This window comes from Pipistrellus hanaki (genome assembly GCF_964339955.1).
Source record: "Pipistrellus hanaki genome assembly, chromosome: 3".
NCBI lineage: Eukaryota > Metazoa > Chordata > Mammalia > Chiroptera > Vespertilionidae > Pipistrellus > Pipistrellus hanaki.
In genome coordinates, this window is record NC_140505.1 from 133,817,941 (window position 1) to 133,962,119 (window position 144,179).

General features: G+C 40.2%; 1 protein-coding gene across 1 annotated transcript; it reads left to right on the forward strand.

Annotated features, from left to right (window-relative positions):
* Positions 1-17,200: 17,200 nt before the first annotated feature.
* On the forward strand, positions 17,201-90,427 carry WIF1 (WNT inhibitory factor 1). The gene is made up of 10 exons (XM_084877605.1): positions 17,201-17,679; positions 18,162-18,301; positions 61,077-61,185; positions 72,541-72,681; positions 73,605-73,700; positions 74,704-74,799; positions 79,047-79,142; positions 84,828-84,923; positions 85,956-86,051; positions 89,580-90,427. Exons 1-10 carry the CDS (start codon positions 17,532-17,534, stop codon positions 89,699-89,701), a joined length of 1,140 nt encoding a protein of 379 aa, XP_084733731.1. The 5' UTR covers positions 17,201-17,531; the 3' UTR covers positions 89,702-90,427.
* Positions 90,428-144,179: the final 53,752 nt, after the last annotated feature.

Below are 144,179 nucleotides of genomic sequence, written 5' to 3' on the forward strand. Positions count from 1 at the left end.
TTCATGTCATTAGAACAGTCTGAGTTAAGAGTAAATTTTCTTTCTTTCTTTTTTTTTTTTTTTTTTTTAATATATTTTATTGATTTTTTTTTTTTTTTTTTTTTTTTTTTTACAGAGAGGAAGAGAGAGGGATAGAGTTAGAAACATCGATGAGAGAGAATCATCGATCAGCTGCCTCTTGCACACCCCCTACTGGGGATGTGCCCGCAACCAAGGTACATGCCCTTGACAGGAATCGAACCTGGGACCCTTCAGTCCGCAGGCCGGCGCTCTATCCACTGAGCCAAACCGGTTTTGGCTAAGAGTAAATTTTCTAGACTGACTGTAGTAAGTTGGAAGAAGCTAGTAACTTATAAGAGGAAGCCAACATAGCTATTTGGATTCAAATATTGCATTGTCTTTTAATATATATCTAATAGGCACTCATAAAGTTCCTTTTATATTTTAGGCTCTTTAAATCCAGAAGTAGCCGAAACCAGTTTGGCTCAATGGATAGAGGGACTGAAAGGTCCCAGGTTCGATTCCGATGTTTCTAACTCTGTATCTCTCTCCCTTCCTCTCTGTACAAAATCAATAAAGTATATATTTAAATCCAGAAGTAATACTTATACTGAATCTGAGTTGAAGTAGCCAAATCAATCCAAGTGTCCTTAAATACATGTACTCATTTATTGGGGGCAGCAGGGTGCTCTCCTGAGTCCACAATCTGCATTCTTTCCATTACTGTATATTCCTTCCCAAATACTAGTAGTGCTAAAAGCCTAAAGAAAAGGAGACATTTTGTGGAGACAGTAAATACATAGTAAACAAGGCTCCAAACAGCATGCAATTCCTTGGTATTCTTGCAAAAATGAGAAAGGTTTTTGTAAAACCTGATTTTATCAAGCTCATTGATAGTTAACCTTTAATAATGCTATTGCAGATTCCCAGACAGTCATCATTCATGGGGAGCATGACATTTTGATTCAATCTCTTTTCTTGAAGAAAAAAAAACCCCAAACTATTAAATATCTTTCAAACAAAGGGAAATAACTTTACTATTCTTTCTTATTAATACTTGTTTATTATAAAAGATTTAAGTAACACAACCAAATGATATAAAGAAGAAAGTGAAAATCTGGAGAAACGTAACCATCTAATGTAATATTAATAACTATTCACTCAAGTAGTGTTTAGATATACACCAAATATGTAAAAATACAAACATATTTTATGTATTTATTTATTTTTCATTGAATGCTTGATTTTATTTTATTTTTAATTACTACTACTTTAATATATTTTAATTGATTTCAGAGAGAAACAGGGAGAGAGAGAGATAGAAACGTCAATGATGAGAGATAAATCATTGATTGGCTGCCTTCTGCATGCCCCCCACTGGGGATCGAGCCTGCAACCCCGGAGCATGTGCCCTTGACTGGAATCAACCCCAAAACTTTTTAGTCCACAGTTTGACATTCTATCCACTGAGCCAAACTGGTTAGGGCCAGACATATTTTAAACCATAGTGTATTTATATCGTAATTATACCACAATTATTCATGCTGTTTTGCAGCTCTTTTTTAAAATTTTAAAATAATGAGGACTGGAGGAATGGGGAGGACAAAATGGCTGCAGAATAGACTGATGTATCCTGAGCCTTGTCCTGGAGTAGATGGAATGAGCAGTTGGAACGAATAACATCCATCCTAAATTGGTGAAGGAGACTCAGCTGGTGAGATAATTTGCAGCTGGGAAGGGCAGAGGACCCCTGGAGAAAGGTAAAATCAAGGATCTGGGTGGAGAGATCAGCCAGACACCTAAGCCCAGAGGGTCAGAGGGAAACCGAGCCATGTCCCTTGGGACTGGCACAGTGTCTGACTGGAAAGGAGGTCAGCAGGACTGCTGATGGCAGGGGATTCTAGATCTGGGTCAACAGTCAGGAAATAGTAAAGTTTTATTGTTTTTTATGGTGGAGTAATATTCCATCATATATACTAGCATATGTACCACAGCTTTTTTTTTTTTTTTTTAACCACAGCTTTTTTTTATCCCTCAGTTATTGATGAGCACTTGTCTAGGAAGCTCTTTATTTCTCCTTCACTTTTAAATGATAACCTTTGTGGGTAAAGTAGTTTTAGTTGTGGGTCTTTGCTTTTTAAAATTTTAATTCGGAGAAACCAAGATGGCGGTGTAGGTAAACAACTGGTCTGCCGCTCGCACAATTTAAAAAATTAAAACAAATACAAAGGACATCCATCATCCAAAACCACGGGAAGGCTGGCTGAAAGAGAAAGCAGCGCAAGCGCTGAAAAGCTGAGGAGCCTAGGTACAAAGGCACGCGAATCGGGCTGGTGGCAGCTTTTCTTTTCAACCCAAAAGGAAACAAGCTCCCTATCACTTTGAAATCCATTTTCTGGGGTCACGTGGGGGGCCCAGACGCCTACGGGGAGAAGCTGGTCTGTCGGCCATTAGGTCCGAAGTGAGGGCGACTCTTGCAGAGGTGCGAACAGCAATCATTGTTTACTGCGCTGGATCACAGGGAAGCGGGGACTTGGAAACATGGAAGGGCAGGGACGGCTGACGGCAGTCATTGCTGTTAGCCACACCCCAACCTAGTGAGGTCCTGAGATCCTGCCCCACCCTGAGGCCCTGCCCTGAGCCCCTGCCCTGAGGCCTCGCCCACACATTCTACAGACCTGCCCAGGCACTACACAGCTGCTTTTACATATGAATGGCCTGTATTGAGGCAGCTTAACCAGATATAAACTGCAGCTCCAGCAACAAAACCGCCAAATTCCAAGCAAACAGGAAAAAACTGTAGTTCTCCCTGTAGCTCCTGCAGGGTGGCTTCAGACAGTAACTGAACTGAATCCCATTGGAGATCCAGAAGCCAGTGTTCCTAGTGGTCAATTTCAACCACTCACACCTATAAGTGACACATTCGGGAGACTCAGTGAGCACCAATGCCCCACTGAAACAAACCGTGTCTCCAGCGCAGCAGTTCTTCCTTTATAGACAGAGCGGGTCCTCACAGACAATTGGCCTGGGGATCAATTCCTCCCAGAGTACCAACAGCAAACAAGGCTTAATTACACCAAGACTTTGCACTCAGCCCACAAAGGGATATATCAAAAGCAACAACCCCAGGTGATTGGGGAAGCTGTTAGGTCACCTACCACACAAAGCCACTCAATCAACACAGGGAGGAGACACAGAAACATGTCACAAACAGGAGAGATGGAGGAAAGTAAACTACTGGACAACACAGAGTTCAGAATCACATTTATAAGATTACTCAAGAATCTTCTAAAAACCTTTGAGAAACTTGATGAGACCTCCAAAAAGCTTGGTGAGACCTTCAAGGACCTTAGAGAGAATACCAAAAAAATGGAAAAGGACCAGTCAGAAATTAAGCATACAATCTCTGAAATAAAGAATATACAGAAACTCTCAACTATAGAAAGATGTAAATCAAAACAACAATGCAGTACCATCTCACACCTGTCATAATGGCCAACATCAACAAATCAACAAACAACAAGTGTTGGCGAGGTTGCGGAGAAAAAGGAACCCTCATGCACTGCTGGTGGGAATGCAGATGGTACAACCACTGTGGAGAACAGTGTGGAGTTTCCTCAAAAAACTGAAAATGGAACTCCCATTTGACCCAGTAATCCCACTCCTAGGAATATATCCCAAGAAACTAGAAACACCAATCAGAAAGGATATATGCACCCCTATGTTCATAGCAGCACAATTTACAATAGCTAGAATTTGGAAACAGCCTAGGTGCCCATCAGCAGATGATTGGATAAAAAAAAACCATGGTACATCTACACAATGGAATACTATGCTGCCATAAAAAAGAAGGAATTCTCATCATTTGCAGCAACCTGGATGGAATTGGAGAACATTATGCTGAGTGAAATAAGCCAGTCAATGAAAGAGAAACACCACATGACCTCACTCATTTATGGATAATAAAGAACATTATAAACTGATGAAAGATAGATATAGACAGTAAAGCAACAAGCAGACTGTCAAATTACAGTGGGGAGGGTAGGGAGATCTGGGGGAGATAATAGATCAACCAAAGGACTTGTATACATGCATATAAGTACAACCAATGGACACAAAACTCTGGGGAGGGAGGGTATGTATGGGGGGGGGAGCAATGTTAAAATATGTACACAGATAATAATTTAATAAAAAAATGTAAAAACAAAAACAAAGGAAAAAAAAAAGAAACTCAACTATAGATCAACATACCCCAAGAATCAAACCAAAGATCTGGAATATAAAGAAGAAAAAATCACCCAACCAGAGAGGCAGAAAGAAAGAGGAATCCAAAAGTGTGAGGATAGTGTAAGGAGCCTCCGGGACTGCTTAAAATGTACCAACATCCAGATTTTTGGGGTGCCAGAGGAGAGTAAGCAGGATATTGAAGGACTATTGAAAGAAATAATGATAGAAAACTTTCCCAACCTGGTAAAAGAAATAGACTTACAAGTTCAGGAAGCATACAAAACCCCAAACAAGAGGAATCCAAAGACACATCATAATTAAAATGCCAAGGGCAAAAGACAAAGAATCTTACAAGCAGCAAGAGAAAAACAGCTAGTTACCTACAAGGGAGTACCCATATGACTGTCAGCTGATTTCTCAACAGAAACTATGCAGGCCAGAAGGGAGTGGCAAGAAATATTCAAAATGATGAACAACAAGAACTTACAACCAAGATTACTCTATCCAGCAATGCTATCATTCAGAATTCAAGGTTAGATAAAGAGCTTCACAGACAAGAAAAAGTTAAAGGAGTTCATCAACACCAAACCAGGATTACATGATGCTGAAGGGTATTCTTTAAGGAGAGGAAGAAGAAGAAAAGTAAAGGTAAAAATTACAAACAACAAAAAGACATAAAATACATACCTACCAATAAGTGAATCTAAAAATCAAGTGAATAAAAAAATCTGCTGAAACTGGTTTGGCTCAGTGGATAGAGAGTCAGTCTAGGGACTGGAAGGTCCCGGGTTCGATTCCGGTCAAGGCATATACCTTGGTTGCGGGCACATCCTCAGTAGGGGGTGTGCAAGAGGCAACTGATCGATGATTCTCTCTCATCGATGTTTCTAACTATCCCTCTCTCTTCCTCTCTGTAAAAAATCAATAAAATATATAAAAAAATAATAAAATAAAAATCAAGTGAATAAAAAATCTGAAGAAGAAAATTTACTGGTGAACATAATAGAATCAGGGACATAGAAAGGGATTGGACTAACAATTCTCAGGGGGAAGGGGGTCTGAGGGGTGAAGGAAGAGATTGGACAAAAATCTTACACCTATGGATGAAGACAAGGGCGGGGGAAAGGGCATGGGGTGGAGCTGGGAATCAGGTGGAGGGGAACTATGGGGAAAAGGGGGGAAAGAGGAACACCTGTAATAATCTGAATAAAGATTTATTTAAAAAAATTTTTTTAATTGGTTATTATTTAAAATATATATATGTCTTCTCCCCCCACTCCCCCCAATTGACCTCTCCCTGGCCGCTCCCACCCCAACACATGCCTTCACCCCGCTACTGTCTGTGTCCATTAGTTGTACTTATATACATGCATACAAGTCCTTTGGTTGATCTCTTACCCACCCCTCTCCCACCTGCAGATCCTTGTTTTTTGTCACTTTGAATATTTCATGCCAATCCCTTTGAGCCTGAAATATTTTTGTTGCAAAATCAGCTGATAATTTTATGGTAGCTCCCTTGTAGGTCTCTTATAGCCTTTAAGATTTTTTTTTAAAATCTTTAACCTTTGCCATTTTAATTATAATGTGTCTCTTGGTATGGTCCTCCTTGGGTTCATCTTTTTAGACTGTCTGGATTTATGTATCTTTTTCCTTCACCAGGTTAGGGAACTTTTCAGTCATTATTTCTTTAAATAGATCTCAACTTCTTGTGCTCGCTCTTCTTCTGGTACTCCTTTGCTGTAGATGTTACACTTCATGTTGTCCCAAATGTCCCTTAAACTAGTCTCATGTTTTTTTTAAATTTTTTTTTCTTCTTTTTGCTGCTCTGATTGGGTGTTTTCTGCTACCTTGTCTTCAAAACACTTATTCTATCTTCTGCTTCTTCTAACCTACTGTTTATCCCTTCTAGAATATCTTCATTTTAGATATTGTATTCTTCCTTTCTGTATTTTTTTCTTTATGGTTTCTATGTGTTATTTTTTCATGCTTACTCATATCTTTGTTTAAATTCTCACTCATTTCATCCATTTTTTCCCCTAAGTTCCTTGAACAGCCTTATAAACATTGCTTTGAGCTCTATATCTGGTAGATTGCCTGCTTCCATTTCCTTTAGCTCCTTCTCTGGAGATTTTTCCTGTTTTTTTTCATTTGAGGCATGTTTCTCTGTGTTCACATTTTGGCTGCCTCTTTGTGTTTGTTTCTGTGTATTAGGTAGATCTGCTCGGTAGAGTGGTCTTTGTAAGAGGTGTCCTGTGGGACCCAGTAGTGCTGTCTCTTTGATCACCTGAGCTGGGGGCACCAGGAATGTCCTTTGTGCGGGTTATTTGAACCCTCGTGTTGTAATTGAGTCTTATTTGTTGTTGACCATTTGTGCATGAGGTTTACCCTCAGGCAGGCTGACTGACTGTACCCTCATGCATTAGCTGCTGTGCAGGTGGAATTTGGCTCAGCACGTTCTGTAGACTGCTGAGATCTCCCTTTGAATGTGTCATTTGTGAAACTAATTGGATCCTACTTGGATGTTGTCTGAAGTTTGTCTCTAGTCTATTGGTTCTGGGGCCTCTTGGGAGGAACTCTGGTGCCTCTGACTTGCCCTGGACAACCTGTGTGGAGCTAAAAATCTACCCACCATTTGTGGCTGCCTCTGCTGGGACTGGGTATGTGTGAGAAGGATCAAGTTGTACACTAAGGCCTGCTTCCACCAGCAACAAGCCCAGGGGCAGGTCAACCCAAAGCACCTCAAGATCTGTCTCTACCTACCTCCACCTGCCTTCACCTGTCAGCTGCCTGTTAGCCTCAGTCACTGAAAGAGCCTCTGGTGGTACTTGAATTTCATGAGATAGGTTCTCCATGAGTCACCTGGTAGGGGCAAAGGGGTGTTTACCAAATTAATACAGGTTCAAATTCACTGTCAGTGCTGGGTCTGAGGCCACTCAGGAGATGTCCCAAGGTGCACCAACATTAGCTGCCACCTTCAGGATGCCTGCAAACCCCTGTGGTAAGGCAGGGTCTCACGGAGTTGCAGGGGCCTGATGTGGTGGGGGCCAGACATGGTGGGGATCTCCCTTTTCCGTTTCCAGCGCGGAAAGAGAGATGAATGAACCAGTTCTAAGTGGCGGCGGCCAGAGACTGAGAAAGAAAGAAAGAAGAAAGAAAAGAAAGAAGAAAGAAAAGAACGAAAGAAAGAAAGAAAGAAAGAAAGAAAGAAAGAAAGAAAGAAAGAAAGATGCAGAAATAGATTTAAAGCTGGGAGCTGGGTGGGCCACCATCATCTCTGATGGAGAGACAGGAAGATGACAACATGACCCCTCCCAGCGCATTTATTTTATACCCCCAATACCAGGAAGTAACACCAAAACTTAGGATCAAGGGAGCTTATTTGTATTCTTAAGTAGGCCCTAGCATTCCTGTTGCTTGTCTGGATTTACATATCTAGACCCACCTCTGCCGACACTTGGGCTTGATATGAAGGCCAAGCTGATTACACTTTCCGCCATCTTGGGGAAATGTGTATCCGAACCTCAGCTCTGCCAGCTGTCTCGGACTCAGCTCACAATTTAAGGAAAATGCCCATGTGCCTTCCCAGGTGGCCCACTACACGAGTCATCAGGGTGAGGCCAGCAGAGTTTATCAGGCCCAAACTGACCAAGATTTGGCCCTGTAAAGGGAGGGCTCTGTGCTGGTTGGGTGAGCGAAGGAATAATGGTCCTAGAGCCATACAACTCAGCCTGTCGGGGATTCTGCCTGGACCTCCTGGAGAGCCTGAGCTGGCAGGGCGGAGCAACAGGATCCAGAGGGTGGGGCTAGTGAGTCACCCCACCCATAAGACCTAAGGGTGGGTAGAGGAATGGTCACTACCCCAGAGCCACACAACTCACTCTGTCCCAGATTCTACCCAGACCTCCTGGTGAACCCAAGCTCTTCAGGGTGGGCTGCCAGGAGTTGGGAGTGTGGGGCCACTGGGAGTCCAGAGAGTGGGGCTGGTGGGTGTTCTGGGAAGTGGAGGTGCTTGTGAGCCTCATGGGAAGGTGGAAGAAATAGAGCCCACCACAGAGCACAGAATTCAGTTACTGACCTTTCCTAAATCCGCCCAGACCCCCACACCCTGGGCCCAGACAGCTAACTCCTCCCTGGGGACTGAGCTCCACAGGGTGCGGTGAGAGGGAGTCCAGAGGGAGGTGGGGCTCTTGCATTCCCCCACCAGGGGTGGGCAAACTCATTAGTCAACAGAGCCAAATATCAACAGTACAATGATTGAAATTTCTTTTGAGAGCCAAGTTTTTAATTAATTTATTTTTTAAAAATATATATATTTTATTGATCTTCCACAGAGAGGAAGGGAAAGGGATAGAGAACCAGAAACATTGATGAAAGAGAAACATCGACCAGCTGCTTTCCTCACACCCCCCCACCAGGGATGTGCCCGCAACCAAGGTACATGCCCTTGACCAGAATTGAACCTGGGACCCCTCTGTCCACAGACCAATGCTCTATCCACTGAGCCAAACCGGCCTCAGTGAGAGCCAAATTTATTAAACTTAAACTTCTTCTAACGCCATTTCTTCAAAATAGACTTGCCCAGGCAGTGGTATTTTGTGGACGAGCCACACTCAAGGGGCCAAAGAGCCACATGTGGCTCTCGAGCCGCAGTTTGCCGACCACTATCCCAGATGAATGGTGTATGAAGGGGGAATGCTCCATCCAAGAAAGATGCCATCTGCAGTGTGAGAGAGGGACTCAGCTCAGGGACCCTCCCATGGCTGTCCCTTCAGCTCTTTCTCTCTGGAGCTATAAACCCCAGTCTCTCCTCACACAACTCTAGTCTGTTCCACACTCCCTTTTCCAGAGCCTTGTGTGAGATTTTGTATGCTGGCCCTTTAAGCAGCCGCCTGAGTGTCTAGTGGACTCCCATCTCTCCCTCATGGGGAGAATCCTCACTGACTTTCACAGCCAGATGTTATATAGGGTTGGGACCTCACACTCCTCAGGGGAAACCTTTGCATCTGTGATACCCCCCTGATTCTCAGCAACCGCCCATGGGAGTGAGGCCAGCCCTTTTTGTGTCCTCACCCTCCCTACCAGTCTGTGTGGCTTTTTTTTTTTTTTTTTTTTTTTTTTTTTTGTAAATCCTTGGTTGTAAGACTTCTGTTTAGCTCGTCTTCAGTTGGTTATTCGGGTTGATTGTTCTACATTTAGTTGTATTCCAGTTTGGTCCTGGGAGGAGGTAACTTCTACATACTCTATCGCCATCTTGAATCTATCCCCTCAATATATTATTTATCTTTTAATGTTATTTCTTATATCTCTGAACATATAGAATATAGATATATAGAAACACATATATAGATATGTAGCTATATGTATAGAGACCATATAAAGATAGAGGAGAAAAGAAAGAAGGAAGGAAGGAAGGAAGGAAGAAAGAAAGAAAGAAAGAAAGAAAGAAAGAAAGAAAGAAAGAAAGAAATTAAGAAAGAAGTTAGCAAACATATCAACATATCTTTGGTGTTTTTCTTAGAAAAATGGTCAGATGCTCACCTAAATTATTTTCTAGAATGTTTCTTTTCCCAACTGATATACAAAATAAATGTCTTCACCTCACCTCTCAGGTCTTTGCCATTCCTCAGCCTCACCAGAGAAAGAGACAGAAAAGGAAGGAGTGAGAGTTATTTTGTGAAGGTAGGAGTCACATAGACACCAAAACAACCTTCTCAAAATGATGGGTGAGCAGGTGTGCCTGCTCCTGCTTGAGGCAAAAAGGCCTTCTCAAAGCTATGTCAACAGCGTCCTGCTGCTGTTTTGAGGCTCATTCTGAATGAAGCGCCTCCACGCAGTACTCATGGATTTTCCAGTGCTTCCGGCGTCTGTGTCCTGAGATATCTGTGTCTGTGATAACTTTCTGGATGTAGGAATGGGTGAAGGACTAGAACCCAGATTAGCAGGTAAATTGGAGAGAAGAATTGGGGGAAGGTTCACAATGCTCTGTAGACTTCAGAGATCAATGATTAAGAATCCCCTCCCGCTGCTGTTTTGAGGACGGCCTCAGATCCACAGGTCTTCAGACCACTGCTTCTAGAACTCATAAAATAGCAGCTACTGGTGAGGCTTTGCAGTTTCATATGAATTATGTAGTTATTATTGAAATGACACATTTGGGTTCTGAGTTCCTTTTTCTTATAAATTTGTAATTTCTTTATATATTCTGGATAAGAGTCATATATCTCAAGTATCTTCTACCCTATGGCTTCCCTTTTCACTCTGAATGCTATCTTTTGATAAAATGAGGTTTTTTAATTTTAATATAATCAAATTTACCAATTCTTTCTTTTATGGAGAGTGCTTTTTACGTACCAATGAAACATCAATTTTTTTATTTCTTTAAAAATTTTAAAACAATTTAATGAAATACAGTTGACACATAGTAAACTGCACATATTTAGTGAAATACAGTTGACACATAGTAAACTGCACATAGTTGACACATAGTAAACTGCACATATTAAACTACGATTTTTTAACCTTTTGGAAGTGATGGACCATGTACATCAAGCATGTCAAACTCAAAGACTAACATGGGCCAAATAAACAAGGTTTAAGTTTATGTGGGCCAAAAAAAACAGAACAAAACCAAAAGCTTTAATTTTCATAGAAACGTAGGTTCATTTTGATAGAGACACGCTGAATACAAAAAGCTAAAATAAATGAGTCACCGTTAACATAAAATAATAAAACATTTTAATAAAAATTAATATTTTTTCTTGAACATTAACTTACCAAGCACCGAATAACTGTATAAATTAATAAGTGTAATGCAAATAAACCTATTTTTCTTGTTCTCCAAAAGCAAAATATTTCCTGTTGCACACACCAGACAAGTCAGTCCAAGACTACATGGCCATTGGCTGCTAAAATACGCTGCTAGTATTAGTGGAGAGAAGTGGTGCACCTGTGTGTAAGGCACGTTAATGGAAATGAATGCAACACAATTATAATAATCAGTCATGAGTGAACGTTGTAGTTCATTATATTTTTAAAAATAATTTTATTGATTTTTTTACAGAGAGGAAGGGAGAGAGATATAGAAACATTGATGAGAGAGAGTCATCGATCAGCTGCCTCTTGCACACCCCCCACTGGGGATGTTGCCCGAAACCAAAGTACGTGCCCTTGAGCAGAATTGAATCCAGGACCTTTCAGTCCGCAGGCCGACGCTCTATCCACTGAGCCAAAAAGAGCTAAGTTATGAAATTTTTATTAAAATGTCTTGCTGGGCTGCAAAAATATTCATTGTGGGTTGCATGAAGCTTGTAGGCTGAGAGTTTGACATGCCTGATGTACATCATCTTGGTTGTAATGATAATTTCATGGTTAAAAACATATGTTGAAACATCATTTTTAATAGTTCACTAATATTTCATCCTATGCAGGTACTGTACTTTGTTTTCCATTTCTCTATTATTGTGCAATAAAATTATTTTCCTTTTCCTCCACCATAAAAGAAATACTTCCATTAAGTGTCACAGGGATGCAGCAGCATGGATGAACAGAAAATAACGGGTATGGTTCGTGGAAGAAAAGGTATGTGGCAGGTTGCTTGGCAATGCCCTCATGTGAGGAGAGAAAAGCTAGAGCGCTGCCCGGGATGATGAGGAATGCTCAGGTGGTGCTGTGCTTCAGTAATGAGCTGTCATGTGTTGTGATGTACAGTTCTTAAGTGATAAAGTATGCAGGCAGCACGGCAAGAGGTGCTGGCTCAGGCTGGTGACAGCTGCCTACTTTGGGAGAAACTGACTGAAGGAGGGAAAAAAAGGATCTTTCTCTTCTTAAAAATGGCTTTTGATTACATTTTTTTAAACATCAGAAAATATTTGTGCCTAAAGTGAAATTTATTCCATAGTCTCAGGTTCTACTTCCCATAGATAACTTCCTGGAACTATTTTGGCATGTAACCTTTTAGATATTTTCTATGCATAGTTTTATATACATACTAGAGGCCCAGTGCATGAAATCTGTGCACAGGTAGGGTCCCTAGCAGTTGCTAGCTGCTATCCGGGGCCTCCCTTCCCTGGCTGCTGGCCATTAGCCAGGGCCTTCCTTTGTTCCACGCTGCCCACTGATGGTCAGCATACATCATAGCAAGTGATTGAACTCCTGGTCAGTCAAAATCCTGAGGGGACACTTTGCAAATTAGGCTTTTATATAGATAGATTAACTACACACACACACACACACACACACACACACACAGAGTTTATTTGTCTTTTAAAAACAGGACTGCATTAAAAATAATGCTTGGCGCCCTAGCCAGTTTGGCTTAATGGATACAGCATTGGCCTATGGACTGAAGGGTCTTGGGTTCTATTCTAGTCAAGGGCATGTACCTCCATTGCAGACTTGGTCAGTGTGTTCAGGAGGCAACCAATCGATGTGTCTCATTTACATCAGTGTTTCTCTCTCTCTGTCTCCCCACCTTCCTCCCACTCTCTAAAAGTCAATGGAAAAATATCCTCAGTGAGGATTAACATAAATAAATAAATAAATAAATAAATAAATAAATAAATAAATGCTTGATTACTTGCTCTATTCACTTTCTATCTATGTCCTCCTTTCTATGCCATTGTGTTGAAAGGGGGCCTGCTTCCATCTTTCTCAAAACCCAGCTCAAGGTGCTGCAGACATGCCTCAATCTCAATCTCAATGCCTGTAGTGACCCAGACAGTCTTGGCTAAGACCATGATGCAGAGTGGCTGGCAGAAATGGCACTGACAAGATCCCCCCTACAGCAGGCTTTGCCCTTGTTCCCACACAACCACACTTCCAGCCCTCTTAGCCCTGAGGTACTCTCTCCCTGCCTGTCCCATAGCCTCTCCTCCAGGCCACAACTCAGATGCCTAACGAAACCCAGCAAGTCAAGCAGATGAGTGAAAAAGGCTCCACAGAGGAGTACTGTAACCGTAAGAAGTAGAGAGTGCTAGCCCTGTTTGAATGGCAGTCCCTACTCACACACATCCCTTGTAAGGAGTGAACATTGACAGAGGCCTACATTTTCCTGGAAAAAGCCACGAGAAGCCAGAAAAGGCCTTAAGGAGCTAGAAATCATAATTTTTATGAGAAATCTTCTGATTTTCAAATGTCAGCAGCTAAGTGACTTACCTTTTATTTTAAAACTAAACTTTATTTTTTTAGAATAGCTTTACCGAAAAATGGCAAAGATAGTATAGAAAATTCCTATCTACCCCATACTCTGTTTTCCTATTATTAACATTTTACATTAAGTATGGTATATTTGTTATAACTAATCAGCCAGTATTAACACACTGTTATTAACAGTTTATTCAGATTTCTTTAGTTTTTATCTGATGTCCCTTTTCTGTTCCAGGGTTCCATCCAGGATAGCATGTTACATTTAGTTGTCATGTGTCTCAGGCTCCTCTTGGCTGTGACAGTTTCTCAGTCTTCCCTTGTTTTAAATGACCTTGACATTTTGGAGGATAACTCATCAGGTATTTTGTAGAATGTCTCTCAATTTGGCTTTTCTGATACTTTTCTCATGATTAGACTGAGCCTATGGGTTTTCAGGAGAATGCCACAAAAGTGCCATTCTTATCATTCCACATCAAGGGTACATACTGTCAACAGAGCATCCCTGTTGGTGTTGACATTGATCACTTAGATGAGGTAATAGTTGCCAGGTCTCTCCATTGTAGTTACCTCCCTCCCCATACTGAACTCTATGAAAGGAAGTCTCTCATAGTTAAGGAGTGGGCAGTTATACTTCACCTCCTTGAGGACAATGTCTCTCCATAAATTTCGGGGGATTCTTCTCAGCACAATCTTCCATAACCATCTCCTACCTTTTTTTAGCTTCATCCAGACACTCCCTCTTCCCCTCACTCCAGGTTCATCACACTGCAGAGTGCTACTGGCAGATCCTTGATAGCACTATTCCTTCTCTAGTCTCGTCTTTGCTATGGCCATTCTCTGTGCATGGACACCCCTCCTCCCTTGCATGTTCAATTGCCCTTTAACCTTTAAGGTGGCTCAAGTTCCCTGCACTCTAGGAAGTTCTCCCAGAACACAATCTGCATCAAGAGACTCCCCCCCGCCCCAATCCCCCCGTTTACGTCTCCATCATGGTGTTCATTCCTATTGCTCATTCTTAACACCCTTGCCTGTTAGACTGAGTATCTGAGAACAGGGGCTGTCTTTTCAGTTGCCTTTCCCCTGTGCCTATACAGGGCACACATCTGACACTTGAATGAATGAATTAAAAAGCTTCCAGAATCCCAGATATAAGATTTTTCTTTGAATTTCCAGTCCTCTGTCTTGTCAACAATCACTATATTCTGTCTCCCATTATGGTTGCTTAGGCGCTTGTCTTACTCATTGTAACTCAAATGGTCTTCAAGTGCTGAGGTCATTTTTGTTTTTGTTTTTCATGTAGTTTCATGATGTTTCTTACTGCCTTTGTCTTTCCTGTACTTTCTAGGTCAGTGTCTTGCACAAAATAGGTACTTCATAAATCTTTTTGGAATGAGTGAATGAGTTAATGAACAAATAAATGAACCTGCATGCAAATGTAATTGATGAGAATAAATTACACAAGAAAAGAAGGGATAATGGACTGGAAAATCAATGGTAGAATTTACAAACTAAATAAAGTTGATTGGTAATACATTGTGTCCTAGCACATAATTTCCGAATTTTTATCATGTGCAAATAGATGTTGTATTTTTATTTGAGTGGAGAAACTTAAAAACATCACTGCATTCTGAATGAAAACAAAAGCCACTGTCACAGCTCCTTAACAACAGAAAGTCAAGCCTGATTTAGCTCTTAGATGGACCTTCCCCTCAAAAGACATACTCGGTTACTCTTGAAAATATCTGACCGGTGTATAACATATGTTTCTTCCTTCCCTTTAAAGACCAAAAAGGTTCAACTCCAAGATTTTTTTAAATAACCTTTTCCTCTATAATAAAATATGAATTTTCTAATTGTCCACTGTTGGGGAGAAGTGAACAGAGACCATCCATTCTGGAAGGGAAAATAATTCTTTAGAGCAAAATATATTCCCATTATCACCAACACCAAACTCCACCGCTGCTGCAGAAAAATCCCACTTTGAGGAATCTGAACTAGGAAACTGAGTTAGTACCTCTTTTTCTCTACCAAAAAGGACATTTCATGGATTTTTTTAATTACTGGTGTTTGATTAGAACAACCTGTAGAGGGCGTCCTTGCACCAAGAGCCATAGAGGCTTGAGTAACACCAAGCAAAACATTTCAATTAAAACCACACTTTCTGGGAGTCAAAGAAAATGTCCATTGTCTTGTGAAATTATCTTTACCTAGGAGGCAATTGGCATTGCAATGCTAAAGTGCTTTAAAGATTGCCCAATGCATATGAATACATTACATAAATGAATATTCTTTGAAAATTTTTTAAAAGAGGTTAACTGTTTTTAAAGGGAGAACAATGTGAAGTTTTGGATTGAAACAGACTTAAATGCGATCTACTCACCAGTATGAAGTATAGCAGTGAAGAGCATGGGCTTTGAAATCACCGTGCGTGGGTTTTGAACCCTGACTCTGCCACTTACCAACTAGGTAACCACAGTCAACTTACTGGACCTTGCTGAGCCTTGTTTCCCCATCAATAAAATGGAAATAATTATAGTACCTGCTTAAAAGAGTTGTGAGGATTAAGCAAGCACTTCAAATAAAAAAAAATCCTTTTAAAATTAAGACACTGTAAGTTCAAATAGTCACGGGCTTATCTAAATCTCTTCAAAGACCAACAATGGTACAACTGGAAATATTTCGTAACTGGAACTGCATCGTCTGCTCTTTTCAGTAACTTCTCACGACCTGACAGTGAATAACCTCTCGTGACCCAACGTTTGTTGAACTCAACGTGTGCACATGTTCAGCGCCTCCTCTGTTGTTTCTGTTTGGTTTTCCCTCTTGAACTGTCCACGGAGCCACCGAGTGAAACACCGCCCGGCCCAGACACCCAGTCCTTGGGCGTTTGTCGCGGCATCTGGGCACTAAAGAACAAAGAGAAGTAAACAACCCTCTTCTGAGTCTGAAATCGTTCTTTAAAAATAAAAAATAACCCCAGCCTTTTGCTTCTGTTTTCTTTGCGCATCCCAGGGGCTGGGTGGGGGGGAAGTGAAGTCCTTTCTGCTGGGGACGGTGGGTGGGGGAGGCTGTGGGTCACTGCCAGTCACCTACTCTTGTCCTCCGGCGCCTGTGATTTCAGGACCAGAGCACGCCTTTAAGTTTTTGTTTGTTTGTTTGTTTGTTTGTTTGTTTTGAAACACCAGTCAATATGAAGATAGTCACAACTTTTGGGAGTCCTACACATACGGGGTCAGGGACGCCTGGGAACAATTCCTGGCGCTGCCGGGTCAGCGGAGAGAAGGCCCCCCCCCCCCCCCCCATGTGTGCAAGCCGCGTCCAGGTGCCTGGCCAGTGCGGCGTGAAAGCCCGCGCCCCGCGGAGCCCGGGGCCTGTGGCCGGGGCAGCGCGGGGCGCTGGAGACTCGGGTTTTAAGTGCCGGGCAACGCGCAACCTGTCAGCGTAGCGCGGATCAGAGAGGGTGGCTTTGCGGAGAGAGAGGAATGATAGTCGGAAAGGGAGACGTGGGAGAAAACGCGCCTTCACTTAGCACCAGGGTAGAAATGGGACTCGTCTCCATCATCATCATCGGCGCTCAATCCATCCCTGAGAGCTCAGCTCACTCTACTTCCCGCGGCCCGTGCCTCGCCTGGCTGGAGCCACAGGCTAGTGCAGTCCTAGGGGTGCCTCCCAACTCCCCTTCGCAGCCACCTCCACCACGCGCCCCCTGTGCACGCCTTCCCTCTGGGCCCGCCGCCTCCGGGGCTTCGCGCCGCCCCGCCCCGCGCGCTCCGCAGCGCCCCCCAGCGGCGGCTCGCCGGGCCTCGTCACTGCTCACACGCACCCCCTGGCGCCCTCCCTTCCCGCGCTCCCTCTCTCCGCGTATTTAACCCTCTGGCTGTGGGTCTCGCCGGGCGTGCTGGCATCTGCTGCTCTGCCAGCCTCGCGTCTCCGCTGTCCCCCTCGCTCCTGCGCCCTCGCCTGCAGCCCGGCTCGCGCTGCGCTCTCCCCCCCCGCTCCTCCTCTGCTCCTGCAGGGCTCACTCGTCCCCAGCGGGACGCCACGAGCGCGGACGGCTCCGCGGGGACAGCGGGGACAGCCTCGCCGCCGCAGGTCCGGGTGGGTGAGGTCGGAGGAGTTCCAGCGGCGGGAGCCACCGCCGGCGAGGGGTCCGCACGAGCATGGCCCGGAGGAGCGCCCTCCCCGCCGCCGCGCTCGGGCTCTGGAGCATCCTCCCGTGCCTGCTGGGGCTGCGCGCGGAGGTCGGGCAGCCGCGCGAGGAAAGCCTATACCTGTGGATCGACGCTCACCAGGCAAGAGTGCTCATAGGTAAGGAAGGCCCCGGAGCCCAGCGACCTTCCCCTGCCTGTATCTCCGCTCTTTCCAACGCTCTCATTAACGGAGGAGTGATGCATGACTTTTAGGATGCTTTTAAAACTTAATTTCCAAGGGAGGTTGCTCCCCCTTCTCACGAGCTATGCCATCGGAAAGCATAGAAACTTCTTTCTCGTGAAACTTAGGCTCATCTAACATTCGAATCTTGCTGTTGCTAGTCCCTACAACCCTCCGTGGTTAGGTGGACCCAGCATTGGGTACCGCCAGCTAGCGCTCCTTCTCCCTGAAAGCGTGTGCCTGTTGGCATCATTCTGATCACAGAACAGAGGAGGAGAATGAATGGTCCCAAGGCAGGTGCTTTGTGGAAAGCAATGAACCCTACTGATTCCTGGGTGTTCTTTCTGGCATGCAATGCTGATTTTGATTCTTCTAAGTCCACCTAGTTTTAATAGTTTTGTTTCTTTTTCTAACACCAGGATTTGAAGAAGACATCCTGATTGTTTCAGAAGGGAAAATGGCCCCCTTCACACATGATTTCAGAAAAGCACAACAGAGAATGCCAGCTATTCCTGTCAATATCCACTCCATGAATTTTACCTGGCAAGCTGCAGGCAAGGTAAGTGCTGGTAACCAGAAAGGGAGGAGAAAAGGACCCTTTAACATTTCCACTGCTTAACGACAGTGTATATAATGACTGTAAAGTGTGTAGTGTGGTATATTTTACAATGTTTAAGAATGGTTTCTCATCTGATCTCCAAGACAAAAAAAGAATGAACCCCCATTTATTTAAACATGCTTCATAAATTAAGGATTCCCAAAGGAAAAGAGCAAGTAACGTGCCTAAAAATTCACCATTTTGATAAGACTGGGTGTCTTCAGACTGCTGGAATATAAAGACCTCAAATACCAACATCACTTATTTCTGTAATTATTGACATTAAAATTTAACATAATATTTAAAAGGCTATCCCCCCCCAATAGCATATGCTAATTATTTATGGCATTTATACTTTACAGTCTGTTTTTAAAGCCTATACATATTTTTGACATTGTGCACTTGAAAAAAATTGGTATGTTGAATGTTACTGGAGTGATGTGAATGCTATATATTTCTGGTAGAAGCTCACAGATTCAAAAAGTGTCATATAAGAACATTTGGCCCTGGCCAGTTTGGCTCAGTGGATAAAGCGTCAGTCTGAAGGGTCCTGGGTTCTATTCTGGACAAGGGCACATGCCCGGGTTGTGGGCTCAATCCCCTGGGGTTTGGGGGTGCAGGAGGTAGCGATCAATGATTCTCTCTCATCATTGGTGTTTCTATCTCTCTCTCCCTCTCCCTTCCTCTCTGAAATCAATTATATATATATATATATATATATATATATATATATATATATATGAACAATTGTAAAATATTGCAGGCTATTGACTTTTTAAAGTTACCATTTAAATAATTTTATATGGAAAAAGAAAACTGCAATATATTTTTATAAATAAGTATTTCTTTTATTTCCTAGCACATTAGCATCTTTTATATGTTACCGTTTGTACAGTTTCAGTATCACATAAATTACCTCTAATGACAAATGGTAAGTAATAAATTCTTTTGCTCATTGGTTGGTAAAATGTGTCTAATATAAAAGTCATTGTAATTTTAATTAAAATCACATTTTCAGGTCTTTTTTTAATTGGTTGGTAAAATGTGTCTAATATGAAAATCATTGTAATTCTAATTAAAATCACATTTTCAGGCCTTTTTTAAAATTCTAAAATAATTAAATGAATATTTTCATGAAGACCGTGATCCAGAAAAAACAACAACAATCCTCTTTATAAAAAGTAACTATTTTAAATTGAGAAACCACATTGGTTCCCCTTAATTACTTGTTATAGAATGGGCATAACCATTTTAGCTGTCTCTTTTCCCTCAGATCTATTCTCTCATTTTTCTTTTCCAAAGTAGATCAAACCTAAATCCTTTGACACTTCATTGTTGCAACAAAAAGATAAATGAGAGAGATGTTTTGTACCCATGAAGTTCATAGCCAGAAGGCCATCTATTCTGATATCCTCATTTTGCATTTGAGTTCACTGAGGCTCTTACTGCTCTCTAGAAAGATTATTGCTTTTCTTCCTACAATTCCCTCTTTATAGATACTTACTGGACAGTTAATTTTGGGATATTGTAAAATCAGTAATAAATCAATAAATGACCTTTTTATTATCATTTTGTTTCACCTGAATCTGTTTACTTGTGTTTGACTTGTATCAAATGGGGTCAATATTAATTCTGTGTTTTAAAAAAAAACATTTTCCTTACCTATACTTTTAGGGATTCATAAGAACTACCAGAAAGTAGCTTGACTTATATCCCTCCGTAGCTGAAAGGGTTTGGTAACTGTAGAAGCAGCAGAAAATGTCAATAGCTCCAATCTATTTATTATCTATTTAACTTATTTATTTTTCATCTGAGTTTGTCTTCCAAAGTACAGAATTTGAAGCAATGGCTTAAATTTCATGCTATTTCCCCTGTTGCTTTATGGCATAGTGTGTGTTTCCAAACATTGGCACATTGTTGAGTACAAAATGGAATACATATCAAACCACCTCAGGAAAATTTTTTTTTGTAGGGGGTTAGAGAAGATGGTAGAACTGGCATGGAGATGAAGCTTCCAGCATCTTTTTCTCTCCTGTTTGAGTGTTGATTAGCCATGTGGATTATCTCATTATGCAGGACAATGCTAGCACCTCAATTAAATTATCTCCCTCTCTGTGCCCAGTCTGCTCTGGACAGGCTACCATAGGTAACTGTGAAATCTGGTGTCTGTTCTTCTTAGGAGGAGGGTAGGGACAGGGTAGGATCTTTACAATGCCAAACAGCAAGGTGTTTGAATATATTATTTAAATTTGACCCATTTTACTCCATAAAGTTACGTAATCTTAGCACCATAATTTTTGAAATGTGTGGAAATTTTGAAGGTGGGAAAAATAATGACTTCAATACTAATTATTTTGAAAGGCATCTCTAGCTAAAGCCAAACCACATCAAAACATCTACATGGAAAATGTAAAGTTCATTCCATGATCTAGTTATTTCATCCAAATAATAGCAAACAATAAGGGATTTCAACACAAGCAAAACACATAACTGATTAATGAAAATTTAAACTTACTATGTAAGTGTTTGGCAACATCTGAAGAGCTTGTAGAGGCAATAGGTGTTATCTACTTCCAATAAATGATCAGTCCAATAACCCAAGGTGTTCTTGGACAATTTAAAATAACGTTCATGTTCTTCAAGCAAATAAAAATAAAAATTACAGTGATATTCCTTTCTCTACATCAAGTTGGTCAAGTTTATTTACTTATTTTTTAGTGTTTTTAGTATGTGGAGAATTGTACATATTCATATGTGGCTGATGCATGTTAGCCCTTTTGCAGGGCAGTTAGAATCTGATGGCAAAAGGTTTGATCTAGATCCTTTGACTGGGCAATTTTACTTCCAGAGATTCATCCTAAAGATATAATCATGGATTTGAGTAAAAAAATTTAGTGCAAGACTATTCCTCAACATACTTTTTATAAAAATTTAAAAATGGGTGGAACCTAGGAGTCCACTGATAGTGGCGGGAGAATGCAATAAAGCATTAATGAGAACATTCTAGACTTCTACTCAAAGCCATGGAAAGATATTCATGACAAATTGTCAGTAGTCCATAACAGCATATTCTGTTTGATTGCATTACAAAATATGTGGGCAGACATAGAAAAAAACATTTGATAAATGCCTGATCTTCCATGGTGTAAACATTGTTACATGTTGTATTTTGGTTTTATTCCACAATGAATGTGCATTGATGTAGAATTAAAAATTATTTTATATTACATGTGTGTAAAAAGGTGTACTTTAGAGTTTAAAGTTATACGATGTTTGTCTTACAGTTTATGGATGTTTATTATCGAGTGTCATTTTTACACTACACATTACAAAATGGTAAAACAAACGGCTTTCATAGCTGATCATAACTATGGATCCAAAAGAATTCCCTAGCACTTGTTGGATGGTCACTAGTATCTTTTGAGGTCCCTGAAAATCTGCCTTGGAAAGCTGAAATCAAATGGCCTGACCTCTTCCTCTTCCTGAAATTCTCATTTTCCATGGAAAGCCCTGTGTCCACTTTATCATCCATTTAAAATACTCATTTTCTGTCATGCCCCTTTTCAAGGCTTTTAGGTGAGAGAAGAATTTCCACAAAAGAAGCTTTAGGCTTAAAGGATTTTTAGTAATTGAGGAAAATACCCTTTGTTACTGTATATAACTTTTAATAGTTGGTATTTTTTTTCAAGAAAGCATTCCTTTTTCTAACCTTTCCCTGAATTTGAGACAGGTAGAGGTCATGGGCAACCACCTTAGTTTTCTAAACTATGCACTAATTAAACATTTTATTTGGAAAATCACCCCTTTCTAAACCTAATGGCTTTCAAATAAAATTTTAATGAGAAGTTAGTTAGACAAATCTGAATTCTTATATTAGAACACCGCTGCTCATTTCCATAGGAACCAATTTAGTATAAGGCCAAGTTTTTTTCCATTTATGTAAACCATACAATAAACGTATGTTTAATACAGTCTTATAAAATTTGTAAAGATCGTATAGGCTTGATTTTAATAACTCTAATATATTCTATCACCTGCATTACAATGCTAAAGCACTATGAATCGAGAACCTAGTTAATAGGACATCTCTTTTAGGTTGGCTTTTTTAGCAGTGGTAATGGATTTATGCTGAGCCATCTCTATACTACTTTTCCAGCCTCCCTGTGACTAAATACCTGGTTTTCTGAGATGGTTGGTAAGGGCTAGGCTGAAATTGATGTCTATGGAACAGAAATTCTCTGGGTGAACATAACTAGTCAATATTAACTCTAAACCTACCACTGGGATTACTAGCAAGTTCTAATCACTGTACCAACAGATCCAGATCTTAGAATAAGCTTTCTATCGTGTATTAGGGATCACAATTCTTTTAAAAAATATTTTATTGATTTTTTTACAGAGAGGAAGGGAGAGGGAAAGGGATAGAGAGTTAGAAACATCAATCAGCTGCCTGCTGCACACCTCCTTCTGGGGATGTGCCTGCAACAAAGGTACAGTCCACAGGCCAAAGCTCTATCCACTGAGCCAAACCGGTTAGGGCGGGATCACAATTCTTACAACCACTAGAAGTCAGTGATATAGATTTATTTTACTCAATTTCAAGATGTTTAAAAACAAAACTGAAAAGTGCTACTGTGGGTACAGGATAGGAATTGCAGAATTTTGTCTGTTGTCCTGGGGAGCGGGGTGGCCATGTGTATATTGTAGAAGGATTGGTTTTATTGAGTAAACTGCAGAAATGTGTTCCGCTGTTTTATGTATAACCATTGAGAATGGGAAATATTAGATATGCTGAAGATACAAAGTATCAATGAGATATTTTCCAACATGAAAGGTTATTTGTAAACATGTTCATAACACTTGCTAGCTCCCTATCAATGAAAAACAAAACTTCTTGAATTATTGAAAACTGCTCCAAATAAGAATAAAAATAATTCAAAATCAAGTCTAAAGAAAGCTTGATAACTTTGCCTGGATAGTGGTGTCTTTGTGAATGATTCCTATCAGTAACACCCAAATTCAGCTTTAAAATGAGGAAAATTCCATTGGGAAAAAATAAAAAGAAGCAATAAACAGGCTATTTTCCTGACAACTGACCCACATTTTTTGCTAATGCTTTAAAAAATAGAATCACTCTATTGTTTCTGCAATATCAACTGGACATGTTTCTGTAATATCACCTGGATAACCCAATTCTGTTATTAAAATGCCCGTAAAGCTCCGGATAGCTTGTTTTTGCCATGTAGGGTTTGATATGATGTAATATTGGTCCCATTAAACTGGCTACAGTTTGCAGTCTCAAATTTCCTATTAGGCTGGCTGGGTTAAGGAGCACTGTATTAAAATACTTTCCTCCCTTCCTTTCTCCCCATGACAAAAATCAAAGAAAAACAATAGTGAATTTAAATTCAAGTACCTCCTCCCCCTCTTCAAAGAAATTGCCAAATACCCCTACACACCTCCTTTCAACTCTGAAGTTATGGTAACCCTCATTAGTAGCAGTATTATTTAAATCCCTTAATGTATACTGTCCGAATTTTTTCCTAATGGAGTTATGATTGTTTTGCTAGTTACAATCCAAGTGGCCGCATACCTCTGCCCTCCTGGGGTTTGGCGTCATACCTTCGCGGTGGTTTTATATCACCAAGTGGAGGAAATGCCTCATTGTGTGACCCCTGTTCCATGGTTTCAAAGTGGGAATGTGAATATGTTTACATACTGCGGGCATGATTGTTTTTTTTTTTTTTTTAAAAAGAAGGTACTCATATCAGAAGCACAGCTTTAACCCTTTAATGTTTAGATACTGCTCTGCTGTGGTGTTTCGCATTGTGGTGGTGTGGATATGCCACAAGGGATCAAAGAGTAATTCTGCAGAGAGCCCATTTCAGTTAGCAAAGTAGGCATGTGCCAGCCATCTGTTGTATCTGCTGATAGAAAACAGCAGTAAGTTTCTCAAACTTTTGCCAGAAAAAAAAAAAAAAGAGAGAGAGAGAGACTTTATTGCTTAGAGGAGATGAGTTACAAGGTACCTTGTAAGCAACATCTGGTTCTGCAGCGATTTACATGGCATAAATGTAAACTCCACTATGTCTTCCTTACACGGTGGCATAAAGGCGCATAAACAGCCCCTTCCACCCCCGCTATCCTCCGTGTTTATTCCTGACTTCACAAAACTTGCACAAATAAAAAACATCTTAAGTGGTCGTGGTGAAGTGAAAGGTATGATATTCAATAACGCATTTTGTTTTGGATTAAATTCATTGAACTTAAATGTCCCTGATGAATGAATAGGAGGGGTGCTGTGAAGGGGAAACTCTGAGGACTGAGAGTTCAGTGAAAATGCTTCATCCTGTAGCCCAACCTCTGTCAGGTCAGGGCTTCTTTTGATGCGGTGATTAAACCAGCATGCCCCACTTGACAACATGGGAGCAGTTTGGCCACATTTCCTTAGGATGGGGCGGGTTTTCCCCCTAAGCATGTTTTTCTGTATGCCTCAAGCACTCACTCAATCAATAAACACAGGCACTGAGCTAGTCACAGATCACTCCAAGAGAAATAAACATGGTCCTTGCCCTCAGGGAGCTCATAGTCTGGGAAACAAATATTCATCACACTCATTGAAATGAGGTTGGAAAGTATGGGGCTGGCTTCTCACAAAAAAGACCACTCTTTCCCTGCCTGGGGGAGGAAGGAAGCCAGCTCGGAGCCCACCGCTGAGCTCACCGAGCAGGTGTTGTCTAAAGTGATTCCCGAGGGTCAAAAGCATTCATCAGACCAGCAAGGGGGGCAAATGCCTTCCAGAGTGGTGAGCTTGGGCTGTTCAAGGGCCTGGAGGTCTTAAAGGGGAAGGCACGTTCTGTCAGGGGTGGGGAACCTTTTTTCTGCCAAAGGCCATGTGGATATTTATAACATCATTTTCGGGATATAGACAAAATTGTCAACTTAAAAATTAGCCTGCTCTATTTGGTCAACCATTTAATTAACTCACCCCTAATGCCTTGGCAGGGCCCAACCAAATGTGTTCTCAGTCCTTACATGGCCTGTGGGTGCCACCCTGTTCTAGGTAAGCATGAGGGACCTCGTATCTGAGAGGTAATGGGAATTCAGTGAAGGGGACGTCAAGCTCAAATAATGGAGAAAGATTCTGGGGAGGACAAAAAGATAAAAACAGTTCAGGAGGTTTCTCTCTTCTCTGCTATGAAGAGAATAGACTCGACATTTTGTAAGTTTGTTCCAGGGCGGTATTAAGTCAATCTTTGGTCTATGTGTTGGGAGGACAGTGGTTTTTCCACACCATGATTCAGCTCTTCTTTTTCACTTAACTTTGGGAGAGTTTGTGATAATTAGTATCAGCTCCAGATTAATTTTTTTAGGTAAGTAGGAAGGAACTATAAACAATTGCTTTTTTGAAATTATTTTTAGTTCAAAGGACTTTTTAAAAATCAATTTAATTTTCTAATGCAACCTAGGACTTTGAACTTAATGTAAAACAATGTGTAAATAAGAAAAATGTTAATTTGAAAAAGAATCGATTTAGCATCTATTCTCAACTTCTATATTACTCGTTAAAGTATCATGAGAAGTATAATAAATGTATAGAAATTACATTTGCCTGGATATCCTTTAGTTAAAAGAATGAGAGGTTGAACACTAGAAATGGGTTTATTTAAAACAAACCTGCTTCTTCAAGTGTTCTATGTTCACTTAAAACTTATTAATTCAAATTCAAAAGTCACGGGACAATTTCTGTTCTTCCCTGTTTTTCCCAGATAGACCTATGGATATCTAGCCTCCTGAGCTGTAGGCTTTGTCTTCTTTTTAAATGTTATGGATGAATATGATTAAAAGCTCTTGGAAATTGTCTGGCATCTTTTAAAACTCATTCACCTGAACAAAATGTCACAGAGCAGCTGTGTGTTTTGAAGGATCTGAGGGACACCCTGAAGCATATTGAACCTGGGACAAAGGACAGGTTAGGGCGGAGTTCTTCGCTGGCCACACTGGAAAGGAGCTAAACTGGCTTCACCACTTGGGGCCAGAACTCAGATCATGCCCTGGTGGGAAAACATGGTTGAGAACCAAGTCCCTAACCTTGAGAAAATTTGAAGCTATCAGGAGAGGCAGACATACCTAAACACATCACCTTAACAATTCCTGTTCCGTGATACTGTGGAAGTGCTGGGTGTTCCTAGGTTATAATGACCGCAGAGAGAAGTAACTCTGAGCCGTCTGATTTGAGTTAGCCAAGCCAAGCCTGGAATGGGGTGATTTCTAGGGAAGGTAAATGGTTTGAAGTAAGGCATAGGGCTTAGGAATGGCTTTACTTGGGGAATTAGTACTTTGGTGTGGCTGGAGTTTTTGTAAAAGGCAGGAAGTGGAGAGGTAGACAGGGGCTAGGTCCTGAAGGGCTTTGTCCAGCATTAAAGCATGTGGGACTTACTCTACAAGCAATGTGAGGTCAACCCATGGAAAAGACTACAACAGAGAACAATAGGGTCCGAGTTAACTATTTAGATCATCTTGTCAGCAGGATGGAAAATAGCTTCGAGGGGAGTTGACTGTAAGGGGAGAAATCAGAGATAATGAGATACAAAATCAGCGAAGATGGGAAGGGAAACATAGATTGGGGGAGCATTTAGGAGATAACAATCCGAAAGTCTTGGGGCTAGGAAGGAGCACCTCATTTCTTCCACTCCCTGCTTTGCTAACTTGGCAGTAGTCCTGTTAGCCTTTCTGTCCCCCCAACCATCAAGCTCATCCTTCCTTCTTAGGCCTTTGCACATTAACTTTCCTCCACCTAAATGCATTCCTGCATGATTTCTGTGTGGCTTGCTTCTGTGTTTCCCCCAAGTCTGATCAAATGTTACATCCTTTAAAAGACTTTTTCCTGACTTCCCCTCTCTAAAAAACATGCTCCCACTCCTCCCAGTCACTCTGAGTCTCTCTCTACAATCTATTTTTTTTTTTATGGCCTTTAGTATAATGATACTTGATTATATTTTACTAGAGGCCTGGTGCATGAAATTCGTGAACTTGAGGGGAGGGGCCCTCAGCCCAGCCTGTGCCCTCTTGCAGACTAGGAGTCTTTAGGGATGTCTGACTGATGGTTTAAGTCCGCTCCTTGTGGGGAGTGGGACTAAGTTGGCAGTTGGATATCCTTAGTGCTGCATGGAGGCAGGAGAGGCTCCTGCAACTGCTGCTGTGCTCACCAGCTGTGAGCCTGGCTTCTGGCTGAGTGGTGCTCCCCCTGTGAGAGCACATTGACCACCAGGGGGCAGCTCCTGCATTAAGCATCTGCCCCCTGGTGGTCAGTGAGCATCATAGTGACTGGTCCTAGCTGTTGGGCCGAAATTGGCTCTCTGACATCCCCCAAAGGGTCCCAGATGGCAAGAGGGCACAGGACGGGCCAAGGGATCCCACTGGTGCATGATTGGGGCCAGGGAGGGATGTGGGAGGTTGGTCAGGTGGGGAGGTACCAGAGGAGGGCTCCAGGGCATGTCCGGCCCGTCTAGCTCAGTCCCTATCAGCCAGACCCCAGCAGCAAGCTAACCTACTGGTCAGAGTGTCTGCCCCCTGGTGGCCAGTGCATGTCATAGCGAGCATTTGAGCAACTTTAGCATATCATTAGCATATTATACTTTGAATTGGTTGAACAGCCAACTGGACACTTAGCACATTAGGCTTTTATTATATAGGATTTTAATTGTTTGACTCTCCCATTCAATGTAAGCTCATGAGAGCAAGGACTTTGTCCTGTTAAACATATAACTCCAGCCCCTGAAACAGCTCCTGACACACTAATAAACAGTTGATAACTATTTGTTGAATAATGAAGGCATGAGGTAGGTCTCATTATTTCCATTTGATAGGTAGTAAGTGGCAGAGCTGGGATTTAAACCTAGGCAGCTGGGATTCAAACTAACTCTTGCTCTGATAAGAGCTAAATAGAAGTATGAATACAGAGTGAGCTCTGGAACACAGAGGAGAGAGCAGTGAATTTTGGCTAAGGAAGATTTGAAAGACACACTTGAAGCATAGCCAATGCTACCATGTCCTAGGTTCTGAAAATACACACTTTAATCATTGGAGGTGGGAGTGGGGCACAGTAGGTGGGCCATCAAAGGCAGAGGCAAGGGAGTTGTGAGAGTGCATTCTGGGAGATGCTAATGGTGCCCAAGTCTGGAATTGATGTGTGGAAGGAAGAATACTGGGGGCTAGGGTGGGGGAAGATGAGGCCAGATATAGAAATACTAGAAGCCAGGAAAGATCATGTTACTCAATTCTTTTTATCTATTAGAAAAGCAGTTTGGATTGCCTCCAAACTCCTTCTAAATTCTACTATATACATAATGTTCTTATTGATTTTAGAGAGAGGAATGGAGAGGGAGATAGGTATAGAACATCAATGATGAGAGAGAAACATCAATCAGCTGCCTCCAACTTGCCACCTATTGGGGATGGAGCCTGCAACATGGGCATGTATCCTGACCAGGAATCAAACTGTGACCTCCTGGTTCAAAGTTGATGCTCAACCACTGAGCAACGCTGGATGGGCTAAATTCTAAAATATTTTTATTCTATTTCTTAAGTAAAACATCTTCCATTATTTAACATGTATGGTCATATCTTTATACAAATTGGATATCTGTTTATATGTTTTTAAAAACCAAGGGAGAAATATTCTTCCTCCAAAATTGTCTTGATGTCAAACTTAAAAAAGAATTCACCTCAGAATATTCTATTTATTCTATGTTAATAATAATGAACAACATCTACATAATGCAGGCTGGGCACTCTTCTAAGCACTTACTATCCCATCGTCACAATTACCCTGAGGTAGGCACCATTATTGTCCCTATAGATGAGGAAACTAGAACATTAGAAAGTCAGGTTACTTACCCAAAATTCCATAGCTAAGAACACTTAGGTACATGTTTATTATACACTTCGGAGATCTTCCTTTGATAACTTTTTAAATATCTTCTCATTTCAAAAAATAATTCAAAAACATTTATCAGTGCAACTGTGTCCTAGGTTCTGAGTATATACACTTTTTTAAATTTATTATTTTATTTTATTTTATTGATTTTCCACAGAGAGGAAGGGAGAGAGATAGAGAGCTAGAAACATCAATGAGAGAGAAACATCAACCTCTTACACACCCCCAATCAAGGATGTGCCCGCAACCAACGTACATGCCCCTGACCGGAATCGAACCTGGGACCTTTCAGTCCGCAGACCAACGCTCTACCACTGAGCCAAACCGGTTTCGGCATGAGTATATACACTTTAATTGATCCAACTGCCTTCTGGGAATTCACCAGCTGGTGGCAAAGACTGTGGCATCAATAAGGCAATCATAATAATTGTGATAAGTTCTCAGGACCAACATGCGCAGTTGAATAAGGTTTTCCATTGCATAAGGGAACCTGACCAAACCAGCAAGTTCAACTCAACCACGCTGAAATCATTTGTCAAGTCTGATAGCTGGACACAGAGTCTCACAGCCCAGCAGGGACACTTCTATTTAATTTGCAGAGAGCCTTCATGGGGGCTAGCTGTGGCACCATTAAATACCCTATGAAAAGTACTATGGGAGCATAAAGCCAGAGGATTTGGCATTGATCGGGTAAATTTAGAATTTCCTTTGTTCTGGAGAAGATACCACAGAAGAGATAACATCTACCCACAAAAGATGACCAGTAGGCAGACAGTGGCTACGGCAGGTAGGAATGAAATGGGCATTCTAGGTATGCTGAATGACCCACAGGAAGGTACACAGGATTCAGAACCATTGGTGTACTTGGAAAATGACAGTTCAGAACAGTTGGGATATATGGAATATATATGAGTAATATAGATCTAAAACAGAAAGTCTGGGAAGTTATGAGGATTTCTGTAAGCCATAGTAGACTTATAGAAAATGGAAAGCCATTGAAAGTTTAAAAGTAGATGACAGTATCATATCTGTGTGAAAGGTAACGTTGGTGGCAGATGGAGGGTAAGGAGGAGGTGCCTGGCTGAGTTCTAGGCGCCAAATAGGAAGTTAAGACACCACAAGAGATGACAAAGGTGTGAATTAAGGCAAGCAGTGAGGAGAGAAGAAGGAACAGACTCTAGAGCTAGCTGTCAGTGGAGTTGACAGGTCTTAGCGAATGTAGGTGTTATGGAAATGAGAGAGTAGAGGATGACTCTGAGATGGTTATGTCTTGATTGAGAAATGATACAGGAAATAGGTGGACAATTTGAGGTTCAAAGACAGTGGAGTCCATTTGGAAATTGCTAAACATAAATTTCTGCTCAGAATTCAGATGAAAAAGTCTCCTATGCATTTGAAAATGATATAGAACTAAGACATGAGGTGTAAAATAGAAGTGCTGATTTTGGAAACTATGGATCCTTCTTTTCCTTCCTCTCTTCTTTTGACTTCAACTCAACAAATATTTATTGAGCGCCTACCTAATGCCAAAGCTTGTGCTGAATGCTAACTTCCCCCCGCCCCCCCCTCCCCCCCCCCCCACAAGTAGCCTGGCTGGTGTGGCTCAGTGGTTGAAACATTGGCCTATGAACCAAAAGGTCTTGGTTTGATTCCCCATCAGGGCACATGACCGGGTGGTGGCCTTGATCCTCAGTGCGGGGTGTGCAGGAGGCAGCCAATCAATGATTCTCTTTCCTCATTGATGTTTCTATCTCTTTTCCTCTCAGATATATATATATATTTTATTGATTTCTTTTACAGAGAGGAAGAGAGAGGGATAGAGAGTTAGAAACATCGATGAGAGAGAATCATCGATCAGCTGCCTCCTGCACACCCCCCACTAGGGATGTGCCCGCAACCAAGGTACATGCCCTTGACCAGAATTGAATCTGGGACCTTTCAGTCCGCAGGCCGACACTCTAACCACTGAGCCAAACCGGTTTTGGCCAATAAAAATATATTAAAAAAAGAAATGTAAATTGTGTATGGCACTTGCTTACAGGAGATTACAATAACACAATGTTAAATGTGTTATCATTGCAATATGAACAAGGTGCTGTGAAAGTACTAAGGAGGGAGCATTAACTGTTGGAAGAGGAGTGAATTATCTGCACAGGGTTCCTGGTGTTGTTCAGAACATATCCTGAGCAATGTATACCTACGACATGCACATCTGGAACACCCTCTTTGCTTAACTCAGGGCCTTTATGTACTTGAGATATGTATTCTGCCTTTTACTTGCATTTTCTGGAAATGAATACAACTAGGTGACAGAGCAAATCAGCTCTCCCAAATTAAATATCTACTAGTAGAACTACTCTTGAGAAAACAGTCTGTGGGAGCTGAAGATAGGCTTGAATAAACCCACATTGTATGGCTTGTTAGGTTGTCTAATTTCCAAGGGCTGTTTCAGTGTTAGTCATGGATGCACCATTGGGAGGATTCACATTGGAAGTCAAGTCTGAGTAGGACCTCTCCTGCTAAAGGCAATAACCAGATGGATCCCCAGTAGACTTGTAAAATTACTCTGCTATTTGGCTTTTGAGTACTTAGTGAAGTAACTTGATTCTTATCATTTGTAAATTCAGTCAATATTCGTATTTCCAGTTGGATCTTCACTAGGATGTGAGATTACATTTATGTTTCTGTCACTTACAGCAGTAGCCAGAAGGTGGCAATGTAAAAAGTTGCTTCTTTGTAAAATTTTCCAACTCAACATTTTTTAAGGCTCTAAGAGGCCCGTTTGTGGGGTACTGTGATCTTTAGGCATTTAATTTCAATAGACCATTAATACATCCAATAAGTCCGAAAAATGCTTTCTCAAATTCAATGTCACTGAAAGCATTAGAACTCATCATATGTTTGAGAGCCCATCCTAAATAACTAAAAATGTGAATGATTTCACTATACACGGATCACCTCTCCCCTTCTGTTAAATAATTGCCCGATTTCATCTAGGAATCAAGTTTTGAGTTATCATCTTTGTATGTTCATCCAATTTTTTCCTTTGCTTTCTCTGGCTGTACCTTTAGAAAGGATGGCAGAGTTGGAAGAGTTCCCAGAGTTCATCTAACCCATCAAGCCCAACCTCTCTGAAGCATCCATGAGTTATGGTCTCTCAATCTCTAGTTGAACATGCTCAGGGGCAGGGTACTTACTAAAGCAGAATTTATTTTATCATTTTGACTGTGGTGACCATAGGAAGTTATTCTCTATCATGGGTCAAAACCTGCATCCAGGTGTAACCTGAATATCGCAAGACCACCGGTCTCTGGACTCCCATTTGGAGAGTCCTACCTTACATTTATATCCTAAAGAAGGCTGATTGGTCACCTCCATTGCTGATATAGGGCCTCGGGTTCATTTACTCCTGCTGCTCTAGCTAAAGAGCAGCTATTTCTGAGTCCTTGAAAAGGCTGCACATAGGCCATCCGGGAGGGAGAGGTCTTGACCTCTGCCGCTGCAGTGGGGCCTGGGAGAGGTACAGCTTCTCCAAGCTCCTAAGCTATAAGGACTCAATGTGGGCTGGCCTATGCTCCCCACAGGTCTTATGGCCTCAGAACAGCTTGGCATTTTCTGGAGAAATGAGGAATCTAGCCCTCTCCTCCGTTTGGCATTTCATATTGTCACTTGGTATCCAAAGCAGCATGGCTTAATACCCTGACCCCAACTGAAGACACAAACGTTCATTTCCTGCAGCCCAAGTCCCCATAGAAGTTAGGCCTTGTCCTTAGCAACAGGCCCTAGAATCTCTCAGTCTAAATGTGTATCTTGCACTGGCCAGTGTAGCTCAGTGGTAAGAGTGTTGTCAGTGTACCATAGGATCTCCGGTTCGATTCCGGTCAAGAGTACATGGTGGGTTGCAAGTTTGATCCCTGGCCCCAGTCAGAGTGTGTGTGGAAGGCAACCAATTGATCGATGTGTCTCTCACATCAATGTTTCTCTCTCTCTTTCCCCCCAACCCTCCGTGCCTTCCACTCTCTCTAAAAATCATTGGAAAAAATAAGCCCCAGGCAACTGCATAAAGAAATGTCCCTGTTATCAGGTCCCCTGATTCTCATGCATGCCAACAGGTGTCGCAACCACCAGGCACAGCTGAACCCCAAATCCCAATTGAGGCTCCACTGGAATGCCTCTCATATCTATAATTCCTGGCCTTCGTCCTCTGCCTGACCTCTGGACCCCGAGGGAGTATGTTTTAACCTCTTTTTGATTGGCAACCAACCCACAGGCATTTGAGGACAGCTCACATCATCTGTTCTCTTGGCCAACATCCCCAATTTCTTCAGCTACTTCACATAAGCAGTTCTGTATTTCTTCAACCTTGACACCTAAATACTTATCAAAAGTATAAAATTGTCAGAGATGAAATTAACTGGTACTTTACTCTTATACTCTGGTAAGAAGAGTTCATTGCTAAATTAGAGATTAACTTTATTAGTTCTGGAATTGTGAAATCAGTTACTGGTCTGTAAATCTTGTGTGATAAGGAAAAGAAGAAAGGAAGAGAAGATAAAAAGAGGGGGATAGCTAACACTTATTAAGTATATTTTACTTGCCATCATTGTGAAAATCATTTTTCTTCTAGTTTAATGCTCACAGCAACCCTTTGAGATAAGCACTACTAATATTCTCATTTTACAAAAATGGCAACTGGGTCACAAAAAGGTTAAGCAACTTGCCTAAGGTCACTCAACAAAGGGATAATGGGGCCAGGATTTAAACTCAGGTGGTCTGACTCCAGAATCTGCAATGAAACTGCAATTTGAACCCTTGGAAACTGAGATTTTCTGGAACCTGCATCTATATTATTGAGATATTTTATTTCATCCTTATTGCATGCTGTGGAGCATGAGTTAGGTAAGGACCCTGACCAGTAAAACCCTTACATTATTCAAGGAGTTTAAAATAGCATCACTTTACTAAATATTAGGTTGATGCACTTGAAGTTGTCATTTTTAGTTGTTCAAAATGGTTGAATTTCATCTGATTTAACCTAATAAGAACTGAACCTTATTGGACATTCACTGTATGCACGCAGTTCTCCTCAGTATTTGACACAGAATAGCTCATTTCATATTGGGACCTAGTCTATGAGCCGAAGGTACTATTTTCCTTTCCAGTAAAACACGTAAGAAGACTGAGATGTAGAGAAATGAAGTAACTTGCCCAAGATCATATCTTAGTCACCTGTAGAGCCTGGGTGTCAACCCTGGCAGTCGTATGGCAAAGTAGGCATATACATGTATATAGTTTTTCACCTCTATGTTATAAATGACTAGCCAATCTGTCTATCCAAATCATGTTTTAAAGAAGACTTTCATTTACAGAGAGCCATCTTACAAGGTAAATATCAAATCATCTAAGTCAAGACACAGTTCAGGAGCCAGAGAGAACAAATGCAAAATCCCACTTGCCTCCAGACTGGCTGGATGTCTTTGGTTCCCAAAGTTGGATTTCTACACTTACCTCATTTCTTGGGTATCTGTGGACTTGAGTTGGAGTCCTATGCTATCCAGGACTTGAAGGAACATTTGCTCATGAACTGAAGGAGAGCGTATAAATTGGTATGGCTCTCTTGAATTGAAGGAAGAGTTGTTCTATATTTTGCTAATAGCAGTGACACCTTTCTGTATTGCACTTAATAGTTTAAAAATTCTTTGATTTATATCACCTCATAAGGTTAATTTAATCCTCACAATGACTGTGAGAAATCCTGCATTAATGAAACTGCAGATAACTCAATATGAGGAATATTCTATATACTAGTAATTTGCAGTGAGTGGCCCATTGCCAAAAGTAAAATAATTCAAACCTGATCTTTACTAGCTGTGCATTTTTCTTTAATGTACAAAAGATTTGTGTGTTTATGCTTTTATAGAAATGCTTTTGCCTTTCAATAAAAATAAATAAGGACCCATTCAATAAATACTATATAAATTATAAGGAAACTTTCATTGGAAAATGTAAATGAATTACCATTCCATTCCATAGTAAGCATACAAATAATTATCCTTAGTCTGTTTTCATACTCAGTATTTCTGATATTTATTTTTGCCATCAGTTCCTTGAGAAATTGTGCATATGCAAGTTTCTTCTAGAATGGTATTTATATACCATATTTTCTGTCTTCCTGCCTCACAGTGAGAGAAGTTACTATCAAAGAAGCACCTCTATAAATTTGTGCTCTGAGTGCGTTGCTTGCCTCCCCCTAGTCCAGGCCCTGAACATACGAGAGGACACAATGTGTGATGGGTGATTGTATGTGTCCGGACATTTGGTCAAACATTATTCTTGATGTATCTGTGAAGGCATTTTGGAAACGATTAATATTTGACTTGGGTGGGCCTCATCCAATCAACTAAACGCCTGAATGGAACAAAAAGGCAGACTCTCCCAGAAATAAAAAAGAACTCTTGTCTGACCTCCTGTGAACTGGAACACTGGCTCCTCTTGGGTCTGAGCCTGCCTGCTCTCAGACTGGAACTTACACCATTCGCTCTCCTCATTCCCAGGCCTTCGGACTCAGATCGAACTAAACCACTGGTCCTTATATCTAGCTTGCCAACTACAGATCCAGGGAGACTTGTCAGCCTCTATGATCACATGAAACAATACCTTATAACAAATTTTATCTATCTACCTATCTATCTATCTATCTATCTATCTATCTATCTATCTATTTTTCTCTATATCCTATTGGTTCCTTTTCTCTGGAGAACTCTAACATACCATATTTTCTGTCTTCACTGCCTAACAGTGGGAGAAGTTACTTTCAAAGAGGCAAACAGCAGCAAGGGGTCAAATCTTGATCAACTTAAACTCTTGGGGACCATCATTTCTTCAAGTATTAAAAGGAAATAATTAATTTGTCGTTTATAGCAGCAGCAAAATACAGTTGCATAATGTGTACAAGATACTTGACTCATAGTAGACCCTGAAAAAGTAGGGTCCTTTCTTCCCTTTGTATTAGTGAGCTGTGAGTGCTAAGTGGGAGCCAGGAGGCCAAAGAAAGGGAGTCTGCCAGAGCCCAGGCTGGGGAGTGCGCTGGCAGGATGCCCACATTCCACGCTAAGTGATGGCATCCAGCTCTCTGAACTCAGTGTCACACTGAGCTGGCCTGAGGAGACCTGGCTTCTGGCCCGCTCCCACACCATCTCTCTGGGACCTCAGACAATATTTCATTTTCTCATCTGTAAAATAACGGGGTTCCTTTTGGGTCTAAAACGTCTGTGATTTATTATTGGTCATTATCATTTCTGCATTGTTCTTGGTTTTGTGTTTGAATTCAAATCACAGAAAGAAAAATGGTTTGGACAATGGGGTTAATTGTAACAAAAGAATAAAACACACTTTTTGGGCAGAATTAACTTTTCAAAAGACCATTTGCCCAAATAATGCTAATAAAGGCTACTAAAATCTAAATTAGGTAACTTTTATCTCGTTTCCCTACTATCTTGATTTCAGACCATTTCATTTGACTAATAAACTGACTTGGGGAGTTATATTCTGAGGCCGGTAAACAGCTGTATCACTACTATTTCCCCTTTAAGACCTTCCACAAACAGTAGCTCCTTTTAGATACCGAGAACAGTTATTCCTGGCATGGTTCTTTACAAAGAACTGAGGAATCAACTCTGAGATTTTTGTCTGTTGCAAATTGAGGTTGTTCACATTTCGAGCTGTCTTTGTAGTAATTATAACTTGCAAAACTCGTTACTCACTTGGGAACATGAACTGGACTTCATTAGAGTTTGTAATACTTAATTTCCTGGGTATAACTATTTCTTTTTATGAATCCTTACAGAGTTTTAAGTTCATTACTTTTTTCCATCATAAACTAGTATACCCTCTAAAACTACAGAAAAAGAGAAAGTGGAATGGGAGAGGGTAATTCATGTATAGTAAACTCATGTAAGAAAATTTTAATATTTTGGTGTTTTCCCATCTAGTATTTTTCCATTGGAGTACCAATTTGTGTCCCCTTTTTTGGTTTGTTGTTTGCTTAAAGACAGTGGGGCAGTTTCCCATGTTGTTACACATTCTATAAATTATTTTTTTTAATGGCTGCACAATATCCTGTAATTTATTTAAACATTCTCTTATGTAGATGATGTCTTTGGATACCTTTTCACTGTTATAAATAACACTGTGAACAGCAACTTGATGCATAAAACTTTTTCCACATTAGCTTTACTACTTCCTTAGGACCGAGTTCCACAAGTGGAATTTCTGAGTCAAAGCATCTGATCGTTGTACAGGCTCTTGGCACGTATGTGACTGCTGACTGGCTTGTAACGGCTACTCCATGCCCCAACAGCACTATACCCGGATGTCACTTTTAGTGTCCTTTTGTGGCTTATTTCTAAGCCTCCAAAGGAAACTTTCCAAATGGTACTGGTGATTGCTGATTTGTGCCTGCTTTTTGAAGTTCCGACAGGTTTATCTCAGTGGGAATCTCATACTGTAGGGGGCAGTGGGGGATCAGGAAGCGGCTTCTCCCTTTCGGTACAAGGATAAGGCCCATCATGGTAAAAAGTTCTACATGAGGTTGATTATTAATTGTGAACATAGGACTCTTCAAATAGATATTAATTATAAACTATACTTCTAGGCTACATATATAAAACTAATGGGTGATTTCTAAAAAATACAATAGGTGTTTGTTTTGTTTTTTTAACATAGCAAGGAAACACATTTTCTACTAATTTTAAGTGAATATGAATAAACATTTATACGAGTTTCTCTGCACATATGTAGATATTTTTATCCAGAAATATTTGAAATAACAGTGATTGGAACATTTATTTTTGCACATATGTTCTTTAACTTTTTCTGTGTTTAGTAATTTATTTCCCCAACGCTCAGTGGTATAATATCCTCAATTTTCATAGGGCATTAGCAAGTAGAGTTATTGTCATCAGTGGCTAGAACATAGCATGCTCTAAGAGGAAGAATGGTGTGTTTGCTACATTTATCAAAATAAGGGCACTCCAAGCAAATTAATGTACTCTTATGGGTGTTCTGTAAAAGGGAAGACACATTTATTTGCGAGTCAGAGCTCCCAAAGCTGTACATCCAAGTGCAGGGAGGGCAAAGAGTAGAGCTATACAGGGAAGTTTCTAAGAGAAAGCACTCAGCAGACTACGGGCTGGTTTCACTTGAATCAGCAGTCCTGGTATCTTAGTAAATACTCCGCATGTTAGCCTTTGAAGTGTCTGTTAACTTCTGCTGAATTTGCTCTCTGTGGAATAGACTGTTTCAGGGAGTAACAAGAGCCTGGTAGGTAGACACAGATTATTGTTTATAAACTGCTGGCTTCTCGGCTGCAGAGCATCTTCCGCAGCCACTTCAAAGCCGGCAGCCCTTGAGTGCTTCTTTGAGCAAAATCTCCCGTGGCGAACACAAGGCAAACAGAAGGGAAACAGGCAGGTCTGATGGAGGGAAGTCATTCTCAAGCACACTGTGGGCTCAGTCTGAGCGATCTCATCAACTGGTTATTAAAATGTATCTCTGCATTTCTAAAACACCAGAAATCTGATAAAGGCAAAATGTGCACCCAAGGATGTCTGTGCAGCAATTTCCAGGTGTGTATGTATTGGAAAAGGTTACTTATTAGGTCTTAGATCATTAAAAGCACTGAACTAATATACTGAGACTTGAATATTAAGAACTAACTCTTTACTGAGCCCGATCCTCCACCTAGTTATCCAAGCAGAATGAATTGTATTCTTCACAGATGCTCAGGACTGTATGTTAACCCTTAGATGAATTTGTCAAGGGCCTCCACTTAGAATCATAAACTCTTAGAATAGAAGGAATCTTATTCCTTCAACCACCTAATTTTTCAGATGGGAGAACTGAGGACCTGAGATGATGACCAACTCTCTGAGGATCACAGAGAGAACTGGCAACAGAGCTGACAAAAGAGCAAGTATCTGCTGGCAGCCAGAGCCAAGCTCTCCACATCACCACTACATCACAATTCAAAGGTCCCAGAAAGTGGAACGGAAGAACTGCCTACAATTTTTCTCCCAGAATGGAGTATAAGGAAGTCTGTTATCCAGTCTAATAATCTGTCTATCTCTACCTCCCTCCCTTCCACCCTCCCACCCTCCTTCCTTCCCCTCCTCCTCCTCCTCCTCCTCCTTCTTCTTCTTTCTCTCTCTCTCTCTCTCTCTCTCTCTCTCTCTCTCTCTCTCTCTCTCTCTCTCTCTCTCTCTCTTCTCTCTCTCTCTCTCTCTCTCTCTCTCTCTCTCTCTCTCTCTCTCTCTCTCTCTCTCTCTATCTCTCAAATAGCTAAAGGGGTGGTTAAGGCATTGCACTTTTGCTTGATGCATTTCACCTGGCTTGTCCCTAGGACATGGTAGATATTTGACAATAGTGGTCCCTACATCTCAGGCTAATGTCAGTGTTGGGTTCCTCCCTTTAACTTCAGCATTAGCACAATGGAAATGGCTGGTAGGGTGGCAATATGGTATCATGAAAAGCGCGCTGAACCAGTCCTGATGGATGGGACTTGGAATATAACAACCTCCCTGGCCCGCAGTTCCCCCACATGCTCTCCTAGAATTTTTCCAGCTTGAAAGTGTCTTGTTTGGCCATTTTAGCTTGGAGGATCTTTGGGAAGACTAACTTATTCACAGAGCTCTCTGAGATCCCTTATGGTGGAAATTTCAGGAGCATCACAAGGAACTACATATACAGATTTTTCTACAAAAACCGGGAAGTATTTAATAGTCAGAGACTATATATATTTTAAAATAACATTGTTTTTAAATAACTTGGAAAAGTTGTCCTGACTCTGTGCTAACCTGTTTCTAAGAGCAGAGTTCATAGATTGACTTTGTCTTTTATCCACTGCTGATGGAGGAAGAAAGATACAATGTGTCTTATGTTCTGTTGTCCTTTTCTTGATTCATGTTAGAATGTTGGCTCTTTTTTGGAGATGAATTCTTTACCTCAGAATCCACCAAACTAGCATTATAACCCTTCTCCCTTTCCTTCCTTCTTTCATTTAATAAACATGATTCTCTCCCACCCGCCATGGTACTAGGATTTCTGTTACTTTCATTTCCTTTAATAATTTTACCCAAAGTGATGTGGTTGATGTGGCACAAAAGAAAACTGAGGAAAAACAATAAGGACAGAAATACATGAGAGATAATTTCAAGTTGATTCTAAAAAAGGCTGATGGGGAAATCATCAATAAATTAACAAACAACAAATGTTGGTGAGGATGTGGAGAAAAGAGAACCCTCATGCACTGTGGTGGGAATGCAGATTGGTGCAAACATTTTGGAAAATAGTATGGAGGTTCCTCAAAATATTAAAAATGAAACTTCCTTATGACCCAGCAATTCCACTTCTGGGTATCTATCTGAAGAAATCCAAAACACTATTTTGAAAGACTATATGCACCCCTATATTTATTGTAGTGCTATTTACAATAGTCAAGATATGGAAGCAACACAAGTGCCCTTCAGTATACAAGTGGATAAAAAAGTGGTGGTACACCCATACAATGAAATATTACTTAGCCATAAAACAGAATGAAACCATAGTATTTGTAATGGCATGAGTGGACCTAAATGGTATTATGCCAAGTTAAATAAGTCAGAGAGAGATATACAAATACCATATGATTTTACTTATATGTGGAATCTAAAAAGCAAAGTAAACAAAACAAAAACAGACTCATAGACACAGACATCAGACTGATGGTTGCCAGAGGGGAGGCAGGTTGGGGGAATGGCAAGGTAGTTAAGGGATTAATATTATTTTGTGACAGATTGGTGGTCACAAAATAGTCATGGGGATGTAAAGTACAGTATAGGGAATATAGACAATAACATTATAATAACTATATGGAGCTAGTGAAATATCAGGGAGGCTATTTTGTAAAGTACATGATTATCTAACCACTATGCTGTACACCTGAAAGTAATCTATAATAATAAAAGCTTAATATGCAAATCAACTGAACAACTTCCCAGATGTTCTTCAAAGGACCTTCTGGAGGAAGCCAGGGCTTCAGCTACAGGAGGGACTGAGGCAGCTGCTGTAGCTGCGAGGGAGAGACTGAGGTAGCTACTGCAGCTGCAAAGGCCTATTCTTACAGAATTTTGTGCATTAGGCCTCTAGTACAAAATAATACTGGATATAAACTGTTATTAAAAAACAAAATGTTAAAAAAGAAAGAGCTCTATGTAAATATTTACTCTCTAAGAAGAAGATAATCCTATCTAATAAAAGAGTAATATGCAGATTGACCATCACTCCAACACACAGGATGGCTGCCCCCATGTGGTTAAACATCCTGCCCCCATGTGGACACAAGATGGCCACCACAAGATGGCCAGCAGGGGAGGGCAATTGGGAGGGACCAGGCCTGCAAGGGAGGGCAGTTGAGAGGGACCAGGTCTGCAAGGGAGAGCAGTTGCAGGGGACCAGGCCTGCAGGGGAAGGCAGTTGGGAGGGGACCAAGTCTGCAAGGGAGGGCAGTTGGGGGTGATCAACCCTGCAGGGGAGGGAAGTTAGGGGTGACCAGGCTGGCAGAGGAGGAAAGTTGGGGGCAAAGAGGCTGGTAGGGGAGTAGTTAGGCATCAATCAGACTGGCATGGGAGTGGTTAGGGTGTGATCAGGCTGGCAGGCAGAAGCGGTTAGGGGCAGTCATGAAGGCAGGCAGGCGAGCAGTTGGGGGCCAGCAGTCCTGGATTGTGAGAGGGATCTCAGATTGGAGAGGGTGCAGGCTGGGCTGAGGTACACCCCCCCCCCACACACACACACCCCATGCACGAATTTTGTGCACTGGGCCTCTAGTTTAGAAATAATTGTTAGGGAAGGATTTGACTTTTTGGAACAAAGTAATTTTGGATTTGGAAGAGTAGTATAGAATAGCATAAGCAAATGATAAAACTTGGGAGTGGTAAAAGTAGAAAAAGAAGTACACAGTGGACCGGTACAGAGCAGAAAAGTGAGGAGGGATTGTTGGCAGGAAGACCACTTGTGAATTCAAGTATTTTTTAAAAAAAAAAAACAGTAGTTGGCATAAAAAATCATATTATTTTCAGGTATACAACACAGTGACTTAACTACTATATACCTTACAAAATGATTACCATGGTAAGTCTAATAGCCATCTGTCACCATACTAAGCTATTACAATATTACTGACTGTATTCTCTATGCTGTACTTTACATCCCTGTGACTTATTTATTTTATAACTAGAAGTTTGTGCCTTTCAGTCCCCCTCACTTTTTCACCATTTCCCCCATTGCCCTTCCCTCTGGCGACCATCAGTTTGTTCAAAAATAAACTGAACGAATAAACAAAACAAAACAGAAACCACAACCGTTTTTGAAGATCAACCATAGATTAGCAGAGTAGGAAGGGATCTCTGCTAACAGGAAGCATATAGGGCAGATCTTTAACTACCTTCCATAAGAACCTAGCCATCACTTTGGCTATTCAGAGTTTCAACATTTAAAAAGAATTTTTTAAATTGATTTCAGAGGAGAAGAGAGAGATAGAAACATCACTGATGAGAGACAATCATTGGTCAGCTGCCTCCTGCACACCCCAGGTATCCTGACCAGGAATCGAACCTTCACTTCCTAGTTCATAGGTCAATGCTCAACCACTGAGCCACATCAACTGGGCTAGAGTTTCAATATTTTGATTGCCTACACTTTATCTCCATCGAGAATCTTCCTTGGTACAATGAAGTCTTATTTCTCTTTGTTATACCTTTCAGGGCTTTAGAACAATAGACAAAAATTCAAGAACTATAGACAACAATTTACTTGGTAAAGTGATTAATCTGAATAATTAAAAAAAAAACAGTTTTTCATAAGACTTTTAAAATAGTTTCATAAAATTTGATATGTTTTTCTGAATCTAATTCATTCTTATTTAAAATAGATACTAGTATTATATCTAATGCATAGATTGAGGAAGAATTTTTAAAAAGTATTTTTTATTGACTTTAGAGAGAGAGGAAGGGAGACAGAGATAGAAACATCAATGAGAGAAAAACATTGATCAGCTGCCTCCTGCGTACTACCCACTGGGGATAGAGCTCCCAACCCAGGCATGTGCCCTAACCAGGTATTGAACGCAGGGACCTCTTGGTGCATGGGTCAACATTCAACCACGAAGCCATGCCGGCCGGAATAAAGGAAGAATTTTACAGACAAGTTCATTTTTTTCATATAACATAATATTTCTAAATAATATTCATCTTACGGTAAACTATGATTTTCCAAATCTGATTTGCTAGTCTCAGTTGTCTCATTATGCTTCCCATTATGCAACCCATTCTGTGGTTGGCTTTTTGAGCCTGAAAATTTTAATTCTAGTTTTAATGTTGTCATATTTAATTAGTTAAGAATTTTTGGATAATTCTTTCAGAGAATTAAAACCTGATTAGTTTTTAAAAGTCTACAGCTTTTGTGGGTATCCTCACATTTTGTTTATAAAAGTCACTAATCAGAATATCTAATAGATTGGTTCTCAAGACCAATCTGAATGAAACACCACCCAGTATGTATTCCAGGCTGACACAGGTTTATGCTTTGGGTGTGGCTCTTAAGTGCATTGTTTAGCCATCCATAGAATGGTAAAGATGGGAATTCTCATTAAGGGAAGGAATCAGTAGTGATTTTGAAATAGAGGTAATGTCTTTCTATTGCTTCTTATCCTCTCTTTTCAGTAAGAACAGTTCTGACAGGCACTGTTTGCTTCTTGTGACTCTATATTGCTGTCTAGGTTATTCCTCTAGGTATTAAAAGAGCCATGAAAACAGATGCTGATGCTGTCTGGTCTACAATTTCCAGAGCCATCTATCTTTGTGTGTGTGTGTGTGTGTGTGTGTGTGTGTGTGCAAAAAAAAAAAAAAAAAAAAAAAAAAAATTCCCAGTGCCTTTGAGCTTTCATACATTCACACAAATCATGATTTAGCTGATATTAGCCCTGCTCATTTGCACACATCCAGTTTTCCCATTGGTCTATTTCTTTTTCCACTTTATATAGTCTGTTATCCTCTGTTACAACTGGAGACCAAAACCAGTTCATTGATATTTTCTTAAAGAACAATTAGTCAAGCTGAGCCTTCTCCCCATTGGTGTTACTGGTATTCTTTGATCATCATCCCTTCTTTGGTGATGGGCAAATTGTTATTTACCAATGTATATGTCTCTGTCTTTAGGAATTATTTTTTTTATTTTTTACTTTTTAAAAAATATATTTTATTGATTTTTTTACAGAGAGGAAGGGAGAGAGATAGAGAGCTAGAAATGTCGATGAGAGAGAAACATCGACCAGCTGCCTCTTGTACACCCCCTACCGGGGATGTGCCTGCAACCAACGTACATGCCACTGACCGGAATCGAACTTGGGACCTTCCAGTCCGCAGACCGACGCTCTACCACTGAGCCAAACCAGTTTCGGCTGTCTTTAGGAATTATAATTGAATAGAGGAGATATGGGGCCAAATATCACTTTTAAAAATGTAGATGATTACAATGAATGGAGTCAGTAATAATTAAAATTTTAATTTGTAAGCTATTTTCATGTGAAGAAGTTCTATATAGTGGCAGTAGTGTCACAAAGATTACTTTAACAGTGATATTTTGAACTAAAAAAATCTAAATGTACATCAATTTGCTGGAAATTAGCTTTGACAACTTTTGAATATGTTCCAAAAGAAAAACAATCCTGATACAGCTAACAAAACAATCAGGTGACAATGGCATGGGTGGTATGGTTGTGAGGAAGGAGGCAGCGTGCAAAAATACTGCTTTCAGGAGCCCCTGTACTACTTATTGGTTTTGTCTTTGTCAATGCACTTCACTTAAAGATTGGATGCTTAGTCCAAAAAGATGGGACTAATATTTTTTGGACATCGCTTATTCTGTCCTTAAGTGTCCCTTCAATTCAGACTTCTTTGTCCTCTTAGATCAGAAAACTCTGGGGTTTTTGTTTTGTTTCTTAGCTGCTGTGGGCTGGGTTGGGTATTTTTCCTCCCAAATATTCTCTGTAAGCTTACTGCCCTTATTCCCAAAATGAAGCCAATTAAGTTACATTGAACACCTACATTTTAAATTGAGTAATAATATAATTTAACTGGGAGGGAGGGAGGGATGGAGGGATGGAGGGAGGGAGGGAGGGAGGGAGGGAGGGAGGGAGGGATGGAGGGAAGGAGGGAGGGATGGAAGGAGGGAGGAAGGGAGGGAGGGAGGGAGGGGGGAGGGAGGGAGAGAAATATAAATGTTAGGTAATGTAGGTAATGACATAATGGCTTCCTAACCAGGTCCCAGTCATTTGAGAACTTGACACGAGAGCATGCCTTTGCTAAATGAATATACGTTCCGCTTATGCTTTTAACAATGATTTGTTGGAAAAGCCTTTTCTTTTCCAGGATGCTGTATATTTTTAAAGCACACAAGCCATGCAGTTAAGCAATAAGTTACTGGCTTCGATTAAATTGCTTTACACAAATGAGCATCAAATGGATTCAGGGGAAATATTTATTTTTTTAAGCTTTCCAAAAATTCTGTCCGTTAGGTCCCTACACATTAACTTAATTAAGGGCATGAACAGTTCGAGGCTGACAGTAGCTGTGAAAAGTTTCATAGCCTTTTGAGAAAGTTCAACGGCTATGTTTGGGGAAGAGCTATATGTATTATGTAAGACTGCTAGCGAGTACAGAGATGGTTACATATGGGATTCATAGAGGTCCAATTACAGGACCGTCACTGTTTGCCATGGTTTTAACGTATGTAAGTTATTGATTATACTTTCATGAGATCATAATCAAAAGGTTATTCTTTGGTAATGGTGTGTTAGAAGAGCTTTATCCCGAACTTCAAAGCTGTCCTCTGAGCCCTGAGAACAAAGGCTTAGAAGTTTGAAGCAGGAGCAGGATCAGTCCGTATGAGTTAACGATGCCCCAACCATCCGGGAGCTGAATCAGCCCGTCCACGTGCGTGGACTTCCTCTCATCACATCAGATCAGCAGTCATCACTAAAAGATGACGGCTGATTCAGCTTTAATGTGCCTTTAAAAAAAATGAATCAGCCTGACTAACCATGGTGTCTGCTCACATCTGCTCCGTAACCATTTATTTTAACTATAAAGTCCTGTCATTCACGGTGCTAGCGGCACAGACCGATGGTCGTTAACTAGGTTTACATCTAGGAAGGGGAATGGCAAGCACTCAAATATGTACTGAAAATAATTCTTAGAAATGAAAAAGCTGTATGTAACAGACAGTAATTAAAAAGTAATAAAGGAGAGTTCGGATTTGTCCTAATATTCTGGCATGCTTTAAGTGAAGTTGGTTCCAATGGAAAATATGCTGCCCTCCCTCCTTGGCTCTTCAAATCCTAATAAGGATCTAAGAGCCTAAAGCTATTACACAAATCAGCATCTTTACTTTCTCACAAAGCCCCACAGACCTACCATGCAGGCTGTTTCCTCCCTGGACTACTCTAGTCAGCCAGAGGTAATAAAATGTCTTCTGATGACTTTAGTGCTAAGCTTATTCTCATCTCAGTGATTAAAATACCCACCCCGCTGTAGTAGCTAAAATTCTGATTTTTATTCATAGTTAAATCTCCTCCCCACCCTTAGCTGCGGCCTGGAAGGCACCATGGCTGTCTTTTCTCCCTAGACTGTACCTCCAGCTCCTGCAGGGCTGAAGGCCAGTGTGCAGGTAGGGGGCTTGGGAGAGAGAGAGACAGGAGGTAAGAAGCAGGGCGTTGAGATGGCCCGCAGGGTTTACCTCTGGCCTCAGAGGATGTGTGGAGCTAGATCTTGTTATTACGGGCCCTTTCCAGGGCTCCTCTGCTAGGAGCATCTGATCCTTTGCCTGTCACAGGGCAGTGCTTCCCCTCTGGCCACATATTGAGAACCACAGCGCCTCACGCACTCTGGTCTTGCCACACTGGCCTCCCTTCTATTTCCTGATCATTGCAGGGGCCATCCCATCAGGGTACTTGACACCAACTATTCCTTCTACTGTAGTGGTTTAGTCCCTGGTATTTGTTCAGTTATTTATAAGTTTTCTTTTTCCTTTTGTAAAATATATTTTATTGACTTTTTTACAGAGAGGAAGAGAGAGGGATAGAGAGTTAGAAATATCGATGATAGAGAAACATCAATTAGCTGCCTCTTGCACACCCCCTTCTGGGGATGTGCCCGCAACCAAGGAACATGTCCTTGACCGGAATCGAACCTGGGACCTTTCAGTCCGCAGGCCGACGCTCTATCCACTGAGCCAAACCGGTTTCGGCTATTTACAAGTTTTCTGACACTCATATCCTTCTACCTGAATGGCTATAGAAACTTTTCTGACAAAGACAAAAACACATAATACGTTTTTAAGAAATACTGGTTTCAAGTCAATAATATTTATTGCCTATATTGTCTAGTACAGTATTAGGCAAGGTGGGTGCCATAGTCTGTCCTTATCTTTGAGAAACTCTTATGTATCTATAAAAGATAACTTTAAAAAAACCCTCAGTCCTGCCAGTGTGGCTCAGTCACACTGACCTATGAGCCTGGAGGTCTGGTCTATTCCTGGTCAGGGCACATGCCTGGGTTGTAGGTATGATCCCCAAATAGGGGGCGTACAGGAGGCAGCAGATTGATGAATCTCTGTCATCATTGATACTAATCTTTCTCTCTCCCTCTCCTTTTCTCTCTGAAATCAATAAAATATATATATATATTTTAAAATACCCTTAAACCAATTAGAAATTATTTAATATAATTGAATATCCAGTTAAATTGTCAACTGTCTCTCATAAATGTCATACTTTTTAACAAATATTTTAATGTCACATACTTTAAAAGGTCTGTGTATCTGACTGAGAACCCAGGAAAGGTTCGCACGTTATGACTGGCTGATCGGTCTTTAGGTCTTTTAGTCTGTGGGTTTCCCATCCACCTCGCATTTTTCATTCCTACAATTTTTTGTTGAGTAAACAGGGTTTTGGCCTACAAACTTTCCTTGCCTCGATTTTGCTGATTACATCTTCATAGGGTAGTTTTCTTGTTTTCTGTCCTTTAAATTTCCTGTAAATTAATAGTTCAGTAAGACATTTCTAATTTGTTTTCAATCTAAAAAAAAAAAAAAAAAAAAAAAAAAAAAGGTGCCCAAGCTTGTTTGGCTCAGAGGATAGAGCATCAGCCTGCAGACTGAAGGGTCCCAAGTTCTATTCCAGTCAAGGGCATGGACCATGGTTGCAGGCTTATTCCCCAGTAGGGACCATGCAAGAGAAAGCCAATTAATAATGTTCCTCTCTCACTGATGTTTCTATCTCTCTATCCTCTCCCTTCCTCTCTCTAAGAAATCAATAAAAACATATTAAAAAAAAAAAGAAATAAGATAATTGTAATTTCAACTAACCTGGACTGTAAACTCACATCTGCCATAAGCAGAAAAGGAAGAGAATTTTTAGACTGTTTTCATAGCCCCTACTCCTCTTTGAACTCTTCTCCCAATACACACAGCACATGGCTGATATCCTTCAGGAATGTGAGAGTGCCCTTGATCACCCTCCTCCAGCCCCAAACACCCAGAAATACAAAGACTACTCCTTCCTACCTACAGGTTCCCCCACTGTCTAGAAACTTCTGCCACATTCCCCCAATAAGAGTGGGTGTTCTACTTGTGCATTAATCTACACTAATAAAAGAGAAAGAAGCAAATTGACCGTACCTTCACAATGCCCACCAGCCAATCAGGCATGAGTATGCAAATTAACCCAATAAATACGGTGGGTTAATTTGCATACACAGGACCCAGCAGCCAGGGGCAAGGTGCTTGCATCGTTGCCATGGCAATGACACAGGTGTTCTGCACTGCCCCAGACACTCTGGGCCTCTGGGCAGCATGGTAAGGCAGAAAGGCAGCTCTAGGGCCTGAGCAAAAGTGGTGCCAGCACCCAGAGGAAGGAAGTCCCATTCTTGCATGAATCTTCATGCATCAGGCCTCTAGTCCTGTTAATAATGACCACAATTTGTTCAATGCTTATTGTGTATCAACATTTGCTACCTACTTTACACATTCTTTTTTTTTTTTTTAATATATTTTATTGATTTTACACAGAGAGGAATTGAGGGGGACAGAGAGTTAGAAATGTCGATGAGAGAGAAACATTGACCAGCTGCCTCCTGCACATCCCCCACTGGGGATGTGCCCGCAACCAAGGTACATGCCCTTGACCGGAATCGAACCCGGGACCCTTCAGTCTGCAGGCCGATGCTCTATCCACTGAGCCAAACCGGTCCCGGCCTTTACACGTTCTTTAATCCTCTCAGCAATGCTATCAAGTAGGTGCTGGCCTCTCTTTAGTTCTTCAAGCTTGCTGAAGTCATGTCAGAGCTTATACCCCTGACCTTCCTTCTGCTGAAAATGCTTCCCTCTCTTTCACCTGGCTAACTTTATCTAGCAGATCTCAGTTTTGCCTTCTTTCTCAGGCAAGCCCTTTTTGATTCCCTAGCTAAATCCAATTACATATTCTCCCAAGTACAACATACTTCTCCTCTGAAGCACTTTACCACAGTCTTAATTTTATAATTATTTGATTAATGATCAACTTTTGTCCAGCCTACAAGTTAGACAGATTTCTCTATAATGACAAATATTAGATCTCTTTTTATTCATCCTTGCAATTGTGGGCATACACAATGCCTAGTGCTTGACACACTCAATGCCTATGTGTTGAATGAATAAAAGGCAAAGGCTTTGCCCAAGGCCAGCTGGTAAGTAGTGGAATTAGAATTCAAGCCAAGTTGGTCTGACTGTAGCCCCAATTTTACCTCAGTTCACCCCTGCCCGTGCGTGCTGTTGTTTGGACTGTTAGGTGACTCTGTGGAGAGCCAGATCGGGATCAGCTTAGTCTCCTGTGCATGGCTGGGTATCATCCATTTCTTGCTGACCTGTGATTGGGATGCCAATGTCTACCTCTCTCAGTCAAAGCTTTACTCGTATACTTGGGTTTCTTTTTCATTTAATGTCAGAAATTTCATGAGTTGGAGTAGACATGGTAGACATAGTAAGACATGATTCACCTATTTTTTGAGGGGCTATCACTAATTTGTCTTAACACTTATATTCATTTTTTATAAACAGTTTTTGAGCCACAAAGAATATGCTAGTCCCTGGGGATTCAAATAAACAATGAGTCCCCTCCGGAGATGAAAGTTTAATGGGAAAGAGAAGTAAATAGGTTGTTACTATCTATATATATAAAAGCCTAAGTGACCACCAACCAGCCAACAAACAACCACCAACTGTTGGGTAGCTATGATGCACAATGACCACCAGGGGGAAGACACTCAACGCAGGAGCTGCTGAGCGACAGCAACTTTGCAGAGTGCCCTCTTGCACTCTAGGACCCTTGGGATATTGGACTGCCAGTTTTGGCCTGATCCCTGCAGGCCAGGCCAGGCCAGGCCAGGCCAGGGGACCTCACTTGCTGGAGGGACCCCACTTACTCTGCAGATGCTCTTTGAGCCATGGAAAACTGCCCTAGGTGCAGCTGGGCCAAGAGGGACCCTGGAAGGTTGGCTCCAGGGTGTGTCTGGCCCATCTTGCCCAATTTTGCCCCACGGGCCACCTTCTAATTAACTTTCAATGTGCACAAATCCATGCCCTGGGCCTCAAGGAAGTATAATAGTAAATATAAGGGAAAGTACAGGAAATAAGCATATGGAGCAGGAAAGCTTTACAAAGAGGTGACATTTCACCTGAGCCTGGAGCAGGAAGTCAGTTTTGCAGGAAGTAGACATTCCATGCATAAAGTAAGGGCAGGATTCATGAGAGAGTGTGGTGGATGGGTGGACTCAAAGCTTGTTGTGGCTGGGTCAAGGACTAGAAAGGAAGACATGAGAGAAGAGGCAGGTAAATGGGCAGAACCAGTGAGAAATGTCTGAATTTTGTAACAATAGAAAGCAAGAGAAGAAAATAGATCTGAGAAATCTATCAATATATATAGGTCAAAAAAGAAGAGAAAGAGAAGTTAATTGTAATAAAAATTTCAGAGAATACAGGAGAGATTAAGGTGGAAAAGTGTTCAATGGATATATAACTTGGACATCATCAGTGACCTTTCATCAAAACATTTCAATAGTAATGGGGGCAAAAGCCCTACTGTAGGAAGCTGAAGATTATGGGCAAGAAAACTGAGGCCATGATTATAGACGCATTGTAATGTCAGGAAGGAAGGAAGATAGCTTGGTAGAGACAGTGTTTGGTTCTTAATCTTTTCACACATTAATATATATGAGGGAAGATGACATTCTTTAGGGAACCAATCTCAAAGGATATGGGAAGGAAGCAGGAATGAATGTGGCTATAGCCTTTTTGTAGGTGGATGGATGAAAACTTGAGAGAATTCACCACTAGCAAAATATTTTCTTTGAGGTAATCAGTTGAGTGAAGATAGGAATAGGGTGGAGGACTTTGGTGAATCTATGGAATTGTTATGTGTAGGAGAAGGGAGAGACTAGTAATGTTAAAAAGAATTGCTCAGGAGTTTTAGGGGGCAATTGAAGTTGGCCACATAGATTTAACCAGTCCTCAGATTATGGATTTTCATCATCAGTGTTATCCAGAAAATTGCTTCTGTTCTGCCTCAGTTTCTCTTTTTCTTGAGGAGGTTGAATGGTGCAAATATACAGAGGAGCTTAGAAAATTAAAAAGGCTAATTATGCTGCATGATCTAGGGCCTATGGAAAAACTTACAGTGATAACTATGAGTTGAATCTTCTGTTAGCAAGACTTATTCCCTAAATTTTGGACTTTGAAAATCTGTAACAGTGAAGTTACAGAATTTTTTTTTTTTTTTTTCTGTTTGGCTCTTGGATTGGAACGGAACAACTAGATGTACCTTGTAATGCAGTATTCTGATACATGAAATTGCAACTATATGAACAAAGAAGTCAAATTAAGGCATATTTCATAACCTTTACCAAAGTAGTTTAATGCCTTTTTCCAAAACATAAAGTTAAAGAGAAAAGTCTGTTTTTTCCCCCCCTGGTTTTCATAAAAAAGTAAGTTAATAATGTCCATGTGGATTCAATGAAAAAATACACCAAGGAATTTCAGAAAACTACCTAAGGCTAAAACTAAGAAAAATATGGCCTAATATTAAATCATTTGAAAGCCATCATTGGGAATATCTCCTGACATTTCTATGACAGCTAAAAATTTTCACTCACCTTTTATCAGTAAAGTAAAATTATAGCCCTAGAGATAATGATACATTATACAGAACTCTGAAAGAAATGGGACATTAATTTTGCCTCTTTTGAGCTACGTGTCTGTGCTACCCAAACTTGTTTGTATATTTTATAAATGTTGTTCTGTGTTTTAAAATGTAGTGTGTTGAAATACATTGCCATGTTACTTGCATGAAGAAAAGATAACAAGGGGATGAGATGCTGATGAAGAATAAATGTACCACATAAGCTATAAGAATAATGGTTCAGTTTTAAAATTATTGTTCAAGAAATAACTCTTGGAAATTCTCTCTCTCCCCCTTATAAACAAATATCCAATGACTACTGCTTTTGAAGATATAAGAAATATTCAGCCGAAACCGGTTTGGCTCAGTGGTAGAGCGTCGGTCTGCGGACTGAAAGGTCCCAGGTTCGATTCCGGTCAGGGGCATGTACGTTGGTTGCGGGCACATCCCTAGTAGGGGGTGTGCAGGAGGCAGCTGGTCAATGTTTCTCATCGACGTTTCTGGCTCTCTATCTCTCTCCCTTCCTCTCTGTAAAAAATCAATAAAATATATTTTTTAAAAAAAGAAATATTCAAATATAAATCTTGTCCAGCCAGTGTGGCCCAGTGGATTGAGTGCTGTCCGAGGCACTAAGAGGTCATTGGTTTGATTCTCAGTCAGGGCACATGCCCGGGTTGCAGTCCCCAGTAGGGGGCATGTGGGAGACAGCCAATCAGTGTTTCTAATCAATGTTTCTATCTCTCCCTCTCCCTCTATATCTAAAAATCAATAAAAACATGTTAAAAAACTAAAAAAGATAAATCTTGATATGACAAGAAAAAATAGAAAAGGTATTCCCATTTTTTTTTTCAGAAATGAAACCTTCCTCTCTCATCTCTTCCAGAACACCTGCATTCATTAGCTCATTCTTATTTTTCAATAATTATTCCATCTTAGTATCCAGAAGAAACTTAGAGTCGTGCTCCCAAGGGCCTCCACGCTGTTTCCTTCCCCACACCTTCTAGTTGGATTGTCCCCAGCTGTGCCACTTGTAATGAACCCTTTTCTCCTTTGGTCCCTTACGTTACTCCACCCAGATTGCCCAATACTGACTATCATTCTTCTTGGTGCCCAGTTGTTAGGTTGGCATTGACCCATAACTGTGAAATGCTTGAATTAGGGCAGGCCACTGTCCCAGAAACCTTGAGAAATAATGAGGAACGAAGTTTTCAGAAGCTCCACTGCTGCCTACATTGCCCTTTCTATGGAAAGCATTGTGCTGAATGGGGACTCTCTTTTGTTTAGAGAGCTTACTATGTGTTTATACTGATATACCTTTCCCCCACCCCAGTCTTTAAGAACGTAAAAATAAAACTTTTCCATTCCCCAATGCTCTGGTTTTCTATTTTCTTTCTTTCTTTCTTTCTTTCTTTCTTTCTTTCTTTCTTTCTTTCTTTCTTTCTTTCTTTCTTTTTCTTTTTCTTTTTTTTTTTTTACCTCTCCCTCAGCATTAACAAATAAAACACTGTAGCTTTGGGTTTTATCTAATTTTGAATTCATATCTAATATGAATACATTGCTTTCATATCTTAAAAGAGAGTGACTAGCCAGTGATTTGTCAGATATCCTGGTCTGTTTCTGGTTTGCATGAGCAATGGTGATTCCAAACCGAAGGAGGAAAAAAATGGAAATGTTTTAGATATTTCAGATTTATGTGAAGCCAAACTGTGTGATCTCCTGCCAGTTTTAGTTTACAAAACTCTCATCCTGGATGTGTTTACTTGGACTTAAAGTTTTAACATTACCATTATATTCCAATAACTTTACTCCCTCCACCCAGCCCTCTGACTGTGGTCTAATGTGTATAAAGATGATTACCAGGATAGATTGAGATTCTCTCTTTAAACAATGTTCATTTAAATGTCAGTTTAAGCCAAGACCAGTGAAAAAATTAACTACTCTGCAAGAGAAGGGACCGTTCCTTTTTGCTTCTGAAACAAGTTCTTCTTAGAGCCAGTTTCAAAGAAGTCAGGAAAAAAGTTATTGATATTTCAGTTTCTGTATGATGTTGTAATTATTGTAATTTATAGAAGGCAAAACTTATAAAAGTTTTACAAAACATAAACTTTTAAAATTAAATCATTTACATAAATTATAATATGTGTAACTTTTGGAAGGAGACTAATGGGTAATGAAGAGCATTGGACAAAGTCAGTTTCAGAACTGGGCCTTGTTTGCACTATCTGCTCACATTCTTTCTGGGGGCCCCATTGCCTAGGTTTTGTCCCATAACAACTATAAAACAATTATAAACTACACACAGACTGGCTGGATATCAAATGTTAATGTTCCTTCGATTGCTACTTTTTTCAAAAATGTTCTCTATGTATGCTGTGGTGACTAGCCATACAGCAAAGTAAAAGAGATGGAACTGCCTTAAGATCCAGCAATTCCACTTCTGGGAATGTATCCTAAGATTTCCAAAACACAAATCAGAAAGAATATATGAACCCCTCTGTTCTTCATTGCAGCATTATTTACAATAGCCAAGATCTGGACCCAAGAGCCCATCAGTGGATGAGTGGATAAAAAAAGCTGTGGCACATTTACACAATGGAATACTACCAGGCTATAAAAAAGAAGGAAATTTACCTTTTGTTACAACATGGAGGCACCTGGAGGGTATTATGCAAAGTGAAATAAGCCAGTCAGAGAAAGACAAATACCATATGACTTCACTTACATGTGGAATCTAATGAACAAAATAAGCTAACAAACAAAATAGCATCAGAGATACATAGGATAGACTGACAACTGTCAGAAAGGAAGTGGTTTGTGGGGGCTGGGTGAAAAAGATGAAGGGATTAATAAAAAAGCACACATAGATACAGTCAACAGTATGGTGATTACCAGAGGGAAAAGGGAGTGAGGTAGGTGAAAGAGGGTAAAGGGTGGATAAATGGTGACAGAAAGAGACTTAACTTAGGGTGGTGAACCCATGACGAAGCATTCAGATGATGTGTTATAGAGTTGTACACTTGAAACCTGTATGGTTTTATTAATCAATAAGTTCAACAAATGTGTAAAAAGATAATCTTTTGACCCATAAAAGTAATTTAGCAATTTTCAGAACAGAAAAGCTGCTGCTTGTCAGTGGAACCAGAGGCTAATGCCATTTCATCACAACAAGGTATTCAGGGATGCCCTGGCTTATGCATCTGGATGCTTCTCAGTAGATCATTCATTCACCCAGCACATACTCATTAAATACCTTGCTTGTGCACAATGCTGCATAACTGCCAATAGAATGCTGGAAAAAAATGCACCCTCATCGTTAACCACAGATAATTCAAAATGTATATGATGATACATCACCTATACCTGTGAAAATTTTAATAATAATGCATAGTGGGATATGTTTAAAGGCTGAGCTGATTTAAGTCCTATCACTGGTCAGTACAGATGAAAACACTAAGATAGAGAACATGGCTGTGTTATATTCAGAGCAAGCCAGGTGGGTTGCAGAAGACCCCTGTTGGAGAGTAGTAATCTAATGAAGAAAATTAGCAAATAAACGCAATTGAAACAGACTCAGACACCACGAGTGGACTTGTGGTTGCCAGAGGGAAGGGAGAGGGGAACTGGGTGAAAGAGGTGAAAAAATTGAGAAGTACAGATTGGTAGTTATACATGGTCACAGGGATGTAAAGTACAGCATAGAGAATATAGTCAATAATATTGTAATAACCATGTATGGTGCCAGGTGGGTACTGGGAATATCGGGGGGGGGGGGCGGGGGGGGGAATGATTGTCTCTAACCACTATGCTGCATACCTGAAACCAATACAAAATAATATTGAAAGTAAACTGTTATTGATAAATTAAAGTAAAAAAATAAAGAAATAAAATTTGGAGGACCCTTAGGCCAAAGGCCTTATCTTGGAGATAAGGGAGACAGGAAAGGATTATGACATGTTTTAAAAAAGTTATGTTTTAATTAGATATATTGGTTTATATTATGGCATATATGTTAAAGAGGAAGACAAGATAGATATTTCAGAAAATGTTATGATAATGCCAAGAAGAAATAAAGGCTGGGTTAAGATGGAAACCATAGGAATGAAAGGAAGGGACAAAAACAAAAGCTAGATAATGAGAAAGGATAAGATTTTGATGTCTGGCTATCAGGAGATGAAGTAGAGGCAAGAAACAATGACAAGTCTGTGATAGGGAAAACGATAATACTCTTGACAGACTTAAGAAATTAGGAGGGGAAGCTGGTTTGGGATGACAAAAATTAGACTCCACGAGGCAAGCATGGCCACAAGGCAGTGCCAACGGTTTGCATCCAGCATCACTACCCGAAAGGAAATAGTTTCATATGTGAGAGTGCATGAATTTTATGACAGAATACAAAGAGAGAGGAGCCGAAGGCCGAGTCTTAGTGATTTTCTGTGATCAAGAGATGAGAGGAGGAGAGTTAATGAGGAAATGTCGGAAACGTGGGACCTGGGAGGAGAGTCAGCTGAGTGTCACAGAATCCAAGGAGAATGCGTTTTGAGTTTGCAGGACGAAATTTTACAGAGAGGTGACAAGAAGAATGCCGAGGGAGAATGTGAGATCTGAAAACTTCTGGTCTAGACATTCAGGCGTCAGGTTATTTTAAGCATTGGGCATGCTTATACGTTTGAGACTTTCACATTGAACTATTTTCCTCTCTTCATCATTTTGGTAGATTTCTTCTTGCCTTTCACACACATTGTAGGAGCTATTCCATAACCCTTTAATAATTCTCAAACTCCCTGTGCTGCTAATCTGGACATACATCTATGCTATAAAAATAATAGGCTGCTGTGAGAATGAAATGAAGAGAGACTCAATAAAAATTAGTTCTAACATTTTAAACCTTAAGGCATCTCTATGCTTTGTGTCTCTAAACCACCTGAAAGTTTCTTTGGGACAAATATTTTTTGGGGGGACAAAAAGTTTATTTGGGACAAATTGTTTTGGTGTTTTCCCATGAGCACTTAGCTCAGCATCAGGATACATGAAATTAAAAGAGGTTTGAGCGCCTCTTTGAGAGCCTTCATGGTTTTATGAAGAAACGTTGATTCCTAACTTGGAGGATCCTGCAATTATTGTGCTTATTAGATTAAATATACACCATAAACTCAGAACTTCAAAGGTGGAAAAGAAATACTGGTTTTCTCCATTCCTCCCAATGGTTAATGCAATTCTCTGTTCTCTTTGTCTACCCAAAGAAAGCGCGCCAGAATGAAGGCCGTGTGAGTTGTCCCAGTTTGCTGTTTAAATGATATCTTTATCACTTCTGAAAAGAACAGCCGCAATATTCAGCCAAGTCTCTTAGGAACAAGTTAAATGGCCTCCTGCACTCCTCTCTTGATAAAGTTTGTGTGTCTTTTATACTTCTTCATGAAAAGAAAATTTACTGCATGCAAACCAGGCCAGCATGATTTTTCAGCCGTTTAATTTAGAAGTGAATTATTCTCCTGAATAGGCCCATTCTTCGTTTGAATACAAGGCAATCTTTCATGTGTTTCCCAAATAAGCACTCTCCATGCCTCTACCTGAGTTTCCACCAGTGTCATTTAATGAAACAAAATGTACTTTTTCCGAAAAGAGGTTTCATGCTCTCCAATATGCCACCTCCCTATTACAGTTCCTGCTCTGACTTCCTTTTATCTAAGTAGTAAACCTACAATTTGTGAAACTTGTTCCCAAACTTTAAGGCTGGCTCTCTGTTCTCTTTGGCATAGAAGTTACGTAGGTTTTCTTTGACCCCAAATCGTTTTTCCAGTGAAGAGATTTGGGACTAAGAATATTTATTATATTATAAACAAAGTTCTGTCCAGAAGTTAGAATATGACATTACAAATCTATTGCTTATTTCATCAACCATTTTCTATAACATTGAGGGAAATATTTAAAATGTTAAGTTAAATGAGTAATATATTTCATCTCTGCCTCATGGTGATGATTGTGTGTAGAAATATTTATATGGTATTGGTGGTTTTGGTAGATCTCTTTATAATGACAAAGTGAAACTTTAAAAGAAATCAGTGTCAAAATCAGAGACAAAGGGTTAGTCAATCTCTAAGTGGTTTTCAAGTTAGAATTCTTAATAAGGCAATGAAAACAATACACAAGCAAACCACTTTTTAAAAAAATATGCTAAGTATAAAGAAAATTATATATTTCAGAGATTATGAAACACTATCATCTTCTACAAGACAGACAAACAAACAAAAATGTTGACTCTGGCAAATGCCTTTGCTGATAAGATCCAAGTAAGAAATTGTTTGAATCAGTTCTTGACCTGTGATAAGTCTTAGAACTGCAGGAGAAAAACCATAACATAAACGGATTCTCAAAGAAATCACCCTAAAGCCTTTGTAGTGTGAAATTTGTTATTGACAAGATCAGAGTATTGGCTGTCCAGAGAAGCCCATCTCAAGCCTAAATGCATCATGTTGAATGGTCATGCCAACTCCCTGATATTGAATACAGTGGGTTCCATGCTTCTCAGCCTCCTTAATGTGGCCATACTCAAAAGCTACAACAGGAGACCCAAATGCTCTATGCAGTGATTTTCAACCAGTGTGCCACAACACACTGGTATGCTGAAAGAATTTTTAAAACATGCAATATCTATTTAGTCAGAGGCACTGACCTCTTTTCCCTAGAATTTGTGCAACTTGTTCCCAAACTTTAAGGCTGGCTCTGTTCTCTTTGGCATAGAAGTTAGGTCTTCTTTTACCCCAAACATTATCAGTAAAGTGTAAAGGGAAGTGTAGCTGGGAGAAGTAATTTATGATACCATTTTATTTATGTCATATAAAAAGATGACAACAGCCTTCACAATAGCTGTCTGGTGTGAATAAATTAAAATTATACCCTTTTTTGCCAGGTTGGCAAAAAATATATTTTTTGGTGTGCCGCAGAATTTTAGTAGTTAATGTGTTATGATATGAGAAAGGTTGAAAATCAGTGCTCTAACGGAGTTGTTTCTAGACTCTGAGTGAAATTCTTTCAGTTCCGCATTCTTTGAACATCATCAACAGTTTCTGGAATAGACATTCAGAGCGACTTTAATAGTGAGTGAAGGGTTGGGGTGGGCCAGAAGGGATCAATGCGGGGAGCAAGGGGACATATGTAAATACTTTCAAGAATAAATATTTTTTAAGTGAGTATTGTTTTCTTGAAGCACACTTTCAAAGAGACATGCAAGAGTTTTAAATGAGATTGTTATGTGAGCACAGCCACACTAAATAGAAGTCCAAGAAGAATATTTCATCGATGATCAGATGGGTACATGATTAATGTTTGCTTTTAAATAAATGTATTTATTTCACTAAAAAAGGTATGGAACTTCATGTAAAAAAATTTAAAAATAGAGAGAAGGGAAAAAAAGTTATTTATCATACACTATCATTGTTTTAACCTTTATCTAATTTTCCGTCCCTTATTAACACATTAAATGATTTTTATAAATTACTGGGTACAAATATACCCTGGAATACTACTCAGCCATAAGAAAAAATGAAATACTCCCATTTGCAACAATATGGATTCCGCTGAGAATATCATGCTAAGGGAAATAAGTCAGATGGAAAAGGACAAGAGCCATATGATTTCACTCATGTGGGATATAAAACAAAAAGCAACAAATGAACAGACAAAACAAAAAGCTCATAGACACAGACAACAGTATGAAGGTTACCAGAGGGGAAGGGGGCTGAGGGGAGGGTGAAGAAGGTTAAAAGGGTCAGATATATGGTCACTTTGGGTGGTGAGCACAGAAGTAATATACAGTGATATATTTAGAATCATACACTTGAAACTCATATAATCTTATTAATAAATGTCACCCCATTAGTTTTTAAAACTTATTGAAATTATGTTTTTATAATTGTAATTTTAAATATACCACCCATATAAACATAGATTTAATTTTGAATGTGATAAAGTTAGAGTATATATAATTATGGAGCAGCAAATGATAATTTATTAGAGGGTATTGGAAACAATATAGCCACTGAAATGCTTTTTTTCCCCCAGAGTGTTTGTACTCCATCCATGCAATCCTTTTCCATTGTTATATGTACTGTTAATACAAATGTTTAGAATAAGTCATGGCACATGGTATGCATACAAGAACATTTGTTGTATCATTGTTAGTAGTTATTATTGTACTTGGAAATATAAATAATCCAAAGTTATTAAATATTAGTGCATCCAGCACTCAATCTGTTCATAAAACCAACGAAAATATGTTTAGGAACAAAATGTTAAGTGACAAACATTATCAGTAAAGTGTAAGGGAAGTGTAGATGGGAGAAGTAATTCATGATACACAATTTTAAGTGGCCATGTGCTCCGAGATCCTGTAGAGAAAATGTCACTCTCCCTCAAGGGATGAGTTGAGAAATGCCTTCTCATTCTCTGTGGTTTCCATGGTGCTGACTGTCATGCCTTTTTTTTTTTTTTTTTTTTTGTAGGCAGAATACTTCTATGAATTCCTGTCCTTGCGCTCTCTGGATAAAGGCATCATGGCAGATCCAACCGTCAATGTCCCCCTGCTGGGAACAGTGCCACACAAGGCCTCAGGTGGGTGGTCTCAAAATCATATATTGGTAATAAGCAATGGAACTGAGACTAGAACCCAGGTTTTATGACTTTTAGAAAAATACAGATCACTTATGTTAACATGTTCAAATATTTTCTTCCAGTCTTCTTTCTATGAGCATATTTTTCATAGTTGTAGTAAAATTATAACTTTGGTTTTACATCAATACTTTTTTTTTTCTTTTAACATTTTAACATAAGCATTTTCCTGTTTCATGGATTTTCCCAAAAGTTGTTTTTAATGCCGTTATAATATTCCATTTAATGAAACTGACATTGTTTATTTACTCATTCCTTTATTATGTGCTACTTAGATTGTTATCAGGGTCTGCATCTAGAAATATCACAATACACATCCTTTCTAAGTCGCAGACAGTCACTGGGCAGGAGTTGTGTTTTATTCACTGCAACTGCCAACACAGGGCCCAGCACAGAGTGGGCATTCAGAAAACACTCGTTGATTAATGTGCGTGTCAAAATCTTGGTGCTCATCTCATTATTTTGGTAAAATAGATTCTTAGAAGTAGAATTATTATGTCAAAGGATATGAACTATGCACTTTTTAAAAGACTCTTAAAACAAATTGTCAAAATGCAATTACTTTCCACCAAGATTGCCCCCATTTGTACCCTGGCTAGCAGCGTGGGAGAGTGCCTGGCTTACTGCGTGTAACCTCTCAACATGGGCTATTAATCATCTTAACTGCTTGGCTGACTTAAAAAAAGTGAAAAGTGGTTTCTCAGTGTTCTTTTAATTTGACTTTTAAAAATTCTTACTGAGGTAGAACATTTATTTTTATCTATTAGACATTTGTCTAATAGACAATTTTACACTGAATTTTACATCCTCATTTTTACACTGAAACGATAAGCGTTCTTATTGGTTTGCAAAGCTCCCTATATGCTAACTATATTTATCCTTTAATGCAATTCTTTTCTTTTTTACTGAATGTATTGGAGTGACATTGGTTAATAAAATTATATAGGTTTCAGGTGTACAATTCTACACTACATCATCTGTATATTGTATTGTGTGTTCACCAACTCAAATCATGTCTCCTTTCATTACCATTTATCTCCCCTTTTCCCTCTGGTAATCATTATACTGTTATCTTTGTCTATGAGTTGTTTTTCTTAATCCCTTCACCTTTGTTCACCATGCCCCTCCCCTATGACTCCAATCTGTTCTCTATCTATAAGTCTATCTCTATTTTGTTTGCTAGTTGGTTTAAATACATTTTTTTTTTTTCCAGAGAGGAAGAGAGAGGGGAGAGAGATAGAAATATCAGTGATGAGAGAGAACCATTGATTGGCTGCCTCCTGCACAACCCACACTGGGGATCAAGCCTGCAACCCAGGCATGTGCCCTGGCGTGGAATCGAACTGTGACCTTTTGGTTCATAGATCGACACTCAACCACTGAGCAACACTGACCAGGCTGTTAGTTTATTTTGTTCATTTGATTCCATATATGAGTGAGATCATATGGCACTTGTCTTTCTCTGACTGGCTTATTTCGCTTAGCATAATCATCTCCAGGTTCCTCTCCAGGGGTCTTCAAACTACGGCCAGCGGGCCACATGCGGCCCACAGAGGAGTCTGATCCGGCCCGCCAGGTTTTTTGGGCAGTGAGCGCAGCCGAGGTGTTACAGTAGGAATTAGTAGTTCATATAGTCCGGCCCTCCAGCTCTCTGAGGGACCGTGATCTGGCCCCCACTTTAAAAAGTTTGAGGACCTCTGCAGTCTATACTGTCATAAAGAGATCCTTCTTTTTTTTTTTTTATGGCTAAGTAGTATCCCATTGTGTAAATATGTACTACAGCTTTTTTATCCATTCATCTACTGATGGACACTTGGATTCCTTCCATAGCGTGGCTATTGTAAACAACACTGAACATAGTAAGGGTGTGTATATTCTTTCAAATTAGTGCAATTCTTACTTAATATATTATTTTTATATTTTTTGAGGGAGGTAGAGTTTTCAGGGTTTTTAAAACTCTACCTGGTCAAACCTATCTTTTCTTTGTGATTTTAAAAATTACTTTTATGCTTGGAAATTAATTCTTCTAAAGATCAGGTAAGTGATAACTTGACATGCTTCTAATGTTTTATATAAATTTATTTTGGCAATTTATGAGGTAAGGCTGTCACCTGAATTATTTTTCTGAGTCATCAACTTTACCAATTTGAGATGTTGAATTCATGATATCCTCTTTATTTTATACTAGAGGCCCAGTGCACGAAATTCATGCATAGGGTGTCCCCTCAGCTCAGCCTGAACCCTCTCGAATCCAGGACCCCTTGGAGGATGTCTAATTGCCGGTTTAGGCCCAATCCCTGCCTGCCTGCCTGGTTGCCCCTAACTGCCGCCCCCCCATGGCCTGTTTTCCCTTCACTGCCCCCTCCCCCCCCCCCCCCCCCCGCTAGCCTGATTGCCCCAACTGCCCCCTGATGCTGGCCTGGTTGTCCCCACTGCTCCCTCACTGGCCTGGTTGCCCCTCATGCCCGCCCCTACCCCTACCCCCCCCCCCCCCCCCCCCCGCCACAGACCTGGTCACCCCACATAGACTGTTCAGTCATTTGGTCTTCCCTCACTAACTCCCCTGCCAGCCTGGTCAGAGGCAGCCATCTTGTGAGGTCGTGATGATCATTTTGCATATTACCTCTTTATTACATAGGATTAACTTCTTTTATACATAGGGGTTGTTTTAGAGCATACTGTTTGTTCTAATACTGTATTATTTATAGTTTAATAATATTTTTAAATAATTGATAACATAACCTCTTTTTTAATTACTCTTCTTCTAGAGAGATGTTAGACTTTTTTTTTTTTTTAAATATATTTTATTGATTTTTTTACAGAGAGGAGGGGAGAGAGATAGAGAGCTAGAAACATCGATGAGAGAGAAACATGGACCAGCTGCCTCTTGCACACCCCCTACTGGGGATGTGCCCGCAACCCAGGTACATGCCCTTGACCGGAACCGAACCCGAGACCTATCAGTCCGCAGACCCACGCTCTACCACTGAGCCAAACTGGTTTCGGCAGATGTTAGACTTTTTCACATGTCAAATGAAGATCTCATTAGGAGATAATTTAAATCAATTAAATAATTGGGAAATCCATTTACAGTTATCTACTATTTCCAATGGCTCAGTATTGCCATTTCCCAGCATAAGAGCTGGGGACTAATTTCCTGGCATAGTGCCAGTGTGAGTGTAGACAGGAAGAGTGAACTTGTGTTTCTCTTGGGTCATCCCAGGGCTGCAGCGTGACAAGCAGCCCACCCAAAGGATCTGCTTCCAGTCTAATGGGCTTGAGGTTCTCGAAAGCCCATCTGAACGAATGTGGCCTTGGGTTCTGGAGATTCATTAGCCTGTGATATGCAGCTGCAGGGGCAGGGATAGCCCACCGCAGAGTCAAGGATATCCTAATTCCACTCAAATGGCATTTCGGGGGCTTTACTATTTCATGGAGACACAGAAGACACTCCGGTCACCAAGTTCTGGAATATGGCCATGTCATGTGTCTCATATCATGTTATTTTAAATAGAGTTTTTATTGATTTCAGAGAGGAATAGAGAGATAGAAACATCAATGATGATAATCATTGATTGGCTGCTTCCTGCACGTCTCCAACTGGGGATGGAGCCTGCAACCTGGGCTTGTGCCCTGACTGGGAATCGAACCATGACCTCCTGGTTCATAGGGCAATGCTCAACCACTGAGCTACGCCAGCCAAGCTTAAAATGCATAATTACATTAATTACACAGTTACACCTGCTCAATTCCAATAAGTCTTAATTTTTTTAATTTATAATTTATAATTTAATGCTTGAATCTTAAATCATCCCAGCTTTATTCACTTTTTGTAGTAAAAAAAGCTTACTGAAATTCTACTTTTTGGGATATTGAAACAGTAAGAGTTTGAACATATGATGTGAGACTATTTTAATAGATCATGTTTAGATAAATCATGTTCTAATAATTTAGAATCTTTGTACGTAATAAAGTTTAGAGGAGGAAAAATGGATGATGCTTTGGGCAAGAAGACTTGAAAAAGAACAAGCCTTCCAGTACCAGGTGACCTGTACACACACACACACACACACACACACACACACACACTTTGCATGTACAACTACTCCCCCACACAATAGGTTTGGAGGCAGATGTAGGATTTGTTTGCAAAAAACGCAGGTGCAAGAAGTTTATGGGAATTTCAGTCCATTGCAGGGCAGTTATTCATTAGCCTCATTAGCCCAGTCCCCACAGTAGGAGCGGTGAGGGTACCTTGAATTATTAAAAAGTAACCAAATCAGTGTGTCTTTGCTCCCAAGCATTCAGGTAGTGTTCATTATTCTACTGGCCTATTTTATACCCCCAAGCTGCTAAGCCATTCTTTTATCCCACTGATTCCTTATATGCCTACCCATTGAAAAAGAAAACTCTTGATCTTTAACAGTTATGAAGTGCCTGCCTCTGGCATCTGCAGGGATCAAAAACAGGAAATACAAACTGCAGGGTGGTTCCGTAAAATAACGGAGTTGAATAACAAAAAACATGTAGTTTCCATAAAGCCCAGGCTTTGCCTCTTTGAACACCCCGTCTGTGTCATACCAGGAAACCAAGAGAGCAGTGGCGTTTCTCAATCAAGACTTTCAGGAATCCAATGTCTAGAAACTTTTTAATAGGTGCTGAGGCTGGGAGGACCATCTTCTTGGTGGCCCAGTCCTTAGCAGAAAGTGAAGTCCAGAGGAGATGCTCAGTGTTTGTTGAGAGAATGAATGGCTGTCAGCACAGCTCCGAGCACCGAGGACTGTTTGTGTGGATGGTTTATGATCCCGGAGCAGCGTATACTCACATGGTGCTGAGAACGAGCTCTCTTCCCCCTTTCTCCCCTTCTCCCCTGTGAGGGCAGTGGCTCCGGTGGCTGGAGGCTGAGGCTGCATGAGCACCATGCTCATCTCAGCGTGGAAGAGGAATTTCATCAGAACAAGTTTGTTGTTTACTTCTGTAAAACAGGTTGTTTACATGCAATCAATCGCACATCAGTGTGTACTTGAAGCCATGTAAGTTATGTTCAATCTGCTTTAGTTTTTCTGAGTTGTTTTCATTTGCCTCAGTTTCAATTATACAACCTATACCACATTGGATTTTACAGCATCTGGTCTAATTCCATCTAGCTTTTGGTAAAAATGGCTCTCTATTCATTATTGTTATAAAAGCACAATGTAATTTTCACATTTCTACTGTTCTTTGGAAGTGGAGACTATGATTTTTCTGCTTTCAATGTCTCGTTCTCTTTGTACATGTGTTTTTCAGGGTCCACATTGTTAATATTCTATCTCCCACTGTCTATGGTGAATTCTTGTCTTTTTCTGGGCAGTGTGAGTGTGCATGTGTATATGTGAAAGTGTATGCCTGTGTGTATAAAAGTATATTGGTGTGTCTCCCATGAGATATATCTTTGTGTCTGTCAGTGCTAGATTGTGACAGACAAATACTTGATGCTTAGATTACAAATAAGATATGGTCCTTGCCTTTGAGGATCTCAGATCTAGCAAAGGATGCAGATCATAACTAAATCATGATGTAATGATTTAATAATTATCATGCCACATAATTAAATCATGCAATCATGGAGAGAGGTGTGACATAGGCAGGGGGTGTTTGGAAAGGCTACAGAGAGCAGGTGCAGTTTAATTTGCATCTTGAAAGGTGAGTGGAAGGACACTGGGTAGAAAAGAGAAGAGCCCTGACCAATTTGGCTCAGTGGATAGAGTGTTGGCCTGCGGAGTGAAAGGTCCCAGGTTCGATTCCAGTCAAAGGCATGTACCTTGGTTGCTGGCACATCCCCAGTAGGAGGTGTGCAGGAGGCAGTTATCGATGTTTCTAACTCTCTACCCCTCTCCCTTCCTCTCTGTAAAAAACTCAATATATATATATTTTTTAAATAGAAAAGAGGAGAATGAGCACTCCACGTAGCAGGTGGGCGTGCAGTCAGGGCACTGCGGGCATGGGCCACATCTTTGGGAACTGAAAGTGATCTAGCCTGGGTAGAGTCAGTTGCTGAGATGAAGCTAACATATCCACCACTCACAAAAAGGAACTCAAAATGGATTAAAGACTTAAATGTACAACCTAAAACCATGAAACTCCTAGAAGAAAACATAGGCATAAAGCTCCCTGACATAGGTCTTGGTAGTAACTTTTTGGATATGACACCTAAAGCACAAGCAAAAATATAAACAATAAGCAAGTGGGACTACATCAAACTAAAACGCTTCTGCTTAGCAAAGGAAACCATCAACGAAGTGAAAAGAAAACCTATGGCATGGGAATAAGTATTTGCAAACCACATACCTGATAAGGTTTAATATCCAAAATATATAAAGAACTCATACAATTCAATAGCAGAAAGAAAATAATTTAAAAATGCCAAGAACCTGAGTAGACATTTCTCCAAAGAAGAAATATGAAAGGCCAACAGGTACATGAAGAGATGCTCAACATTATGAATCATTAGATGAATGCAAATTAAAACCACAATGAAAGCAAAATAACCCAGTCAGAGGAAGATAAGTATCACATAATCTCACTCATATGTGGAATTTTATGAACCAAATAAACTGATGAACAAAATAGATCCAGAGACATAGAAGCATGGTACAGACCCTTTCACAAATCTCAGAAGGAAGGCAGGGGTGGGGAGTGGATGGGTAGGGAGAGATTAACCAGGGAACTTACATACATATATGCAATGGTGTGGTGAAAGCCTGGGAGGGGTAGGTGCTGGGTAGAGAGAGTCAAGGTGGAAAAAGAGGGGGACATCTGTAATACTAGTACTTTCAACAATAAAGATAAATTAAAAAGAAAAAAAAAATAACCACAATGAGACATCACCTCATGCCTGTTAGAATGGCTATTATCGAAAGACAACAGACAACAAATGATGGCATGGATGTGGAGAAAGGGCTCATTTCTGCCCTGTTGGTGGGAAAGAAATTTGGTGCAAATACTAGGCAAAAACAGTATGGAGGTTCCTCAAAAATAAAAAAAAATAAACTACTATAGGATCCAGCAATTTGACTTCTAGGAAATATCCAAAGGAAATGAAGACATTAACTCGAAAAGATATCTACACCCACATGTTGCTTTTAGCACACCTGAAAATAAACTATAAGGTTTAAAGCAGCATTTTTACAATAGCCAAGCCATAGAAACCTAAGTGTCTCTCAAGGAATAGAGATTTTTCTAGATTTTTTAAATGATTAAAATATTTTACTATCATAAAATGTCTTCAAAATAAATCACTGAAACATAATCACCGAAAACATCAGGGGTTTTCATTTGTCTTTCCCACTAAAGTATCCTCAGTGTTTAGAACAGTGACTGGCATATAATAATTATCCAGTAAAGCTCCATCTGTTCAATGAATTGGTATGTATTTTGACTCAAACCTGTATTTAACCATTTAGAGGGAAAATTCATCTTGAAAACCCTAAAGAAAATTACTTATGGTGTCTTCCTCCCTGAAGTTTCTATTGGATTTTACATCCTGGTTTTTCTCCCCTGGGGTGATTCATATGTTTTAGAACCCCAGGCCGGAGCTCTCTGTACATCTCTTCACTTTGACGGACTTAGAGGCCAGGTTAGCAAACCACACACTTTCACGCGAGCACTCCAAACCCTCTAGAAGCACCTCAGGTGATGGGAGCGTGTGAACATGCAATCATACCTTATCCCGATTTGAAAATGGTTTGCTTTTAGCACATCTGAAAATATGGACAAACTAGTAGTTCTTCTTAACAATGCTGATAAACAGAAATGAAGCATTTACTTACAAACATCTCTTGCATACCAATATTCTAAAAGCTAAAATAAAACTTGAAAGCCTCTTTGAAAGAATTGGGAGGGCTGCAAAGTGGAGGCTGAATAAGGTCCAGGAAAAAGATACACCTGGAACACAATAGTGTGGATAATGACATGTGGTGAGGAAGATTCTAAAAGTTCTATCTTTAAGTTTTTCAGGTTCTTCCACTCCCCCCCTCCCCCGCCCCTTCTTTATTTTTACCCTTGAGGTAATTATTGGCCTACCTATCCATGCTGAGGATTCATGAGAATAGACTTGACTCAAAGGATCCGCTAAGCTAAAGCTAGTTGATGGTGATGGAAGGTTTGACTTTGGTGGTGGGCACACAATGTCCTATACAAATGATGTATTATAGAAGTGTACACTTGAAACCTATGTAATTTTATTAGCCAATGTTATCCCAATAAATTTAATTAATAATAATAAACAAGCAAAAATATTCATGAGCAAGATAAATAAAAGTTTATAATTGAACAAAATGAAAATTATAACAGAGTTAACAGGTAAAAGAAATCCTTCATAAGCTCCTTTTCTTCCCTCTGAAGTGAAAATACCCACAATGGATTTTTATGTTTTGTAAACTGGCGTTTTCATATATAAGATTTCACTAAACCAAGGCTTCCCACCCTCTCTCCCTCCCTCCCTCCCTTCTTCCTATCTTTACTTTTGAAAGTATTACATAATCCTCCTTTTCTTCCCATTAACCTCTTCCAGCCTGCTTCCGCCTGCCCCCCCTCACCCTCACCACCATATTGTCTGTGTCCACAGGTTATGCATATATGCATACAAGTTCATTGGTTAACCTCTTCTCACCCACCCTCCCTCTGAGGTTCACAGTCTGTTTATGTTTCTATGAAACCAAGGCTTTCAATGGGGACAATTTTACTTTGGAACTTCAGATGCACCTTTAGCTTTTTCTCTCTATATTTCTGTTAAAATGTTTGTATATCCTTTTCATCACATAATTGATTATTTGCAATGCTAACATCTTAAGGTTCAGAAGAACTGGAATCCATGTTACTGTGAGATTGGCACAGTAATGAACACTGACAATGCCAAAACCTTGCGAGGAGTGTTGGTTGCCAAAGCACGTTAAGAAGATTGTATGACCAGCTTGTGTGCAGTGCCGTATGGAAAAGAGAGACCAATTTCCAGTGCATTTTTTCTTATAAACTTAAGGGAAAGGCTTATGAAAACTCTAAAGGAAAAGGATTTTTCTTGGCTTGGTATACCTTTCCCAAACTTGGCAGTAGCTATTACCTGCCACACAAAAACAAAGTGAAGCAAAATTTCATATATATATCTCTCAGCCATATTTTCCCCTATTTCTAAGGAAGAACTCAGGTCTAATGGATCAGCTAGATCAGTCCCAGTAGATATGTTATGAAAATCAGGTGGCTTTTAGAAGTTTACATGATCAGTCTCTCAGCCAGTGACTTGAGCCATTTCCCACCATTGGTGGCCTTCTCGCCCTCTCTGTACAGCACCATTTGTTCCTAAGTCAGCACATACACACCCTAAATGATGACTAGGCTCACAAAATGGAAGTGGCTTCCTCTTTAGGAATCTAAACCATTAGAAATAAGACTATTGTGAGATTATGTTAATCACACCAACCTCTCTTCCAGATTCCCCAAGATATGGGCACTTCTTAATATTAACCACCTAGAGGCCAGGTGCATGAAATTCTTGCACGAGGAAGAGGGAATCCCCTTAGCTCAGCCTGCACACTCTCCAAAATGGAACATCCCTCTCACAATCCTGGACCACTGGCTCCTAATTGCTCATATGCCTGCCTGCCTGGTCTAACTGCCACCCTCTGCTGGCGTGATTGCCTCTAACTGCCCCCTCCCTGCTGGCCTGGTTGCTCCTGTCTCCCCACCATCGGCTTAGTCACCCCCAATTACCCCCCTCTGCTGACCTGGTCACCCCTAACTGCCCCACCCTGCTGGCTAGGTCACCCCCAACTGCCCCCCCCACCCCCACTGGCCAAATCACTCCTCACTGCCCCACCCCCACCCCCACCAGCCTGGTCGCCCCCAACAGCACACCCTGCTGGGCCTGGTCACCCCCCAATTGCCCACTCTGCCAGCTTGGTCACCCCTCATGGCCAACCTGCTGGCCTGGTTGCCCCACACAGCCTGCTTGTTCAGTCTTTTGGTTGCCCCTCAGGCCAGCCCTGGGTGGCTAGGGGACTGAAGGGACTGGGTGCTGCCATCTTTGAGGGCATGGCAATCCATTAGCATATTCCCTCCTTATTGGCTGTGGGTGCTGCCATCTTTGGGGGGGGGGTGATGGTCAATTAGCATATTCCCTGATTATTAAATAGGACTAAAGGCCTGATGCCCAAAATTTGTGCATGGGGGGGTGGTGGTCCATCAGCCCAGCCTGCACCTTCTCCAATCTGAGACCCCTCAAGTTGAATAGCCAACATCGCTCTCACAATCCAGGACTGCTGGCTCTTAACCACTTGCCTGCCTGCCTGCCTGCTCCTAACCACTTCTGCCTGCCAGCCTGATCACCCCCTAACCACTCCCCTGCAGCCTGATTGATGCCTAACTGCTCCCTTGCTGGCCCAATTGCCCCTAACTGCCCTTCCCTTCTGGCCTGGTCACCCCTAACTGTCCTTCCCTATACCCCTAACTATCCTCCCTTGCCAGCCTGGTCACCCCCAACTGCCCTCCCCTGCAGGCCTGGTCCCCCCGCAACTGCCCTCCCCTGCAGGCCCATTGCCCCTAACTGCCCTCTTCTGCCAGCCTGGTCACCCCCAACTGCCCTCCCCTGCAGGCCTGGTCCCCTGCAGACCCGGTTGCCCCAAACTGCCCTCCTCTGCTGACATCTTGTGGCGGCCATCTTGTATCCACATAAGGGAGTGATGGTCAATTTGCATATTACTTCTTTATTTAATAGGATAGCCTGAGAAAACATTAACTTCATTAACTCACTCAAATGATTGGAGTCTAGTCTGATTTACAGAATATTTCCAAAGAAAGTACTTTGTCACTTTCAAGCACACAGAGTAAACTAGTGGGGTATTGCTTATAAGGCTTTATTTAATGGATTCTGAAATATTGCGTCTTAGTTGTATTTTTAGATTATATGGAAGCTGGTGAAGATACCCACAAAATTTCTCCCCCTGACTAATTAATTTATGCTGCCTATTTGTATCTTTACTTTTCAGTTAAAATCTTTTTGCGATAGTACTAGCCAGACTACAAACAAAATATCCCCAAGGATATTTTTAGTAGGGTAATTCATTCTTTCTCCACCCAGCATCATGTACAAGTTCTGTGGAGAATGTCCAGATGATCAAAATGCACTCCCTACTTCAGTGGAGGTACAAGGTTGTCAAATAATGAAATGTGATCATTATTGCCTTGTTCTTTGTCTTTCTTACCAGGATTTCTGTGAAACTGGAAGGGAATGGATAAACAACTTCTCAATACTTTCTTTTTCTTTAGTTGTTCAAGTTGGTTTCCCATGCCTCGGAAAACAAGACGGAGTGGCAGCATTTGAAGTGAATGTGATTGTAATGAATTCTGAAGGCAACACCATCCTACAAACGCCTCAGAATGCTATCTTCTTTAAAACGTGTCAACAAGGTAATCAGTGATGGTGACATAAGAGAAAGCTCATAAGGCTTCCACGTGTGGTTTGGGTCAAAATTATAGGTAGGTAGGTAGATAAGTGTTTGTGTAATTGTAATCATACCAATGGGAGGAGAGGGGATACACACAGGGGCCAGTAGCAGTACCTGCTTTGACCCCACTCATATTTTAGGAACTCTAACACCTCCTTCAAAATGCCCTGCCTTCTACCTCCCTCCTTCTCCTCGGCCAGTGCAACCTTTGGGAGTCTTCAGGGGTATCTCACCTATGGTCATGACTTTCCCCCTTTTCTTGTCCTGGATCCTCATAGCAAGGCTGACAGTCATAGCAGCAACTGCCACCTGTCAAGGCAACACTCCCCACTCCCCTGCCCAAAGCTTGGTGCCGCTGACTTCCATGGAGGACAGGGTGCCACCATTATGCTAGCTATCTCCACCAGGCAAAGGCACCTCATGGATGCCCACTTAAGCACGAAGGCCTGGCTCCTTTCCCTTCCTGGTACAAACTTTTCCAGCATAGAATGTATGCTCTGGAAACTTTCCGTGCTGTAAAGATATACCAAGAGGTCATTCCACCCTCTGAAAATGAGTATTGAGAGCACAGTCATTCATTCCAGTTCAGCATGAAGTTAAGGAGGTACAATAGATTGATAAGTGGGGATGATGGCAGAATAAGGCTTCTTTTGCCATCTTCCATGAGTCCCCTACTGTTCAAAGTCAGATTAAGAGATACACAATCTTATTTTGAAGACTTGATGACATCCAGTGGTACAGAGAGAAAGGGGTAGAAATATTATTTGAATTATGATCATTGGTGCACTGTGGAAAAATGACCACTCCCTCTTCATGCTCGCTGTAGTTCACCCAACATGATTTCAAAGGTGTCCACTTAATCTTGTTTCTTTCTCTTTGGTGAAGCTGAATGCCCAGGAGGGTGCCGAAATGGAGGGTTTTGTAACGAGAGGCGTGTCTGTGAGTGCCCTGACGGATTCTATGGCCCTCACTGTGAGAAAGGTAAAGCGCTCCCCTGGCTTGCTCCCTAAGGACACGGAGGTCACACAGGAGCCCCACATGAACTTTAAACCATCCCCTGAAATTATTTTTCTGGTCACATTATAAGGGTTAATAAAACCTTTAAAAAGCCACAGAAGAGCGATTGGAAATTATTTCGTCTAGGGATGGTTTTCTGTTGAATACAAATATGTGGTGACAGGGTCAGAGAACTCTGGCACAACGTCTACATTGTTTTGTGGCCACTCCTCCCTTGCCCCGACTCTGAAAAATATTAACAATTATGTACACTATGCTTTGACATTATCTTATTAAAGTTTTGAGGTTTTTTCACTCTACCTACATTGCATTTTAAAAGCTAGTATTCTGATTGATTTGAAAGTTTCTTCTCCAATTCAAAGTAGCTTAATTAACAATTAAGTCTATACCTGAGTTATGAAGTTTCTATAAGGCAAAAAATAAAAAAGATGAATATCATTTGTATAGTGAGTACATCCATTTAAGTGAAATCACTATTAAGTAAATTATATGAAAAAAGAGATAAAAAAGAGAAAATGTCTATTAACCACAATATACTTAAATACTATGAGTTTATTTGACCAAAATACTGAATGTTTTTCTTTTCAAGAAATAAGAATTTGTCTTTGTTTGCATTTTATTTTAGAAAATCAAGAAAATAGAGCTGGAAAATATATTTATAGTCTTAAGGCCACATCTTAGTTAAAATAGTAATCTAGGGCAAATTTTCATCAATCATTAAAAGAGAATAATTCCAAAATTCTCTTCCATGAAAATGGTTTAAAAAATAGTCTGATGTGAAAAAATATTGTCTGATTTATAGCACAAAAATAAATTTTAATTTAGAGAACTTACATCTCTTAAGAGTGACAATTTTTAGTCAACCACCAAACTTGAAAATGTAAACCTGTTATGGCATTGACATTTTTTAAATGCTGCTGCCCCCAAATCCTACTTGGCCTTAATCAGAGCTCTCTCTCCCTACTAGCCCTTTGCACACCACGGTGTATGAATGGCGGGCTTTGTGTTACTCCTGGTTTCTGCATCTGCCCACCTGGATTCTACGGAGTCAATTGTGATAAAGGTAACAAGTGTTGTTGGTTTTAAGAACAAGGACCTTCCTGCTTTTTGTTGTTGATCCTCACCCAAGGATATTTTTTCCATTGACTTTTAGAAAGAATGGGAGGAAGGGAGGGTGGGAGACACAGAGAGAAACCTGGATGTGAGAGAGAGACACAAATTGGTTCCTTCCCACACATGCCCCAACAGGTAGTTGCCCTTAATGGGGAATCGAACTCTTGACCCCTCAGTGCACAGGGTGATGCTCTAACCACTTAGCACACTGGCCAGGCATCTATATTTACTTTTTAAATGTTTAATAAAAGACATATTTAATATATCATCACTCGTAATAACAGTGTGTATCACTCAGCTGGCTGCTATAAAAACTTTAACCCCAACTTTTAGTGTAGGTTAACACAGTTTATTTTCACCCACAGAATGCCCCTGTGCAGGGATTACCTACCTGGTCAATGGGCAAGGCAGCTTGGCTCCTTGCAGTGGACTCAGGGACTTGGGGGCCTTGCATCCGTTGTCCTATGTAGAGCTTGGATCCAGCCAACAAGCAGAGAAAGGGAGATTGGAGCAGGCACTGCTTAAAAACAAAACATACACACACACAAACCTGGCTCAGTAGTGACCCACAGAAGTTCCACACCTATCCCATAGTTAGGAATTAACCCCAAGGTTCTCCCTAGATGCAGGCAGGAGAAATGTCATCCCTGCCAGAACAGCTGTCTTCCACTGACAACGGTATGGGAGGGGAGCTGGCTTTCTGGGAACAACTACCTGTCCCTGCCACATGGGTTTGGTAGGTCCTAATCAGTTTTTAGGATGGAGATGAAACAGCCTGCTCCAAATTGCCTGACCTAGAAGTCCAATGACCCCCAGTTCAATGCTCTGTTACTAGATCACAGCCCTGAGCAATCAGGTTCCTCTTCCTATAATGCAGCATCACAGCTCAAACTCAGTCCTATTACTGAATTATTTATACTCTTTACAAGATACCTGTCTGTTTTGCCCCGTTCACATCTTTTATGATCTAAATAATATGCTGCAAAGGGTATGCATTTAATGAACTTGTCCTTGTGTCAAAAGTGATGGTTGCATGAGTAGAGCACTATTTTTAAAATAAATATATGTTTAAAATAAAATTAGTGTTATTTTTTAGAAATGTCTCTTCAGTGATAATGCAGTTAGCACCAATTAAGACTGAAATGAGTAGCTTTACAAAAATAAGTAATAAAAGAAAGAAAAACTAACGGAAAGAACATGAGTCAGAATAAAAATTGCCTGCTATTTTCTGGTACAGAGTACTTTCATACAATTATCTAACTTTATTTCCAACAACCCATGTAAAATGTTACCTATCACATTCCCAGTTAAATGAGGTTTTCAGAGGTAGAAGGGCTTGGTCCAGATTCCCATCTTCCACTGAACCATGTTGACACTCAGGCCACCTGTTTCGGCCCTGGTTCCTCCAGGAGTCACTCTAGATCTGGGCAAACATCTCAATCTTTCTGTGGGTCCTGCTTTTCCCATTCCTAAACTGGAAATTAATCACTGACCCCTGATCTCCCCACTCCACAGCTAATTGAGATAATATGAGACTGTCACTACCTTTTATTTTTAAATAATCTTTTAAAAGTAGAGCAGTGGGTTCAAAACAATTTTAAAATGTTGTATTCATAAAAATTAAGCACTGATGACACTGATAATAATTAACAGTCAGTGGGTAAAATTCTTTATCGTGAATCTTTGTTGTTTTTTACGTGTCTACATTTTTCATTCAGCATCTCGGCTACTTCAAAATTGGGCATTTTTTGAAGCTGAATTAAATTCATGTTATATCAAAACTATTAGGAAATAAATCAAATCCTTCAGAGATTTGGACGAGGAACTCAGGCATTAACCGGCTTAACAAGAACATCTGCAAGCCCTGCTTACCCAGAAACGGCTGTTACTGATGTCGGCTGCTCAGTGGCGTGACAGTGGCATTGCTTTTTCTATCGGAATGGGTTCACAAACACTACATGCTCACTGTTGAAGGAAAATATCTGTATTCCAGTACTTTCTACACTTGGCAATACTTTATCTTTAAATGAACATTTTCCTCCTTGTTAGATTCCACATAATTTTTTAAATTCTTTTAGAAAGTTTGTCTGTTGAAATTTCATTTGGTCTCACTAGAGACCAGGGAACATTAAAAAACATTGTTTTACTCTCTCAACAAAAAATGCTTTTATTGTTTAAAGGGAGTATAGAGCTTCTGAAAAATGGTGTAGTTACTGGCGTGGAGTTAGATCTTAGCTCCGCATACTTAGAGAAACATTACAGAGTAATTTTCATTGGCTCTTGGGACGTCAGGCACAAACTTCAGGAACTGAGTAGTTAAGTATTGGCCTGCTTACGCTCTGCGCCTGTGAAAGTCACTTAGTGTCTGCGGTTCTTTTTCTGGTCAAGAATGATCGCATAGCAGAAATGTAGATGAGCTTGGTCAGGACAGTAGCATATTATACAAATACTAAGAGTGCGGCCAGACTCTGTGACCAGCTTTGTCACATTCTATAACTTTCAAATAAGCTCCCAGGTTCACTGCATTCTACATGTTAATAAGGGACAGTGCCCAGAGGGCTTCGGCCAACTGCGCATTGATCCTAAAATTTTCACATCGTACTATCCCCAGGAGAAGCTGGAACCAGTGCGGGGGACAGGATGCACTCACAGACTCAACTTCCAGCCCTAACAATCCTAGCACCAAGTAGCAAAGGGGAAACTCAAAGAGCTGGTTCTCCTAAATCCAAATTCTGAATCCTATACCCAAATGCTGCTGCTCCCTTTCTCCCACTCCCCACCCTCTCCTGCCTCTATGTCAGGAGGCTTGATTTTGCCTAAATGAGTACATCATTGTCTTAAGCTGAGAGATACTTAGGATTTGAAACAAAAACGCTTCTCATTTAAGATATCCATAGAACATTCTAGTTGGACTTCTTTTTCACAAAGAAAGCACACACTTATGACTTTTGGATTGCCTTTCTGAAGGTTACTTCAGCTTTTGTTCATCTATAGCCAACGTTGGCCTGTTTTATATAGGACAAGAACAAATAGGCCATATAATTGGAATTGCTGAGAGTCTGAGAATCCAAGCTTCTATTTTAATCTTTTATAGAATGAGCCAACTTGCGTATTTTTAGATATTTGCTCCTTCCCTCCCCCTCCACCCTTATCCCCATTTCTATCATCCCTCTACTTTAGGTGCCAGTGAACAGTCAAATTTCAGATGTTGACACTGAGAGAGGGTTTAGTGTGAATCCCACACAGTCGATTTTTACCTGGATGGCCCAGTGAACTGGACGCCCACAATAATATACCCAAGCGCTTCATCCCTGGCTCATGCTGCCACTACTTGGGGCCTCATGAGGGCCGGCAAGCTGTCTCTGCCTGAGTACAGTGATCCTTTCTCCCAAACACCATAAAAAGTCAAGTTTTTAAAAAATTCCTTTTACATAAGATGAATCTGTGCTTATTCTGAAGAAAAAAAAGGTTGTTTTCTCTGTTGGGTCTGAATACTTAGGGCTTCACTTTCTTTTACCTATTTCACCTTTGAAAGTTCTCTCCATTTGCTTCTTCCTTTAGCTTAAAAAAGGAAGGGGGGGGGGGAGCATTATGTGGAAGCAGGACATCACTTCCCTTAGACATTGTATTCTCCCCTTTCACTATCCCAAACAGCTTTTACGGCAAATCTGGCTCAAGAATATAAGTGAGGAGCTTTACAAAGGTCCACTGAGTGTCACCTTAACTGGAGAGGAGGTGATATGAATTGGGTTTGAGCAGGGTGAAGGCTGAAGATTCTTTGAAGGGTTACATTTTACCTCTAAACATCATGCAAAATTTCTAGCATATCCATATAGCATCATGTCTATTTTACAAAAAAGCAATGTTTTCATTTCTAAAAAAAATGTGGGGACTTATAGTGGTTTTCTTTTAGGGGTATAGATGTTTATAAGAAAATAAAAAAAAATTTTTTTTTACACACTGTACCTCTTTTCACTAAAATGAAACCCCTTGGGGTGGGTACTACATAGCATGCATGGTGTTCTATTGTGCTGTCGGAGTCTGCATATGGTCAGGCAGTTGGTTCCAATTCCTGTGTTTGAAAGTGGTGGGTGAGAAGCAGATGCCTCCAAAGTATCACCTAACTCTAAGTGAAGTGTTTTCTTCTTTAGATTTAACCTACCGTCTAACGCAATACCCTGTTATTCATTCTCACAGCGAACTGCTCAACTACCTGCTTTAATGGAGGGACCTGTTTCTACCCTGGAAAGTGTATTTGCCCTCCAGGACTAGAGGGAGAACAATGTGAAATAAGTGAGTATTGGCCTTCTGCATTCTCTTTTCTTTTCAGGGACCTTAGCAACTCCATCTAACCCTTTTATCAATGAGCAATCTGAAGCCCAGAGACAATGAATTGCTTGTCCAAGGTCTCAGGCCAGTGGTTTATTCTCACTACACTCAGCCCCCATTCACTTGGCTAAAGGGGGGAGCAGAGTGACATTGCTCAGCTCAGATGACTCAGAGCAGAGGCTCTGACTCAGTTACGTCTGGGCGTGGGTGGCCCCGCATGTTGCGTTGTTCTTGGTGATTTTGTCCCCCTCGCATGTGCAGAGCCTGTAGTTCAGCCTACTAGTTAGACAGGTCCCCGAGCTGAGTAGCCCATCTAAGAGAAAAGGGCAGACTCAAGAAAAAGGAGAAATAAGGGTGCCCAGCAATAAAGAACAAACCAATACACACACCACAACAGGAACGAATCCCACCGATGTTAAGGAAAAGGAGCTAGACACAAAAACATTCATACTGCATGATTTCATTTTTATGAAGTTCAAGAACAGGCAAAACTAATGGACGATGGAAGAAACCAGGGTCGTAGTTAGAGCACAAAGGAACTTGATGGGCTGCCAAAAATGCTCTGTATCTTGATTGATGAAGTGTCACATGAGTGTTTTATTTATGTAAAAAAAAAAAGTAGTTGAGCTGTAAACTTAAGATTGGGGTATGTTATGCCTTCACTATGTATTAGCTCTGCTCCAATACAAAAAAAAGAAAAGTAAAAATTTACAAGTAGAATGTGGTAGATAATCATTGCTTTGGGAATCAGGACATCAAACTGCCTGTCCTTGGCTTTGCCACCTACCATCCATGTAACCCTCAGCAAGTCACTGACGTTTTTTATCAAACTCAGAAATGAGCTGACCCCCGTTCTAGGTGACTTTATGGCCCATAAGGCAGGTAACGTGGGAGCTCTGCTCAGGAAGACGCAAAAGCAATGCGAGCTTGTCCCTGCCTTTCTGGAGGTTCTGGAACACGGCGTTTTCATTTCCAGCCGCATTAAGTCTGTGGAACACCACCGCGCCTGGTACAGTCATAGCTTCTGAAGTTGTGGGTTCAAATTTAATAAAACCGACTTCCTATTTTAGCTTTCAACCTCTGATTTATTTGTGGGTTTTTGTACTTTAATGAGTACTAGATGAAGTAACCATTTTTATAGAGTTCACATGAAATACCTCTGAAGTTTCCATAGAACATGTAATTAACTGTCAGGATGTGGTTCTGTTCTTATTAGTGACCCGGCCCTGATACAGATATCTGTGAGCTCATTCCCCTAAATTTTTCGCTGTACTGACTCTCAGGCTTTAGCATAGTTAGTTGGTCCATGTTTATGGATCTTTGTTTATGGCTTCATTTCTCTTTATATAAGTGTTCCCTTTCATACGCTCAGCTTTACGACCTTTCCATTGGCAGTGACAGTGTTTTCTATTCTTATTTTATCTTTTCTCTCTATCTGCACCAAAAACGTGGGCTTTTGAAAGCTTCTGATTATCCCTATCATAAATCATATTCAAATCTTTTTAGGAAAATTTCTGTCTCAATCACAGGAGCCACATTAAAAAAAAAAAAAAAAAGGTGGAAATAGGTCTCATTAGAGACAAAAATTTTAATTATGTATTTTTAAAAAATATATTTTATTGATTTTTTACAGAGAGGAAGAGAGAGGGATGGAGAGTTAGAAACATTGATGAGATAGAATCATCGATCAGCTGCCTTTTGAACACCCTATACTGGGGATGTGCCCACAACCAAGGTACATGCCCTTGACCGGAATTGAACCTGGGACCTTTCAGTCCACAGATCGACGCTCTATTCACTGAGCCAAACCGGTTTTGGCTTAATTATGTTTTTGTTTTTTTTGTTTTTTTTAAACAACCTGTGTTTTATGGTATACCTCAGAAAATAAAGGAGAAATTAAGAGAAAATTTAAAAGCAAATAAAAGAAATAACTTCCAACTATAATAACTGCTTTACAATCTTTTGTAATTCTTTGAATTCTGGAGTATTCTCTCATAGCTGGGCCATTGATGAAACAGTTCCTTGAGTTAAATAATGCTATTATTTTATGTATTCTTTTTTAATTGAGATATAAAATTTACCATTGTAAAGTATGCAATTTGGTTTATTCACAAAATCATGCAGCACTTCTAGCTAATACCAAAACATGCCATCACCCCGAAAAGAAACCCTGTACCCATTAGCAGTCACTACTTATTTCCCTCTTCTTAAGACCCTGGAAACCACTAATCTACATTCTCCATCTTCAGATTTTCCTATTCTGTGTATGGATTTTTCTATTCCTACTCATATAAGTATAATCATATAACATATGGCCATTTGTGTCTGACTTCTTTCACTTAGCATGATATTTTCAAGGTCCTCCATACTGTAGCATATATTGCTTCCTTTTAATTGCGGATAATATTCCATTGTATGGATATACCAACTTCATTTTGTTTACCAATTCATCAATTGATAAATATTTGTTTGTTTCCTCTTTGGGGCTATTATGAATAATGCTGCTATGAACATTCATGTATAAGTTTTGTGTAACGTATGTTTTCAGGTCTCTTGGGTCTCTAGGAATAGAATTGCCAGACTGTATGTTAACTCTATATTTATTTTGAGGAGCTGCCAAACTATTTTCTAAAGAGGCTGTGCCATTTTACATTCCCTCAGTAAGGACAAGGGTTTCAATTTCTCGCTATCCTTGCCAATACTTGTTATTTATGGTCCTTTTTAAGTGAAAATATATATTGATGCTATCTATATTTTCTATTTTTCTGGCCTCTATTAGGATTGATCTCTTCTCAAATTTCATTCTGACTTGATTATGAGAAACATTTGTAGGTTACCAAATAAGACCACGAGTAGAGGTATCTGGATGTAATATATATTTATTATTATTGAATGTGAATAGATTTCCCTAAAATTTTTAATGAACCTTCAATTAAAAAAACCACACAAATTATTTATACTGTATGGTAAATGGGTTTTTAAAATAACCTCATGGATTCTTATGATTATAAAAGTTCTCTGTAAAAATTTTAGAGTGTTGAATGAAATAATTACAAATCACCCATAATCCTAAAACCCAGAGATGATGACTGTTGGTAGTTATTGTAAACCTTTCTAATCTTTTTCTATGTGGAATGGAGTAGCAAATTGAAGGTGTCCCACAATCCAATGGGTGGAGGACGCTGAATGCTTTTTAATATTTCATTGTCCTCACCAGACTCATCCACTAAAAATGCTAACTGTTCAAACTTAATAAGATCTGTTTGTCTCCAGCAATCCTTGGCCTCTTTTTGGTAATCTCTGAAGTTGACTCAATTTTCCACTGTCTAATGGATAGAATTTGGTTATAAAATATTTTCAGGAAAAAGAAGTCAATATTAAAGATACTTATGGCCTCTGAGTTTTAAAACCATCAATCTTTATGAGATTTTTGGCTCCATGAGATTTGATCTAGGAGTGGCCTTCTACCGGTTGCCTGCAGTCACATTTCTGTTGTGTGATAACCAGGAGAGAACGTCCTCTTCCTGACTGCAGGGAACCTCTTGCCAAGGAAACATAAGACCCGAGGAGTCCATGAAAAAGTTCTCTCCACCAATCATTCTGTGTGTGACCACGTTCACTTCTCATAGGACATGGGGAAAGTTGGGCTTGCCAAGTATTTCATAATAAGTACTAAATCTTTTCTGCCATATAATTATTGTCCCACATCTTGCTTTCTTGAAAAACCCAAGTGCACTGCAGAACACTGTGATATGATCCAATTTTGTGCATACAATAGAGTCAGATTTTTAAAAATGCAAACAGAAATTCTGAGTTAGGTACTCCTTTTCTTTAGGGAAGGGTTAGGATCTTAACCAAACGGTAAGTGCTATTCTTTGTATCCAAACTTAGCAAAAAGGACCCTTTTGGGTTTTTAGTGGTCATTGATAAGGTGGTAATCTATTATTAAGGTTGTTTTAATAATTAAGGTTTTTCCTGTTTCTGGAACACCTCATGCATCAGAAAAATCTAAAAGTCTAATGGCATCCTAGGTTTTTGAGAAATTTTAACATCACAACATTAAGTCTATATTGTCTCACCATGACCAAATGCTGCTTCATTTGGCTTATATGTAAAGAAAAGTTCTTTTTGATAAGTAAAAGAAAAAGTAAAGTGTGTTTTTAGCAACATGATTTTCATAATGGAATTCACTTCATGTTTGTTAAGCATAGTGCTTGCCGGTAAACTAATATAGTAGTTCACTTGTTTCAAAGCTTCATTTGACCATAAAAGATCTTAAGAGAAGGAAAGGTGGGTTGTTATTTTAGGATAAAGATTTAATTTCTTCTCCTTATGTATTGAGGCCTTTCCAGTGAGTATTCTGCTAAAGTAGAAAAGAATAACAACAATATCAAAAAATACGTTATCCAAACTCCTCCACTACCAAGATCTACTGGCTGTTTGCTCTCTTTGCAACATCATTGTGCCAGTTATAGGGTGTGCTTTCAGCTCTGGATGGACAAACCTTTCTCTTGTACTTCTTCAAAAAATTCAGCCTTAGGATGGAAAATTCTAGGTTGCAGAGGGATAATAAGTAGCTTCTGGAATAAGAAGAAAATTATTGTATAGTTTTTACATCTAAGGCCCTATTCAGCTCTAAACTCCTGTGATTCAAAGATCTGTGAAAACTTTAGCAATACTCATTTGGCATATAGATTTAAAAAAAATGATGTGTCATTAGGATCTGAGACAGTGCAGAAAAATGCACAGGTGTGGTATTAGGCACCTTTTGTGCACCTGACATCCTTTTCAGCCAGCCTTTCACTCCAGCCACTATTGAGACAACCTGATTTTCACACGAAAAACCTGATTATACTTTATCTTAGTTGTTCAGTAGTTCTCTTGCTTTCTACTCACATTCCTCTGAGTCCTAAAATATATGGCCTGTATTCATACAGTTGCAGAATGGAAGCACAAGGCAGTTATCCTATGGGGTGACCCTTGACCAGTAGGACACAGGTGCTGATGAATAGATGCTCCCCTCTCCCTTCTTGAAGGTGCCACCTACAGGGCTCCTCAGCAGGATATAGTAGGGTAGAATCCGATTGCCATAGTGATGACCCACTCACACACATACTTTTGTGTTGGTTTTCCCTCCTGTTTCACTCTTCCTTTTCCCCATTCCTGTTGCCTAGGATCACTTCCCCAAGTAAACTACAATATGTGCATGGAAGCCCTCCTTTCTGGAGAATCTTAGGCTAAGACAGATGCTGTCAGGTACAGGTGTCAGCCTGCTTTCAGAAAAAGTGATACTCAAAAATCAGAACGCAAAGAAAAGATCATTTACAGGAATAGTATATCTCAGCTGTTAGTATATATTAAACTATAAGGGCTTATGAATCAATTAAAATATTGTTTATGAAAAAGTAATGTACAGATAGCATTTGAGCAATGCAAAAGGTATATATTCAAAATTATAAGTAAAAATACTAGCCTGATTGTTCCAAAAATGAAATTCAAACAGAATCAAAGCCAGATTAAATCTGAAATAAATGGAAATAACTGCCATTTAGTAGCTTTATCCACCTAAAGCCTGGCAGTTTGAGAAATGTAATTACCTCTGAACGAAATATGGAATTCCTTGCTTATTTGCATTCTTCTTTGTTTCAGGCAAATGCCCACAGCCTTGTCGAAATGGAGGTAAATGCATTGGTAAAAGCAAATGTAAGTGCTCCAAAGGTTACCAAGGAGACCTCTGTTCAAAGCGTGAGTATCCCGTACACATGGCTGGGTAAGGGATTATGGAAGTAACCCTAGTCTTATTCTGCATTAACTTCTGTGCCTGCTGCATGTTACCTAGACATGAGCCTTTCTTTCCTGATATATACACTAAGTGGCCAGATTATTATGGTCTCTGAATGTATAATACTCTGGCCACTCAGTGTATGTCCTATATAATAAAAGGCTAATATGCAAATTGTCCCTTTGACCAGGAGGAGTTCAACCAACAGGCAGGCTGGCCTATCGCCCATGTCCCCTTCCCCTGGCCAGGCTGGCAAGACCCCATCCATGCATAAATTCATGCACCAGGCTGCTAATATATATATACATATACTGAGTGGCCAGATTTTTTTTTTTTTTTTAAATATATTTTATTGATATTTTACAGAGAGGAGGAAGGGAGAGAGAGAAAGAGAGCTAGAAACGTCGATGATAGAGAAACATCAACCAGCTGCCTCTTGCACAACCCCTATTGGGGATGTGCCCGCAACTAATGTACATGCCCTTGACCGGAATCGAACCTGGGACCTTTCAGTCCGCAGACCGATGCTCTACCACTGAGCCAAACCGGTTTCGGCGTGAGTGGCCAGATTTTTATGTGTTCAGAGATCATAATAATCTGGCCACTCAGTATAGGTTTCCTTTATGTAGACTAAAAATGTCCTGTGAAATTGACACATGTATAAAAAGTTAGACACATTCACACATACAAATGAGCTTTTTAACCTTTTAGGAGTTTTCTTAAGGGAAATAAACTTCCATTGCCCAGCAGCTTTGGAGTCTTGTCGAGCGTCTCTTGTGAATGAGAAATGTCAAACTTAGTTTAAGATCATTCTCAGGATCTTCTCAATAAGTCCCAAACCAACTTGGAGCTGAAGATTGACAGGAAAAAAAAAAAGAAATGAGGGGATGAAGCCAATACTAACACATCTTAAAGCACAGCAAGGAAAACAGCTGTGTATTTCTGTTGAGAAACGAAAGCTCAGAAAACATCCTTTTTATCTCCTTTGATTCTAGCTGTCTGTGAGCCTGGCTGTGGGACACACGGAACCTGCCATGAGCCCAACAAATGCCAGTGTCAGGAAGGCTGGCATGGAAGACACTGCAATAAAAGTGAGTGAGATGGCCTCTTTTAAGTCTGTTCCTTGGCTTCAAAGACTGAAAGAGAACTCATAACTCAGCCTGCTTTCCATCTCATTAAAGCAACTTCTTCTTTGCCTCTTCTCTCCCATGCTTCCTCCTGCAGCCTGCAGCTCTCTACACTTGAGTCTAAGCTTGAGAGTGTAAAGGGAATGCCTCATTGTACAATATCACCACAAAGATTTCCTAGATTAAATTAGTAAAACAGGTTGATTTGGAAATATGGGTCTATTAAATATGGAAGCAATGACAAGTAAAAGTAAGATTTTTAAATCAAATATAGAATTGTACATTCGTGGCTCTGATTTTGCCATTCAAGATTTATCAACTAGCATAGCTAACATAGAGAGTTCTGCTGTTTATAATCTTTAAAAATTGTACTGGCATGGTATGTTTTAAATGAAGTTCTTTTGAGGGAGAGAAAGGGTTAAGAAGTATGGGAGAGATTCTGTGGTGGAGTTGAGGGTTTTTTTTGTTTTGTTTTGTTTTTCCAATTTACTGATGATCAGAAACAAACTAGCTATTGAGATAATAAACCATTGGCCTGTTTTATACAAAAAATGAGACTTACTAAAAGCAACTGTTTCATTGTGGTTGATATCTTCCTGTGCTAAGCATGAATCTGGGCACTTGGGACATACCAGTGAACAGGGAGAGGAGGCTCTGCTGGGTGGAGCCCAGGTTCTGGTGGGAGGGACAGGCAATTTGCAAGTGAAACACAGAAACAATGCAGATTCAGTGTGGTTGGCAGCTACAGCTCAGTCTCCTAAGCTGTGCCCACTGTCTACTCTGCTTCCAGGAGAGGAAGACTTTAGCCTATGACACCTTGCGATAACAGAAGTCCACATGTGTCTAGCACAGCCATGTCCAACCTTTTTCATCTCATAGTGCACCCGGACTAATTACTAATATTCTGCAGCACATCAAAATTCATATTTTGCCCAAAAAGAAAAAAAAAGAAAGTAGGTAGAATTTTGATTCATTCACACCAGATGCTATAGTTGTGTTGACTGTTGTCATTTTTTATTTGACAATCTAAGGGAAAAGAGGTCAGTGTCCCTGACTAGTCAGATATTTCATGTTTTAAAAATTCTTGTGGCACACTGGTTGAAAATCGCTGGTTTAGCATATCGTGTCTCCAAAATAATGGATACAATTGAATACATCATTTACAGGTCAGATGTTTTTCTAGATCAAGGGTCTCCAAAGGATGAAGCATGTAGCCCAGGAAATGTGGAAATGATCAACTGAGGTGCTGAGAAAAATATATTCATTTAAAAATATATCTGATATTATTTTATTTATTCTAATATAAATAGGTAACATAAGTATTTATATTTTCAACCTCAAATTTATTTTTGTGCAGATTTTAAAATGCTCACATTGTATTATTCTTATGTATATGTAATACACTAATATGTAGGTGCACATGTTTATTTTAAGGTAGTTGGGTCTGGTCTAAGCTATACTAATAGATTGACTTCACTCTTTTTCACCTACTGAATTGATTGGATGGTAGACTGAATTGGCTTCCAGTGGGCAAAGTTTAAAAAGAAATGTGGCTCCTCTGGGAAATAGCCCTTTACCCAGGTGGGAATGGTTGAATGGTATCCCTGTTAGAACATACATACAAGGAAACCTTCTTTTGACCAAAAGGCCTATAGAAAGCTAACCTTTTCTAGAGCTATTTTAGGAAAGAGGAAACCAAACCCTTTGTTCGACCCTAAACTAGATGCAAACCTTGAGGCTTGTCCCAAAATCAAATTACCTTTTTAGAAGTCCTAGGAATGAGGTCAGACCACCCATCCCAGGATTCAACTACAAAGGTCCTTTGGGACTCACGTCTGGAGCCTGGTGGCCCCTGAGTAATGGGAGGACAGCATGAGGGGCACTGTCCTGCTGACACTCCTGGCACTCTTCCAAAAAGGGGCGTCGTGGTATATAGATGAGCAATTCTGACAGGTCTGCCAACTTCAGATAGCACCCCACTTGTAGACTGTGCTGCAGAAAACTCTACCTCCTCTGGGCAAGGCACTGCACACCCAGAAGATGCTCTGGTGCTTACCGTATTTTCTGGCGTATAAGACGACCCCCTAATTTTACAGTTAAAACATAGGCTTAGGCCTATATTCGCTGTATAAGACTACCCCCCATTTCAAAGAAAAGACTTACTTTGCCATCAAGATCTGCAGGTAATTTTTGTGCAGTTTTGGTCTTTTGCCCCCGATTTTCGGTTGACTTTTTTTCATTTCAAGGGTCGTCTTATGCGCCGGAAAATACGGGTAATTAAAATGAAATATGTGTTTGGGAGAGGCCACACAACTATTTTATACATTAGCTAAGAGAATCAAGGCAAAAAGAAGGAAGTTTATTTCGACTAGCGGGTGTAACAAGGAAGCTGTAAGGCAGAGTTCTTCTGTGAACAGATTCCCAGTGGGGTGCCACGTTGGGAGGTCCCCGGCATCCAGGCATCTCGGTGGGAAGGAGGATACGGGAGACAGACTTCTCTGCTTAGGCTCACCCCCACCAGCAGGGAGGTTAGGGCTTCATGGGTGGCAGGGAGAGGCAGGGTAGGGATTTCCTCCAGCACATTGTTGGCTCATGTTTTGGCTGTCCCAGAGCTACTAGCCTGCACACTGACAATTCAAGAAACACATTCAGGCACAAAGTATTCTGTTCGCAGAACATATTTAATGGCATGCTTGCATTTAAAAACCAAGAGGAACAAATGAAATGCCGGACTTGACTCTAATGCAAAGGAAAATGGAGGCAGATTTCCACAATGTGATTGCTGTCTTGGATCAGTTTTAGGAAATGGGTAGAAATGAACTGGTGCTTAGCACCTCTAAAAGTTGCAAGTAAGAGCAAGGAAGGTCTCAAGTTGTGTAACTCAGTGCTGCACTCTATGTAACAATAACTGAGCTGGAAATAGATACATGCCCACCTTGACTAAACACACAAATACCCACTGGTAAGGAATTAGTTCAAATCACAATCCTTTCTCTAAATGTGCAACGGAATTCCTTAATTTTTACAAAATTCCTATTTTGTGTTAGTGAATATGAAGAGTGGAGGTTATTATATTGAACAATATAATCTAGGCTAGTTTATGCGTAAAAAGAATCAATAGTCAAACCTTCTGCAAAGTCTCCCTACATTGGAGATCTCAGTGCTACCTCATTCCCAGCTCTTGGGTGGAGAAGATCCTTCCATTCAATCATATTCATCCAAACTTTGCATCAGGAGTTTCTGCATGGCCATAATACATAGTGAGTCAGACATTCCATGGAAGCCGGAGTTGATGAAGTTAGTAAAAAGGATTTCTTTTAACAGGGATTTTGAACGCGTAGCATCTCTTCCTTCAGGTAGCTTTTTGTGGTTGCTGTGGTCTTCCATTTTGGGTTGAAAAGGGAAAATGGATTTCATTTGAATGGTTAATAATGAATCTAAAGAGCCTGTTTTTATAGTTTCTTTTCTTTTAAGCTGTGAATAATTTTGCAGGGTACGGAGCCAGCCTCATGCATGCCCTGAGGCCAGCAGGCACAGGGCTCAGGCAGCACACGCCTTCACCTAAAAAGGCCGAGGAGCAGCAGGATCCACCTGAATCCAATTACATCTGGTGAACTCCGACATCTGAAACGTTTTAAGTTACACCAAGTTCATAGCCTTTGTTAACCTTTCATGTGTTGAATGTTCAAATAATGTTCATTACAGTTAAGAATACTGGCCTGAATTTTATTAGCTTCATTATAAATCACTGAGCTGATATTTACTCTTCCTTTTAAGTTTTCTAAGTACATCTGTAGCATGATGGTATCAATTTTCTAGTTTCAGTGCTTTGGGACAGATTTTATATTATGGCAGTTGATCAGGTTAACATTTTGTCTTTTCAGTGTGTAGTTGACAGGTAATTTCCAGAATCACAATGCATCCATGGTGTGGAGGGGCTGGGGTATGTTAGAGAAGGTAAGTGGAACAAACAAGCATAAATCACAAGGGTTTGGATGAAACAGTTAATCGTGAAGTTATAGCATTTCAAATTTTACTGTCATGTATTTAGACATTTGTCATTTTTAATTGTCCTTCTTTTTAAACTCTCAATACAATATATTTGACCTTACCATGATTCCAGAGAATTCACTATTAAAAAAAGAAAAGAAGTAACACTGTGGGAGTGGCATTTAAACAATATAATATATTGTGAACACAATAAAATAGGGAATATAATGTATGAACTTTTGGCATTGGCTTGAAGCAATATAATATATTGTAAACAAAACACAGCTCTTACATAATAAACATTTTATACTGTTTGTATGTATAAAATAAAGGTGCTGCTTTAGTTTTCAGACTGTTTTATGGAGTGATCTTTGCATGTGCTATCTTATGGAAATAAAGTTGGTTACAGTTGAGTGGTAGTTGAAACTCCAGCACTCTTAAGAAGAGAAGCTCTCCTCCTTACCCCCATCCACCCTTACCTTCCCTCTGAGATTTGATGGTAACACCTTAATCAATAAAGAAATTTAAAAAAAAGAGATATGCTATTCCATCCTCAGACCCTGTCCTAGTCTCTATCCTCGTCTCTCCCTCCCAACTCGCTCTCTCTACACAGCACCCTGTTGTCACTGCCTGCAGCACTCTGACTTATGCCTGCTCTCAGCTCAGTTGTGTCTTTCAAGAGGTCTTCCCCAACTGGAATGGGTCAAATATCCATCTGTGGAAGCCTTTCTGAAGGTGTCAGAATGGTATCAATGAAAAGAGCTATCATAATTAAAAACCCGTTATTCCCACAAACATTATGTGTGTTATCTTACAATCCTAGGACAGGTATCATTGTGCATTTTTACAGATAAAAAAAAAAACAACTGAATCATGGTGACAAGAAGAAATTTACCAAGATCACACATGATAGGAAATGGTTTCAAATGATAGGGACAGGTTTCAATCCTCACATCTGACTCTGGAGCCTTAGACTCTACTGTCATTTCTCCTTCCATTCTCTCAGCAAATACAGTAAAAGGAAAAACTCCACAAATCCTAGGTAGCAACTTTCCAACATATTTTATTCTCCCAAGGAAATGTGAACTTTATTTTACAGATATTCTAAAGTATATCAGTTTTCCTATGTTAGGGAGTGGCAATGATCAGCTGTGGGACTTAGAGAAGCATCTGTTACAGAGGTGGTCCAGGCAGAGGTGGCAGCAGAGGAACATCCCTTGTTATGGCACTGGACCTTGGCAGTCTTTCTCTTCTAACTAGCCAGAGCCCAGAGTGTCAGCCTGGGGTCACACAGAGCTTGCAAAGCATACCAGCAGCAGGAAGCTAACCTTGGGATCCTAACATGAGAATCAACTTATTTATTTAAAACTTTTAAGTAAAAATCCAATTACATGACAATAAGGACCTAAGTGGCAGAAAATTAAATTTGGGGATAGGATGATAATCCTATCTAATAAAAGAACAATATGCAAATTGACCATACCTCCGCTATACCCACAAGCCACGCCTACCAGCCATCCAGGAGTGAGTATGCAAATTAACCCAAGATGGCTGTGGCCACTAACTGCAGCAAGGAGAAGACTTGGGTTTCCCCGGCAATGGAGAAAGCCAAGTTTCCCTGCCACCCTGACCCAAAGGCTACAGAGTTTCAATTATAGAAGATAAATAAATCCCAACAAAAATGACAGCAGCCACAGAACTGAAGATAGCGGGAGGCTCGAGTTTCCTCTGGCGAAGGAGGAAGCCAAGCTTTCTGCACACCCTGAACCCCACTCAAGGCTACAGAGTTTCAATTATAGAAGATAAATAAATCCCAGATATTAGGGCCTCTGTTTGGGTTGCTGGGAGGCCCCTTGCCCAGGCCACACCACATCCCAGGGGAACCCCACCCTGATTTGGGATACCCTTCAAGGCAAATCAGCTGGTCCCCACACATGCACCAGGCCTCTATCTTATCTAATAAAAGAGTAATATGCAGATTGACTGTCACTCCAACCACAAGATGACTGCCCCCATGTGGTCAAAGATGGCTTCCACAAGATGGCCAGTAGGGGAAGGTAGTTGGGAGGGACCAGGCCTGCAAGGGAGGGCAGTTGGGGGTGATCAAGCCTGCAAGAGAGGGAAGTTAGGGGTGACCAGGCTGGCAGAGGAGGAAAGTTGGGGGCAACCAGACCTGCAGGGAAGGGCAGTTGAGGGGGGGGGGGGGAACCTAGGCCTGCAGGGGACGGCAGTTAGAGGTAACCAGGCCTGCAGGGGAGGGCAGTTAGGGGCAATCAGGCTGGCAGGGGAGCAGTTAGGCATCAATCAGGCTCACAGGGTAGTGGATAGGGGGTAATCAGGTTGGCAGGCAGAAGCAGTTAGGAGCAATCAGGAAGGCAAGCAGGTAAGCAGTTGGAAGGCAGCAGTCCTGGATTGTGAGAGGGATGTCTGACTGCCTGTTTAGGCCCAATCCAGATTGGGATCGGGCCTAAACGGGCAGTCGGATATCCCTAACCTGGATCAGGCCTAAATGGGCAGTTGGACATCCCTTGAGGGGTCCCAGATTGGAGAGGGTGCAGGCTGGACTGAGGAACACACAACCCCATGCATGAATTTCATGCACTGGGCCTCTAGTAATTATAATAATAACAGAGATAACATTTATATAGTGCTTAGTTTAGTCTCAGCACTTTAGTTGTAAGCTCATAGACAAAAAATAGGATGGTGGGAAGTTAGACCAGAGGCAGGGTGGCAAACTGTAATAGACTAGGTTGGTCATCCCCAGACCATTCTGATTACATAACCCATTATAAATAGTTGAGCACAAAGTCATGTATATATGAATATATAATGTATACATATAAGAGCCAGAAGTGTTAAAATAAAGAGAGAAAAATAGAAATAGAAGCTCTAATATTTTCTTCACTTACCCAAAAGATGGTTTGGTGTACACCCTGGAGTACACCCCCCTCCCCCCCAAAAGGAGACCTCTGGTAAAGGGGAGAGATAATAGAATCTGAAATGGTGTTAGTGTCAGAGAGGAGAGTTTGGACTCATCAGAGTGTTCACATCTAAGCAGGGGAATAGATGACTGGGAGTCCAGGGGTTAAGAAGAGAGAGGAACCTGGACAGCCATGCTATTCACTAGGGAGGAATGGTGTGGGCTTCCAGAGATATGAGTTCAGTTTTGAAGATGTTGAGTTTAGATGTTGATGTTCCTTTAGGACATCTTAGTGGGAAGTGTCTTGAAAATACAGTAAGAAGGTTAGGCTAATACTTTATTAAGGATTATTTAGATTATTAATGAATAATACTAATTATATGTTGAATTACTTAAAAATTATATATATATATATATATATATATATATATATACACACACACACACACACACACACACACACACACATATATATATATATATATATATATATATATATATATATATATATATATATATATTATGGCTTTGGTGAAATGCAGTAGGCTTTACTTGTGTTTTTAGACTCCACATATAGTAAACATCCCTTACTGCTTACCTATGTATATCTTTATGTAACAGTGCGGACTTCACTCTTTGGCAAACTCATTGAGCACTTCATTCCTCCCCTCTCCGCATAACCATATATATTATGAGTTTTTTCCAAGATATACCCTTTCGCTGTGTTGTCACTTTATGTAGAATCACAACAGTGAGAGATCAGCTCTTGAAACAAATGCCACTAATTTGGGACATGAAATAATTATTACTCATATGGAGTTATACCACAGAAGAGGAAGAGGGGGAGGAAGAGGAATGAGAAAGATGAGAAAGAGAATATTTAAAATACCTCTAAATAATAATTTAAAAGTTAAAGTAGTAAGAAGTGAAGGCAGTCTGGAAAGATGTATACTATTTGCTAAGATAAAATGAGTGGAAAATGAGGCTAAAGGAAATCAAGGTTAGACCACAAAATGGACCCAGGGGAGATCCCTGCACACTTGTGAGATGTGCACCACATATTTAGCTCTAAGTTCTGCTCCAGCCACCTCAAATGGGAAGTCATGCCGCATTTCAGTTAGCAAAGACCATAGACACAAAAACTAGTTGCTCAGAAGAAGTTAAACTATACAAAGAACTTAATTTGGGCTGGATCAAGATATAAGGGTCAACGGGAAAGCTACTTCTTGGCATCCCTTCCATTTGAGAGCCTTCAAAATAAACTCTTCCACATTTATTTATAGAGGAGCTACATGAATAAGAGGTTAAAAATAAAAAACAAATGTGACTAACAGAGTTCAGCTTCTCATCCACCATCTCAGGAAATTTGTCTCTGACTCAAAAATCCTGTGCCCCACCCAGCCAACGAAAACTCTCCAGTTAAATCCAGCCAAGCTACTCAGAGGGAAGTTCATTAAGCATATTGTTACTTGAGCAAGCTCCTTGAAATTCTTAACATCCCCTCCAAGTGGCTTCTCAAAGTATTCCCTCTAACCATATGCAGTACTCCTTCAAAAAAAAAAAAAAAAAATTGGGGGAACTAATTGTTTTACCATCTCATTCCAAGTCCATTGAGCCTTATAACACAATTTTAGCCCGATATGCTGAGGCATAGCCGAAGATGAAGTCTTTATTCTGTTCTAATTGAGAGCAGAGAGCAGTGTTCCCGGTGGGTGCCCATAAAGAGCTGAGAGTGCCTGTAATACACAGTGCTCTTCATAGCAGGGAGCAATCACAGATAGGACTATTCTCATGTTCTTGAAGAAGGCACACATCATCACAGTGAAGTGCAGTTTAATAAAAACATTTCTACCAAAGTAGGGGAGAGGAAAGGGATGTTGTGAGGTGAGCAATTTTTAATGTTGTAAATAAGAAACATGGCCATTTTAGGAGAATTTCGTGGGGCAATAAAAAGAAGAAAGAAAAAAAAAAAAAGACTGTTCAAGGACAGGAGTGTCGTCGTCATAATTTTTAGATGGTTTATGCAAGTGGTACAAATATAAAGCTTCAATAAGCATATTGAATAAATGTCCTCCATATGGATTTCTATACAAAATGGAAACCACATTCAGGAAACTGACACCATAAAACCAAGTATTCAGGTGTTCAGTAAGATTTCTTAAAATTCTAACGAAAACTCCAAATGTAAATGGATTTTGCAGCTGTTTACTGGTTGATTGTCAATAAGAGTATACACATTACAAATGAAAACTAATTTTTATTAAGCATTGGCATTGCACGGTTTTTCCTTGGAAACACATTTGCCTTCCTAATCGTGTTCAATTTGCACAACTGTTGAAATTACCAGGCATTTCTTGAAGTCCAAAGCAAGAAAATGCTACTTTGTAATGACAAATCATCCATCAAATCCACAGAAGGATCAATCAAACTTGACTCACTGTGGGCTGAACGCCCAGCACCCTGCACCCTGCTCCCAGGGACAGGACACTAGACAGTCCAGCCTTGAGCATGGTCTTGAGGCTGGATCGGGACCATGGCTGGGCAGCTATAACCCAGGAGAACAACCAGCGATATAATTTGAGGGGCCCAGAGAAAAGTTTAAATGTGGGGCCCTTGTTCTAAATGTATTAAGAATTTTAAGAAGGTGACAGAGCATCAAACGAAGCCTGGAGGTCATCCTAGTGCCAGGCCCTGTGCAGCTGCCCATGCCACATACCTATGAAGTTGGCCTTGTCAAGGAGTATGTTCTCAGGTCCATGGACAAGGAAGTTCAGGTAAAAACATCTGCTTCTTCAGGCACTGGCCAAATGAGCTCTTCCCTTGCCTTTCCCTCTCTCAATTCCAGCCTCATGGCGGACTGTCACAACCCAAGCTTTGACAATGGAAGAATCATTAACCAGCAAACCAGCTAAGTCAGTGACCATTTACCGAATTTCTCCTGCTCTTAGCATGGCAAACAAAAAAATATTGATAAGAGAGAAAGTAGAGGGCAAATTAAGGGGACACAATTTACTGTCTTCTGCTTCAATCCAGTCAATTCCTGAACCTCAATTCCTGCGTTAGAAAGAAAGAATTTGTAGCTTTAAGTTTATAGCTCACAAGGGAAAGATAGTTTTCAGAATTCTGTGAAAAATCCATTTTAACCACAAAGATAAGCTTGGGTCATTCCTACTTATAACTGCTGTTTTTTATTAGGAGACAGAAAGGCAGAAACCTGGCTGGAGTGGGAAGCTTAAGCCTGTGACAGAAACAAAGTTTATCCCCACCCATGGAAGCTTGATTTAATGAAGAGCCTCGCGATGCTCTCCAGAAACCCCAAATCCAAATGTCCCAAATCCAAATGAGTTTTGTCTCACTTCGAGGAAACACCCCAAACAAAAAAGCAAATATGTTACCTTTTTTCTATTCTGCAAAGATGAATATTTGCTCAGAGTCTGCATCTTTGCCTACAACACAACACAACACAACACAACACAACACAACACAACACAACACAACACACTTTGGGAAGGAGCAAGTGCTGCCTCTGAGGAAGCCAGCTAGCCAGCGGCTCCCCATCCCCCGGGCACCTTGGTGAATAATGAATCCTTGGCTTATGTCACAAGAGGTAAACCCTACTGGAGTTTGAAAGTTGCTTTGCTTCTCAGTCAGTTGGATAGTCTGCCCTGGCTTGTTTATTTGGATTACGTACTACTTTGTTTCTAAACCAAAACCAGACTTGAGAAGGCAGCTTCAGAGTAACGAGCCGAGGTAAGCCTTCAGGCTGCAGCCGTCCTGGCTCCACATGTAAGCCACCCTTGAAATGATGTGAACACAGGTTATTCCATGACAACTTGTCTCCAGCTAAATGGCTAAAAACATACGAAAGGAAATTACTACAGCGGTTGCGCCTTTAGAAGAAAAATATGACCTTTGAAACAGACCATCACGTTGAAATTGAAGCAAGTTGTAGCTCCCCTGGCTTTGCCAAGTGTCCGAGCTTTTCCATGTGTGCCAACCAGAAACTGAGACCTTAGGGAGGTACCTCAGTGAGAGTCCTAGCAGAGGGAGTAACGGAACCAGGAAGGTGGCTTTCCGGTAGCAAGCATTAGCCCAACACAGAAGTAGCCTCCCAAAGCTTTTAGAGAACTCTTCTGTGGAAATTCCAGGTCACAGCATCTGAGAGGGGGTTGTTCATTCAAAGGAGAAACAGCACAGGATGTGGAAATCACAAAACAGTTTAGAAGCAGTAATCACCCTGGTGTGGGGATTCCAAACTCATGTCCTGGAGAATACTAGTTGCTGGAGGTATTAATAGGTATTATATGAAAACGAGGTTCTGGGAAGTCTAAGAGACACGGAGTTAACACTAAGTGAGGAAGATGTCTTCACAGGAGCACCACTCAGAGCCTTTTCCACGCGACTGCACCTTGTATATCTCAAAGAGGGCACTGACATTCAGCATTCCCCAAACCTAACTTGATCAAAGAGAATTTTTACCCTAAAGTATTTCCCAAGAATAAAATTCCACATAGCACACATTGGGGAACATAGACCTAGAATAACCAGGTCTCTGAAGCTGGAGCTTTACTACATCCTTTTTTCTTCTTCTTCTTAAAAAATTTAATGCAATCTAGTTCAAGGAAAATGGGAGCTTGTAATTTGCAACACAAAGAACTTCCATTTTATTATTTTTAAATATACATATTTTTATTGATTTCAGAGAGGAAGGGAGAAGGAGAGAAAGCTTGAAACATCAATGATGAGAGAGAATCATTGATTGGCTGCCTCCTGCAGGCCCCCTACTGGGGACCACGCCCACAACCTGAGCATGTGCCCTTGACTGGAATCGAACCTGGGCCCCTTTAGTCCTCAGGCCGATGCTCTATCCACTGAGCTAAACCAGCAAGGGCAGAGACTTCCGTTTTTAAATAGTAAGTCAGTTGGCTTTTGGTAATTGGCTTCTTTTCCCCCTATGTATTAACATTGTTGAAAACATTTCTTAAAATGGTGTTTCCATGTATTTAGAGATCAATCTGGCACTCTAACCTAACCTCAGCTTAATGACCATACACCAGGGTACACAAAAACAAAGTTTGAAACCTTCCTACTTAACAGGAAACAGAGTGGAGACAGAAATGATATCCTCTTGTTCTTTCATAAATCTGTGTCTTGGGGTTTTGTACAAAGCAGACTCAAAATTAATGCATATTGGATTGGTTCATTCAAAAAACTAATAACTACATTCCCTTTTCCTAAAATTCCAGACTCATATAATCACCAGCCAACTCTTCTTGGATTCTGAAATCCAACAGGGAAAATCATTTATTGAACAAATGCTATTGGGTTTCTTCAGGAGACAACCTCTCTGCAAGAAGGTGAGTGCTTGCTCCAGCTGACACTCACATGTGCACAGTTGCTTCACGAGAGCCAGAATGTCACTGGCATTGGCCTTTCTGCTAAAGTAACAAGAACATGGCCATGGAGATGAGCCCTAGAAATTTTTCTTTCACACAACTATCAGTGATTTTTTTTTTAATCTCAGAAAGACCTTAGGATAGACTTCAGAAATTAGATACCTACTGTAAAAATTGCAGTTTACCAGGATTACAGATTAGTCTTGAGTCTCAAGTCACATGTTATAAAGAGTAAAGGACATCATTTGGAGAAACACCATTTGTAACATACTGGTATACTCTGATAACAACCTCTCTGGGGCCCAAAAACATGATGGTAACTATTCATAAGACTGATGAAGGGATAACATGTTATGTGCAGGGATTGACACATACCAAGTAGCACCTAATAAATGATTGTGATAATGGTGGTTATTACTCTTTAAAGAAAAAGAGGAGGAAAGGTAAATAACTAATAATCATTTGAAAGGACATTCAGTCTCCTTAGTGAGCACCCAGGTAAATGCAAATTTAAACAAAAAAAAGGATCCCATTTTTTTAGTTACTCCAGCACAGTACCAAGAGTTAGAAAAACTGTGAGCAACAGGGACGCCCAACCGCTGCTATGGGGACATAAGCTGATACAACCAAGTTGGAAAAGAGTTTCATATTATCTTGAAAAGTTGAGCATACCCATCCTCTATGACCCAGCAATTCCACCCCCAGGTACATATAATGCCTCAGGAATCACGAGCAAGAATGTTTGTCACAATGTTGTTTATAATACCAGGATGTTAGAAACAGCCCAACTTTCCAACAGACACTAGATGAATAAATGGTGGTATATACACATAAGAGGATACTGTACAGCAGTAAAAACTAATGAACTACAGCTGTAGAAATCGAACATTGGTGAGTTCTAGAAATACAAAGTTGAAATGAAGACTACACACAGTATGATTCTATTTTCATGCCATTTGGGGACACAAAAAGACAATGGTTCCTTTTTGAAGATGCTGAGGAATGAGACTGGGAGGCACCCATGGAGTTTCAAAAATAAAAATAAAAATAAAAATGGTGGCATCCTATTTTTGAAGCTGGGTGGTAGGTTCAGGAGTGTTTATTTCTCTAAATATGTTTCCTGGCATGTATAAATTATTTCTAGTTAAAATGAAAATAAGTCATAATTCACAATAGAAAAATCAATAAAGAATTTGATCAGATTAATCCCCAAAAGAAGAGATATCAATAACTAATGTACTGATTTTTAAATCTTCAAATTTACTAATTAGATCGTTGTAAATCTTTTAAAATAGTTTTTTAATGAGCAGCATTTTCATCGATCAGATTGGCAAAGATATTTTTTTTTAATAATACTTAATACATGTATTAATGTGATGAGGTGGACATAGTTATACTCTGCAGCTGTATGTGTTGCCAGACAACTTTCTAAAAAGCTATTTAATGATATTTATTAGGAAGCCTTAAAATTTGTTCTTTTAAATCAGTATCCAAAAAAAAAAAAAATCACAAAATATTTAGTCAAAGATTTAGACTCAATACAGCATTGTTCACAACAGCCAAAAATCAAAACATTTATCCATTCATTTGACAAATATTAGTTGAGTACCTACTATAGTGTTTTGGGACCTGCAATACATTGGTGAACAAAATTAACAAAAATATCTATCCTCCTGGAATTTACATTATAGAGGGAAGAAGAGAAAATAAATTGAAAACTTAGTAAATAACTAATGTTAAATAGTTCATGAGAAAATAATAGATGATGTTGGAAAAAAATTAAAGCAAAGCAAGATATGGGACAGCAGAAGTGGCTGGAGGCAAGATGAAGAGAAGCATGTTTCTTCATTAAACAGATAACACTTGAGCAAAGATTTGAAGGAGGTGAGATATCTGGGTAGTAGGTCCTTGGGCATTCCAGTAAGGAAGAACAGGGGTGCAAAGGTTCAGGGGTACAAATCTTCCTGGCAATTAGAATGATAATATGGAGTCTAGTATATCTAAAATGGCCTGAGAATTGAAAGGAATAGGAGATGAATACAGAGACCAGACAGGTAATTTGGGGGTAGTTGTGAAGGGCCTCAAAGGACTTAAGCTTTAACTCTTAGCAAAACAGGATTTGGAGCAGAGGACCATGATGTGACATATTTTTAAAGGATCCAAATGTTCAAACAATAGGGAAATATCTAAATACATTACAGTAAATCCTGAGCTTGTTCACCATAGAAGCTCAAAAAATATTTACTAAAGAACAAATGAATATAATGGAATATTATACAACTATTAAAGTTATAACTTCAAAGAATATTTAGTGACAAGGGAAATGTTTATCATACATAGTATATGAAAATAATTCTAAAATTACATGAAAGTTACGGCTCCCATTTTGGATAGAGAGATGGATAGATAGATAAGTAATAGGAAAAGAAATAGATGAAAACCATAATGAAATACCATCAAATATGAAATAATTTTAAGTAAGTGGTAAAATTATAGGTGTTTTAATAGTATTTGTTATACTTTTGAATTTTTCTATAATAATATTAATGTATTACTTTTATAATCAGAACAAATGCAATTTTAAAATACCTCCATAACCACAAAATATTCTTTGTGAACTTAACAGTAAATGTCAGCAAATATGTCCATTGATCAAAATTATTAGATATTTCCTGGGTTTCTTGGAAAATAGAAGGTATTTTATATTCGTTGGCTGAATTTAGCGGCCTGCAGTTCATCAGTGTGGCTGTCACCAGTAGTTCAATAAATCCACTGGAATCACTACAGAAGAATTTCTAATGGGATCATGGAAACAATTTGGCCAGTAAAAAACAAATGATTAAAAAGCCATTACATTATCTACACAGGCAAGAGAATTGCCTAATTTAATCATGAAAGTCACTGCAAAAGACCAAAATAATTACAGTGTAAATGGATACCCAAAATAAGGGAATCATTTGATTTTAATGATACCTTGAGAGAAAATTAGGGGTGCGGGGTGAGTCTGCCAGAACCGTGTAAAACAGCTCATTAGCACCCTCATTGGACTCAATTCACTGCTCATTTGGATCTGAGGAGTCCCATCCCCCTCCTGGGCGCTCCTTGCCGTTAATTTCATTTGGGTGACTGAATCTGACGTTTTCAGATGCCTGAGTCTCAGGTAAGGCAAGCCAAGGAGAGGTTTCCCATGAGATCTCTCTCCTTTTAAGTTCCAGAAGGCTCAAATTTTAGCAGGATTCCAGCCTTCTGTCACCAAGAATATACTGAACCACCAGGAAAAAATGTGGTAAATTGGTTCTTAGGTATATGGAGTGGTGAACAAAGAAAGAGTCCTAAAGAAAACTAAAAGTAGGATTCCCAAGACACATTTAAAAAGCTCCCAGAAATTTGCTTTCTCCCTAAAGGGAAGGTTCCATGTCCTGAGGAACTGGTACAACTCCCTTCCTTATACAACCTAATCTTCAAATCGGACGTGTCTCACCGGCAAAGGTGGCTGCGGAATTAAATTGTTGCTCATTTACTTAATCATGTAACAGATATTCACTGAGTTTCTACCATGTGCCAAGTGTAAAGATGAATGGGTCCCTGCATTAAGAAGTGAATCGTTTAGGAGGGAAAGCAGGTAATTTATTAGCCTTCTGTAGAGCAGAGGGTGCTGTGGGCACACAATGAAGAGGCCTGAGCTAGGGTGGCTAAGTTTCCTTCTACAGGAAATGCCTCAAGTTAATTCCTAAACAAGTTAGACAGGTGGAAAGGGGGGTGATGGGATAGTTTTTATAGTGTCTGACATAAAACATTCCACAAATAAGCCTGAAACTGCTGGTTTTTATTGTTATTGGTGTTGTTTTATTTTTATGAAAACAGCTTTTCCCTCTAATTATAAATGTAATGCATGCTAAGCATGAAGTTCTTGTATTTCACCAGTCGGAGATAATAAATCTTACACTCCAAAGGTCTGAAACTGGGTGTATAGCCTTTAAGCAAGATCATCTCACGTATTTTTTCAAACAGCCAAGATTCTTAAAGGAACGGTTAATTGAAACAAAAAGCAGCAAGCTTTTATATTAAATTCCCTCTTTTGAATTAAGAGACAATACATTCTCTCCCTGCAGAGCTCAGAGGTGAGCTTTTGGGGCTACTATAATCATGTAATTAATACAGATCTAGGAATTCCAAATCCTTTCCTGTCCACCACCCTTCTCATCACAGAATTTCTGTACTCATAGGAAATAACAGACAAACTGTAACAAAATCCCACTTTATTAGTATCTATGCAAGTCCCAATACCCCAGCAAAATGCTTATTTAGATGTGGAAGTTTAAATAGAACTTCTTGTTTTTTTGCCCATTTTCTCCAAAATCTAAATAATATTCAAGTGTGTTTTCCAAGAGAAAGAAGCTGAAGCAAAGATAAAGGAGAGAGATATAAATTATAAATAAAAAGCAACTGTTGTCAAGTTTACCCACTCAGCTTTTTCTTTAAAAAAAATATGTGATATTTAGGGTATCACTAGCTGCTATAACTAAAACCCCCCAAATTTAGAGACTTATCCAAATGAGATAATTTCTGGTTGTGCCTTCCTGTAGCTGAGCAGCTTTCATCTATAGAGTGACTCAGGGGCCCACTCTCCTTTCATCTTCTAGCTCTGCACTGGACTTTGATATATTTTTAAAATCATAATCCACAGCGGTACACTAGCACTAATTTACATTAATTTTAATTCATTGTTTTAGATAATGAGGGAAGATGTTTAGTTAATAAGAGAGGAGACAACATGATAGTGTAGAAAGGACACAGGTTGAAAGGCATAAGTGATATTAATTCCTAATGTTGTCCAAGTGTTGACTTTGTGACAAGTTCTATTCTAAGTGCTTTGCCTTCATGAACTTGCTCAGTCCTCATAACAGCCTACAAAACTCCTGAATATAGGGAGTTGGCTTCAAAACCTATGCTCTTAACCATTACAGGTTATTCTTTCTCTATATGGGTTTGAAATCAGGGTCTACCCTTTAAAAATCTATGCATACAAAAATCTATGCATATGTGCACAAGTTTCTTAATTTCTCAGATCTTGTCTCCCAATCAATAAAAGTGGTTATTATTAAGATCAAATAATGTGAGGTCAATGACATCATAATGGGTGTTCAGGAAATATGAATTCATTCATTTAAATATGTTTAAGCTTTATGTGCTAAGCACTGTGTTAAGCTCTGGGTTATTTGAGCCTGATAAAATTCATGTCCTCAAGGAGTCTAAAGTCTAGTGGAAAACAGCAATTAAATAAACAATTGTAGGAGTAATTAACTATAACTGGGTAAGCTCTATATAACAAGACCAGGGTGACGGACTCAACCTTGTTCGGAGATGGGATGATCCATAGCAATGTGTAAGTAAAATCCAGAAAAATGGTTAAGAATCCCATTTTTATTTATGTCTAGGCTTAAATAGAAAGAAATGAAGAAACGAATAAGCACTAATAAAATCATTACGATAAACTTATTCTACCTGTGTTTTTTTCATGACTGTTATTATTGAATACTAGAATCTTATTATCTTATTTCTGGATCTTTTAAAATAGATTTTATTTTTTATTAAATTTATTGGGGTGACATTGGTTAACAAGCAATTATTTTAAATTTAGAGAAAATTACAGAAAACAGTGGGGTCCTCTGGTTTACCAGCACAAGCTCCAAGAGAACTTCAAGTTCTGGACGAATGTAGATAATGACATTGCAACAGATGCTTGTGTTTTAGGATCCCGAATTAAGCATCTCAACCAGGAAAAGAGGCCCAAAACTGGCCTCAAACCCCTGGGAGTGCCTTCAGGTGGGTAGGGTCTTTCTGAGGTGGAAAAAGATCAAGGATCCTGGGAAAAACAGAGCAGTAATATGGGTGTGATGGGAAGGCAGTACCACGGGAATGCCCTCTAGGCCAGCTTGGTGTTAATGAAATAGAACCCAATTTCTCCCTCATCCCACCCCTCTCCACAATAACAATGTAGACAGGTCTTGGGTGTGACCAAGATCCCTTTGGTAGAAGGAAGGGTGATTCTTTTTATTGTAGCTACAATTTAAAGGCAGTCTTCTGTTCTAACTAAAATTGTTACCCAGTCTTCAATTTTATGGATTAGCCCAGGGTTACTGGAAACTGTAATAAGATTTACATGGTGAACACTTTTCTGAGAACTATGATACAAAAAATCAGAGATTTCTCCTTACTAGTCTGAATTTTAAAGATACAGGTGAATTAATTTTAAAGATACAGGTGAATTATCTAAACTGTATATCATAAATCTTTCTCAATTTTAAAGATACAGGTGAATTATCTAAACTGTATATCATAAATCCTTAAAAAATTATGCTAAATACATTTTTCTGGGCCAAAAGTTCAAAGAAACTCTTCTTCCCCCTATTTCACTCTCCCCTTTCTCTTTTCCTTCTTTCCCCCCAAATTCAACCCTAAACCTATTGGGGATTGACCGAGATGGGCTTCTATACCAGCAATAGGAGAGAGAAGGGAGCTGCAGGGCCCAGAGCAGAGTGCCTTGAGTCCAGGTAGGATAAGAAGGGGTCCATACATGGAAACAGCAACAACCGGGTGTCACGAGTCCAGATAAGGGAAGGAGGGAGCCATGTGCAGGGATAGTCAAGCACACAGAGTGTCAGAGCCTTGTAAAGGATGGGCAACACAGATGGCCAGAGACAAGAGCAGATAAACAGGGTACCCAACAGGCAGTAGTCCAGCATGGATATCAGAGTCCAATCAGGGTGAGGAAAGACCACAGGAGGGGCCATCCAATGGAGGGTGTGAGGGTGGGGGGGATGACCATACAGAAGAGGGGATGATGGCGGGGAGGGAGGGAGAGAAGAGAAGGGATATCAGTTATGTTCAAGGTGATAGATCAAATAAGCAAACATATTAGGGATAATAATGTCTCTCATTATCAGAAAAGGAAGATACACATATAAGCCCTGTGATGTTGGTGTTGGACAAGAGTAAAAGGTATGGATATGAACTCATAGTTTTCTATATACAAAGTAAGTCATAGAAATAAAGGTGTGTTTGTGTGTGTGCACACGCAAGCGCACATATACAAGATGAGTCTGGAATATGTTATGCCAGGAAACAAAGAAGTTCTCAAAGAATGATGAAGATTTGTCATAAGACACAGAAGCCAACTTGAAGGGGGTCCACTGACCAAATTGAGGGACAATTAGAGCATCTGAAGAAATAATGATAGTAATCCAACACACACATAGCCCACTAAATAAAGAGGAAGAAACCATGAGTCCATACAGACTTAATAAATGAATAAACTAAAAGTTTGATGATGAATGGAATATTTACATAGTTTCCAATTGCCTTCCCCCCAAATAACTATAATTGTAAGTAACTATACAGTGGAGAAACCAGGCACACACCACCTTAATCAAGTAATCAAAGGGAACATTTCCAGTCATGGGACAAATTAAAGTCCTGCACAACTGATAGGAGGCAACGAGAGGAACACAGCCTCACTTCTGTGGTTTCGCTGCCAAAAACAAGTAACCAAAATCTAATGAGAAAGCAACAGAGAAACATAAATTGAGGGAGCGTCTACTAAATAAATGGCCTGCAATCTTTTAAAGTGTGAAGGCCATGGAAGTCAAGGAAAGACAGAAGAACTGCTGCCCACAGAAGGAAACCGAAGAGACATGACAACTAAAGGCAAAGCATGGCTGTGAACTGCGTCTGTGTCCCGTAAAGAGCATTACTGAGACCGCTCAGGATTGTGACACTCTGAAGGAGACTGCAGTTTCAATGGCCGTGAAGCCTCTCAGTTAACTTCCCGAATCTGATGGTTGTTCTGTGGCTATGTAGGAAAAAGTCCTCATGTGTTCAATCCACAGGGAACATTCAATGATGAGGGACATCAGGTGGGCAACTTACTCTTACATAGTTCAGAAGAAATGTTTTTACAGCACAGTGGCCATCTTTCTGTAAGTTTATGATTGTATAAGAGAAATTTCAAGTATTTTTTTTTAAATGCCAGGACAAATACATTCTCTGGTGACAACAAAATACCCGACAAGAAGGCTGTCCTGGAAACGTTGGGGTGTCTGTTGTTCTATCAACTGGGACAAGAGGGAATCGGTGGGGGGGGGGGGGGAGATCTTTTGTTTCTTCCAAGGCCAGCTGGACTTTTACACCTGTTTGATTTTCTCTCTGCCATGGAGCTTTTGTCCCAGATGAGCCACACTTATTAGCATGGTTTCCCCAGGCTTGAAAATCCATCCTATGCTTAAAAGAACTTAAATCACAAAAAGGCCAGGCCCTTGTCCACTGAGCTTCCCTGCCAGAGCAGCACTGAGATGCTGCCACCAGCTGACATCTGTGAACTGGGTGGGGGCCGTTTCTCACTTCTGAAGGACGACAAATGTTTGGTGCTGGAAAGCCATTCTTTCCTTTTTGATTGAATAAATATTAAGTACTTATTATGAGGCAAATGTTGTATCTAGAATAGGGAATAGAGTTGTGAATAAAAACACAATCTCTCTCCTCAAGGAAAGCCCATGGCGCTTTAAAAAATTTTTTTTGAGAGAGAGAGGAAAGGAGGAAAGAGACAGAGATAAACATTGATTGGTTGCCTCCCGCAGGTGCACCAACCAGGTATCCCTCAACCCGGGTATGTGACCTGACAGGGAATTGAACCGAGACCTTTTGGTGCCCTAGACAATGTCCAACCAACTGAGCCACACAAGCCAGGGCACAAGAACACTTCTAAAAAAATTTATCTTTTTTTAAAATTGATTTCAGAGAAGAAGGGAGAGGGAGAGAGATAGAAACATCAATGATGAGAGAGAATCATTGATAGGCTGCTTCCTGCATGCCCCACACTGGGGATTGAGCTCGCAACCTGGGCATATGCCCTGACTGGGAGAACTATGACCTCCTGGTTCATAGGTTGATGCTCACACTAAGCCACACCAGCCAAGCTAAGGAACTTTATAAAGACAATTTTTTAAAGTTGAACAGTAACATACACACACACAAAGCACACAGTGAATTTTCACAAACCCAACACGCCTGTGTAACCAGCACCCAGGAGCCATGTTGCAATTTTCAATCACTATCACTCCTCCTGACCCCCAGGGTTGGTTTTGCCAGAAGGAGTTCAAAGGAGATTTCAAGGAGGAAAAATATCAGGGTGATCATTTCCTGAGTTCTATAAATGTCTAATCACTGGGTTGTACACCTGAAACTAATCTAATATTATGTATAAACTATAATAAAAATTATTTTAAAATAAAAATCTATACTCTTGTGCACTGCTGGTGCAGCCACTGTGGAGAACAGTATTTAGTTTTTTGGAGTTTCCTCAAAAAACTAAAAATGAAACTTCCTTTTGACCCAGTGATCCCACTTCTAGGAATATATCCCAAGAAATGAGAAACACCAATCATAAAGGATATATGCATTCCTATTCATAGCAGCACAATTTACAATAGCTAAGGTTTGGAAACAGCCTAAGTGTCCATCAGCAGATGAGTGGATTAGAAAACTGTGTATATCTACACAATGGAATACTATGCCAAGGATAAAAAAAGAAGGAATTCTTACCATTTTCAACAGCATGGATGGAACTGGAGAGCATTATGCTAAGCAAAATAAGCCAGTCAGAGAAAAATAAATTTCACATGATCTCACTCATTTGTGGAATATAATCAACAACATAAACTGATGAACAAAAACAGATCCAGAGACAGAGAAGCATTGATCAGACCATCAAACCTCAGAGGGAAGGTAGGGGAGGGTGGAGGTAAGGGAGAGATCAACCAAAGGACTTGTATGCATGCATATAAGCCTAACCAATGGATACAGACACCGGTGGTGGGGGGTGGGGGGCAGGGGGCAGGATTGAGGGTATGGGGGGGGCAATGTGAGGATAAAGACACATATGTAATATCTTAGTCAATAAGGAAAAAAAATCAATAATTTTTAAAAATAATTTTAAAATGTTTAAATACAGGAGGAAAATTAAGTACTATTGGTTCTTCCAGAAGAGCTTCTCATCCTGGGGACCAGGGTCACACAGTGCTAACAGCATTTCTGTGCAGGAGCTAGTCTGCTTCCCCATAGTGCTGGAGTTGCTGACTAGTGGATGACAACTTGAGCCTTGCCTGGGAAGAAACTGGACAATAATTCCCACATGAGAGTTTGAGCAGAGCTGCTGAGTTTGGCTGCCAGGAGGGAGCCCCTGCTGAAATCCAGCATGGTCCCTTTTTGTCAGAGCAAGTGCAATATGGCGGGATACTGCCTTTGTCCCTCTCCCACAAAGGCCTTGTAGCAACCCTGAGCATGTGAGCTATTTGGGCTGGGAAAGTGAGTGGAGAGGTATGGTGAGCTTTATCCATGGGTCCAATGGACCTTTAATGGGCTTGTGTGATTTTTGGGTGATTAATGAGCTTGTGTGATCCAAAGGAGCCCAGCCTTATTCTTTCACAGGCTGTAAAGAATGCTCCCCAAATTTTCCTGGTGGCACTGCTCCTCTGTGTCCATGGGTTCCTCTTCTGTGCCTAAGACTGTTGAGCTCAAGGGCTCTGTTATTTGTATAATATGAAGCCCCATAGAGCTCAAGAGGAAATAGGTGTATATTTCCAATGAGGCCAGTTGAAGATCTCTAGTTTCTTGGTGTTATTTCTTTTTAGGAAATTTTGAGCAATAGGGGGCTGTTGAAGCCAGAAGCTGAGCTCTCAAAGTCCATTCCTCACAGAGGCTGTAGTTTCTTGCCTCACCGAACTCTTACTCATGTCCTCTTCCTTTTCCTCCCATGTTGGCTAGACTTTCCTTTTCACTCTTCTCTTCCTTTCCTTCCTTTTTCCTCTCACTCTGTATAGTTTTAAAGGTTTCTACTTGGGCCTCATCACTTGCAATCATATGAAAAACAGAAAGAAAGGAAGAGGACTTTCCCCCAAAGAAAGGCAGAAAGGAGAATGCTCATCAAATGGCAATCATGTATGCCAAATGCGTTTAGCAAATAGAAACTAGAGACACCTATTGCCATTGTAAGGAAAGAAAAATTTCTCCTTTTCCCTCGGAGGGTCTCCAGATGGGTCTAAGAATTAAACTTACAGAAGACAGATTAACAAGGGGAAAGCACCGAAGTTTTAATTATTGTTTATATGTACATTGGAACCCTCACAAGAAAAATGAAGACCCAAAGAAGCAACTAGAGTCTAATGCTTTTATGCACTAAGTTGGACAAAGAGTAGTGAACTGTGAAAATGTGTCAAGGCCAAGGTGCTTGGGCTAGGGTGGTTAGTTATGGGAAAGTGGAAGATAAAAATTGGTATAACAAGGTTTGTTAGCACAGATTTCTCTTGGCCTCAACTCCTCATTCCTGGTGATAAGAATGTTTCTTTCCTCCTGGTATATGGAGGACATCTTCCATATAGGAGTTTCCTCTCTTGCTTTTAGAAAGAAAAATGGTCAGAGGGCCCTTCTTGCATCTGCTGTTTTTCAAGTGCTTTTATTTTTTTTCTTTATTAAGGTATTACATGTATCCTTATCCTCCCAGTGCCCCCCACCTCCCCACTCTGCCCTCATGCCCCCCCTAGTGTCTGTGTCCATTGTTATGATTATATGCATGCATACAAGTCCTTTGATTTATCCCCCTGCCCCCCACCCTTCCCTGCCTTCCCTCTAGGTTTGATGGTCTGATCAATGCTTCTCTAATTAATATGCAGCATGTTTTGGGGTCGTGTATTCTGAAGTATTTCACTATGTAGGAAATATTCTACATGAGGTTTTTCCTTTAAAAAGGATCTTAAGAAAGGATGACTAAGAGTTATGTCCATGGGAAGGAATAAAATAAATTTAAAGTTACAGAATATTTAATTTGAAGGCACTTATAGAATTGAGAGTTTTGAAAGATCATCCAACCCAACACCTTTATTTTATGGATTAGAAAGCAGACCCAAAGATGCTATCTGATTTACTTACAGGTACACAAGTAATCAGTGGCAGGTGCCCACATCTGCAGTTCCCAAAACGGTGCTCCTTCATTCATGATTGTTCTTGTAAATTAGAAAGACACAAACCAACTTCATCCTAGGTGTACTGCTCTGACAAGCTCCAGCAAGTTGAGAAATTAAGAACTACAGTATTATTTGCAAAAGCATCCATCAGAACTTATTCCAGCCTTCAGAAGCACAATACAAAGGAATCCTCTCCCCTACTACCTTAAATTATGGGCAGCACATTTAGTGAGATTTCCCTAACTTACTTGTTTTAGAAGTGTTGAAACTTTGCTGAGGAGTCCAATCTTTTTGTCTTCCTGTGGTTTGTTTGAAATTCATTACCCCCTTTCATCCCCTCTGATCCCTTTCTCGCTCTCTCCCTTCTCCACCCTTCCACCCCACCCCAATCCCGTGTCAAATCTAAAGGATCTTAAAGAGAAATATCACAGTCACTAAGGACTTATCATCACCAAGATTGATCCCATATGGTGTCAGATGAAGAGTGAGGCTACAGCTCTCATGGGCTCCACAGGGACAATGTGGGAACACAACTCTTTTTGCTCTTCATTCCCCATCCCCGAGATGAGCTCAGACTGCTAGAACCAAGAATTTCTACTCGCCTGGCTTCAATAGAGTTTCCAGCCATGATTTTTTTTCAACTCCATTTCAAGAGTAACAGAATTCAGAGTTTTGAAAGGCATTCAAAAATATATTTCATCTGATCCCGTGCCTATAGAATTCATGCTCCAATTTACCTTTGAGCTCTTGCCTATTTTTACTAATTCAATTCTTTCTTTTGTGTCTAAATTGTGTTTGGATTTTTTTTCTTTCCTCCAGTTTGTTTAGTTTCCAGGATGGAAGAAATCTCATCTCAGACTTTAATTACAGCTCCAGCACTAATCTGTCATTTGTTTCCAAGATGTTGGAAGAATTGTCTCACTGAGTTCTTCCACTTCGAGCTGGTGTCTCAGAATGTCAGTGGAGATTTCCAGAAGCTTCTTCCATTGGTCATGCATTGATCTGGAACCTGATCATTTTCCCGAAGGTGACGTCCCACCATGGAGGCAGGGAGGCAGCAAAGGGCAAGGATGGCACCCAGCCACCAGCTCTGACATTATTCCTATGGCATTGGTTCCTGAAGCATCTTGTTCTCAAGGACAGAATGGCAACTATTTATACTGTCTTGAATTTGTTTCTTTTAAAGAAAGAAGTGACTTACTGTTTGGTTTCTTCCCATGGTCTTTGTTTGGCCGGCTGTGCGTGGAGAAGCCAGGAAAGCCTGGCCGAAGAAGGAAGAACTGTCTGGCTTCACTAACTGCTTGCCCAGTTATCCCAGCATCACAGCTCTTGCCAAAGGCCTTGCTATTGAAGAGACAGCCAGAAATGGAATGAAAGGGGAAGGACACATAAAAGCAATTCTGCTCTGGTAAACTGCTTCGTGGCATTCAAAGGGGGAAAGACAAACAACTCAAAATACAACCTTACACTGCACTCAGCAAGAAACAAACTGCCCACCGAGGGCCTCTGGAACTTTGTTCTGATACAGAGTTCAATTACACAAGAAGTGCCTAGTGAGGAAAGGCCAGGCGGTGCTGCAAGAAAATAGGCACCCTCGCCCTATAGAGTGCGGCTCTGAAAGAGATTTATCACATCCATGATGGACTTGCCACATGTTGAGGACTTGCTTTAATTTCATGAATTCTTTCCTTCTCTCCCCTTCCCCCCACACAAAAAGGTAATTGTGGTGATGGGAAAATGTCTGTAACAATTTTAACATGTGTGAGGTTACCCAAGAGGTGTATCATATTTAGAAGGCTTCAGAATTTTCATTAATCCACCTTCTAGGAATGTGATATCTTACAGATTGTACTTGTACACACTACAAAGACAGACAGCTAATTCTTAACAGACACCAGAGGAGCAAGCCCTCCTTTTGCAACATGCTCCTCACATTTCTTTAGATATTCAAACACAGAAAAGTAACTTATTGGAAGCTCAGCCCCTGGCTTTGTGTCCAGATCCCCTTCAGAAAACAACTAATTTCTGCTTGAATAAAGCTGACATAAGATGAGATTCAGGGCCAGACATTCTATTAGCTAATTGGACGGGAGTGGCACCTGTTCATTTCTCTTTGTTAGATTTGCTACAAACTTCATTTCAAAGATATAAAAATACGTATGACCAAGGTGAAGCATCTTTGTAGGGCAGACCAGGCAAATTCCAGCAATGAATTTTCAGGGATGACCAATTACAACTGTCTCCTTTATCTAAATATTAAATAAGAATGCCACTCTTTTTTTTTTTTTTTTTTTTTTGTAAGGCAAAAACATCTGTTACCCATGAGCCCCTGTGCTTTTGTTAAATGCCATTGTTAATCTGAAGACTTTTTCCTCGCTTGGAATATGATCTCTGAATGTGTTACTGAATCAAGGCATAGCATGGAATGAGTATCTTCTTGTTAGGATCTGACTCATTGACTTTCTGCCAACAAAACAAGCAGAGATCTGAATTTAAACTGGAAATGTTTCACCATAATTCAGAATGAAGTGTCACCATTGTCCAAAATTTATAAATATGGAGAACTACAAATGGGAATTTAGCTCATCATTAGATAGAACACTGTCCACATAATTCCCCCAAAAGTTTTAAAATTTAGAAAGAATGAGATTCAGTAATTGTTGAGTGTTTCCAGTGCTGGGGGGAAAAATAAGTATTATACACATCTTGGTTAAAGGAGCTAACATTTTGATGGTAAAAAGAGTTTTATATAAAATGATTATAGAGGATTATGTGACCCTGTTCCATTTTCATAAGTCCTCTCACTGCAGTTACTAGTGTTCCTTCTTCCCATATTGTCTCACTTTTTGCAGGCGTGCTGGTCTCCCTCCTGTGTGCTAGTCACACTCCCTCCTTAGGGCGATGCTACTTCCTCTGCCCAGAACGCTCCCCCCCAGATGTCCAATTGGCCAGCTCGGGTACCTCCTCCAATCCTTTGCTCAATATCACCTTCTGAATTGGGCCTACCCTGACCACTCTACTTAAAATTGAAACCAGTCCTCCAGGCCCACACTCATCTCACCTCCCCCACCTCCTTCCTTTTTTTCCTTTTCAGTAACATTTATGATCTTCAATTATTCTATATAATTTACTTATTTTCTATGTCTACTGGTTCTTTCTCCCCACCTCTCCCACTAGAATGTAAACTTCACAAAGATAGGATTCTTTGTATTGATCACTGGTTTATCCTGTGAGTATAGACTAGTATTCAGCACATTTTAGTGTCCCTTAAATATATAAGCAATGGCCCAAGGAAGCAGAGCATATCAAAGATGATCATAGTGGAGAGAAGAATATCTCTCACATCCAAAAAAAGTATGAGCTCCTCCCTTGCTGGAAAGAACTTTTGAGGAAAAGGGAGCAAGCAAAGAGGTCAAACCACAGGGCCCTGGCTCTGCACAGGGCTGAAAATCCTGGGAGGAAAAAACTGGGTGGGGGGTCAGAACCTTTTATAGTTTTAACACTCCTTTTTAGAGATTTTTGAACCTTGCACCTCTTCCTCAATGAGACGTGATAGCTCTGATTCTACAGGAGAATTGGGCAGGAGGAATGAGCTTGCTTATAGTTGGCTTCCCCACTGTGGGCTTAGCCCCCAACTTGGTTCAAAGGTCAATAGCAGCCAGGCTTCCAAGCCTGGTTACTATTGTCCTGGGAACCAAGTTGCAAGCTCAGAATTTTACCATTAACCTTGATGGCTTTTTTTTTTTTTAATTTAATAATTTTTTAATGCTCAGATTATTACAATTGTTTCTCCTTCCCCCACCCCTCCATAGCTCCCTTCCACACAGTTACCACCCCACCCTCTGCCCTTACTTCCCCCCCCCCCCCCCCACACACACACATTGTCCTCATCCATAGGTGTCCTCATCCATAGGTCCAGTCTCTTCCTGGACCCCCACACTCCTTTTCCCCTGATAATTATCAATCCCCTCCCATTTTATGCCCCTGATTCTACTATATTCACCAGTTTATTCTGTTCCTCAGATTTTTAATTCACTTGATTTTTAGATTCACTTGTTGATATATATGTATTTGTTGATCATCATTTTTATCTTTACTTTTTTCTTCTTCTTCCTCTTCTTAAAGAATACCTTTCAGCATCTCATATAATACTGGTTTGGTGATGATGAACTCCTTTAGCTTTTTCTGATCTGTGAAGCTCTTTATCTGCCCTTCAATTCTGAATGATAACTTTGCTAGGTAGAGTAATCTTGGTTGTAGGTTCTTGCTATTCATCACTTTGAATATTTCTTGCCACTCCCGTCTGGCCTGCATAGTTTCTGTTGAAAAAACAGCTGATAATCATATGGGTGCTCTCTTATAGGTAACTAACTGCTTTTCTCTCGCTGCTTTTAATATTCTCTCTTTGTCTTTTGCCCTCGGCATTTTAATTATGATGTGTCTTGGTGTGGTCCTCTTTGGATTTCTTTTGTTTGGGGGTTCTGTGCACTTCCTGGACTTGTAAGTCTATTTCTTCCACCAGGTGTGGGAAGTTTCTGACATTATTTCTTCAAATAGGCTTTCAGTATCTTGCTCTCTCTCTTCTTCTGGCACCCCCATAATTCTGAAGTTGGTACGTTTGAAGTTGTCCCAGAGGTTCTTTACACTATCTTCAACTTTCTGGATTCTCTTCTCCTTGCGGAGGAGAGTTGTCTCTTTGTATTCCAAATCTTTGACCTGATTCTTGTGTCCCTCTAGTCTGCTGTTGAGTCTCCGTATATTTTTTATTTCAGTCAGTGTATGTTTAATTTCTAGTTGGTCCTTTTCAATATCCTCGAGGGTCTCGTTAAATTTATCAGCCTTTTCTAGGAAATTCTTGAAAAACCTTATAACTGTGGTTTTGAACTCTATATCCAGTCTTTTGTTCTCCTCCATTTCTTTCGTTTGAGATCTATCTCCTTGTCTCAGCATTTTTGCTGCTTCCCTAGTTAGTAGGGTGGCTTTGTGTGCTTGGTGTCCTATATGGCCCAGTGGGTCAGACTCCCCAATTACCTGAGGTAGACACTCTTGGTCTCCCCTTTGTGGAGTATGTGTACAGCCTTATTGTAGGTAAGTCTTGATTGTTGTTGGTATCACTGGGATGAAGTGACCTCCAGTCCAATTGGATGTGATTATCAGTAGTCTACTCCTGAATTGGAGACAGTTTTATAGGATCAGACTTGCAAAACTGCAAAAGCCTCTGTGCCCAGCTTGGATAGGGTGGAGTCTCAGGGCTGAGCCAACAGTCTTGACTTCCAGTCAGTTCTGCCCTCATGTGTGTGCCTCAGACTTCTGCCTTCTGCGGCTCCCCTGAGTTTCTGCCTGACAGTCCAGATTCCCCTTGTAAGAGCATGGGTGCTCCAGGGGCTCTCCCTAAACTGGGTTTCAGTGCTCAGTGCAGTTGGAACTGCTATTCAGTACAGTCAGGAATCTGACTCCTTCCACTATGGAGCAGCTGTGGCAACCTCCACAGTCAGACCTCTCTGCGTGCACTCACTGGTGCACAATTCTAGACCCTGCACACTGTGGCTTCCAGCTCCCCCGAGTCTCCAGTCTCTGAGTCTTTGGGTGCCTTTCTCTATAGTCCAGACTCCACCCATTTGAGCCTGGGTCCATGGGGTTTTGGCCAGGGCTGGGGCTCAGTGCAGTTGGGGGCTTCCTTTCCCCTCCCACCATCCAGGCACTCGGCAGCCCTTCCTCTGTGAACGTGTGAGTCTCCCTACTTCAGCGCTTTGCAGCTCCTCTGATCCGTGAGCCTCTTTCCTTCTTTCTGGTTGTAGATTTCCCACTCAGCCAGCTTTCCTGGGGTTTTGGATGATGTCCGTTCTGTATTTTAGTTGTTGTTTTGAGATTGTTTTGCGAGGCGGAAGTTTAGGCGCTTACTTAAGCTGCCATCTTGGTTTTTCTCTCTAATCTTGATGGCTTTTAATTGTTCCCTATTTTGAGTATGATTCTTCACCACCTCTGGCCCCCAATGTGCCTGGTGTGCCTAAGTCTAAAAACCTCTCCCCAAAGTAAACTTCCCATCTTAGGCCAAAATGAGGGAGGAATAGTTAGTTCTTTGGATGTGTGGGTAAAGAAGAAGATCTGGGGATTCTAAACACTCTTTTTAAAGACTTTAAACCGTGGACCTCTACCTTCCACAGAGAGTGACAGCTCTGATATCACAGGGGAATTTGGAAGAAGATCTGGCTTGCTTTTAGTTGGCTTCCCCACTGTGGGCTTAGTTTTTAGCCTTTTCTGATTTACCAAGTGAGTTACTGTATCAGTTAGCTATTATTAGGTAACAAACTACCCCCCCCACCCCCGCAAATTTAGAGACTTAACACACAATCATTTATGATTACACCTGAGTCTATTAATCAGCTGCATGATTCTTTTGCTTTTAGCTGAGCTTCCTTAGGTCTCTGCAGTCATGTATATGCCTGAAAGGTAGTTCTTCCAATCTTGGCCGAGTTCACTCCCATACTTTCAGCTTTGACTGGGACAAGTGGGCTGACTCCACCTGCCCCACATATACCCTCATCTTTCATCAGATTAGTCCAGAATTGTTCATGACAGAGGCAGCGGTTCCTAGACTCAGAGCAGAAAACACACAGGCCTTTTGAGGTCTAGGCTGGAACTGGTAAACTTTCTCCCTGTCCCTTTCTATTGGTCAAAGCCAATGACAAAGCCAATTCATATTTAAGAAACAGAGAAACAGGCTGTATGTAGTTTTTGATGGAAGGATCTGCAAAGTCACATTGCAATGGACATAAATAAAGGAAATAAAGAAGGACTGTACTACAATCCTTCTATCACAGTGACCTCTGATGGATCAATTTTTTAGCAACCAAGTTATTTCTGTTCCCATTTTCACTGTGGTTCATCCTCTTTATTCCTTTATTCAGCTATCCATTCATACAACAAATATTTACAGATCTACTAGCATATCAGGCACTATCCTATGTACTGGGAATACAGACATGGAAAACATAGTCAAAATCTCCATCCTCCCCTTGTGGGGTGTATATTGTAGTGGGAGGACACAAACAATAAACAAAATACATAAATAAATTTTATGGTTTTCTCAAAAGTTATAAATCCTATGGAGAAAATAAAGCAGAGAGGTGGATTAGGGAGTGTTTAGCATGTGCATTCTTAAGTAGGATAATTATGATCCTGTGAGACTTGAGGAGGAAATAAAAGTCAATGTATATGTTCAGTCTGCTACGTTTAATCTGCAATTGCCCCAATGAAATATCATGCATCCATTAAAAATTAAGTTATAAAAGACTATTTGACTTTTATAAATGTATGTTTTAAGGTACCATTCTATGTTAATCACACAGAAATGATAAATAAAATGCAAAAAGATAAAATAGCAATAGCCTAGCCAGATTAAATTAGAAGACCATAATTTTGTGAACCACAGACAGAACATACTGGTAAACACAAACCAGAAAGTAAGATGAAGCTATAGATAGTCTAGGACCTGAGCCAGGTTCACCGCTCAAATGCAGGGACTGAAATGTGGTTTCCTGGCCTTAAAAAGTCTGAAAATGCTTTAATTAACCACTTCCTAAGGCTATACCATACATTTGCCCACTTATCTATGACAGTAGGAAAATGCACATATGTATAGCCCCAAGTCAAGGACTGACTTGCTCATATGCTTGTTGAAAATATTTACTCTCTCCTTAGTATCGTCACAGGGCTGTGGCCCCAGTCACTAACTTAAGACCTAGTTCTATAATAAGGATCCCTAGAGGATTGGACAGAGGCCTACGAAAGATGGGGTGAGCCCAGAGAGAGAAAGCAAAACCAAGTAAGAAAAGGAAAAAAAAATCCCAACTCCATTTCAAGATGAGCCTATAACCTAACATTTTTAAACATATGAGCAAAACGAAGAAAATAGTCAATAAAATCTACAATCAAGAGATAAAATCTATCCAAGTAAAATAAAATTGAATTATATAAAACAACTTTAATATAAGTATGTTTATGGTCCTCAAAGAGATAAAAGAACTTATAATAACTACAAAAAGAATGAAAAATCATGTAGCAAAAAAACAGCCAGAAATTAAATCGGAACAGATGGATCAGAAAAAGAATTAGAAATAAATGAAATATATAGTCATTGAAACAAGATAATCCAATAGATGACATAAATTCTGGGCTGGACAGAGATGAAGAGCGAAATATAAATTGGGAGAAAGTACTGAGAAATTAAGATATGCAGATGACACCATCTTACTGGCAGAAAGTAGCAATGATTTGAATCGACTTCTGATGAAAGTCGAAGAAGAAAGTGCAAGCAGGACTGCATTTGAACATTAAGAAGACAAAAATCATGACTACAGAAGATGTGTACAAATTTAACACAGACAGCCGAAACCGGTTTGGCTCAATGGATAGAGCGTCGGCTTGGGGACTGAAGGGTCCCGGGTTCGATTCCGGTCAAGGGCATGTACCTTGGTTGCGGGCATATCCCCAGTAGGGGGTGTGCAAGAGGCAGCTGATCGATGACTCTCTCTCTCATCGATGTTTCTAACTATCTCTCTCCCTTCCTCTCTGTACAAAATCAATAAAATATATTAAAAAAACCAAACAAACAAACAAACAAAAAAAACAAATTTAACACAGACAATAAAGGCATTGAAATTGTGAAAGATTTTGCTTAGCTTGGTTCAGATATCAATTTAAATGGTAATTGTAGCCAAAAATCACGATAAGGCTGAGACTCGAAGGGCAGCAATGAAAGAATTAGGAAAGATCATCAAGCGCAAAGACATGTCATTAGAAACCAAAGTTATGATCATCTATACCCCCATATTCCCAAATACTATGAACAAATCTAAAAACTGTAAAGTGAAGAAGGCTGAACGAAAAAAATGATTCACTTGAAATATGGTGTTGGAGGAGAGCTCCATGGATACCATGGAAGGCCAGAAAGATAAACAAGTAGGTCCTAGAGCAAATTAAGCCTGAAACATTGCTGGAAACAAAAGCGACAAAACTAAAGCCATCCTGCTTCGGGAACATCATGAATTGTAGAGTTCTTTGAAAAAGACAACCATGCTGAGACAAAAAAGAAGGCAGCAGGGAAAGAGGAAGATCAAATATAAGATGGACTGACTCCATAAAAGAAGGCATAGGCCTGAGTCTACAGGAGCTGAGCAGGGCTGTTGAAGACAGGACATTGTGGACATTACTGATTCATGAGATCACCAGGAGTTGGAGCCAACTCAATGGCATATCATACACATACTAAGAAATTCACACAGAGAACAACAACAAGAAAAATAAATATTAAAGAGCGATGAAGAGATAAGAGTATGGATTGAGAGGTATCAACTTATGTCCAATAAGATTCTAGTATCAGTCCATCAAGCAAACAAAATATATTTATTGAGCACCTATTATATTCCAGACACTTTTCCAGGCACTGGAACATATCAGTGAGCAAAAGGAGAGGAAAATCTCTGCCCTCGTAGAGTTTGATTCTAAATGGGGGAGAAAGACAAATAGTATATCAGGATCCTCTCAGGAAATAGATGGCACACTCAAAAGATGAACCTATAGTTAAATGGCTCTTGGGTGTGATAAAGTAGTCCAAGGCTAGTGACATTAGGAAGTCACTACCTGAGGCTTAAAAAGAGCAAAGCAAAGCATGACAGAGAGGTGAGAATTCAAAAGTTCCCACAATCTTAGAAAAGACTGATTATTAGAGCCACAGAAATAAGTAACCATCAAAACCAGTTTTAAACCAGTTCAAATGATCAACAAAAACGCACTTCAGTGAACATGTTTTTGCAAACCAACCACTGTCAGGCCCTCATTCTGAAAGCTAACCAAATAGGAATAGACAGACTCCAATAAACAGGCCTCTGAAAGTCAATTAATCAAGAAGAGTCTTGCCGAGTAACAATACTTTGCAGATGAAACCAACCCACTAGATCCTCTGAAAGCCTGCCAATCTCTCATCTCCTTGCTTCTCCAAAACCCTATGTGAGACCAGTAGTTTGCTCTGTCTGGGAACACTATGCTGACTAGCATAGTCTCCTCAAATAGAGGAATTTGGGGAAACACATACCCTGAACTGTCTCTCTTCCCCAGATGCAACCTTTTGACAGTGCCTTCTGTGGCTGAACTCAACTAGAAACCAGAGAACAAAGAAGATGTTGATCCCACCCCCAGGGCACAGAACAGGATTGGTAAGGTGAAGAGTGGATCTGAAGGAGCAAAGGAAATATCTAGAACAATAACATATCACATCTTCATATAAAAAAGCCTAAGCGACCATTATGACTGGTCGACCAAACGACTGTTCAACTATTCACTATGATGTGCACTGACCACCAGGGGGCAGATGCTCAGCAGAGGAGCTGTCCCCTGGTCATCAGTGCACTCCCATAGCCAACCTCCTGTGGCTGGGCAAACTTCCACAGTCCCTCCCCAGCCAGCCAACCTCCTGCACTCCCTCCCCTAAGCCCACTGGCCCTGCCCCCATTGGGACAAGGTGAAGCATCCCCGATCAGCCCTGATTGCCAGCCAGGTCAGAGGCCCCACTTGTGCATGAATTTGTGCACTGGGCCTCTAGTAAATGAATAATGTAATAAATTAGAAGGTTAAAAAACAGAGAAAGTAGGGTTGTGAGTATTAAGGAAGAAAGGGGGAAAGATTAAAGTATTATCTGGAGTTTTTAGGATAGGTTTCATTATGAAAAATCACATTTGAGCAGAGACTTAAGAGAAGGAAATAGCTATTTATATTTGAGAGGAGAATAGTCCAGACGGCAGGAACAACTTGGGCAAAGGCCAAGCAAGAGATTTCCTGGCATGTTCCAAAACTTTGTGGCTGGAATAGTGTGGGTGAGGGGGTTGAGGAAAATGGTCCACATATGCCATTGAAAGGATTTGGGCTTTGTATTAGTTTGGTAAGGCTTCCATAACAAAGTACCACACACTGATTGGCTTAAACCAGAGAAAGTTATTTTCTCACAGTTCTGCAGGCTGGATGTCCAAGATGAAGGTGTCAACAGGTTTTTTTTTTTTCCTCAGGCCTCTCTCTTTGACTTGCAGATGGCTGCCTTCTCACTGAATGTTCACATGGTCATCCCTTGATCTGTGTGCTGTCTGAATTCTTTTAAGGGCATCAGTCATATTGGATGAAGGCCTACCCATATGATCTCATTTTACTTTAAATACCTCTGTAAAGGCCCTATCTCCAAACACAGACATACTCTGAAGTACTGGGGGTTTGGACTTCAACATAATAATTTGGGGGTGTATCATTCAGCCCATGACAGGCTTTTACTCTGAGCATAGGGAGCCACTGGATGGTTTTGAAGAGATGACTGGCATAATTTGATTTATGTTATAAATATCCAATCTGGGTGCTGTTCAGAGCTTATGTTAAAGTGGAGTGAGGATAAGATTGGAAGCAAGGAGACTGATTAGGAAGATATTTTAAGATGAAACACTCAAGCCCCTTGTCTTTTGTAATTGATGACTTTCCAGGCTTAATTCAAGTGGAAAGTGATGGCGACTAGATCTAGAGTGGTGGCAGTAGAGGTGATAAAAAGAGTCATATTCGGGATATATCTCTAAGGTAGTCCATGGGATTTCCTGATAATTAGGATGTATAATGTAAGAGACAGCTTTTGGCTTGAGCAATTTGAAGAATGGAACTGCTACAGCTGACTTTGGGAAAGCTAAAGAGAAATAACCTTGTGAGAAAAGAGATAAGAGCTCAAGATAAGGCATTTGAGATGGCTCCTAGACATTCAGAGGATACACCAATAGGTGTGGAGATCAGGAAGGAGGCCTGGATAAGAGGTATAAACATGAGAGTCATCAGAACATAAGTTGTTGTTTTGTTTTGTTTTATTTTTATTTATTTATTTATTGATTTCAGAGAGGAAGTGAGAAAGAGAGCTACAAACATCCAAGATGAGAGAGAATCATTGATTGGCTGCCTCCTGCATGGCCCTTAAGGGGGTTCGAACCAGCAACCCAGGCATATGCCCTTGACCGGAATCAAACCAGTGACCCTTAAGTCCGCAGGCCCATGTTTTATCCATTGAGCCAAGCCAGGTAGGGCAGAATGTAAGTGGTATTTAAAGTTATGAAACTAAGTCCAGCCGGCATGGGTCAGTGGTTTCATGGGGACCTATCAACCAGGAGGTTATGGTTCAATTTCTGGTCAGGGCACATGCCCAGGTTGCAGGCTTGAACCCCAGTGTGGGGCCTAGAGGAGGCAGTTGACCAATGATTCTCTTTCATTATTGATGTTTCTATCTCTCTCTTCCTCTCTGAAGTCAAGAAAAAAATACATTTAACAAAATAAAATAAAGCCATGAGATTAGATGGTCAACAATGGAGTAACTGTAGAAGGGAGGAGAGACCAAAGGTTGAGCTCTATGTCACTCCAATATTAAGAATTAGAAGAAATAAGAGTCCTGCAAAGGAAAGTGAGAAGCAGCAGCAAGTGAAGTACAAAGGAAATGAAGGGAGTTTTGGCTCCATAAAACCAAGTGAAGAATGTTCAACAAGTAAAAGAACGTTTGTGTCAAATGCTACTAAAAGCCAATGTTCAGATCATAAGCAATATTTTTTTCCTCAGCTGTTTAGAGTTTATGGATGAGCCTGTAGAAGGAATTCCTCACGTCTGTTACTATTTTCCATTTATGTATTTCCACCAGTTCTTTCCCTATTGTTTCCATCTCAATGCTGAATTTAGCCATCTTTCCATGCATGTTGTCCACCTTTTTCATTAGAGCTCTTAGCATATTAGTCATCACTATTATAAATTCCCTGTCTGATCCCAATATCTGTATAATATATGAGTCTGGTGCTATTAAATGCTTTACCTCGTGTGTGTGTGTGTGTGTGTGTGTGTGTGTGTGTGTGTGTGTGTTCTTGCTTCTTTTTGTCTGCCTTGTAATTTTTTGTTGAAAGCCAGACATCTTATGTATGTTAGTAGATACACAGGCTACTAGTTATTATTTATGTGTGTAGAGGTTTAAGTACATGTTCCACATGACAGACATGGGAGGACTGGGGCCATCGCCACAGTGGCAGCTGTTCCTCACCCCCAGGTCGCACCGTGATGGAGGCTTTCTCAGGATTTTCATCCTGACCCCAATCTTTTTGTGAGTCCATGCAGAAGATCCCCAAAGTAGCTGTGAATTCTGCTTGTGTCTGTGGCCCCCTGAGGTTATATATTATCTAACTAGCCTACATTCAGGCTTTAGCAATTTGTTAAAAATCTTAGCCAAGTTCTATTCACCAGTGAGTCTGCTCCTGTAAACAAATGCTTGAGTCTCATTGCTCCTTGGAGGTATTTGTCTCTCTTTAGATTTCAGGTTAATTGATTTTCCTGTGACCTCAGTGCTCTGATGAATTCAAGAAACTTTTGAATTTGCATATTGGAACTTTTTATGGTTGTTAGTATGAGAATGGTGCTCTTTCCAGCTTCCTACATCGTACACAGACTCCGTAAGTCCCATTTCATTAATCTTTACCTCTATGACTTCAGGCAAGCCATTTGATCTCTCTGGATCTCACTCAGATAAACAGTATGTCAGAGAATCTCTAGCGTCCCTTCAAGCACACGTGTCCCATGTCTCCAATAAACAAAGCATCTTCTAGAGAAGACAGTTGCAGTTAGCTCATTGGCCCCTATCACAGCTGCATCAGTTCACAACATAGAAAGCAATGGGATTGAAGAGAATTCAAACTCAACTTCTATATAATAATCTCTATCAGCAGATTTAAAATCATAATGTGGCCTGACTTCCTAGATCACCCTCTATACCTCAGTTCCAAGACAGCAAGCTAGTTTCAATTCAATGAATAGTGCAGGGATTCTGTAACTCATTTCCCCTTAGTTAACTGTCATCTCTAACATTTACTTTCTTTCATGCTGGATTTTGTGACATCTTTAACACATTCTTGGATGGCTCTACTACTCTCTTATGTTCTCTTCTTCCTATGATCTTTGGCAACTTTGAAAAAGCTTAGAAGTTGTTCCTGCCAGGAAGTGCTTGTGTTTCCCTAGTTCTATTGCTCAGACTATGGAGTGCTTTATCCTGAGGGTAGATGCTGGAGGGGTATGAAGAGTGAGAGTCACATGGACCAACTCAGTCCTTCATCACAAGAGGAAGACTAAAAGGTAGTCTCTTCCTCCCTGGATATTCCAAAGGGGGAAAAAGTTTTTAAATCCATAAACAAATTCATCTAGAAAGGAGCCTAACACGGTTCCCAAACCATTGAGTGTGGCGTGGCAGTATACACATGGCATTGATGAATCCTTGGCCTGTCGTTTCCTCCAAGTCTCATACAATTGATTACTGGATTTTACAGACCAGAGTTGGCTACTACATAGAAACAAGCGTCCTAAGCTCTGGAGAGCTTTGCCTCATGTCTGTCCAGCTTTTCTGTTTATTTTTATGTCTTACTCAAGCCCCTTCTCTTTTGTAATTGATGACTTTCCAGGCTTAATGTTTAGCCAGGGGAATTAACAGATAACCCAAGGCAATGATTTCATTGCTATTGACTCAAACACTGCCATTATCCTGGAGAATACAGAACCTTATGGTTTCTTCTTTCTAGATTCATTTCAAAAGAATGAGAAATCAAATGGTTGTTAGATGGCAGGAAGCTGAACTGGGCTTAGGGCTTTGGACAGAATGACTGTCTGTTGGCAGAGCTTTGCTACCGGGGGAGTGCAGGAGCCACACACCTTCTCTTTAGAGTGGCCTCAGTGAAGACAACTTTGATAAAATATCTTGACATTCAATCAGTCCATTATGTACTAAAACAATGTTCCTTTCTTTTGATTTCCATAACTTGTTTAGGATTTATAAATTTCCTGAATCAAATTTTTAAGAACTATTTTAATTTTTTATTTCTTTTCTATACTGTCTCCACCTCTCAATTTCCACTTTTCTTCTTCCTGAATTTACATCTGGCAGGCTAAAGTTGGTGGCTCTCCAATGCTGAGAGTCCCTTTAACATTCACAGGGAATGCTTGAAAATAGGAGACCAATGAATAATAGGCAGATCAATATGCTTCACTTCAACTTAGGATAGGGGTAATAAACTTAGAATAGAGGTAATAAACATTTAGTTTAGTCTGATCTAAAATGTGGACTCTGAAATATACCTCCTTTTATGGACTCTTCAACACAGTCACTTGACATATGCTTATGACACAGCCAAATAGAATGGGGGGAAGAATATCTGACCCTCACACACCTTTCCTGACAAAATTACAAGAAGTAAGGTTACACCACAGGAACACTCAATCCTGAAATGAGGTGCACAGTACAGCCCTTGTTAGAATGAGACTGAGAAAATGAAGAGAAAAGAGGAGAGGAACAAAGTAAAAAAGAAGAAGAGGAAGAAGGAAGAGGAGCAGGTGGAAGAGGATGAGGAGGAAGAAGCATTTTTTTAGTACTTACTATGCACTTGACAATACAATGCACTGACCTTCATCATCAGAAGATAATGCTGGGCTCATTATCTTTTCAACAGCTGTGATGACCTGGGCAAGTTACCTAACCACTTTGTGCCTCAGTTTTCTCACCTTGGACTTGAGGGTTAAATGAGATAATACCAATTAAGAGCACAGAAGAGTGCCTGGTAAACAATGAATCTATTCTGGCTATTATTGTTATTAATCACATTTAGTTAAATTATTTGTCATAGAATCAAGAAAGCGTTTCCATCCAGGATATGGGCTAGTCATTTATTCACTTATTCTAAACTTATCAATCCTTTTACCTTACTTTAAATATCAGAGCCTCAGGAAAACATTCCAATCATAATTTGCATCAAGTAATCTTTCTATTCTCAACTAATGGGTGTGTAATTCATTTAACTCCTAATCATATTTTTCCTTGCAATGTCCCTGTTGAGCCTTAAAAACTACTAAATCCTGACACCCCCAATGTATCTGATTCAATTTATTTGCGGTGTTGTCTAGTCATCAGAATTTTTTTAAGCTCTCCATATGATTCTAACATTCAACCAATGTTGAGACCAATAGTATAGACTGAAAGGTTACTGAAAGCAGAGACTAGTTGTTATTAGTCTTTGGAGAATTAAGAGAGAAGTATTTGAGTCATAGAAAACAAGATGTGCAAAGACCCTGAGGTGAGAGGAAATTTAGAAAGTTCCAAGGACTGAAAAATCCCCACTGTCACTGGAGCACAGAGGGTGAAGGGGAAACCTAAGAGAAAATTAGATATAGAAATATGAAATCCTTACAGGTTTTTAAAAGAATGCTAAGCTTTATTTTAAAAACAACAGAAAACCACTGTTTAAGTATGAGTGTCAGTGTACTGAATAGGATTTTCCAGAGAAACAGAACCAATAGAATATAGGTAGATAGATGGATAAATGATAATCACATATATGTATATAATTTATATAATTAATTATATATAATTACATATATAATATTATTACATTTTATGTATATGAGGAGATTTATTACAAGGATTTGGTTCATGCAATTAAGGACACTGAAAAGTCCCACAATCTGCTGATCTACCAACTTCAATCTGAAGACCCAGGAAAGCCAGTATGTAGTCCAGTTTGAGTCCAAAGGCCCAAGAACTGGAGCACCAATGGTGTATATCCTAGTTCAAGGGCAGGAGAAGACTGATGTTGAAACTCATTAGTCAGGCAGAGAGAGCCAGGTCTCTCTTTGCCTTTTTATTCTATTTAGACCCTCAATGGACTGGGTAAGGCTCAGCCACTTTAGGGAGAGCAATCTGCCTTAGCCTATAGATTCAAATGCTAATCTCACCTAGAATCACCCACACAGACACACCCAGAAATCATGTTTAACCTAGTATCTGCACACCCCACACCCTGTCAAGCGGACACATAAAACTAACCATCACGGTGAGAGAGATACCAGAGATGGTTTCAGAATTCCTCTTTGGAAATATTTGGTGGTGACAATCTGATTCACAAGGAGGACCCACGTTTGAGTTCAATTTGCAGAGCAAGCACTCTGTTTATTAAGACTGCTTCTTTAATACAGATCTGAGGGTTGTATGAGGAAGGAGCTAGAGTTTTCCAGGATACCCCTGCATTGGCTATCATGAAAACGCAACTCTCAGATGGCCTGCACTAGGGAGAGTGAGTAACAGGTGGCCCACATGCTATGCTCTGTACCTGCTACTGTTTCCACACCAAGGCCAAGCTCCGCACAGGTGCTCCCAGCCAACAACAGAATAATGCAGGCCCATTTCTGTGAGACATGGGATGAGATTATAATTTTGACATAGACTCCTCATGAGCCAGAGAGAAACTTTTTTAGAACTGCACTGTAGTCTGAAACTCTTCCTACCCAATCTTTCTTCCTTCCCTCTCTATTTTAGAGGGATCAAGCCAGCATCTCTCAGTGTAGGCTGCTGACTGCTTTCCTGACAGTAATGTAAGTACCTAAAATTAAGTGTTCGATTGCCCAGGCAAACACTTCAAAGACATCATCTCAAATAAATACATTGCCAGCTACCCAAACAGATAAAGAACCAGGCCTCCCCACCCACGAAGTTCTCCTTTTTAGAAAGCTCTAGTAGGCTTAGATAACTGACCATTTGACTGAATGCTTGATTTTGCCACATACCCTCCAGGATCTGTGAGTTATAAATCTTGTGTTTTCCAAGTTCCTGATGGTTATTGCTGAGGTGCATCATCATAATAAGAATCATAAGGGCCAGTCCAGTCACAACATTGGCTGCCATCATGGAAATGTCTATGGGCCTTACCACAAGTAGCACTGGTCCAGTTGAGGGACTCTAAGCATTTCAAGCCAACAGCATCACTATGGATAGGCTGAGACCGACCCATCTCCTTCAACTTTTTCACTTTTCCCCAGGAAATCCTTGCACATCTAATCATGTGTTGGCATATGCTTTTCAGGGCACCCAAACTAACAAAACTCAAAGGCAAAATCAGATTGTCATTTTGGAAAGCTCACTATGGATGCTGTGTGAGAATGGATTGGAGGAGTGTCAGAGTAGACTTGGGTAGATAGACCGGATAAGAGATAATATCAATAAGCCAGGCAAGAGTTAGTGGTGTCTTATAGCAGGATGGTGTCAACCCACATTCACAGTGACAGACATCAGATTTAATGAGTACTTGAAGTTTTAGATCCCTCCTATTTGTGGAGATCAGCTCCTCATATCCTATGAGTACCTCTAGGTCTAAAAGAAGGAGAGAGTATATTTGGAGGACTTCTGTACCTGTAGCAAAACCAATGTGGTGAAAATAAGTACTGACACTATGGAATTTGGGATGGTTTCCTTCAGCTAGTTTTAAAATATTCTACAATTCAGGTCACGTAAAAGGTTTTAGTGTTATGAGATTGTTCAATGACAGAAAGATTACAGCATTGCTATTTGTACAGCATTACAACTTCTTGAAATAGGGTATGCAAAGTTAGCCACAAAAAAAGTTTTTAAATCTCCCCCATAGACTCTGTCACTCAGTTCTTGAAAAGCAAAAATGGAAATGTAAGTAGAAGGTAGTTTAGAATCCATTTAACTTAAGAGGGTGACTTCTATTTTATAATCAAACTGGTAATGAAAAATCTACCTGGAAGAAGCAAGGATTTTCCAAAGATATCCCATCAGAGAGTCACTAAAAAAAGTATACTTAAGAAAGTGGGTCTCTTTCATTCGCCTTCAAAATCATGTGGAGGCAGAATCTTAACTGACATTGCTGCAGTTGTGAATGAGCTGCAAGTATATTTTAAAGATCAATTTCCCAAATTCTAGCTATTGTATTAGATTGTGCTGCTATGAACATAGGGGTGCATATATCCTTTCTAATTGGTGTTTCTAGTTTCTTGGGATATATTCCTCACTCATTTATGGATAATAAAGAACATTATAAACTGATGAACCAAAAGATAGATATAGAGACAGTAAAGCAACAAGTAGACTGTCAAATTACAGCAGGTAGGGTAAGGAGATCTGGGGGAGATAATAGATCAACTGAAGGACTTGTATACATGCATATAAGTACAACCAATGAACATAAAACTCTGGAGAGGAGGGTATGTATGGGGTGGGGGGCAATGTTAAATTATGTACACAGAGAATAAATGAATAAAATAAATAAATAAAGATCAATTTCCCCAGGAAAAGGGAGCCATTTGACTAAAAATTTCAGTGGCGCCTGGGTGACACAGCAAGGGAAACCTCTCAGACTCTGAGCGCGGCGCCAGGGACTCCGCAGGAAGTTGGAGGGGAGGTGGGGGAGGGATGTTCCACCTACCAGTAGAATGGGTATTTGTCATTTCCTCAAATTCCTTGAGACCACCCACAGGCATGAAGGATGATGAGCAAAGCTTGAGGAATAGAGACAATCTTCAAAAAGGGCTTCCTGGGAGACTTAAAGGACAATAAGAAAGTAATTTGTTGGTTTGTGTGTCAGCTGATGTGGCTTTTGATCATTCTGATGGGACAGTTCTGCCTGGAAGGGATCAATCTTTTTTTTGTTCCAAACCCTAACACAAACAGATACAAATCAAAGGAGGCGTTCTTTCAATAAAGGAAATTCCAGAAAGGATGCCTAGGCTTAATTAAAATATAACCCTTTGTTTCAAGGGCTCTTCGTCCTCTTAAAAAGGAAACACACGCCCCGAGAAGCATATGCTGGGGCTGGTGAGATAGAATTCTTCTGCAAGTAAGGATCTGTCCACACTGGGGCAACATCTTGGGGAGGAAGCCTTGAAGGGAATGTGCCTGGAGTCCCGTCTGACTTAACTCATCATCACAGTCCTTCATCACAACATAATGAGTGTTATTACTTCCTCATGTGGCCTGTGGGCTTTGTTAATTAAAGAATGGAAAGGTAAGTAGTTCCAACAGTTTGCTTTTAATTAATCAAAAGATGTGTTTTCCATCTTCAAGTTGCTGGGCAGCAAGTATTTCCTCTGCCTTCCAATATCCAAAAGAGTTAAGGGGAAAAACTCAGCTGCTGGTTTGAGATTTTGTAGACAGCACAGCAGAAAACTGATAGTTTGCTCCTTTCCTAATTTTAAAACCAATTCTGTTAACCAGACTTTGGCCTATAACGTAATGGTAGTTGAAAAGAAATAAGAGGTTACCCCATACCATCCTATCAATATAAATAAAACTGTCTTAAAGAAAAGGTCCATATGTTAAACTCTGGTGGGTATCTGACACAGTATTTGGTAATCAGGAAGACTCAGCACAGATGAAAACCGGAACTAACAATTACTGAATGCCTATGATGCTAAAACTCTTTCTGTCATAGTATGCTATCTTTCTATTCACTTGACTTACTGACACTTCTAGCGTTAGGGTCATTCCTTTACCATCAAGCATTCTCTACACTTTAAATAGAAATATATTACCTGGAAGGAAAACACACCAACCCATTAACAAGCATCACACCTTAGGAAAGGTAGCATTTCAAAAAACGAGCAGGGCACCAGTATGTTTCCTTTTGGAGGGAAGTTAGGAAAAGTCCGGAGCAGGGGTGTCACATGGGCTTTAAATGAATCTGTCAACCCTCCACAATTAGTGTTGGCTGCTGCCCAGAGCTCTGTTTTAAGAAGGAGAAAGGCAAAGAGTCTAACCTCTGTGGCAAAGATATCTGCAATGGCTTGGTGGGATGGGAGATAGCAAAGGAGGAGCCCTGCTGGGAAAACTGGGCCTGCTGAACTACTGAGAAGTAGAAATATAAAGGGAAAATAAATACCCAAATCTTTTAAGTTCATTTCTACAAGAGAATCTCCGTACAGCTGTGGCAGAAGACCAGAAAGCCTCATTCTTCTTCCAAACTCACTTTCCCCTTGGGGATGTCTCATGCCATGGTGGCCAGTGAGGAGGCAGGCCATGTTCCTGTTCACTTAATAAGTATTCTGGCTCATGTGTAGACAAGTGACCCTTCCCTCAACAGCCTGTAGCACAGCTAAAACAGGCTGGTTTCTCTGAAGACAATATCAAAAACATTGAATGTTAAGAATCTATCACTATTCCTTTTTTCGAATTCTAAGCCCAGTTCTTCCCAGTTCTCTGTCTGAACATGCCCGTGTTTCCCCAAAAATAAGACATCCTCCGAAAATAAGACCTAGCGCATGGAAAGATAAGACATCCCCTGAAAATAAGACCTAACACAACTTTGGGAGAAAAAATTAGTATAAGACACTGTCTTATTTTCGGGGAAACAGGGGTAGATGGGGTGAGGTGGGGAGGTTTTCCCCTTTCCAAGTCCAACACTCACCTCCTTTCTGTTCTAGGAGAAATGAACAGAACTATTCTCTTAGTTAAAATCTTGCCCTGAGCTGTGGGCTCTGCAAAGTAGGTTGTCCTCCCTAATGTAGGTAGGCATTATTCTATCCACTGAGGGCCTAAATTTAAAAAAAAAAAAAAAATGTGGGAGGAGAAATGTACCCCATTTGTCCCCTCCCCTTTCTTTTTGCTTCACTGATTAAGTTGGGACATCTCATCGTATCTTATCTGTACCTCAGAGTGGAATCTACACCATATGCCACCCTGGTTTTCAACGCTCCAACTCAGATTGAATTATACCATCAGCTTTCCTAGGTCTGCAGCTTATAGGTGGCAGAACATGTGACTTCTTAGACTCCATAACTGTATGAGCCAATTCCTCACAATATATGTGTGTATATATGTACACACACACACACACACACACACACACACACATATATATATATTCTATTGGTTCTATTTCTCTGAAGAACCCTGGTTAATATACTACGTATGGAGTGCCAATAAAATGATCCAATCAGCTCTATACTAATTTATTTTTATCACCTTAAATCAATTCAAAGATAGGCCTCTACATGAGTAAATACTTGAACCAAAGAGTAATCAACACTTTTTATGAATAAGACAGCTGAAATAAAAGTTTGGATGGGGGGATTATCCAACTCTTCAGGGCCCCTCTACAAGCATCTATAATAATAAAAGCATAATATGATAATTAGACAGGACAGCTGAACGACCTTCCATACATCCTTCTTGATGAGCTTTCAGGTGACCACACTATGACACCATTGGTGCCAGGCCAGCGAAGGCAGATGCTATGCGATTGGTCTGGGCCGGCCATCGTCCCATGATCACCTTGCAGAGGGAATCCAAAGAGGACCACACCAAGACACATCATAATTAAAATGCCAAGGGCAAAAGACAAAGAGAGAATCTTACAAGCAGCAAGAGAAAAACAGCTAGTTACCTACAAGGGAGCACCCATACGACTATCAGCTGATTTTTTCAACAGAAACTATGCAGGCTAGACAGAAGTGGCAAGAAATATTCAAAGTGATGAATAGTGAGAATCTACAACCAAGATTACTCTATCCAGCAAAGTTATCATTTACAGATAAGAAAAAGCTAAAGGAGTTCATCATCTCCAAACCAGTATTATATGAAATGCTGAAAGGTATTCTTTAAGAGGAAGAAGAAGAAAAAAGTAAAGATAAAAATTATCATCAACAAATACATATATATCAACAAGTGAATCTAAAAATCAAGTGAATTAAAATCTGAGGAACAAAATAAATTGGTGAATCAGGGGCAAAGAAAGGGAGTGGATTGATAATTATCAGGGAGAAAGGGATATGGGGGGTTCAGGAAGAGACTAGATTAAAATCATACACCTATGGATGAGGACAATGGCGGGTGGAGATAAGGGCAGAGGGTGGAGTGGGAACCGGGTGGAAGGGAGTTATGGGGGGGAAAAGGAGAAACAATTGTAATAATCTGAGCAATAAAGGTTTGTTAAATTTGAAAAAAAAAATTGCTATATAATGTAGAAATAATGAGATCAAGGTAGGAAATTTTAAGAGCATACGCATGTGTAGACTTCTCATCTTTTTGGAGAAGATTTTCTTAAAAAAAAAAAAAAAAAAAAGATTTAAAAGAAATATAGAAAAAATGGTGCAAACCCAGCCAATTTAGTTCAGTGGATAGTGTTGGCCCATGGACTGAAGGGTCCCAGGTTCAATTCCTGTCAAAGGCACTTACCTTGGTGGCAGGCTCCATCCCTGATCCTGGTTGGGAAGAGTGTGTGGAGGCAACTAATCAATATGTCTCTCTTTGTGTCTCTCCCTCTTCCTGTGTCTCTCACATCAATGTTTCTTTCTCTGCGTCTATCCCTCTTTCTCCCACTCTCTATAAAAAATCAATGGAAAAATATCCTCGGGTGAGGATTAACAACAACAAAAAAAGTGGAGCAAATTTTTAAAAATAACCAAATCAGTAAAAACAGATCCATATATCAGTAATTACAATAAGTGTAAATGGACTAAACTGACAGTTCAAATATAGAAATTGTCAGAATGGAATGTGTATGTGCGCACACGCACACACATTTTCAAAAAACAAATCTCCACACTAGAAAGCATAATCTGCTCTCTCTACTTCTTATCATGCATGTAATTTAGGCAGTTCTATTCATCTTTCCCTACCCCAGTTTGCTCATATAGAAAATGGTCATTAGGTAGGATGCCTTGCTTCACAAGTAATAGAAACCCATCCCTAAAGAGGATTAAATAATGCACAGAAGTCCAAAGCTAGGAGGCACTTCAGTATGTCTGCTTTGCCCTCATGGTAGCTGCTCTTATGATCACAAGATAATTCCCCACACTTTTCATGCAACCTATGTAGATACAGCCATGTATGTACAGCTGCTAAAGAAGCCCCTCTCCTTCTGGGATCTCTTTTAAAGAATACAGAAATATTTCTCAGAATTTTCCCAGAAGCCTTCTCATCACCTTTTATTGACTAGAATTGTATCTCTTATTTATGGTTAGATAATTCCTGTCTAAGATAATGGGAAAACAATGACCTATCAGAATTATCCCTGTTGCTGAGGAATGGGGGAAGTGAAAGACCTAAATCATATGAGGGAGGCAATTGCTAAAAAAAACATGAAGCTCTATCAGCAAGAAAGAAATATAGGGAGTCCCAAAAATGTATTTACACTTTAACAGCTGATAGCTCAATTTTGAAAATGAAAAGTATTTTAATAAACACTGCCTTTATAATTATTCAAAGTGTGTGTATGCATTTTTTGGAGACACCCTATAGTTGTTGGATAGGCAACCAATGATGTCTGTTACAAATGGGGATAGTAATATCTTTCCCATAGGGCTGATCCTATATAATAAAGATGGAATATGCAAATTGACCGTCACACTGTCACAAAGATGATGGTGCCCACAATGGAGGCTGAGTTCCAGTAGCAAGCCTTAAGGAGCAATCAACAGGGACCTGAGGCTGTGTGGAGGTTGGCCAGGGCAGGGGACCTTAGGCCGTGCCCCATCCTGGCATCGGGGGACCTGAGGCTGCATCTCCCACAAGGCAGGGCTTGACGGGGGCCCTGAGACTACATCCCCTGCCCGGCAGAGCTGGACAGAGGATCTCAGACCAAGCCCCCCACGCAGTAGGGCTTGATGGGAGATCTTAGGCTGCATCCCTTGCCTGGCAGGGCTTGACAGGGGGCCTCAGGCCACGCCCACCCCCTACCCTGGCATTGGGCCAAGGGACCTCAGTCTGTGCCCTTCACCCAGCAGGGCTTGACGGGGGTGGGGCTGGACAGGTCTGGATCTCGCCTAATGAGGGTGGGGCTGACTGGGTCTGGGTCTCGCACAATTTTAAGGTGCCACAAGTGGGTGGGGACTTGATTCTGGGTCCTGCAGTGAACCCCAGACTCTGATAGGAGGAAGATTTTCATATACGTTTTACTAATTTTCTCTCATCTCTGACACTTCTATTATAGAGAAAGGGCAAAGAGCAATATTAAAATATTTCCTCTAATTAATCCTCTTTTAATGTGCACAAATTTTGGGTACCGGGCCACTAGGATGAGAATAATATTCAAAAGTCCCTAGAAAGTGGCCCAAAGAAGGCATTTTATAATTACTAGAGGCCCAGTGCACAAAATTCATGCACTGGGGGGATGTCTCTCAGCTCAGCCTACACCCTCTCCAATCTGGGACTCCTTGAGGGATGTTCAACTGCCAGTTTAGGTTCAATCCTGCAAGGATCCCTGCAAAATCAGGCTTAAACTGGCAGTTGGACATCCCTCTCACAATCCAGGACTGTTGGCTCCTAACCACTCTGCCTGCCAGCCTGATAGCACTCTTTCCGCTCCCCTGACGGCATGACTGACACCTAACTACTCCCCTGCCCGCATGATTGACACCTAACTGCTCCCTTGCCAGCCCGATCATCCCCAACTGCCCTGCAGGCCTGGTCCCCCCAACTGCCCTCACCTGCAGGTCTAATCCCCTCCAACTGCTCTCCCCTGCAGGCCTGGTTGCCCCAACTGCCCTCCCCTGCCGGCCATCTTTTGATGACGTGGGGGCAGCCATCTGGTGGTGGCCATCTTGTGACGATCTGGGGGGCCATCTTGTGATGACGTGAGGGTGACGATCTTGTGGCATGAGGGCATGAGGGTCAATTTACATATTACCTCTTTATCATATAGGAATTTTCCTTCCATTTTCTCTTTATTTCTCTCTTTTCCTCCAATTACAGTTTGAGCTTCTTTTTCTCTCTTCATTTATTGATTTAAGGGATTAAAATGACAGTATGTTAACCAGCAGTCTGAGAAAAGTCCCATGGTGCTCACCACACCCCTTACTGACAAACTGCAGGTTATCCCCAAAAGTCATTAGCCTAATGTCCAACTGTCTTCTGTGAATTCCAACTGGGAGAACATTTAATTAGCATAGAAGATCTAATTGGCAGCAGCCTGGTCCTCATGATCATTCTTTACACCGCCACCCAATTATTCATCCTGCACAGTCAACTGGGTGGAGGTTTTGGTAACTGAGGCTTTTCTTTGTTTAGTCATCATCATAATTTACACTTAAATATTTGGTAGGTTTGTTGTACAACTAAAGTGACTGCACATGCAGTTAGTTCATTTTCATATTAGGTCCGTAATTCATGTAAAAAAATGGCATAGTTGACACTGTAAATATAATGATTTAAAATATTACTCAACCAGAGTGGCTCAGTGATTGAGCATTGATTCATGAACCAAGAGTAATTTCTGGTAAGGGAACAGGCCTGGGTTGTGGACTTGATCCCCAGAAGGAGGCAGCCAAGTGATGTTTCTCACTCATCTATGATTCTATCTATCGCTTTCTTTAAAACCCATAAAAACAAACATATTTTTTAAAAAATAATAAAATACTAAGTATTATTATAATAATAATAAAAAATCTTATCATTTCTTTTTACCTGGTGGACTTCCATAAACTGATTTCATAGGTTTGAGAGATTAGTTTTACTAAATAATAGCTATATTGAAATTTTGCCAGAAAGCAAGCACTCTTCTAAATACATTTATCAATTAATTAAATTTAAATTACTTTAATTAAAATGAAAATGAGATACCAGGATTAAGTAACTTACTCAAGGTCACAAATGTTAAAGTCAGAATTCAAAGCCAAGCAGTCTTAGTCCAAAGCCTACTAATTTAACCATCCTATATAATAAAAAGCTAATATGCAAATTGATCAAACAGCAGAACAACCAAACAACTGGTGACTATGACGTGTGCTGATCACCATGTGTGAAACATGGCATGTTTATTGCGATGGGATAGTGGAGTAGGTGAGCGGGTGAGATGGTGGAGTAGGTGAGTAGGGCCACTAGACCACGGTGGGGTACTGGGCACTGTCTTTGGAGCAAGCCTCTGGTGATTACTGAAAATTCTTTGCTCCTCTGTGTCACAGTCCCGCCTGGTGCTCACACCCGCTGCCAGCACTAGAGCTGCCTCTTGCACCTGCTGCCAGTGCCTAGCACTGGCCCTGATTGCCTCTCAGGGCTTCTCTACCTTCCCCTGCTCCTGAGAGACAATTGGGGTGGCAGCTGCTGCTCACACCCACTGAAGGCGCCAGCCACAATTGCTCTACACCGTCAGCTGATGTGAGCAGGGCCAGTACCATCAGTGTATGGGAGAGGTGATGGGAGTGGGGCTACTGACAGACGGTAGGGGGACACACCACGGTGGGAGGGGCCAAGATCTGTCCCTGTGCCCACTACAGGCTCATGACCCACATTTTGTTTCAAGATGCACAAATTTGTGCACTGGCCCCTAGTATTCTAAAAAATATATATATTGTTTAAGTCCTGAGGGGGTGGCTCAGTCAGTTGGAGCATCTTCCTGTACACCAAAAGACTGAGTGTTCGATTCCTAGTCAGAGCAAGTAGTGGAGGCAACCTAGTGATGTCTCTCCCTCTCTACCTTCCTCTCTCTCTCAAAATCAATTTTAAATCCAGCCATTGTAGCTTAGTGGTTAAGTGTTGACCTATGAACCAGGAGGTCATAGTCCCATTCCTAGTAGGGGCACATATTATACTTGGGCTGTGGGCTCAATCCCCTGCAGGGGACATGTAGGAGGCAGCCAATCAATAACTCTCATCTTCCTCCCTCTCCCTTCCTCTCTGAAATAAATAAAAATATTTTTAAATGTTTTTTAAAATCAATTTAAAACACATCCTCAGGTAAGGATTTAAAAAATCTCTATTGTTTAAGAAAGCTTGAGTTAGGTTAGTTAATACTTGCAACATAAAGTGACTAACTGATGAAGATCTAATTAAGATACACCAAATCTCTCTTTCCCCCTCTTCTCTCCATACCTGAAAAAAAATTTAATATCTATCATCCCTGTCATAACATGCTATCCCTTCTCTTTCTTTGACTCCAGTTCAATTCACCATTTTTACAACACAAACAACCCTCTCCCCCAGGCACTATCCACTTTGACCCAACAGCTCCTGCTCTAAGCTTACTTCACATCTGATGGACCCTTTGGTCTGACCATCCTCTCTTAGCACGCAACCTGGAGGGGCTGAAGCCTCTGAGGTGACTGCAGGGTTGCCTCAGGAGCTCACTTTACAAGCAATGCCTAGAAAGACACACTCATCCCACCCTTCTGAAGTAGAAATGAGCAGAGGTGATTTTTGGCTATATTAATTTTAGGGAACTAGGATCATGGTGTTGGATGAGAGATTCTGGATTTTTCCCATCTCCACCACCACCCTTGTGTCTTGGTATTATTTCTGCCATTTTTTTCCAACTTAGAATGTTTTCCCACATATCTGCTGCTGTAGAGCCTAAGACCATCAGAAAACACAGATATTATGATTAATTAACAGTAGCAAAATTACAGTTATAAAGTAGCAACAAAAATAATTTTATGGTTGGGGGTCACCACAACATGAGGAACTGTATAAAAGGGTAGCAGCATTAGAAAGGTTGAGAACCACTGGTCTAAAGGGACTATATGAATGAAGTAATATTGAACTGAAATACTAATTTGGAGTGAAATAACAATGAACTGTTCGATGTCATTTACCCTCATCCCTTATAAAATATTCAGTAAAAGTAATATTGCCAGCTTGTATTATGATAGTAGAAAATTCTTTAAGATGATTATAAAGAAATATTGCAAGCCAGAGAGGGTGGAAACAGATACATCTCAGGGACATACGACTTATTGGTTACATGTGTAATAATAAAAGTAGTAACTTCCATCTCTTTGAAGATTAATCTTCCACTCCTTTTTTGACATTCATTTATTTCTATTTTCTATCTCCACTACATCTTTTTTCTTTCTTTTAGCAACAATCACACTTACAATTTATATATTTACATGTGCCATCCTCTTCCCACACTCAAACATGATTCTGAGTTTCTCGAGGATAAGAAAACTGTCTTATTAATTTTGGTGTGCTGAATCCCATGTCCAATCTGGCAGAGAATAAACATTCAAAGTATGTTTACTCAAAAATACAAAAACAATACAAAAACCCAGAATTTGAATAAAGCTTTTAATTCTATACAAAGTACTTTCACAACTAGATGGATGCTTGAGAATATGCTTTTGTTACTGAGATTGAATGTCATTATCTGCATTTATATGATCTTCCCATTTTACCATTCTGGGTCAAAAAAAGCACCTTCTATGTTTATTATACTTTTCCAACCTACAGATGCAACAATCAGTCTGAAAATCTTGCAGACCAATTCCTTATAAAAGTGTCTGTAATATGAACTGAACTTTTTGGAGAGAGGCAGTATAGAGATACCCCAAATATGACTACAATTTTTTTTATTTTTTTTTACTCTCCAGATCAGGAGAAATCATATGCTTTGCTAAAGCATCAATGAAACAGATTTCAGAATCCAAATAGAATTATGTGGGAGTACAATAGTAAAGACTGTTAGCTTTCACGCATACATATTCTCTTCATTTTAGTGCTCAAGCACACGAGCACCACCATCCTACGTAGCAGGCACATGGCCTCTTGTTAGATACTATAGTCCCTATATCCCTTGCAGCTAGATGTGGCCATATGACTATATTATCACTAACATAATATGAGCAGAAAGAATGTGTGCAACTTTTGGGTCATTTCTTTATAAGGAAAATGCTTGACCCCACTTCTTTCTCCTTTTCTTCTGATTAGAATGGAATGATAAGGGCCAGAGAAGCGAGATTATACAGTGAGGACAAGGGAAATATTTCAGAGCAAAAATTTTATCCTATTTTGTGCTGTGTCAAAATCTATGGAGCTCTTGTTAGAATAATATTTATAAATGCATAAAATAAAAAGCATAAGTTAAAAATGAAAATATATTCCCCAGCTGGTATGGCTCCATGGTTAGGTATTGGCCTGTGAACCAGGAGGTCGAGGTTCTATTCCCAGACAGGACACATGCCCAGGTTACAGGCTCAATCCCCAGTGAAGGGCATGCAAGGAGGCAGTCAATAAATGATTCTCTCTTATCATTGATATTTCTATCTCTTTCTCTCTCTCCTTTCCTCTCTCTGAAATCAACAAATATGAAAATATATTAAAATACAAGTCTCAAAATTATATTTAAAAGTTTTAATATAATAAGTGTGTGTTTATTAATCTATTGAATAGCAAGCTCTAGAGGTAGGTCTACTGTTAGTACTGATGTAGTATAATATTTTAAGATACTGTAACAAATATATAAAATTCTCTATAATTTTTATTGATGGCAATGTCATAGGTACTGCTAAAATCATTGTTGTTTGCTACCCGTATTCAAAAGTGAAAGAAATACTAAATCTTATTTAGAGCAGAGTGAAAGTAAAGATTTGACATTTTCCATACAAGTTCAATAGAATCCCTAAATTCTGTCCACAGCCTCCCATGGGCCAGGGATGTAAGGTTAAGACCATGCTCTTGGAATGATAGGAAAAAACAATATAAAGGATGATCTTGTAGAGCAAAGCACTTGCCATGGATTTCCAACCTACCTCTTGACTGTTACATAAGAGAAAAAAACTATCTATCTTACTAAAATTACTGTATTTTAGAATTTGTCTGTTATAGCAACTTAGCCTGTACTTTAATATAATGGAATATCATAGTCCGTCAGAAAACTGTCCTTTGCTGAGTCCAAATATCCAGAAATCTAACATAATTGCATTTTCTGCTGCTGGGGAAAATGATAAAGAAACCAGTAGGGGAGGGAGAAGAGGTCTTTCTCACTGAGTCTGTCATAAATGCTTAGTCACTCAGACATTCTTACTGTGACTACTGTGAATACCAGTTTTCTGGGATCTCTGAAAAATGCAGCCTCGGCCATTTCAACTCAGAGAATTTTGGATGCTGCATGTGTTTTAAGTGGCTGGAACTACATCAGACAACAGTGATAAAGAATGCCTCTGAAGGATTTAGTCTAGCTGGCTCTCATTATTTCTGAGGAAGGATAGGGAAAAAAGGGAACGTTTCTTCCAGCCATTATTGTAATTGCTCACAAATTTTCCATCAACTATACAAATTTTAATGTCAGCCCATTATATGAAAACAAATGAAGGCAGGAAACACTTGATTTAAACAATTCTTTGTCATTCTCCAGAAAGGTCTTACACAAAAGAACTGAAGAAATAAAGGAATCAAATTTTAGTTGTTATTAAAAGATCACCAGAAACCCAGGCATGATAGTATCCTGAAACATTTTTGATCACATTATTGGCAGGCCTTCTTCTTAAGTTTCAGAGGAACAACTGGTTTTGTGTTAAAAGGTTAGAAAAGATTAAAGTCAAAGGCGATAGCAATGTACAATAGAATGCTTTGCAAACACTACAAGCCATTCTAAGTTAAGGGAACATAGAAAAGATAGGATTTACTTTACAAAGTAACCCTGCATTGAATTCAGATTTTTCCTAAAAGACCATAAAAAGTTCTATACTCTTTGTTTCAAAGTAGACAATGAAAATTGAGGGAGGAGACTTATAAAAACCATACTGATGATAATAATAACCACTTCTAATGTTGACCGAATTTGTGTAAAGTTGGTATTATTTATTTCTTAAATTTTTGGGGAAGTCACAGTGAAACCATCTGGGCCTGGGATTTTCTTTATGGGAAGGTCTTTCATTTTGAATATAATTTCTTTAGCAAACATAGGCCTTGAAAGTTTTCTATTTCTTTTCTGTCAGACTTGTTAATTCATCTTTTTCAAGGAGTCTGTATACCTCCTCTAAGTCACTGAACTTATTGCCATACATTGACCAAATTATCCTTTGTTATCATTTTAATGTATGCAGGACATCTAATAATGCCCCTCTTTTACTCCTAACATTGGTGATTTATATTTCTCTCTTTTGTTTTCATCAATTTTGTTCAAGGTTTAAAAGTTTTATCAGTTGTTTCAACCAACTTTTGGCTTTGTTGAGTCACTTCATTTTTCTAGTTTATTTATTTCTGCTCTTTATTATTTCACTCTTGCTACCTTGTATTTAACTTGACGTTTTTGCTATAATTCTGTTTAAAATTTTTTTTTCTTCCCTTTGTAACTTCTTCTTTGAAGCATGTTGTTTAATTTCTAAATACTTGGGAATTTTTCTTGATATCCCTTTGCTAGTGTTTTCTAATGTGTTCCAAGAACATATTCTGTACAAGGTCTGTCTTTTGAATTCTATTGAGACTTCTTGTTATGGTTCAGCATGAGTTCTAGCTTAGTAAATATTATAAGTGCAGTTGAAAAGATTAAGTACTATGCAGCTGTTTGATGTAGCATTATATAAGTGTGAATTAAGTTAATATGGTTGATAGGGTGGTTCAGACTTTCTATATCCTTTCCCATTGTCTACTTATTCATCAACTACTGAGAAAAGAGTGTATTAAAATCTCCAACTGTAATTATGGCTTTGACTATTTCTCCTTTCCATTTTTGTTTCACATATTTTGAGGTTCACACACATTTAGCATTATTATGCTTTTGATGACTTTTCCTTTTATCATTATGAAATGTCCATCTTTCATTTCGTAATGCTTCTTGCCTTAAAGTTTATTTTATCTGGTATTAACATTAGATGCCTGTCTTCAAATGCACTGATCCTCACTTCTGCAGTTTTTGATCTGATGTTAAACCCATATAATGAGTGATTCAGACATTGTATTTTTCAGTTCTAGAGTTCCTTTTCAGTTTTCCATGTCTGTTCTAAAGTACAACTTATTTTCACCAATTACATCTTCCTTTTTAGCAAATTTTAAAAACATATATGTAGATTTTTAAAGTTTTATTAATTCTAAAAACTGAGTAATCTATGGGTCTGTTTCTATTGATCATCTTTTCTTTCGGTTATAAATCCTATTTTCCTGTTTCTTTGCCAGTTTCATAATTCTTATATTTTAGACATTGTATAAAAAGAGTGATGACTAAAGTACAATATTTAATTTGTTTTACTTTGTTTTGTTTTCCAGTGAATACAAGCCCTTTTCTCTGTCAGGTAACATTTGGAGGCTATCATTCATATTTCTCTTAGTATCAAGTTGAATTGGATCTGAGTTACAGCTTTAATTAGATTGAAATCACTTGTGATTAGCCCAACCCCTAACCTCTTGAATCACAGCCTTTTTTGTGTTTTCAGTAGCTGATCTGTGAGAAGGTGGGCTGCAATTTTGAAGATTATGGGAATATTTGGAATCTTTGGATTCATTGCCAGTCATAGATTTAGAATCCAAACACCACAGATATTCATAGAACTAAGCAATTTCCTCTTGCCAGCCCTTCCTCCACTGTTTCTTTCTCAGTGAACTCATGGTGGGGGGAGGGTCAGCAAAAAGGGAAGAACTGCTGATTTTAGAACTGTCCCAGGATTTGGGGCTTTTCAGACTCTAATTTATCCTGACAGCTCCACTTGATCCAAAGCCCAGCTTATTTTCCCTTGACCTTGTAAAGTTTTTCTATCTCTTTATCAGACCTATCCATAGCCAGGTGAGGCAACTACTCAAGAAATAGAAGCTGGCTTGGCTCTCTGCTCACTTAAAACACACTAGTGGCTCGATGCACGAAATTCGTGCATGGAGGGAGGTATCTCTCAGCCCAACCTGTACCCTCTCTAATCTGGGACCCCTTGGGGGGATGTCGGACTGCCAGCAGTCAGACATCCCTCTCACAATCTAAGATTGCTAGCTCCTAACCACTGGCCTGCCTGCCTGCCTGCCTGCCTGATTGCCCCTAACCACTCTGCATTCCAGTCTGATAGCCCCCTAACTGCTCCCCTGCTGGCATGATCATCCCCAACTGCCCTCCTCTGCTGGCCCAATTGCCCCCAACTGCCTTCCCCTGTGAGGCTGAGGGGACTAGGGAATTCTGGCTGGATGAGGTGGTGTTGAGGGGACTTGGGGACTCCAAATAAATGAGGTGGGGCTGAGGAGACTGGGGGCTCCAGCTAGATG

What these genes read in the sequence shown, in the direction of transcription:
- WIF1 (XM_084877605.1), top strand. Translation starts at nt 17,532, where the DNA reads ATGGCCCGGAGGAGCGCCCTCCCCGCCGCCGCGCTCGGGCTCTGGAGC. An exon ending in CCTGGCAAGCTGCAGGCAAG is followed by an intron (nt 18,302 to 61,076) that starts GTAAGTGCTGGT and finishes TTTTTTTTGTAG; the next exon opens with GCAGAATACTTCTATGAATT. An exon ending in TGGCCCTCACTGTGAGAAAG is followed by an intron (nt 73,701 to 74,703) that starts GTAAAGCGCTCC and finishes TCTCCCTACTAG; the next exon opens with CCCTTTGCACACCACGGTGT.